Here is a 121,896-nt window from a genome sequence, read left to right as displayed (position 1 = left end):
AATGGAAGGTGCAAGTGTTATGTTACATATGTACACATGTTGGTCTCTCTGCAATATTCCTGTACAATCACTTGGACTCCACCGCGTATCCATCGTCTCAACACTATCGACTAGGCCCCATCTGCACAAAGCGATCTTAGCGCTACTATGACAACAACGTAATGATAATAATAATGAGGTTACTTATACCGCACAATACTCCACACCACAAAGGGGCATGCTCAACGCGCGCACAAACACCACAACATTATTACCCCGGATAACCCAGGCTGCCTGTTAGGCGCTAGAAGGTTATAGTCACATGGCTTATCCCACCGGGTACCCATTTTTTCTGTTAGGTGAACAGAGGCAATTTTGAACAAACTCACTTGCCTAAGGTGAGACCGCATATATCACATGTGTATCACAGATGGATCACATGTGTATCACAACTTCCATATTTCATTATAGACAAAAGACAGTCGTAGCGCTAAAGCCGCTTTGGGAGCAAGTGGACCTTGTACATGTTGGACATGTACATATATGTTCAGGTTATGACATCAGAGTTACCATGGCTACAAATATTATCTGCGCTGGTTAAGCTATTTGCCACACACCAGACATCCACAATCCCACACTAAATGCAGTGAATTTTTTTTTTACAAATTTCCGACAACAGTCCAATGTGTTTGTGATGCGTCCGTTTACAGTTTCACATAGTAATGCACAGATACGGTGAGATATTGTCCGTACAGCGTCACCAGGAAGGCAGCGGGTGATCTGTACATAGCTAGACAACCAGAGAACATTGTACCTCTTACAACTTGTTATGCTTCACTGTATATCTGTAGCTGCTTTATTGTTTTCACAGAAACAGAATTCAGCACGTCAACAATATTCAGAACACGCTAAGATGACTTCATACAAATTTTCAATAATAATATTTTCTCTTTTGTACGAAAACCTCCCTCTTTACGTGTGTTAAACAATTTGTTGCTCTATGACACTCGAGGCATGTCGGTTTACATATGCTCATCCATTTCCTTCACTTCAAGTCTAGTCACGTGGGATGTGTCCAACGGAGGGTCTTCACCAGGGTTAGCCACCACAGGAAGGGGGGTGTCGGGATCGGTCGAGGCATTCGGAGTCTGCTTCTTTCGGAGTTCTCGGGCACTGACGTTGGAGATATAGACATTGAAGTTGGAGGCGATAATAGCAATAGGTAGAGACAGTATGAGGAGTCCTATTATAGCACTGATGGAACCCACCACTTGCCCAGGAACTGACTTGGGGACATAGTCTCCGTAACCCACCGTTGTCATGGTAATGAGAGCCCACCATAAAGCTTTGTGGATGCTGTCGAACGTGTGCGACATCAGAACCATCTCGGTGGTGAAAACTAATGTAGCAAAGATCAGCACGGCCATCCCAAGCCCAATCATAAGGACCGACAACTCTCGGGCGCTGGACTTGAACGTCAGAATAAGAATCTTCATGGTCTGGGATCTTTTTCCGAAGTGTAGAACTCTAAAAATCCTCAACGAAAAACACAGTCGTAAGAAGGTTTCGACTCTCTTTATATCAGAGGAATCGTGGGTGACTTCAGGGAATCGATCCATGATGAACACAATCCACATAACGGCGATAAGAAATATGTCGAGTATGTTCAGAGGATGTTTGAAAAACCGGGGCTTGTTAGGACACACTGTTAGGCGAATCACAATCTCTATAGTGAAGAATACAAGGCAGATGTTGTCGATGACGTACAGGTAGGGGTTGGGGAGCGTGTTCATCAACATCCCCAAGGTCGAGGTATCGTCGTACGCCGAGTTGTTGGTGATGGAGCCGTTGTTGTTTTGGTTGGTCCTAACCCTGAAGATGGGCTCATTGAATAGACAGAAGACGATGATGGCGACGGAGATAAAGATCATATACATGATGTTCCATATCTGAAGTCGGAGAGAATACAACATTACTACAGTCGTCAGATTTAACAATTAGTGAACAATTGGGTGGAAACATACATGGTTTGTTGGTTAGTTAACGCCGCATTCAGCTATATTACAGCCATATGGCAGCGGTCTGTAAATACTCCATCTGGACCAGACAATCCAGTTATCGGCAACATGAGCATCGACCTACGCATTTAGGATACGATTTCAGCCAAGTCAGCGAGCCTGACCACCCGACTTAGTCGCTAAGGTTGCTGAAGACCAAATCTAACCCGGATCTTCACGGGTAATATATTACATGTGAATATAATCATGTGAAGTCATATCTGAACATACCACTGAAACAAAACATGATTGGATTTAATGAAAGACACATTGTGACAATATGATAGCGGGGAATCAGGTAATGTGAATATAAGTCAGGTGGTGGAACTCCTGGGAGCCAGACATTGTGAATGATAACCAGAAACCCCGCGGGGACTACATATTTACAATAGATATCAGGGTAAATCCTGCGACTGGTATTGTGGACAGACATAGTGGAAATAACCTGTGAATTATATTGTGTTCAGAGTATGGAAATGAATGTGCACGCCTCTTTTTCAGGAATGCAAATGAATTACGGTTATGTCGTGCCTCACAGCAACGCTCAATTCATTGTGGATCTAATTTAAAAACTAACTCCATAAACGCGCAACAGTGAACTAATTGGACACGTTCAGATATAGCAATAATTCCATATTATATACCAGCAAGTCATGTAATACCGTAATATTATATATGACACTAAGCGATAAATAATATGAAGTTAAGGGCAGTGAACATTCTCTAAACATCTGGCAGCAAAATAAACTGCATATTAACAAGCCGATGACAGCCGAGCGGAATTATAGGCTTTTATGTGGAGCATGTGAGTCAGAGGATTGCACCGTCAATAGTAGAGATCTATGTTTCTGTCGGTTCTACGTGTAACAGTAGCTATATAGAACACATCACTCTCAACATATTCTGTTCAGTCCACGATTTCTTTTCTGTTCAATCAACGTTCCAGAAGCTAGGTGTTCTTAAATGTCAATGTAAAAACGTCCTTGACTGTTTATCTTAGTTCTTGTGTAAATAATATTACTATTTCCAGTTGATATTCCTATCCTATATTCCTATTCTCAACACGTGCGCGATATTCCTACTTACAGGGATAAAAAAAGAATCATGGATGATGTTCCTATTTTCAATTATCACGTCGATCTGATCGCGTGAATGATATTCCTGTTGATTCTTACCTCGTCTATGTCGAATGATATTCCTATTTACAACCACCATGTGTATGTCATCACGTGAATGATTCTTCTACTTATATCCTTGTGTGAATGGTATTATGCACCTGTATGTCGAGCATTATGTGAACGGAATTCCTGTTTACAATAACCACGTGCATGTCGATCATTGTGTGAATGATATTCCTATTTACAATTACCATGTGTATGTCGATCATTGTGTGAATGATATTCCTATTTACAATTACCATGTGTATGTCGATCATTGTGTGAATGATATTCCTATTTACAATAACAACGTGCATGTCGATCATTGTGTGAATGATATTCCTATTTACAATAACCTCGTGTATGTCGATCATTGTGTGAATGATATTCCTATTTACAATAACCACGTGCATGTCGGTCATTGTGTAAATGATATTCCTATTTACAATAACCACGTGTATGTCGACCATTGTGTGAATGATATTCCTGTTTACAATAACCACGTGTATGTCGATCATTGTGTGAATGATATTCCTATTTACAATAACCACGTGTATGTCGATCATTGTGTGAATGATATTCCTATTTACAATAACCACGTGTATGTCGATCATTGTGTGAATCATATTCCTACTTCCAATTACCACGTGTATGTCGATCATTTTGTGAATCATATTCCTACTTCCAATAAACACGTGTATGTCGATCATTGTGTGAATAATAGTCCTACGTACAAATACCACGTGTATATCGATCATTGTGTGAATGATATTATGCACGTGTATGTCGATCACTGTTTGAATGATATTCCTATTTACAATTACCACGTGTATGTCAATCATTGTGTGAATGATATTCCTATTTACAATTACCACGTGTATGTCGATCATTGTGTGAATGATATTCCTATTTACAATAACCACGTGTATGTCGATCATTGTGTGAATGATATTCCTATTTACAATAACCACGTGTATGTCGATCATTGTGTGAATCATATTCCTACTTCCAATTACCACGTGTATGTCGATCATTTTGTGAATCATATTCCTACTTCCAATAACCACGTGTATGTCGATCATTGTGTGAATAATAGTCCTACGTACAAATACCACGTGTATATCGATCATTGTGTGAATGATATTATGCACGTGTATGTCGATCACTGTTTGAATGATATTCCTATTTACAATTACCACGTGTATGTCAATCATTGTGTGAATGATATTCCTATTTACAATTACCACGTGTATGTCGATCATTGTGTGAATGATATTCCTACTTCCAATTACCACGTGTATGTCGATCATTGTGTGAATGATATTCCTACTTCCAATTACCACGTGTATGTCGATCATTGTGTGAATGATATTCTTACTTCCAAAAACCACGTGTATGTCGATCATTGTGTGAATTATATTCCTACTTCCAATAACCACATGTATGTCGATCATTGTGTGAATGATATTCCTACTTACAATAACCACGTGTATGTCGACCATTGTGTGAATGATATTCCTACTTCCAATTACCACATGCATGTCGCTCATTGTGTGAATGATATTCCTACTTCCAATTACCACGTGTATGTCGATCATTGTATGAATGATATTCCTACTTCAAATTACCACGTGTATGTCAACCATTGTGTGAATGATATTCCTACTTCCAATTACCACGTGTATGTCGATCATCATTTGAATGATATTCCTACTTTCAATTACCACATGTATGTCGATCATTGTATGAATGATATTCCTACTTCCAAATACCACGTGTATGTCGATCATTGTGTGAATGATTCCTACTTATAATTACCACGTGTCGATCATTGTGTGAACGATATGTCGATCATTGTGTGAATGATATTCCTACTTCCAATTACCACGTGTATGTCGATCATTGTGTGAATGATATTCCTACTTCCAATTACCACGTGCATGTCGATTATTGTGTGAATGATATTCCTACTTCTAATTACCACGTGTATGTCGATCATTGTGTGAATGATATTCCTACTTACAAATACCACGTCTGTGCCCAGTTGTCGGCTATGGCTTAACAGTTGGAGAAGCAGAGGACTTGCTTCTCCTGCAAGTGAAGTTCACATAGTATAAACATGGATACCAAAACGTTTTCTATTTCCTACCTTAAGGAATGTTTCCCAAAGTCTTAAAGTGAGGATGTACAAGTTTGAGGAAAGTGGGACATATTAAGTCAGAGAACATCCCCGTTAGCTATTGAAATCACCTTACACCTGCACGTCCGGCAAGTCCTGTATATAATGAAGACAAATATATTTTCGAAAATGGCTACCATAAAAAATTAATACTACAAAAGTGTATTTAATACGTTCCTGTAAAGCATCCTTATTACAATATAAGGTAGCTCTGTTTACTAATCATGCTCCCCGTGAAGGTCCGGGTTAGAATTGATCTTCAGTAACTCACGCTTGTCGTAAGACGCGACTAACGGGATCGGGTGGTCACGGCTCGCTGACTTGGTTGACACATGTCATCGGTCCCCAATAGCGTAGATCGATGCTCATTATGCTGATCGCTGAATTGTCTGGCCCAGACTCGATTGTTTACAGATCTCCGCCATATAGCTGGAATATTGCTGAGTGAGGCGTAAAACTAAACTCATTCATTCGTTCAATATTAATCATGCGCTCGTATCGAGAAGAGATTTAATGTAACGTGTGTGTCGCATGTTGTATATGTCGTACATATAATAACTATTTTGTGTGTATATGGGCCTGTGGCCTTCATGCAATACAACGATTGAACTTGAGACACCAAAGGAGCAGGATACGCTGTCCTTTCCGCCAACACCTGGCGCTATGACATACTAATTAAAACCAGGCACTTGTAACATCGGACTCATTGACTCTGACTTGCACATATCATGGACATGTAATTGGTGCTGCTAATTATTACTCACGAGTCGACAGTTACAAGTGCAGTTTCCTGAAAACCTACGCAACATGATAGCGGAACCAGTTGAGTGTGGTTCATTTACCCCATTCAGTTGTGCGAGGCATTCACTCGTGAAAATATATATTTCATAATTTGTTAAAATTTGCTAAAATAACCATATATGATATTGGCCAAAATTGATGAAATCGGTTTTAATATGAATATTCGCCAGGTGTATAGATATTGTGTGAGTAATATATAATGAATAAACGTCGATAATATATTGACGAGTCATTAAGTAGAATAGTCAAAGTTCAAATCGATTATACAGTTCGATAACATTCCCAGGTCTTTTTGATTGATGTCACACGCCTGCAGACTTAATGTGTAGGGACAGCCTGTATTACGTGTCTAGCCCGCAATGAGATGATTGTGTTTGGAAACACGGCACATATATAACAAAGGCAGTATTAACCTGAATCTTTCCCGCTCTCGACATGCAGGAGAGAGAGCAAGGTGACACCGAGATGCGCGGCGTCACTGATGTGATTCATGCGGAGACGGAAATACACCCTGGAATCATCCACTCAATTTTCCTCCCGGATGAATAAATGTCTGCCTGTCACAAAATAACCCACTTAACCGTGTTGATCTCAGATAGGTCCGCAATCCCTCCACTGTCGGGTCTTTAAGTTGCCAATACAGGCATTTTACCTTATTGAGTTTGTCCCAAGTGTATTTTAACTGATGAATATTCATCACAAAATTGACCACCAATGACGTCTTTGGTCCATGATCTATATGTAATAAGGGCTGCAGAGAGACATTCAAGTCATCTTGGATAACCGTTCCTCTTACGCCGTTCTTGTATTATTAACAAACAAACTTCCTGTTCTCCCATTGGCAAATTATTTGTGCGTGTTAAACTGGGGCATATCAAGTCATGAACCATCGTTCTTCTTCCCTGTGACTGGGATGAGGATCAGTGTCACGTATTTCCTACTTCACCATAAACAGATGTATGTTAGAACATCAGGAACCATCCACCCTGACAACCATATTAGTCCTGAGCCCTGAGGTCCTGATATCCTAGTTTCCTCATAAATCATCACCTATATAATCAGTGCTAGTCGTCAGATAGAAACTCATAGTTAGTCAGTGATGTTCCAGTCGGGCGTCTAGTAAGTCAGACCCGTGAAGATCCGGGTTAGAATTGATCTTCAGTAACCCATGCTTCTCGTAAGAGGTGACTAACGGGATCAGGTGGTCAGGCTCCATGACTTTGTTGACACATGTCATCGGTTCCCAATTGCGTAGATTAATGCTCATGCTGTTGATCACTGGATTGTCTGGTCCAGATTCGATTATTTACCGCCGTTATATAGCTGGAATATTGCTGAGTGCAGCTTTATAAACAACAACCCAAACACATCTAGTAGATCATGGGCTGTACAGTGTAAACACACACAAGACTTATTTAGATCTAAACGTATTTAGGAATGCGATAACATCCTAAACAGAGACACTTATGGGGGGTTGTATCTAAATTCGTTAAGGGTACATTAAATGAGTTGTCGTCTTACAGAGTAAAATACCATCTAAACACGATACTGAACATTCTGACCACAAAGTGCATTTGATAACGCATTCCTAATAACATAAACACTTCAATATGTATGACCCACATAACCTAAACATATTACGACGAAGGTGGTATCATCGAGTATCATGATAATGGTTTTAATATAATAACGACGAATTGCATATCACAGGGTATCACGCTAAACATTGTTGATAAATGATTTACAAAATAATTCCAAAAGTTCATTCATTGTGACAACTTATTCTACAATGAACAATACATCAAATGCCGTTTTATAACATTTATCTATATTTGGATGTCAATGTGGTATTTTGCTGTTTTATTTATGACAACATTTGGTGTTGATTTGCGCTTGGTAGCAGCAATCAATAGCTCTCTTGAAAAAGGGAAGTTACATTACATCTGCACAGACTACTGATATGAATTACATTGTTCTCGTCAAGATATGGCTGAGATAATGCCGATGTGACGTTAAATCTTAACTCACTCACTACCACCATTATCGTTGATGACGTTGCTAACATCTCCAGGGATGCTTGTGTGAAGTTTGAGTCATCATAACAGTCAAAATGTGGATTTATTTTACAATTTTTGTTTTGTTGGACATATTCACATCCTACTTTGTGTCACCAATCAGCCCCCAAGCCTACCCCAGCAGGACTACGATGAGTATCAATAAACTGCAGCCCCACTGTTTCTACAGCTGGTGAGATCTTTGTCTGTCAATCAGCCAGCTGGCCACAGCAATCCATTTTGTGTCACTTTCAAGGTCGGATTGACCCTACACTTGTGAGAATATGACGTGATGCTGGGGTTTCTGTTATCGGACTGACCCTACACTTGTGAGAATATGACGTGATGCTGGGGTTTCTGTTATCGGACTGACCCTACACTTGTGAGAATATGACGTGATGCTGGGGTTTCTGTTATCGGACTGACCCTACACTTGTGAGAATATGACGTGATGCTGGGGTTTCTGTTATCGGACTGACCCTACACTTGTGAGAATATGACGTGATGCTGGGGTTTCTGTTATCGGACTGACCCTACACTTGTGAGAATATGACGTGATGCTGGGGTTTCTGTTATCGGATTGACCCTACACTTGTGAGAATATGACGTGATGCTGGGGTTTCTGTTATCGGACTGACCCTACACCTGTGAGAATATGACGTGATGCTGGGGTTTCTGTTAGCAAGAAAACCAAGAGAGGTAGTCCAGCGGGTAGGAACACTCCTTGGAAAATAACAATCTGTGAAAATGTCTTCCCTGATTCTGTCAGAACTTACTGTTGTCGTTGGTTAACCATAGTTATCTCATTCAGGTGCATCCTACAGAGCCTCCAACATTTCTTAAAATGTGACTCTGGGATGCTCAGTCAGCCAGAAACAAACCTATTGACATATTTGATATGATCATTGACTATGACATAGATGTGCTCATTCTAACTGAAACGTGGTTAAGGAACACGGGTGATGAAGCTAAGATAGCTTAAATGACACCAATGTCACATTCTCTCCTCCACTGCCCTAGGCTTGACGCAAGTGGAGGCGGAATCGCAATTCTCTACAGGAAATCCCTCACTGTTCGTCGTAGTGACTCAGGAAACAGTTCTAAATCCTTTGAGAACATGAACGTTGTGATAACTTCTGGACAGGCTACCTTCAGCCTGGTGTGTATTTACTGACCTCCACCCTCTGCTAAAAACAAACTAAAAAAACAATGACTTTCTTCCAGATTTATCTACCCTCTTTGCAACACACTAAAAATACATACTACACAGTAATTCTTGGCGACTTTAATGTGCACTTCAATGCTCACGAGAAGTCCGAAGTCAAGAAATACATCCAGTTACTGAATAATTATTCCCTACCCAGCATGTGTCTGTCGCCACACACAAATCTGGCAACATTTTCAACTGGATTATTACACACAGCAACTACAGTATTAACAAAGAAGATGAAGTCATCGATCGCCAGATGTCTGACCAATTCAATGTCTTCTTTACTATTGACTTAGTTAAAGGTCACATGCAACCCAAAAATCAAACATAATTAAAACACAATTATCATTTATTCATGACATATAATATACATTGCCGGTTATGAAAAAACATATAAACAAAATTATAAGCGTACAATCGCAAATCAAAAGTGCAATATTTTGTACTTGGGTTTACTTCCCAAGAAACGAAGCAGCTGGGATACCGAACCCAGTCAGAGCGGTTGGGTGTGCACTCAAGTGTAACGGCTGCTTCATTTGCAGATGCCCTCACGGCTCATTGTGTGTGTATTTATAGAGATGTTGGGTTTTGTAAATACATGCTCATTTTTTGTGTATAACATTTTACAATCAACAGACATCATAACATGTCATGTGTTCCATTTTCACACCTGCCTGTGTGTGTAATTACATAATGTGACAGAGACCGAACTCGGGCCATAAATCAATGCATTTTGTTTATGGTGTATAGCCTGATTGGTGTTAAGTTCAAATTGCATGTGGTCAGTGATAGCAGCTGTGTATTGAATATTGTCATTAGCAGACAGGCAGGCAGACACACTGGTATCAAGAAAACAAGACATTGAGTTTTGTCTGAGACAACGACATATCTATATCACACTTAGAAATTCTGTCAACGCTAGATAATGACATTGCTTTCAAATATCGAACTGAGAAAGTGACTCGGTAAGACTGACTGACTGAGTTTAGTTTTACGCCGCTTTTAGCAATATTCCAGCAATATCACGGCGGGGGACACCAGAAATGGGCTTAACACATTGTGCCCATGTGGGGAATCGAACCCGGGTCTTCGGCGCGAGACTCGGTAAGAAGAACGTGTGGTGAAATAGACAAATGAAATTATATAAACAGTTAATTTACTGTCATAACATATAAAAAGCTCGCGCCTGGGAGATATCAACAAAACCTTAGAAAAATAGCTCACACCAAAGCCTTCACCGAGTATTCACCGGACAACCCGCTTCCAAGCTGCGCAAACCTATTTCACTGCGCACGTGCTATGAGCGCAGCCCAGCTGTTGAAACCAGTTTTCCCCCGAAAAGTCTGGGGAAAATTAGTGAAACGTTTGAACTCCGATTTCGCGCGGTTTTTTTCATCGCGTTATTTTTCAATTTTATAAGTTGAATTTGCATTTTTGACTATTTGTTTCGGTAAGTCCATACCGAAAGGTAGCAGAATCTGCAAAGTTGTGTTTTACGTTGCATGTGACCTTTAAGCCAAACAGCAAGCATTCAATCTTGATGCGTCGAAACATCAAGAAGATTCAGCCAGATAGTTTCAGACTTGACTTGGTTAATTCAAACCTCCTCACTGATCCTCCCCCCTTATGTTGAGGACCATGTTGAGCTCTTCCATCACACCCTCACATCTCTTCTAGACAAACATGCTCCGGCAGTTGAGAAGAAGGTGATACTCCGCCCTCACGCTCCGTGGTACGAGTCGATTCGTCACTCTAAGACTCAGCGGCGCAGAAGAGAACGACAGTTGCGTAAAACACGCCTGGAAATTCACAGGCAGATGTATCAACAGTGCCGAAATGCTACCACCTCTTTAATCATCTCCGCTAAAAGGAAATATTGTCTTCACAGTATAGAGGATAGTATGGGGAAATCTGCTTCCTTTAAAGGTTTATGAATACCCTGCTGGTAAGGGAGGTGATGGTGATAGATTACCTCCCGGACAAAATCAGATTGAACTCGCAGATGCGTTCAACTCATTCTTCATCTCAAAGATTGATACCATTCGACAATGACTTTCAGTCCAGGAAGTTGATAGGTGTTTCAGTGAACCTCTCTTCACAGGCGATCCACTAACACAGTTTGCGTCCTTCAGCCCCAAGGCCATTGAATCAATTATCCGCTCTTCGAAGCCTGCCACCTGCGACTCTGACCCCATACCAACTAAACGTCTGTTTCAATATCTTGACTTGTTGCTGCCAAGCATTTCCAAAATTGTCAACCCAACTTTGGAGAGTAGTGTATTTCCAAACAGATTCAAGCACGCTGTAGTCAAACCTCTGCTGAAAAAAACCCTGACCTGGACCTTCAGAATCTTCAGAACTTTCGACTTTCTCAAATTTATCCTTCATTTCCAAGATAACTGAGAAGGCTGTGCATGTCAGGCTGAAAGACCATCTCTCCAAACATCTTCTGTTTGATGAATTCCAGTCAGCGTATCGGCAATACTATAGTACGGAGACTGCCTTACCGCAAGTGACGAATTAGCTTCGTTGTGCTGTTGATGATGGTAGGATCGCTGCTCTAGTGTTTTTGGACCTCTCTGCAGCCTTCGACACAACTGACCACCATAGACGCTTGTCCAGGCTCAAACAACAGTACGGACTTGAAGGCCTTGTCCTTCAGTGGGTGACGTCTTATCTGTCTGACTGACAGTAATCTGTTGTCATTGGTAGTGAGAGATTTATAGGCGCTGTAATCACAACTGGTGTGCCACAGGGATCAGTCCTTGGTCCGGTCCTGTTTGTGTTGTATACAGGATATGTCGGAAGGATTTCTACAGACCACACAGTTTCTCACCATGCCTATGCTGATGACACCCAGCTCCTGAAAGCATTTCGTCTGTCAGATCTCTCCAGGTCTCTTCAGTCTAACCATGTCTAACAATCAAAATCTATGTGATTATTCCCCAACTTCATGGTTCAAGGGCAAACAAGGGAGATACCTCAGATTGTCTTTCGCAAGGGAGCAGTCATATTTTCCGGTACAAATCATGCTTAATTGGTTTTATTGTTTAATGGTAAATATCAACTGTTTAAATGCAAACACTCATCCTGACTCATACTAATTGCTTATCTGATCTCATTTGCGAAAAGTAGTGAAAAATCAAGTGCTTGTGTTCCCCTTCAATAGAAAAAAACACATCTCACCTCAACACATTCCCAGCTGCATATGTGCAGCTGATGCACTTGACCAAGCATGTCACTCTTCACACTCTCATATTAGTGCCAACTGTGTTAGAACCGTATCATGAAGGGCCAACATCAATCTACGATGATAAATACCTGTTAACTTGGGTTGCAGACGGGTTACCCATAGCTTCCCCATCGAATGATCGTCCTCCTTCACCTTACCACCAACTGGAGCAACTTTGCAAGTCATCAAGAACCAAAGCTACTAGAATGCAGGGTCTTCCCTGCTTGCTCAGCTTGATACTATTATCAGACGAGTCTTCCTGGTCCTCACCATGTCCAGATCTATCAACAAGACGATGATATCACACTTCAAACATCCGCAGTCCAACAAAGAATGTATGCTTTTGTCCATGGTCAACCAGGAAAAGTACCAGGAATCTATCTCCAACCAGATCTGCTCAGCATCGGCGGGACTCACCTTACTACGTCGACAAGGAAGTATTGGCCAAAGTGGGACCTTCTGGAAGACCCATTCATCACAAAAATCTTAAGGAATAGATCATCCATCTAGTGAACACGACGCCACCGGTCCACTCTATCTTCCGCAGATACATTACGCAGAAACCCTACACCCAAAGCTCACAGATGCGATGGAGTCACTTCTATCCAAAGAAGCAATAAACGTCAAGAGGCACTCGACCCAGGGTTCTGCTCCCCAATTTTCTTGGTTCCCAAGAACAATTTATTGGAAAAGTCCTAATATAAGACTAATATGAAGAAGTTCAACAATGATCACGTATTGGGGACAGAGAGGTTCAGAATTCTCCACCTTCTACAGCTGAAGCAGATGATAAGACAGGACAACTTTCTGGCAAGCATGGATTTAAGGGATGCATATCTGCATATGCCAATCCACCCAGGGTCCAGGAAGTATCTACGATTCCTGTTCAACCATCAAAAATACCAGTGGAGGGTTCTACAGTTTGGCAATTTCAGGTCCCGTGCTTATTCACATGCGTAACCAAGCTCCATCGTGAGCTTCCTGCACAACAGGGTAGTTTGATGCACCTTCTCCCTAGACAATGGCATTTAATCACTTCAACAAGCCGTTATACTCAAACGTCAGTTGAAATACACGCTACGATTGATGCCCAACGTCATCCCAATCACTCACGAAGAGGGGCAGACTGCAACTACGACCAATCCAGAGGTTTCTAGCCTGACTGCTGCTACCACATCACCTACCAAAGTATCTCCAATGGTGGACGAGGAAATCAAAGGTCTGCGCAAGGACCTTCTGGGCGTGCAAAGCTTCAACCTGCATCTGTATGTAGATGCGTCTCTACAGGATTGGGGAGCACCTCAACACAGATGTAACCTCAGAGCTGTGGTCTCCAGAAGAGAAGCTACTTCACATCAATCACTGAGGTTAGGCAGTTATCCGAGCCATTAGCCACTGGGTCCCTCGACTGTCCAATCAGTCTTTGAAGACCAGGACAGCCAACTCACCGAGCTAGCAGGCAATCCGGCTCTAACACTTCCAGATTGGTCAAAGCTTCTCACTTATCCTCACATGAAGCAGAAGCATAAAAATCCGAGTGTCTTCGATCTGCACGCATTGGGAATATCAAGAAGATTTTGACCAGGCGCGGCTATTCCAGCAGAGCAGAAGTCTCCCGGTCTCTATGCAGATCTACCAGAAGCCTGTATGATGATAAGTCGAAGAGTCTTGACCAATTTGACAGAAGTAAGGGGATTCCAGCAGATATACAACCTCAGAACTTCAAGAATCTCAAGACTGGGGTCAATCTTAGCGCCCTTCAGCTCTGTCATCACCATGGTGAAGGCTCCAAACTCACCCAGAATGTCAGAATTCCATTATATAGACCTCAGCCTCATCAGATTTGATAAAGGTCCCAATGCATCCGTGCATCTTGGTCTCCGTTTTAATGTTATTGCCAAAAATCAGCCAGACCGACAGTTTTATATCCCACTATTATCTTTAATATTTGGCAATGAAGATAAAGAAGACTTATCACTGCATCTGGTTAGAGTGAGCGAGTTTAGTTTTACGCCACACTCAGCAATATTCCAGCTATATGGCGGCGGTCTCTAAATAATCGAGTCTGGACCAGACAATCCAGTGATCAACAGCATGAGCATCGATCTGCGCAATTGGGAACTGATGGCATGTGTCAACCAAGCCAGCGAGCCCGACCATCCGATCAGGTTAGTCATCTCTTACGACAAGCATAGTCGCGCATCTGGTTAAAGTCGTACGCATCAATCTATGAAGACTTATCACTGCGTCTGGTCAGAGTCCCACGCATCTATCTATGTAGAACGAGCACCAGACGTCAGAAGTTAAGACGACTCTTTATCCCGCTCATGAGAGATATCACAGTAGAAGTATCCAAATCAACTAGATATCCTTCAGGATGAGATCGGTGATACTTCGAGCACACAGAGATTAAGGCTTAGAACCTCCCTCAGCTTCAAACCCACACGAAGTAAGAGCACTATATTGCAACTGCTCATTCCCTACCATCATGGAAGGATGCTTTGGGAATATGTTTCTTTTTATGTTCAATCACTTTTGTTTGAGATTATTTGCGAAGTAAAACTCAATTCATCCCATCCCATCAACACATGTACAGCATGTCAAAAGGGCAGCTTACCAGGCAGGTCATGTGTGGGGTCAGTCATTCTTCCACAGCCTGAACTGCCATCTCCAACTGAGTGGGGTTGGATACAGAAGAAAAGTGGGCAGTATGTTCCCTACTGTACGACACTACACCAGAATCTTGTCAGGAGTTGGTATCGTGTCAGTAAAAAGGGATGTAACAACCAATGCAAGTGCAAACAGTCCTCATGTACATGCACTGGTGCGAGAGCCAGTGTTCATAACATTGACTCAGCTATGTTTTGAAGATGTTTCACCAGTATTTTGGGTCAGTACTTTTTAAAAATAGTCGTCCCATTATTACACTGATGGCACATTAAGTGCACATTTTATCTGCTTAGCCGCTCCACTATGGTCATCCCATCCTACAAACTGAAACCCTTTGGTTACCGATCGTTCTCTTACTCTGCACCTGTGCTTTGGAGCTCTCCAAAGAGCCATTAAAAACTCTGACACAATTGACATTTTTAAGTCCAGACTTAAAACCCACCTTTTCTCAGTATATACTTATACTTTCAGCTGTAAATACTCTAATGTAAATAATCTGTAGCGCCTTGAGCATGCCTCAGGGTGTGGAAGGGGCGCATTATAAATATGCCTATACCATTATTATTATAAAATTTAATTGGCAAATGAATTGAATTTAGAAAAATATCTGTCAAAGTCACACTGCCATTGCTATTGCATTGACAAAGAACCACTCATGCATGCATATAACTACGTTCAGGAAATAATTACCTACTTCACAACCTTAGAATATTCAGTTACTTCAGTGAAATCTCAGATATATAAAACACAAAGGACGAACATCTGATTCGATCTTCGATGGATATGTATGGTGAAGTATATGTAATGCTCATGTATTGCCAAGAATTAATGAATATGTTTATGAAAAACAGTAAATTTAATTTCTAACAATGTTAATCTTTGTATGTTCTTTTACATCCAGACGCAACTACAGAAAACCTTCAACAAAAGATGTCTTGTTGTATATTCATTTAATATCTATATGCATGGGTGCTAGTCCAAAGATTGTGGCGTATATGACATGCCCTGCGTAATACTGGGATAACCACATGTAGCTAAATGTTTATATATTTAGGTCCTGAACGTGTTTAGAATGGAAACATGACCCTAAGTGTTAAAGGCTTCGAAACTTGGGAAAATAACGTTTTTTAGGATTGTACGCCTGATCTATACACATCTTGTTACAGTGAAAATATTGAAATCCGTGCCAGACAAACGGGAAACTGAACCACTAGGAACGACTCACTCCCTGTGAGTCAACTCACAAGTACGACCGATATTCTGAGTAAGAATCCCGACAGGTATCGAAACAGCGCAATGAGTAATTGACGATTCCCAAGCATATTCCCTCAGTTGAGTTTATTGATGTGCCGCATTTCGCGAACTCCTTGTGTCATTTTTGTACTAATCCAATCATACATTTTCCACAGACCCGAGACGATCCGGATTGGAATTGGTCTTGGATTGAGTGCGGCGTTAAACAACAATCAATCAATCAATCACATTTTCCACAGCCACTTTTCTTTTTACGCCACATGGAATTGGCTTTGAGGATAGTTGAGACTCGATATTCTTTTGCACTAACAATGTACATTTAGAAAGAGCCTATACCTTTAATCTTGTCCGTAACGTGCCAATCCGTAATTGTGTTTGAACGTCATGCCGGAGTTTCATGTACAAGTAATCTTATTCTCAACAAGGAAGAAACTGACACATGACTGCCCCTATTATGTCGAGGTATAGGCCTTGATTTAATTATTATATTCCAGCGCTAATTACATGCAGTGAAATTAGCCATAGCTGAACCTGACAACGGGGCGGCGGGGTAACCGCTCGTCTCGCCAAAGACCCGGGTTCGATTCCCCACATGGGTACAATGTGTGAAGCCTATTTCTGGTGTCCCCCGCCGTGATATTGCTGGAATGTTGCTAACAGCGGCGTAAAAACCAACTCACTCACCCATTAACCTGACAATGCCACATAAATAGACGCCGAACCGGTAAACCGTGTTAAATTGTCTCAAAAGGAATCGGTCGATATTGTCAAGTGAAGCAAAAATACTCACAACACCTGCAATCAAACTGATAGGCAAGTAATCTTTTTTCTCCCTTATGTCTATGGCTTTTTCTAGGTGGGACAGCCTGCTTATTAAGGTTCCCGTGAGCCGTGTTGCTCCTCACATCTCGTGCCGTAAGTAGCATACAGGGCAGCATTGTGATTGTGTATACCACTAGCAGTGACGTCATGGGTGTTGGATTACGACATACACCCGTAACTCCCTGAGAGGAGCATGTTGTATTGGAATAAGTCACTAGACACTTTGAACACTTGTGTGGAATTGTGAGTGAGTTTAGTTTTACGCTGCACACTCATCAATAGTCCAGCAATATGGCAGCGGTCTGTAAATAATCGAGTCTGGACCAGACAATCCAGTGATCAACAGCATGAGCATCGATCTACGCAATTGGGATACGATAAATGGGTCATCCAAGTCAGCCAGCCTGACCACCCGATCTCGAAAGTCGCCTCTAACGCCAAGCAAGAGTTACTAAATTCTTACCCGGATCTTCATGGATCTGTGGAATTGTGAGTGATCAAGGTTACACTGTAGTCACCAATATAATCAAACATAATAGTGATTGACAGAAGGAGCTACAACCGGGTTACCTTGCAACTGTAACGTGCAGTCAACCGGGTTACCTATTGAAACCAACCGATCCTCATTCTGGTTGGCAGTTACGAGAAGCATGGGATATTGGGAAAACTCTCCCCAACTCCTCTTTCCAACCGTATGCGATGTCGTGGCTTTTTGCAGACGCTTTCAGTCATTGGTTTGTCTGTGTATGCTGGCACCTGGCAACTGAATTCGACATCAGGACGCAGGGGCTCTTTTCACGAAGTGATTGAGTGAGTTTAGTTTTACGCCGCACTCAGCAATATTCCAGTTTTTAATCTGTGATTAATCGAGTCTGGAGCAGGCAATCCAGTGATCAACAGCATGAGCATCGATCTACGCAACTGGGAACCGATGACATGTGTCAACCAAGTCAGCGAGTCTGACCACCCGATCCCGTTAGTGGCCTCTTACGACAAGCATGGGTTACTGAAGACCAATTCTAACCCGGATCTTCACGTGTCCCTTTCACGAAGTAACCTTTACTAAAAGTTAACCTTAACTCCCATTCATTAACATTGCGCTAAGGTTACCTTAGTGACTTACGATCACCTTCGTGCTTTATGAAAGGAGGCCCAGGATGTTAATCGGATGAATATCGCGACAGACTACAACAATGAAAGATCGTACATATGCATCACGTTAAATATCAGAAATCTGTGCCCACCCTGTCTTCGTTCAACTACAACTGCCGAATGCCACGTCAAACAAGCTGGAAATAAACACATAAACAACTGCATTTCTGTGGGAAAAGACATGGATGAATAGCTATAAGAACAATTGACCATGAATCTTGCACCGGTCGATTTACACCTAATCGGAAGTTTGAGCTGCTGGCTGTTGTTGCTGATGTTGGTGTGAGTTGACGTGTGTGCTCCATGGTAAGTGACATACGCTCAACCTTTTCGCTGGATGGCGACTCGGGGAAGAGCACTGTGTTCCTAGAGTGCCCCTCCATGGTTAACGAGGATCCTATTGTGACATATATTCCCATTCTATTGCCGATAATATTCTACGAGCATTAAAAAATAATGGCAAATCAATTTCTTTAACAACTGGACAAATCGATACTTTTATTCCCTAGGTGATAAATGAGGTTTGCATGCACTTTCAGCGCTAGCAACATGCATACAACATTACTGCAATAAATAAATGCTTCGGGTCAAGGTCAAGACAGAAATGCTTCATATAAGCACCCAGCGAGGTGGGCGTCAATGAGCCCCACTATACCCAGAAGGTTTTCTCTGGCACCATTAAATTGATTTGAATAATTAGTTACAATTATCAAAAAAAACCTTCTGATATATACAAGACAAGTCTTTCATTGCAAGATCTGAATGATGTGAATATGGATATTGGATGAATACAAAATAGTGGACAATATTTCGCGAAAAACGAACGTATATAAAAGTTTTAATGGCCACGTTTAATTATTCCCTTGGTGTGTGTTAAATCGGCGTTTTGCTGTGTTCTAAAACGCCCACATACATAATGGCTACTCAGTAGTATACGGCAACAGCTGACGAAATACAAGGTCAGATTGCTATTAATTGGGAAAGAATAATTTTTCAATTGAATAAATACTTCCAGCAGGACGATTAGATTCAGCAGAAGGGATTGCGAAACAATCTGCACTGACTTGTCTCCGTACACTTGCACCTAGCAACCAGTCTCTGATAGAAGCGGCGAGCGGCACATTGGGACACAGGTGGTTAAACGTAAACAAAAAACAAATTACTTTCGTAAACGAGCTGATGTTTACCCAAACATAAGCATTGTTGACATTTCTGTGTATATGCATTAATAATGTGTTCCCGGTATTCATGTGCAAACATGGCAGCAGCGACGCTGAAATGTCTTTATTTGACATTTTTTTCAATTACTTTTAACGCAGCCAGATGTAAGTACTCACAATAACTATAAGGAACCTTCCATAACAAAAACCGCTCTTTGAATTTCGGCCTTGCAGTAGGTCAGTCACACCAACACCAGTATCTGTATTGTGCAATCAACGTTCATGGTTGTTCGATCTCCTGTATATCCTGTCCGACCCAGGGGGATACCAGTTTGAGCAAAGAAAATCAGTTTGGTCGCCCGAGTCTTTTAAATAACTCTATACTGAACGTGTGACAATCAACAAACTCTAGTCGAACAACAGGAAGAGTTCTTTGGATACACATCTTCTTTAATTCAAGAATATTCACAGAACTTTCCCTGTTGTTCATCACACAATTTCTAAATGCCACTCAAGGAAGAAACTCGAGACGGCTCGGATATTGTGTGAGTCAAACCTACAAGAGAGAAGGTCGCCATTATAATAGGGAAAGGTAACCGGACCTATCCACGAGGTTTTAAGCTACAGTCCTGGTGGACTTTAAATGTTCACATTTTGTATGTATGCAACCAAATCAGTCTTGAGGCCGACAGTTGTTTTGTGTCGGGAGTGTTTGGGCGACCATGTCGTGAAGTCCGTACATTCATTCAGGAACAAACACCTTCGAGACAATGTGCTTGGAAGAGGGCACAGTCGCAGCATCTTGAGTAGGCCTAGAGTAAGACCGCCCCAAATACCCATGGCAAAAACATCGCAACACCAAATATATTTCATAGTATCAATTTGTTATCATTAATCATAGCAAAGGAACTTATCCCAACCTCATTTTAACTTACTTTGAATGAATATTAAATGGCAAATCTAACCGCAAAAACTGTATTGTATTCAGAGAAGCAAGTCTTATGACGTTAGCAAGTGCGAAGATAAGATTCTGACAAACAGTGAAGAAATCACATAAGTTTCAATAACCGAGCACACTGCCAGTATCTGGTGAAACCTCCGCCAGCTGTATTAACTTACGTCGCTGAACCCCAACCCCCCGCCCCAACATTGGCGTTCATGCAGACTGTCCTTGTGTTCAGGGAATAGTCATCGACATGTGGTACAACAACCCTGTCTAGGATGACAGTGACGTACTCTTGTCATTCACTTTTTGTCTGATCGTCGCAAGGTCAAGTTTACAGTCATGTGAGAGGCACCCAACACCTTCAGCGAAGCCCCGCCAAAAGCTACGTGTCCCAACATTTACATAAGGCTTGTGATGCTGCTTTGTACTCTGGAGCGGAAGTGTGCTAGGTCGTCTGTCTCTATACCCGACCGATGTTAGGTGATTCTTTTCTTGGACAATAGTCGATATGGAAGTCACTTTGTTCTTAACAAGCCACTTGACATAAACGGAAAAGTCTTGTGATTTAGAGAAGGGCTCTATCCTCCCTGTATTACTGCTGTAGGTCCTTAACGTCGTTAGTTTGCTGACGTTTTCTAATCATCAGCGTGATAGTCTCTTGCAATAGCCCTCAATTACATGCCGGCATTCCGCATTCCAATAATTTGCCATCTTTGAGCAGTTACAGTTGAGGGAGTCCAATCTTGTTTATCAACAATGAAATCAATTAATTTCCCAAGTTATCGATCTGTAAGCACAGTTTACTGAAACTTGACATTTGCTTAATGACGGGCTCACGTATTGCAAGTAATGCTCGCCTTTGTTCGATGCACATGCATATCTAAATCAATATCGGAATAAAAGGGTCAAACTAATCATGCAAACAAACATAATCATGATAGAAAAAATATAAATGACTAAACGGGGGTTAAGAATCACGTATTGCGATAGTTTATTCCATGTGTATATCTTTTAATGGGCTTCACGTCGCCAAGCTGAACATTTTGCATCGAATCGAAATGAGAGCTGAAAGTTGTCGAGTGCCTCACGTTGACAGGTTTTGACCAAGGTACGCACTTGATCTACAGTAGTTGGACATACGTGAGTCATCATTAGTGCAATTCCCATAGACTTGCATGTTAATAAACTCTTGCAAGAATAATTTTCATAAATTTAGTTTCGGTCGAATTGCTTTCAGTACTTATCTACGAGCTGGGAAATCATCTCAGCTACATACACATAATTTCCATTCAATTTTCCGATGGTTATTAAGAAAACTGCAACTATTCCAACAACATATATTAGACATGAACGAACAATAGAGTCTAGGGGATAGATTAAAAGTTGTACTTATGGTGCTTAATCAGGTGTCATTCCATAACTAATCAACGGAAAGATGAAAGAAAATTATGTACACGTAGCTGAAGATGATTTCCAAGATGTTTGCAAAATATCACAATAAATGACTTCTACTCAATTTATGTAAATTATTCTTGCAAAAGTTAATTAACATGTAAGTCTATGGAAATTTCACTAATGATGACTCACTTATGGCCAACTACTGTATGTATTGATGTATATACTACATTACACGTACAGTCGATTGTAGTACGTAGTAGTGAGTGAGTTTAGTTTTACGCCACTTTTAGCAATATTCCAGCGATATCACGGCGGGGGACACCAGAAATGGGCTTAACGCTTTGTACACATGTGAGAAATCGAACCAGGGTCTTCGGCGTGAGGAGCGAACGCTTTAACCACTAGGCTACCCCTGTAGTAGGTAGAAAACTAATACAGAACAGCGATGTTAACTGTTTACATGTGTTTAGTTGAATAAAATATTTATGATGGAGTCTCGTCATGTCTTTCACGTGCAACATTAAGCTGAGTGTGAGAAGGATGATATGATCAAACTAACACCCAAGTACAACAGCACTACAGCAGACACATATGACGTATAGTACAGATTTAGTTCCTCACCACCTGTCTCTGAACATCCTGGGTAATAAATGGAAGTCTGACGCTGCAATAATCAACAGGCGTGAATACATAGTTCAGTGTTTGTTCGCGTGGGATGGTCATACTTTGCCGGCATGAACATCACCAGACTGCATTTACATGAAAGTCGCATTTACATGAACAATGAAAATATCATTCTTTTCTGACAGAGATAAGATGAATTCATTACAGCAAAGACAAAAAGCTGACTACTAGAAAGACGTTAATATCCGCGTTAATGTACCACAAGACTGGCCATGAACTCTGATTTTCTTAAGTTGTACATAACTTCTTTGAGTGGCATTTTAGAAGTTGGGAAGTACAATATAGAACAGGCATTATGGATAATAAAAGAAGTTTATATCCATAAAGTTTGTTCTGTATTAAATTGTACACTTCAAATACATCCTCTTACATGTAAACAACAACACTCTATCCTTGTTGCTTTATCTTTACGAAATGCTGGGTGATAAATCGACATGTGTATTTCTGAATACGTTTACTGCCACGATTCAAGGATATTATATTGTACTCCTTCGGTTCAGTGAGTGAGTATGGGTTTACGCCGCTTTTAGCAGTATTCGAGCAATATCACGGAGGGGGACACCAGAAATGGGAAATCGAACCCGGGCCTTCGGCGTGACAAGCGAACCCTTTAACCACTAGACTATCCCACCGCCCCATTCATCTACCGGAAGCCTACATCCAATGACATGGGTGATACTTATGGATCCAGATGGTGCATATAAGGGTCAGCCAAACTGTCGTGTTGACGATGTGAGAGACTAAGCTAGTGTACAGTGCTGTTCACCCAAATCTCTTTTTAATAATCCACCATTCGCCCGGATATATCAAACATATCAAACATGTTGGAAGCCATGGTGTCACTGTACGGCACACTTGCATCAAACAACCTGCATCTGTTGTGAGACACTATCAGCTAGATCAGGGTTTATTACTGTTCCACTTTACGATAAAACTACTGATAAAAACTGTAGCTCCTGTACGTCATACACAATACAGCAGGGGTATTTTCGTAATCCCGTGTAAATAAATCAGGCAAAGCATTAACCGCTTTGCTATAGTCCGTTTCATTTAGATTCCAACGTTTTGCAATAAAGGTATATCGAATGAAATGAAATGGTTCTATCTGGAATTCAGGGACCAAAACTCATTGTCAGTTTGAACGGTATGTTATCGATGCTTGTGGAGAGATCAATGGAACCTAGCTATTTGAATAATGCCTTTACACACTGACACTTTCAGCAGCCTGGTGGTCATAACAGAATTATTGGTAATATGCGTTTAAACTATTGACATGCGCACGCCGAACCCAGCACGTTTTGTTGCATACAAATATTCATTGGCTTGAATGTATCCATATTCGGTTGCATCAACGTGGATCGATGTGATATGATGAAATATTAAGTAATGTTGTCGGTCGATACATACAGTGGCGAACATAATTTGAATCCACTGACATTATTCTTTATCTTTTGTTATGCTTATATTACATACATGATTTATAGGACAGTACGGCGACGTTAGCTGACACCGTCATCCTGCATGTAGGGTTTCAGAGGCACTGTATTGTATCCCGTTTTCCACACAAACGACTCTACTGGTCGTTCAATATTTTGCTGTTTAAATTTTGATGTTGTTGCATCATTACCGCCAACATAATAATGAAATTGAACACCGTAAATGCATTGTAAACATGTGTTTAGACGTTCAATATAAACCTTAGCAAACCTACGTCCTATAAATTTGACACATTTAGGATTTGAGCATGTTTAGGAGCTTAACTCATTTAGGGTCAATCAAGTCCATCACGTTACCACACATTCAAACAGATTTTACAGTTTAATTCAGTCGTGAGTGAGTGAGTGAGTGAGTTTAGTTTTACGCCGCTTTTAGCAATATTCCAGCAATATCACGGCGGGGGACACACTGTACCCATGTTGGAAATCGAACCCGGGTCTTCGGCGTGACGAGCGAACGCTTTAACCACTAGGCTAACCCATCGCCCCTCATACGTATGAAGCATTCAGAACACAACTTACTAGAATTCTAATATATTTAAAATGCTCAGTACTGTTTAAAACAGAAGGGAAGAATGTAGCGTATTATGTTTGTTTCACTGACCTCCTTGGCCTAGATTTTCGAAGCTCTCTTAGCGCTAAGATAGGTGTAAGTTAATGTTAATGTATGCCCCTTACGACGATCATAGCGCTAAGAGAGATTCGAGAATCTAGGCCCTTGACTACATTCAGCGGCGACTTCGCAGTAGTACAAAAAGCAGATAACGGAACGTCGTTTAGCTTCATTATACAACCGTTACATTGAACATCTCACAATAAAACAGTTTGTAAAGTATGTTCAGCACATGGTCCATTTCCCAGCTAAATGTTTGTTTCAATGAGGTCAGGAAGGGAGCCCATGGCGACTAGCATCAGGAAAACGACTGTTCAGGGGTCCTGCTAGAGTAGGCCAGGAGCATTAGACATGACATTGGAAAACAATAGTAGAAAGCTGAATTTTTCAGGAAAGCTTCAGAACATCATTGCTATGTACAAGATTCAAAGTTCTGCAAATAGAGGTGTTCATACCAGTGACAGGGGCAGGAATGGATGGAGGTAAAATTGGTGCTAAGTGTTTCTTGTATGTAATCATAACTCTCACAATGAGTGGACAGTATAGCGACACGTCCGCAGCATCGGGTATTAGGGCTGGGCTGGGTAACCCGGATACCCGGGATGGGTGGGTAATGAGTTGGACCCAGGTACCCGTCTCCCGGATCTTCCACGTGACAAGCCAACGCTTTAAACACTAGGCTACCCCACCGCCCCTGTTTACCTCAGCATTCCTTCACAACATACATGGTACAGAGTATCAATAGTTAAGGACCTTAATTTATTTCCTATTTATTACCGTGTCAAAAAATGTCTATTATCACATAATGTATCTGATTATGTACATATAACCGTCTTCAAAACTTTAAAGTACATACGTTCAATTAAGAATTATGTAGAGTGATCAATGTTTCTTTTAATAATATACTTTCTGCTTATAATCGGACGAGCATATTATTGATTAACGTATAGGATCGAACTAGCATCTGATGTTCTCGTGTTTTTGTAGTGGTACGACATTCAGATAAGCCATTAGGCTGTTTGCCAATCCATTTCATTAAAAAACAGAAAAACCTTTTAAACCTGTTTGTTGTAACTGAATTATTTGCCTCTCAAAACATATGCGCGTGTTCCTGTGTATGCAGATTTCGCAGCGCACTACCTATACCACTATTTGCGGCTTTTGAGTGAAGGCCACCAGTACACAATTCTCTGAAACACCCTTCATGAGAGATGCTCGATTACTCAAAATAGCCTTCCTTTAATTTTATGCAGCATAACCACTTATTCCCAAGCTTTCATTGTCCGGCCGCGTATTAAGAAACGTGACACCAAACCATGGGCACAACTTGAAGTACTCCCGGGTGTGTACTTTTGTCTGTACATCAAAGTATCAGTAATAAAGCGCCCAACAGCCTGTCTGAACCTAAAACTTGGGGAATTCTACCTAATTGGAATGAACGAATCTCAAACAGTACTGTGTGAACTGCTTTCAGGGTGAGAAAATACATGAAAAACAACAACATGATACATTTGGTGAACATAGAGCCCACAATATATTTGGTGCACATAGAACCCATAATGCATTTGGTGCACATAGAACCCATAATGCATTTGGTGCACATAGAGCGCATGATGCATTTGGTGAACATAGAGCCCATAATATATTTGGTGCACACAGAACTGAACCCAAGACTGAATTAACCTTTTGATATGGACTGATTTGTCTTGATTTCAACTTTGGCGTCACAACCTGGCATGTTTGGAATGCCAACGCATCTTCTCCCGATATTTTCATCACTACCCGTTCCAATTTTGTTGTTTGCATAACTGCAACCATTTCATTGTTTACATTCCCCTAGCCACTCTACTGTTTTACATAGGTGAAACCATCTAATACTTATAAAGCTACGACCATCTCATTATGTGCATACCTGCACCGCACCTTATTGTTTATCGAGATAATTTCCACTAAATTACCCACCTAACTAGAATGAAAGGAAACACGTGTGACCGCCTCATGTGTTTTCTATTTAGATCTATTTATATAACTTGTGTGTGACAAAACTACCCTCCCTAAGGCTGTAGACAACAAGAGGGATGATTCCAACTTCCAATAGTCAACTTCATATTCCAACAGCTCCAACCTTACATTTCACAAATTTTGAGGTATAATCGAGAATTTTCAGTTTACCAGTTCAGTTTCATTGAGTGTCGTACGACTCTTGTTAACACGTTGTTCGATCAAGGTTACAACATTCAAGGCCCCTTTCAAAATGTTATATGGAAGACATGTGGAGGAACAATGACGCAACAGTGACAAACATGACGCCCTATGCAAATCCCAGCTTTGACTTGTACCATTCGTTCCCGATACTTCGCAGGTGAGGTGAGGTGAGGTGAAATGGGGTTTAGCATCGTACTTAAGAATATTTTGCTCATATGACGACGTGCATGAGTGTGTATGTGTATGTGCGGCTGCTTGTACTAGCCCAGACTTAAGCTGGTTTTATAGTGCAAGCTCACTGAGATACCATGCCGCAGTTAAGCATGAATACCCCGCTCAGACACATTATACTGACTCCGAGCCGACCAGTCCTTATTGTACCCATTAATGCCGAGCGCCAGGCAGAGGCCAACAAGTACCATATTTTATCGTCTTTTGGTATAACGCGGCCGGTTTGGTATGATCGAACCGCGACCTTCCGCTCTAACCTGCTCTAACCACTACACCACGGAGGCGGTCATTTCTCAGGTGAACAAGTGCCTGGCCTTTGAATATGTTTATGACAGGTGCCAGCAGTGGGGCAGGATACGCTCACCGTTTGGTGAACGTCTGATACCATCATGATGTTGACAGTGGTTCATAAACACATGCCAATTTTGTGCCGTAATTGTTCGGTCGCCTCTGCTTTAGAAGAGATTTCTTATGGATCACGCTTTTATTTACATGAACCAACTCGATCTGTCTGCTCTTGGATATTTTGTCCCTGAGACAAATCACTAACTTGGTAGCATTTTACACAAAAATGTTGAGTGAACAAAACAGAAACTGTTTGGGCCGTGACAGCGAAACTGTCACCCACTTACAGGTGAGACTTTTGCAAGCTATGATTTTGATAGCAGTCCTCGTGTGGTCCGTTGGAATTTCATGAAATCAACTTCTATTGAAAAACTAAAGACTTATTTACAAACATTAGAAATGTTTGGTTGGACAAAAGGTGGAATCTATCTCAGTATTTGTTCAAAAGGAGCAAATAGTCTCAAAACCTGTCCGATAGCTCGTCCTGAATATAAATTTAACTTTACAACTAAAACATGCTTCACAAAACCATTTGGAGACGTATGACGTCAAACACAAAACGTCATTATTGGCATTGAATAATATATCCTTCGCGGAAACAGAAACCATCGACACGAGTCAGCCAGCATATTTCAGGCATCAATAAAAGTGTTTCCAATTGTGTCTACCGACATTTCATATTCTGATAATCACTCCATCCTTTCCAGGATGTCAGAAAAACTACTCCACTATTTTAACAGCCATAAATGCAGTTGACCTCACAGAATGTCAAGACAAACTCGTTGCAACTGACTGTTATGTACAATATTGCCACATGAATCTAATGACAAAATAATAGACTTTGGCAGACTTAGTTTCGAACCAAAGAACTGCCATCGTCAAAGTATTGAATCTGTTTCCGGCATCACATGGGGTCGAAGCTGCCATGGTCACAAGAAGGGACAAATGACACCGTTCTTTTTTGAAGATGTGTTGCTTCTCCTGCTGGCGCCATTGGGACTTCACAAAATAAGAACAAGACTTTACTCTGTGCCATTGAAAGATATTAAACGTCTCCAGCAACGTTTGCTGATGAGTGGGTCTACAGACCACAGGATCGTGGGAGAGTGTAGTTCTTGATATTGCTTTGAGACATTTGGCCAAATCAGGAATTCTGCTAAATCAGACAAAGACCGCATGTTCCTGAATTGGAAATTTGCAAACCGGCGAATTGATTCAATAAATTTAAGTAACGTTCTCCATCCAAGACCTTTTTCCCAAAATGTCTCACAATATTTGAAATTTCAGAAACTACTAAAGACCTCCTTTTCCTAATGTTGGCAATTCAAATATGGCCCAGGTTATCTGCCTCCTACCAATTGCGATTACAATATTGAATTCATTGAGGATACTGTCGAAGCATATCCAAAAATGGGCCAAGAGAGAAGAGGAACCTGTAGAATGTCTTTCAGATTGGTCAGTGCATGATGCTGTCATTGGTAGAATGCAGAAACTGAAAAAGGGAAACCAGAATTGTGATGAAACCGTTCTGTCCCAGCCAGCTGTCACCTAAAGTCTGTCCGTTCTGCATGGAAAGTTTGTAGTTGATGCCGCTGACAAGGCATCAAATAACATAACCATTCTGTGTAAACATCACTAAATTAATTGTTTGATCAAAGAATTTGGTACAAGTTGCGTATCAAATAATGAGTGAGTGAGTGAGTTGCACTCAGCAATATTCCAGCAATATGGCGGCTGTCTGTAAATAATCGACTCTGGAGCAGACAATCCAGTGATCTATATCATGAGCATTGATCTACGCAGTTGGGAACCGATGATATGTGTGAACTAAGTCAGCAAGCCTGACATCCCGATCCCGTTAGTCGCATGGGTTACTGAAGATCAATGCTAACTCTGATCTTCACGGGTGTATCAAGTAAAGTCAACTGAAGAAGAAGTCTGCCAAAACTATCATCGATACTATCAACTTTTGACTCGGAACCTGAAGACATGTCCATTACTCTTTAGTGCTGGATTCCAAGCTTCATAAGAATCCGTACACAAATGTCCACAATTGGTGACATTTTGCTCCCATTTTGCGAACACCTGGTATAATCACTATTTTTAAAAGATTCATCAACACATGCTCATGACGCGGTCGTATTGGTACAATCGGAACTGCTTTTAGCAGAGATTTATATGGATATGGAAAGGGTTTGTCGTTTTTGTTTACATGCCTGCAACTATTTCATTGTTTACACAGTTGAAACCACAACAACATGCACAACTTTCGTTAAATCACTATATACAAACACTTATGGTATTTCCAGAATGTTGTTCAACTATATTTCGATCATTGTTTAATCGGTTCTTGCTTGTCCGATATGACGACCACTGCATATTACATGACGTCGGGAGATTCATTTACATTTATGCTAGACGCAGGTAAACTAATTAAAGTTGAAAAATCAATCTACTCGTTAAATATAAATCACTCGCAGTTCATAGCGCTCAATACTGTACAACCAGTGGTGTGTGGTTCCGTGTCCATTAAGTACCAAGCTCTCAAATGATCAATCTACCCGCTACTCTACCCTCAAGGCATTGGCTTCACCCTTGAAACTTTCATCTCGACATGTGCCCCAAGCCACATGTGAGTAAATTCTTAATGCTTACTTCAATCAGTCATACGGTCCTTGAAGCACTCGTTCATCCATATTTTAGATGAATACATCATCCTCGTCTCAACATTTGGTTCTCTCTCTTTGTGATGAAAGTGTTGATTGTGAACTCAATCATAAAAGTCCCAGGTCAGGCGTTCTGATTGTTTTGTACCCTACTTCAGTTTGTTTGTCGCTATGCTGTGTAATGGTGCATACAGATAAAACAAGGGTCTGTGTGCCTAGTTGTTGTGTCTCCAGTATAGTGTCTTCACAGTGCATTAAGGGGAAAGAGGGGATCTTTGAAGTCTTTCCGGGAATTTACAGTTTGTCCAAGATATGCCCTGTCTAATATCAGATATTTACACTACATCATGATGTCGTGAAGACATTCAACCGATGACGTCCAATCAGAACTACGAACACAGTTTTGAGTAAGGTTGTTGTATAATGTGTACATAATTTCTATAACATTTGTTGCGATACCCCCATTATGCCAGATCTATAACTGGAAGTATTTATGAACAAATATTTCAGTATCTACTTCTCTTTGTTCGGTATGCTATGCAATATACTTTCATGTTTTTGCATTGGCGCGGCATAAATTAAGCCAGTGTTTTTTTCTGCCAAATTATTTCACTTCAAACTAAATATGTTTAAAACATTATGCCAGATCGCATTGGAATAGAAAATAAGGGATCGTTATCTTGACACAGGTCGTCTTAGGTTTCCTTCTTACATCTGATGTAAGAGAGGTTTCAGGGTAAACGCTGATTTCATAAAGAATATCAGACCTTCAAACCACACACACAATTAGTCTGTTGACTATACAGTACATGCTCTGCAGTTTAACCAATAGCATTATGTTTCTCATCATCCCAGGAGCAGGATATTTGTTCGTGACTTTCACTTTTAACATTTTTACAGATGTCGATGGTCAAATGGTATTTTCTTGGTACAAAGACAAGCATCAGAAAGCGTTGCGAGAATCGCTTGTAATGACATAATGATCATCTACATCTAATCATATCTACCTCTTCTTTTTATGATGTTCTTTGTGGAAGGCCGTGACATAAATCTAAGCATGGAACTCACAATAAGAAGGTTGTGTATGCCACGTCTTCACAAACGTGTTGTGTAATGGATTGTTGTGTATGCCACGTCTTCACAAACGTGTTGTGTAATGGATTGTTGTGCCACGTCTTCACAAACGTGTTGTGTAATGATATGTGTGGTTGAGGTGTGCATTAATACTCAGAATAAATACTGAGGACACAAAAGACAGTCGATGGCTTCCTTCCCATGGTGATCACATGTTCATTAAGCCCCCACCACAATATGACGTTAACATTTGTTTATGGCACATGATAACATGCCCCGTGAGCAATCGCTGTTTGTTTGCGTATTTTGCGTAATAGGGAGTATACGTCACCATCTTTCAAAATGAGTTCATTAAATATGACTTAAGGCCCCTTTACACTTATTCGAATTGACAGGAATCAATGAGAATCAGCCAGAATTATTTTTCCAAAATTCGAACCGCATTCGGGAGAGAATGTTAAATAAGCAATTTTTTCAAGCTTTGTCAGAATGCCGTTTTACTGGCGACTCCTAGATGCTATCTGACGTATCAGTGACTGGTGGCCAGGTTTTCATTCCATTCGGCGGTGTTCTGATGAAGTCAGGGCTCATTTAAAGAGCATTCGGGGCGTTCTGACTGTATTCGAGGTGTATTCGAGGTACATTCGAGCTGTATTCCAAATGCAATCGAAATATTCCGATATATTTGAAGAATATTCCACCTGAATTCCAGAAGCAATCGAGCATTCCGACTTATACGTTGCGCATTCGGAACGTTCTGTCCGGATTTGAAGTGGCTTGCCTTTTCCATTCTCCCTCGAATACGTTCAGAATACTTAGAATGCAATTACAATGCAGTAAGAGTACTTAGAATGCAGTTAGAATGTACTTCAAATACCGTTCGATATTTTTCCACTTCGAATGTACCTCAAACGTTTTGAACATGTTCAAAACATTCGGGCATGCTACAAGAATTGACCTGAATAGTTGGAATGCATTCGGAATGCAGTAAGAAGTTTTAGAATGCAGTTCGAATTTCCAGGAATCTCAAGGAATCTCCAGGAATTTTCATACCGACAGAATTCCGGCTCATTTCTCCTCAAGTGTAACGGGGTGTAAGAGGAATCTTTCTTCATATCTTTCAAAACACATACTTTTACAATATTGAATGATCAATGTCTCTATTATAACAATATTTCATGCAGTGTTCAATAGCCATCCAAATTGTGCCTTTTTATTAACTTTTCATGCAGTATTGATAGTCATCCAAATTGAAGCTTTCATTCAGTTTTCATGCAGAATTGAATAGTCATCCAAATTGACTCTCTCTTTCATATTTCAAGCAAAATTGAACAGTCATCCAAATTGACGCTTTCATTCACTTTTCATGCAGAATTGAATAGTCATCCAAATTGACGCTTTCATTTGCTTTCCATGCAGAAATTAATAGTCATCCAAATTGATGCTTTCATTTGCTTTTGATGTAGAATTGAATAGTCATCCAAATTGATGCTTTCGTTTACTTTTCATGCAGAATTGAACAGTCATCCAAATTGATGCTTTCATTCACTTACATGTAGAATTGAATAGTCATCCAAATTGACACTTTCATTTGCTTTTCATGCAGAATTGAAAAGTCATCCAAACTGACACTTTCATTCACTTTTCATGCAGAATTGAATAGTTATCCAGACTGACGCTTTCATTCACTTTTCATGCAGAATTGAACAGTCATCCAAATTGACACTTTCATTTGCTTTTGATGTAGAATTGAACAGTCATCCAAATTGATGCTTTCATTCACTTTTCATGTAGAATTGAATAGTCATCCAAACTGACACTTTCATTTGCTTTTCATGCAGAATTGAAAAGTCATCCAAACTGACACTTTCGTTCACTTTTCATGCAGAATTGAACAGTCATCCAAACTGATGCTTTCGTTTACTTTTCATGCAGAATTGAATAGTCATCCAAACTGACGCTTTCATTCACTTTTCATGTAGAATTGAATAGTCATCCAAATTGACACTTTCATTTGCTTTTCATGCTGAATTGAATAGTCATCCAAATTGACGGTTTCATTCAGTTTTCATGCAGAATTGAATAGTCATCTAAACTGACGCTTTCATTCACTTTTCATGTAGAATTGAATAGTCATCCAAATTGACACTTTCATTTGCTTTTCATGCTGAATTGAACAGTCATCCAAATTGACGGTTTCATTCACTTTTCATGTAGAATTGAGTAGTCATCCAAATTGACACTTTCATTTACTTTTCATGCAGAATTGAATAGTCATCCAAATTGACACTTTCATTCAGTTTTCATGCAGAATTGACGTTCTGGTGATTTCGACGATTGCATTGCATGCGCTATATCGGGGGAGGACGTGTGCGATCGGAGTGCACAAACAGTTTCACTGGTAGGTCGGGTTCCAAGTCGCTGTCGTGAGAAGTTTTATTGACAATGAAAATCGGGAAGTAAAGTTATATAAAAAGCAAACAAACATCAATATTATTTACCCGAGATCGTTAATACTACTTACGATGCAAAATCAGTTCCCTTGGTAACAAAAAATAGCAAGCGAAAATTCAGTTAGATCAGTCGTCTGCTGGTGACAGGCAATATATAAATAGGAAGCCACATGATCACAACACTCCCTCGCAGTGCGGAGCAATCTCCATACTGCTCAAAATCATTTCATGATCCTTTATTTATAAAGAAATGTATAGTTAAGAGTTAAGATATGCATATTTTCAGACACATTTCTATCGAGTAAATATTAAATCTTGATGTGTTGCACTGGACCCCACAATGATGATTCGATAAGGAAACCAAATAGAATTAATGTTAGATTTCTAATATTCTCAACATAAAACAAGATCATCAATTTAGAATGGTACTAAGCCAGCTTGCATTGCAAAGAACCGTTGAGAGATAATGTATTTATTAATACCAATGACAACAGCGGAATCATATTTATCCTGACAATTGCTCCATGTCCATCATAACAACTGAATCATAGTCATCCACTAACACAACTGTATAAAACATAATTGTTGGTTTTCAACGGAAACTGATCGGGTGGTTAGACAATGATTACTATAGCCATGCTTCAACGCGTTGATGTGTGAAAGGAAACTAGCTGACTTCCAACTTATCTTTGCAAGCGCCAAAATCCTTTTCCAAAGTGGACGTATCCTGCCCTGGTATAACCCGTCACAAACACACGTAAGTGCAAGTCAAGTGTTCACCTGAGTAATCAAGGGGTTTGCCTTTGAAAGCTTTGCAGAGGCTTTGAATATTGTAACTCTGATTAAACGACTTTTGGTGCTCTGAAATCTTCAAAGAAAGCTTGTACCTCAAACGTTATGAAATGTTGACAGCGAAGGCGAGAGCTTCTTGAAATTGCTAGACGTATTTTAAATCCAGTGTTGTCCCTTGTCAAACAGTCACGTGGATCATATATGTCACTGTGAATCTTTGTGCATGGATGTTAACAGATTAGTTGTATTCAGTGGTTATTGTGTTTCTTGGTCATTAAGTCAGCAGAAGGAAAGTGGCAATTCAAAAGATATAGAACCATCGATATACATGTAGACAAAGTTTACGGCTCCTTGGCTAATTTCCTGTTTCATTTAGCCAGTCCCGAAATGTCTATTCATATGCATAACGAAGCATATAAGTGAGGAGGGTAGCGTCATTGGTGCTCATGGGTTGGCCAATTTTTGCCACAACGAGATCTGTCCCAAAATTAATATAAATGTTATATATAAGGTCCAGCATTTCTCATAGATTTTCTCAATATAGTTCGGATGAAATATCATGTGCTTCCATTTTGAATAACTTTCCGAACCTTTGGTTATAGAGATATCATATACCTAAGATATCCGCCTTTAGTGGCAATGCTCCATGGATTCAAGGAATGCATTGCACCTGGGGAGTACAACGTTGAAAAACCTCTATATGAAACTGGTTCGTGGAGCCTGCAAAATATCAAGCCAATATTATTTGGGTGTTTAGGCATTAACTCCATTTGCCTCAAACACTTCTGGGTAGAAGCCCTTACTTGGTTGACTTAAGTATTAAAGGTAATCTATGGGGATTCGGTGTCACTTACACTTGACCAAGGAATATACTTATCTTTATAGGGATTGGGATGCTTTGAAATCCTACACAGGAGGAGAATGGACATGTCCACGAGGTTCAGAATCAAGTCAACTCATGCATGGTTTTCTCTGATAACAAATTGGCGTTCAACGTAGTAGTATTTCACACGTCACTTACATCAAGTTCTTCCTCCATACAAATAATACAGTCATGCTTATACAATCTTATATGCGGCTTTGCTGGTGGGAAGAACCACAAACGTGTTTGGCAGCGCATCCAGACTTTCTTAAAAACCTGTTTGAAATAGAACAGGTTTATTTCAGATCTGAAAATACAAAATCATGAACACGCACTGACTTAAACCCACTTTGAAAAACAAACGCCAGGTTCATCTACTCCCTTGGCTCATTTCATGATAATGCCGCTTGTCACGCGGAACGTAACGCGCTAAGAGGTGCTTTAATTATGAATGAAACGTTCGACAGGAAGTTTGTACAAGAAGATATGGACATATTCCGATTAACCAGAATTTGGCACTGGGCAGAATATAATGCCAACACAATAAAGATAAAAACATCATATAGATGACAAAAACACATAAAAAAGCAAACAATACAACTTTAGCATATGTGCAACCTATAGTCCATTTTATATTTCCTCTGAAAAAACAGATTCGCCAGCTCGTTGAATAATCTTCTAAGAGTTAATTTGACAACACAAAGCAGATATGGTCATACAATCACATGGCATTGATTACTCGGGTCTCTTCAAAGACATTGGGTCTTAAACCAGCGGGGAGTTACAACATGACGTTCAGCTGTGATTTGGAGCATGAAGTCTTCATCTCATGAAGGTTTAGCAGAAGTCCATGAAGCATTCTCTTGGTGAAACAACTTACGTATACACCTGGCCATGAAGAACTTTGTACATAGACTCTTTCTTGTAGACAGAAAACACTAACCAAAAGCCATGACCAGTAATGTTAACCACTATGATAATATAAATGTTCATTAAGGCTTTAGAGATGAAATAAAATGAAAATATTTAACCACTGAGGACTTGCAAGCCTGGAATAACAGGTATGTTGGTATGTCAAAAGTGAAAGAGTGGTTCTTTGTTTGTTGCTTGAGTCTTGACCAGACAATCGAGGGGTCAACATCATGAACATCGATCTACTCAGCTGGGATACGATGTCATGTGTCAGCGAGCCTGACCACCCGAACACGTTAGTCGCCTCTTGCGAAAAGTCTGGGTTGCCGGAGACCAGTTCTAACCAGGATCATGTCGGGTAGTGAAAGAGTCACGCGAGGCTTGGAGGAGAGAACCTTGCAGTATTCCAAGGGAGATTAATTATTTTTTTTACACTCTCCTCGTATATTTGTTATGCTACATACAACTTCTGGATTTAAACAATCTTCTCCTTTGTACCTGGTCCCCTTATCAAATTTACATTAGTATTTTCTGATAAACGAGGAAGCACAGAATTTACAGTTTTTAAAACAAGCACAGGTAATCACAGGTTCGTCATTTATTTCGACGAGTGTATTTTGTTAAGATGTGCAATCGAAATAAGAACAAACACATCTATTTGCTAAGTCTTTTTTTCTTTCTAAAACAACGTTCAACTAAACACTGAGAAGTGAAGCGCGTAGATGTAGTGAAAATCATATTTTTATATTTTATTGTTCCTATGAATACAAGTTTCGAGTACGAGTATAGTTACATGCGAGTATACATTACTGATATATCAAACATATGTATATATTGCAAATTTCAAAGGTTCACAATGGTCATTCTGGATCATATAATGAGAATAGAGGAAACCATTTTTGAGAATTTATCAAAAAACATTCTTTTGGATGTAATAAAAAAGAAGAAAACAGAAAGAAAATCCTAACTGATTATTAATCATACACGTATATATATCATGTACCTTCTTTATTACATCGATATTGTATAACTAAACGGTGATACCAGCAGTAAACACGCCTGTCGCCCATGGAATTATATACAAACTTTAAACAGCAAATTGAGTAGCAGGAGGGGGTGTCGGTGGGGACATAAGTTTGATTCAAGTCATTCACAACTCACTGTGACAGTTTCAGGTTTAATGTGTATAACTTTAAAGCAGTTAAGGCTAATGACAACTACACAGAGACACTGCACTGTTCACTTACACCTGGACCACCACTGGATATAGACACCCGACATAGGATTCATATGAACACATGAATATGGTTTCACCACAATTCAGTTTGACCATATTTTCCCAGCGTGATCTGTACAACACACTGTATAGGCGCCATGCTCGGAGAACGTAATCTCGTTATAATGATGACATTGTATAGTTTAGAATAATCCTTGACCTAATCTCTTCATTGTCCAGGGGCTGTGGGGTAGCCTAGTGGTTAAAGCGTTGGCTCGTCACGCCGAAGACCCGGGTTCGAATCCCCACAAGGGTACAATGTGTGAAGCCCATTTCTGGTGTTCCCCGCCGTGATGTTGCTGGAATATTGCTAAAAGCGGCGTAAAACCAAACTCAGTCAGTCTTCATTGTCCATGTAAATTTCTGCCTTTTGAATACAAAATCAATAACTTCCGACGAACTCCTGAACAAACAGTAAAAATATATAACAGCAACTACAGAATCTGGTCAGTACGGGTTATTACAGAGCGTGTGTCCACAGTTTTCCGGCAGCGTCTGGACAGCGTCACGGCAGAGTCACGGCAGCATCACGGCGGTATGCAATGATATAGCCTTGACAAACCACTTCACCCGAGACTTATTCCCCGAGGAAAGATAGTTGCCTGTTACATTTAATACCACTTTTCACCAGTCGAGGTGTTACATAAGCTGTTTGATAAGTTCTAAGCCTCACATAGAAGGACTTGCAAATAAGTGCACTCTTTTGTAGTGGACATCACATGATGTCATGGAAACAGGTCTACAAAAACTTGAGTCATCTGAGCCAATTGTTCCGCTGTGACAAGTAAGTAAAATAACAGTGACCTTTGGAAAATCGACAAATATATACCGTGTTGAAGTACTTGTCGAAAAGGGCGACCAACTACTGTCAATGAAGGTTGAACGCTGGGGAAGGATGTCCCTATCTTGCCGGGGAAGGAAGGGGAAGGATGTCCCTATCTTGCCGGGGAAGGAAGGGGAAGGATGTCCCTATCTTGCCAAGGTAAAGCCGGAGTATACACTTAGGAAACACACGAGAATACAGCAGTTCATTTGGGCGTTGATGTCGTATGAAACTCAGGCCCTTATTCTCGAAACGTTCGTAGCCCTAAGAATTCTTAACTTTGATCGTAGCCAACATGTTAAGAATGGGCTTAAGAAGTTCGTAGGGCTACGAACGTTTCGAGAATAGCTAGCCTGCACTTTTGAAAGGAGGAGGAGATGAAATAACCTTGATCACGATTCATGGTGGGGTTGTGGCGTTGGATGTTTAGGGCTTCAAGGGGGATCCTAAGAGTAGTCTACCAGATTCGTTGTGAATGTGGAGACTTCTATATTGGTGAAACATCCCGCCCGCTCCCACTACGAATCAAAGAACATAAAGCGTCAGTCCAGAAAAACGACTCCAAATCCGCATAGCCGATCACATCCAACCCAACCCTGACCATGCCATCCTATGGAACAACATCGACATCCTGGAAATCAACCGACAAGACTACAAAATTAGGAAACTCCTTGAAGCCATAAACATCCAACGCCACAACCCCACCATGAATCGTGATCAAGGTGATTTCATCTCCTCCGCCTATAACCACCTCATCAAAGACCACCACCAGTAATCCTTCCTTACCTCATTTGTCCATCTGGCTTCCACGCTCCCTCTTTGTGCTTGCAATCACAACTAGCATACTTCAACCTACTTACTTATCATCATCTCATTGTACGTCAAACTCATCAATTGTATAAACTCAACTCTAATCACAATCAATCACTCTGTACATCAACCTCCTCTGCTCAAATCACTTATCAAATATCCAATGTACATCAACCTTGTTAATTGTATATACTCACTATGCAGCAATGTATATATTCTCCTTGTTTCAAATTGTTGTATCACTTGCTTGATAACGGTGTTAGTACCTACACCGAAACGTCGCACTCATTGCAACAAAGAAGTTGACTATCCATAGAACTTAGTTTTCCTTTATATGCACAAGGACGAGACCCACGACCTGGGCATAGATTTTCGAAGCTCTCTTAGCGCTAAGATAGTCGTAAGTTAATGTGTGGCACTTACGACTATCTTAGCGCTTAGAGAGCTTCGAAAATCTAGGCCCTGATTCGCCGACTTTCCGAAGTAGATACCCCAGGAAAACCTCGCTTATAGCGTACTTCAAACGTATTCCTGCTGATTCGCAATGGTTTGCAAATATTTTTTTATGTACAAGGGTTGAAGTACTCGAATATTCCACTGGGTTGGGAAGACATGTAACTGTTTCCATTCCTTAGAAAGTTATGTATCATTCCAGATATCAAGGTAATGTATTTGAATATTTTTTTTATGAGGTCATATTACCGGCACCTAAGACAAGATGGTACTAAATGTTTCCACTGTGTGATATATCGGGTTTACATTGCTTTATGTGCCCCTCGCCACCAGTGGAAAACTTATAATATTCACCTTACCTTAGCAATCAAGGTTCATATAACCTCTTTAACCTCATCTATGAGGGTCTTGCTAGGCAAAACACGTTTATTTAAGTTGACACGTTCCAATTAGACTACCGACTTAATCACTTGCCTTCAGTCGGTTGCCAGTTCTTTGGGCAATTGCTTGAGATTGGAAAAAACAGATAAATGATTGAAGCCTTCAGTCGGTTGCCAGTTCTTTGGGCAATTGCTTGAGATTGAAAAAAACCCAGATAAATGATTGAGCTGTTGAGTGTAAACACACGTGTTATCATTCACACCGAGTTCTGACAGGTTGTTATGATATTCAGCCTGATATTACTCTCTTCCAGGCTATTAGACTTTTTAAAATGATGAATTTCACTGATGATTTTTGTACGCTAAATACTCGACATTTACTCGTGAATGGCGATGTTGATATGTAGACTGCTATGTTACACAGCTTATCGGGAGTGAGTGAGTTTAGTTTAGCAATATTCCAGCTATATGGCGGCGGTCTGAAAATAATCGAGTCTGGACCAGACAATCCAGTGATCAACAGCGTGAGCATCGATCTGCGCAATTTGGATGCGATGACATGTGTCAACCAAGTAAGCGAGCCTGACCACCCAATCCCGTTACTCGCCTTTTACGACAAGCATTGGTTACTGAAGATCAATATTCCAACCCGGACCTTCACGGGTGCTTCGTCACGGTGGGCTGCAATATTGCCGATGTGACGTTAAATTTTGACTCACTCACTCACGGGTGCTTATCGGGAGGTTTGGAGAGAGTTGATTGAGATCAACACATAAACATCTTGTACTGATCCCTTCCCGTCCTCCCGACCGACCCGTTAACATCCGGGTTAGAATTGATCTTCAGTAAAGGTATATTCTTTACAACACCCTGTTTTTACTTGTACGATATCCATTTATTAAAAACATTCATGATTTGAACCAGCATGTGTTATAGAAATGAACTGATTATGGTTTGCATATCCAGATTGTAGTGACATTACAAATACTGTAAACGTACTTATTTTCGCGTGGTGCAATTTTCGCGGAATTGACAGTTTAGACTACATCGCGCGGTCAATTATTCGCGCAATCAGTACTATCAAACAAATGTTTACACTCTTTGTCGCACACTAGTAACATCGAGGTAGATGGTACAACAGTCAGTTATGTTGAAATGTATCACGCAGGTGTGAGGCTATTGAATGATATGATCCATGATCATGGTGTAATATATTACTTTCAACATGTCACAGGAAATTAAATATGCCGATTTAAATATGCCGTGTGAGAAAAGAAAAAGTATAACCAAGAAATATATTATTATATATATGACTATGTAGACAGGTTGCGTCTCTTTGAAAATAATAAACCTTTACCTTACCTTCATGTAAAATACTTTAATTTCATTGGTCAGTGACGCTTTAACACGTTTCCGTGTTACCCACTCCCAGGAGGGTGACAACAAAATATTACCCGCTGTCACGGTAACCGCCAAACTCTCCACCGATAAACTGTATCGGTAACAATCGTATGACGCCATAGTATGAGTTGGAAAAGCTTTCGATTAGCTGTTTTTGAGTTCACTATGTACACATTTGTTTTACCGACTGACTGCTTCATTTGAACTATTTTATACATTGCATCGTCTGCACACATAACTTAAACACAACTAACCATTTTGTAAGCAGGTTTAAGCTTGTCAGAATATGTTCCACTGATTTTAAAAATCCAGTCGAGAGGCAGACGCCATTTTGTTTACATGTCATATAGTCTGTAGCGACCTTATCGATCTTCAAAATAAAACAAAATGATAGATTTTGTACAGTTAACATGGCGGTAAGATAAACACGTTGTAAACTTCTCCCTCGGGTAATACGGTCTGATGAGCGCCTACCGGCTCGGGTGACACTGCTACAAAAAGCATACAACTTATAGTTTACTTATTGATGTGAAAACCTTGAGGCAAGGGGGGAAATCATCGAAGTCATGAAATGTACTTGTACCTTAATCTTGTCCAACACGAGAACATGGTTTTATATCGGTACATTTTAGTTGCTTATTTACTGTTAATTAACCACTGTTTCGGGATTTGAGTCTGTAACAACGATCTGTGTTTCAGATTGGCTGTTCTCCAAAACCGCCTCCGCTAATTAACACACATGACAACAATGTACTCAAGGTGGCGGAACCTGACGCCCCATCAACTGTCAGCTCAAATATTCAGAGGAAAAAGCATCAATATCTGGTCTTTTATATGAATTATCATATATTTAAAAGGAGATCATTCATTCACTGTGCAGTGTAAATGATCTGTACATCAGAGAGAAGAACAGTGTTTAATAAATTATTTTATTAAATTCTCTCCCTCGCCCATTCAAAGATAGAAATCTATATTACGATGGTTGAAATGTAATAACACAATAAAAACCTTTGAGACTATCGTTTGGACAACAAAAAATCTTTTATGCCTAACATGCAGAATTTCTTTTTGCTTACCTTCAAGTTGACAATAATTCATTCATTTGAAACTATTCGCAGACAGGTCAACAAGAAATGTGATATGCATTACATAACCTTTCAATGTACTTTAGTGGAAACACTTTATCAAAGAACACATATAAAACTTATACAAAGGTCATTGTTATATGCTCTCAATTGTCAAGTGGCATATCCGTTTTGTTTGTCATCAATTGTATTAAACCGAGAGCGTTGTTCTTTAGGGACGCAATCAGCTGGTGACGAGGGTGGCATTGCAGCTCACTAAACACTCCTGGGTTTCACGGCCCATTCCTGATGCAGGACTTGCCCATTCCAGAGGCAGAATAACATTTGTCTGTTACATTGCGAATATTCACAGGAAGAAGTTAACTCTGGTTTAGGTTACTAATTAAAGTAAACAAGCCTTAGTCTTATATAGTCAAAATATATGTAAAATGCATGCATTGATTATGACTATGCAATATACAGGGAGTTTAGAAACATGTGTTTTCGTCACTATTAAATGAAACCAGAGACGAGACAGGAATATTACACGATGCTGTATGTGCCAAATCTGTATGTTCAACACTGCGATAGAGTACGCAACGGTATTTACTCATAAAACTATTTTCCTGACGCGAAATATAAAAAAACCCCACACATGTACAGTTAGTTATGACTAGACGACAGAACACTGGAATTAAGAAAATAATAAGTAGACAGGAATGGGTAAAGTGCCGCTCATGGCATAAAAATAATGTACTTATGTTGCCATGGTGCTTTCAGTCCTTCTTTAATAACAAGTTACTTAGTGGTGAACGTCTTGGTAGAACAAACACAGTGAAGGAATTTGTGTGATGGACATTTTAGAAGTTGAGGTGATAAAGTATGATGATAATTTGATGGACATTCACAGAATATAGAACTTATATATCAATAAAATTATCATCGTCCTTCTACAGTGAAAGAAGCTACAACAACTAGATTGTCACGACTGTATTGGCCGCGACGGTACAGATCTACAAAGGGAAAATGTCCATACAATTGACTTTGGTTGCACTGTACAAGTTGAGGTGTGGTGGAACAGGATTTGACGTCGCGTTGCTTTAACGTTATTTGGTACAACGTGGCCGACTATATCTGTCAGATGCTCTTTCTTGGAGACCAAGGAAACGGTCCGTCATTCAACTTTAGGAGCAGTATTAGTACTTGTATTGTACTAATTAGTATTAGTACTTTAAGTCACTATTGGATATTATGTAATGAATTAACTACTACTACTACTACTACTACTACTACTACTACTACTACTACTACTACTAGCTACTAGCTACTACTAGCTACATATACTAGCTACTAATACTTATGTTAACTTATGTCGCTACCAATGGGATTGAAACTATGCTGATGATATCGCCAACCCAACCATGTTGACTCAGTAAGAATGACTTGATTGACGGTATTGGTTTACCTAAGTCCTGGAGACATATAAGATGAACGTTCATTTGATTTATGCATGAATCCCAAACGGAACGAAGGTTTTGCAAGTATTAGCTAAACACGTTCAGAAAATTTCAAAATGTTTTGAACATAAACATGTCCGTGAAAACTATGGACAATGCTTATTTGTGTTATTATTTTTTATGCTCCTTTTTCTTAATTACAGCTACCCTTTCCCTTTCGCGTGTCATTACCTGGTACCTACGTTTTCAGCAGATCTGCAAGTTTTGTCGCAACAATCGATATATCAAACTCACACAGTGTTTGGAAAATGTAATCACAGTGCAGTGAAATCAACGTTTAGTCGAACAAAATCGTCCTTTAAGTCTTTAAGTGATCAATAAGTTGTTGTAATTTATAGACATCATTTAGTCGAAAAACATCACGACCTTATGTTCTTCGTTATAGACATATAGTAGCATTTGGCTTTCAAACTCCAATCCGTTTTCATTCTAAACAATTCCAAACAACCCGTATATATTGTCGAACAGAGATTAAACCTTTTTTAACAGCTTAGTTACAAGTTAGACGTCTTCTTGGGAGGGGAAGTAACCACTAACAATATAAAGACACAAACTACATTAGATCACTGATTATTACCTGGCATAATTACAGATGCAGGTGATGAAATACTTTTATCGTGAATTAATAAATCAAACACTACCTGGGACCCGAGCTTCAATGGTTAGAGAATGTAAATATTCAATGTTGCCGAATGAGATAAGTTATGATGTTAGCATCAGAATCGTATTAATTACTGAAATGCGTAACGTTGTAGACATAGTTTCCTCTAGTCACACAAAGGATCCTGCTTTGGTATCTCATTATTTCCATTTGACAGACTCTGGACAATGTCATCGTCGTTGTTCCAACATATGGGCAGCCCTGGGGGATAAAACCCTCTGTCTGTGATGGATGAAGCAAGAAGCAGCAAAAATGTCTTTAATAATGAAGAAAACACATTAAAACGGAAACACCTTCGCGCCACAGTCAGATTTACATTCAGTTGACTAGATCTTCGGTTGAGCTAAGATTGGCGGAGAATGCTAGTGATCCAGTGGAACAGATTGAAACAGCACATGTGACATTGGCGGATCCAGAAGGGGGGTTCAGGATTTAAGACCACATTGAAGATTTTTTTTTGCAGATTTTTTTTGCTTTGGCGGAGCCAATCGGGGGTTCAGGGGGTTCGACCCCCCCCCCTTCAAAATTCCTGGATCCGCCCATCTGTGATACTGTTCTTGTAAGGTACAGGCCACTTGTAAGGACGTCCGTCTTTAAAGAACTCATTCGGTTCACCTGGGTATCACAGTACATGTGTAGCTTTAAGGCTTGTACATGTTTCCAGGAAGCTAACAATTCCTGTTATTATGCCAAAATTGTTTAGTATATCGTTCCTGGCGACGTACAGTGAGACCCCGGATACCCGGACCCCTAGATATCTGGACACCTCGACTTCCGGTCACTTTTCATGAAAAACCCCTAATCTCTTACGCTATAAAAGTCACTGTCTATAACGGATATGCAGTTTCCGTTTCCAGACGATTCGGTCCTATTGTGAAAACTGTGGATTTGCTAAAGTATGTAAACGCAAACTATGACCAAATCAAACTATTTGCTCACCTAAAAGACAACCCTGGATTTTCTTATGCATTGACCATCTCATGTGGCGGAGGTCCATTCCAGTGCTGTTTGTACGTTAAAGAAAACATACTTACAGGAATGATTTAATTAATTATAAAATGTTTGTTAATAGTACATCTGTAAAGACATCATATTGTATACAAAAAAGGGCGTGCGTGGTTGTGTATCAATTTTACTTTGATGTTCACAATCTCACACACCGCACCCGTAGACAAACGCTTAGTCTCTGAATATGTATAATTTTGTAACAAATAAACCCATTAAATTGAAAAGGAGCCCCAGGGAAACCACAGATTGTGAACCTGGAGAAATCTAGACTTGCTTCATTTAGGGCTTTAGAATTGCAGGGAGGGTTAGGCTGTAGGGAAATTAATATGGTTTAGGGACTGTGAGACAGACTCACTGCACCCTATGACTCGTGTTCAGTTTAAACCTGACAGCAATCCAATGCACTATATCCATGAAGTCTGGTCGAACACATGCCGAACAGCAGCGTCCACCATATGTTACTAATTAGCTCATTACATGCCTCACATGGTTGCTGCGCATTAACGAGCCAACGTGGGCAAAATGATGCAGTTAGACTGTTTTGCCAATATTGTTTCTTTTACCTATATGAACGACTAATTAGGACCTCATAAAACATGATAAATCAGTACTTGTCCTGCAGGGTTTCAACGGTAAAGAAATCAGTGTCATATACGAACAGCATTGGCGATTGATGCACACGTTTGATAACACATGCTGGAAAAGAAACTAATGACTTGAATGTCGCTGTCAAAAGGTGGAAGTAGTGGACCGCGTGAAATGGGTGTGGATGCCAAGACGGTTGGTCTTGTTGACAGTTGGTATACACATATAGAAGATCGTCTCATGACGTTAATTGCAGCACGTATTGGATTGAATCTGCTCCTGTTGCCTATGGTAATTTACGCGCAATATCAGGAAGGCTCATTTCAGCGTTTACCGTCAAAGAGCGACTATGCACGCCGTTCTAAAGTAAGGCATCGTTTGAAGGCTGTGAACTGCTTACCATAGGTGGCAAAGGTTTTGTCGGGTTAATTAACATCATATCACGGACAGTGCGCCGATCGCATTAGCTTCTATACACTTAAAGCAGAATCACTTGCTCGCTGAGCCAGTGTCGTGTGTAAACTTCTGGCCAATAGAGACTGACTGACTGTCTGAGTTTGGTTTTACGCCGCTTTTAGCAATATTCCAGCAACATCACGGCGGGGGGACACCAGAAATGGGCTTCACACATTGTACCCATGTGGGGATTCGAACCCGGGTCTTCGGCGTGACGAGCCAACGCTTTAACCATTAGACTACCCCACCGCCCCGGCCAAATAGAGACATGTGACCACTGTGATTGGGTGAAATAGTGAAAGATTTTTATGTTTCTTAAAAGCACAGGATCGGAAAGTAGACAGGATAAGTTAGCCGGAATTTGTGTTTTTATTATAGTTTAAAGGCCAGACTGTACCCATGTGTACATGGAATGGTTGTTGACAGCCTGGTTGATTTTAAAAAAAAACCGTAACGTTACCATAGAAGTCTATGGGAAAACAAATCGATTTGTGTAACCATTACACCATGTTTACATGTGAATCAAGGCTTTCCCTCCGATTGCAGAAACTTGTTGCGGGACATAAATCTTGACCATGTTCGGTCGCGGGCGGTAGTGTCGGAGCGTGGGGTGGACATTTTGCTTCCTGTCCTAGTTCTATCCGTAACCATTATCTGCAGAAATTTCGACCGTCAAAGTGACAATGCACGCCACCTCCTGTCTCCGACGAGAAGAACCACGGGCATTCCCCAGGCACAACCCCATTAGAGTATCTGTGAGAGTAAAGGCCAGGGACCAAGCGACCGTGGCGAGCAGTACCACGGACAACAATACTGGACAGTGCATCAAGGTGTCCTGCAGGTATCCTCGGACATGTTGCACACACCAGACCAAAACATTTTACAGACATTTTTTATCAGTCCATCTCCACTATCATTTCATGCCAATAGTTTTTGTCGGTAGCATGCATATATATTTCACGCACATGAGTAAAAACATATTTCGAAAACATATTAGAAATATAATCAAATTCAAATTGAAATATATGTTAAAACGGTGCAGAAACGTGATAGTATATCATTGATATACAATATTGCCACAATATATGACATCACACGTGGATTGGTCTTGCAACACGAACAGGCCAGCATGTATGTAGTGCTGGAGTCAGATATTGGTATATGGAAACATTACTGAGAACATGGCTGTGTGATAGGTTCCGCGTTAGCTGTCTGTCAGTTAATGTAACATGTATGGAGAGTGAATGAGTGAATGAGTGAGTGAGTGGGTGGGTGAGTGAGTGAGTGAGTGAGTGAGTGAGTGAGTGAGTGTGCCTGCGTGTATCTGCGTGTCGTACATCACTACACGGTTCATTTACAGCATCATTACACATACGTATTAGTGAGTGGATTTTCACACTGACGTCAACAGTCAGCATCCCGGGCGCCAATGTCTTCACTGAAAATACTTGCTTATGAAAACATGACCTGGGATGTCGTTTGATGAAAACGTGAGTGTTAGATTGTTTACAATACATATAGAAAAGCATTTATCTACAGTTAATTTACAAGGATCGTAAACTGAAACGTTCTGGCGTATTCAATGTCTTGGGTCTTAGTGATAAATAGTTGTTCACCGCATCCGGACTTTGCAATGAGTGAGTGAGTTTAGTTTTACGCCGCACTCAGTAGTATTCCAGCTGTATGGCGGAGGTCTGTAAATAATCGAGTCGGGACCAGACAATCCAGTGACCAACACCATGAGCATCGATCTAAGCAATTGTGATACCAAGTCATGGTGCCTGACCATCCGATCCCGTTAGTGGCCTCCTACTCCAAGCATGGGTTACTGGAGACCAATTCTTACGCAGACCTTCACGGGTGAATTTGCAATGAAGTCCTTATACAGTCGCAGACGTTTTTTTCCACACAAATTGCCAATATCGAGTAGGATCTCAGCTGCAGCGTTTGTTTGGAAATATTTATTTTTCTTATCATGTTTGTTTTGTTGTCATGTGGGATTTCAAACACCAATTATGCGAAAATTGTAAACACTCACTGTCAGGATGAAGTTATATAATTAGAGTTAAGTATTTAAAGTGAAAACGATGAAAATGCTAAAGTCAACGATGACATGTGTGTTATCTAACAGAAGGATATGCGTAGAGTGTACATTGTTGACATGCCGGAATAATCCCATAATCCCATAATAAGTGTGTCTCCAAAGTCAATGAACTTAACGAGTTCCCTGCAACTTTCCTGATTTATCCGATAATTAAAACCGCCCTTGTGTTTGCTCAATAGTCTAACAAGACAACATCCCACACGGAACATAAACAGATCTATATTATATCACGTTAAAGCCAGAAAATATGGATCTTTTTACACGACTTAAAGGAGATACTGACATCATATGTTATAAAATTACGTATCATCGAACGACTAGTAATTACACGGTCTCGAATTTATTTCATGTTATGCTTATATTTGTAAATAAAGAAAAAAATATAGTTTTAGTAAATTTCCAGATAATTTGCTATACTATCCATACATATGATATGTATTCTCAAAATAGTGAGTTTAGTTTTACGCCGCGCGCACCCGAGTCCAGACCGGACAATCATCCACCACCATGAACATCGATCTACGCAATTGGGATACCATGACATACACTAAACGCCAAAAGAAACGTTTACCCTCCTTCCTTAATGACGGAGGTACCTATCTTCAGCTGTGGTTGTGATGCGTGGACGTCCACTTCTTGGTCTGTCTACGGTGACTCCAGTCTGTCTGATGCCCTGAATTAGTCTTATAACCGTGATACGGTGGCGGTTTCTCTCTCTTCAGCTGTTAATCGTGGCATATTTCTCATACTTGTGTATCATATCATGTACTCTAGGCTCTCTTCATACCCTATAGAATCATTCTACATGTGAAATGGATGCAAATACTGCTTCAATATTTGCTGCGTTTTGGCGATTGATATTGCTATGTGTAAACAGAAAATGGAAAAATGTTACTTTGCAAGCAGAAATGTTAACAAATTTTAGATGTTCCTAAACATTTTTTCACAATATCAAAGACACGTTTTACTTGTTTTCACTAATCCAAATCAGCAGAAAATGTTTTAAAAGACTGAAATCATAGGAATGATTATTTTACAATATATCACATTCTACAACAGTTGTTTCTTGTTTTAAGAGTTGAAAAATGCTGACTTTAAGTGGTTTATCTCTGTCTCACACCAGAATTTTATTTCAACCTTCTTTTGGACATATAATTCACTGTTATTGGTTTATTTCGGCATGGACGAATATAGGAAATTTAACTCTTCTGAAAAAATGCATTCACCTAAATATGAATGCATTTGAAAATTTTGTTTCGTGATTCGCATAAAACTGTGTTGTTAAACTTTCTTGTATACTAATACCTTCTAACACATCTTTGATAGTTTTTCAGTAATTCAAACAGGTAGGAGGGTAACGTTTCTTTTGGCGTTTAGTTTATGTTAACCAAGCGAGTCTGACCAACGGGTACCCGATCCCGTTAGTCTCCTCTTACGACAGGCATGAGTTACTGAAGACCAGTTCTAACCTGGACTCTCCAACAAAAGTTGCGGTCCAAGAGATATATATGTTAAAACCAAGTATTACAACAATTCTGTTGTTAATCGTCATGATTTTCACAAACATGTAATTTACTTCGTCTGGTTTACTATTTGCGTGTAAACGCCTTGGGACTATTTTTTTGCTGGAAACAGATTATAGGGCATTGGTAGTACGGTGAATGTTTCACAGTATTGGAATATCAGACAATAGAACAGGCACCAACAACCACCAAATATAGAATCTACTCCGTTTCACAACTCCCAGGTCAATGCCAAGAGTACCGATTCATTATCTATTCCTTGCTGGGCGTGGTGTTTTCTGGCTCATGAACGTCAAGCCAACCTTCCGACCTCGTGACAGATTTGGCGGTGGATCAGACTCCAAACTGATCAGTGATGGGTCACTTGGCAGTAGTATCAGGGGGAAAGTGCTGACACCATCTGTTCTCCTGTGTGAAATGTGTTTGGGCTGACGTATTGTCATTGAGCACGACATCGACGGCACTGACCGCGCAAGGTCGTCAATGTTCAGCACAACGTCCATGGAATATCATCGCCATTCCCCAACTCGGGAAGACTCATACCCAAATGTTTGACAAATTGTGGTGGGTTTCGAAGTACTGAAATACTGATCCCCAAACCTCAAGTTTGAAATTCCCATCCTACCCATACCATATTCTACATCTATAACAGTCGAAACATCTACTATCATACTTCACTACTGACTGAAATATTTATTCGTTCATTTATGTCTTGCAATCGTTAGCAGGAGCTAATATTAGGTAATTTCCGAGAATATCCTACTATACAAACTAATGGTGGAAAGATGTGCTGGAACACTATAAGTTGATAAGATGCATTCTGACGTAGCTGACGTAAGTAAAACAATGTAATTTACGTGCAGATCGTTCTTCAGCAGCATAAGGGTATAAAAACCCTAAAACATCGATATTTAGTATCGGATGTTACACCTCAACACATCGATGCTGCTGAGAGTATCATCATGATCAAGGACATACAACTGTCGCTCTTGTACAGATGGAGCGTGTTTTAACCTTTAAGCTTCATCAGGTCACGTGGTGATTGCCCCTGATAGAGAAACGACACAGGGTGTTTTTGTCAGAATGTCCAGTAACATCTTTCGATGACTAATAGTAAATAGGACCCAAAATTCGTCCATGCATTATTAATCGGATTAAAAATAACTAAAAATTATTTATAAAACCCGTTTATATATGGTCGATAAATTGTGAAATACTGATGTGGTACACATGAAGATCACATGACAAAATACCACTTACGTAATGTTTCAAACATGCAACGTAAAATATAACATTCACAATAAAGATAACACATCTATAAAAAAATCTTGTAGGAGCTTAATTTTGCCCAGGTGCTAAGTGAGTGAGTGAGTGAGTGAGTGAGTTTTCTTTAACGTTACAATCAGCAATATCGCAACTACATGAAGGCGGTCAGTAAACCAGTGGCCCATGCTGTCGATAAACGACACTTAATTTGAAACATATGTCCAGATCCTGTCTGTGTCATGAAGACTCCTGCAACCCGTGAAGATCTGGATTAGAATTGATCTTCAGTAACCCATGCTTGTCGTAAGAGGCGACTAACATGATCGGGTGGTCAGGATCGCTGGCTTAGTTGACACATGTCATCGTATCCCACTTGCGTAGATCGATGCTCATGCTTTGACCACTGGATTGTCTGGTCCAGACTGGATTATTTTCAGACCGCCGCTGGAATATTGCTGAGTGCGGCGTAAAAGTAAACTCACTCACTCATGAAGAATTCCTCACAGAGAAGAAACTGTTGCCTGCACTCCATCTACCGCTATCAGTGGGAGTTTACGCTGGCAGCAACAGATGGGCGAAGGTATGCCCTGCCCTGTCATTGTGTCATTGTGCTGTAACCAGAGCCGTTGTTGTGTCAGTGTAACATGCACCTGGACATATGATTAAACTCAACTATAATGAACATGTGATTACGTGAATATCACATATATTGATCTCAGTGCGAAAAAATCAAACTTTTGTTAAGCAGTTGGTAAAAGCTGAACATGATGTCATTGAAGCTGCCAGAGAATAGACACACTGAGGACATCATTTGAAAGTAATTTAATCAGTTCATATTCTTTGAAAATACCTGGCAGGTGTCAGATCCCTGAATGTTGACACTGCCAACTTACAACCAGCCTTCGAACACCCTAGGAACTAAATGATATTATCACAATCGAGTGAGTGAGTGAGTATGGTTTTGCGCCGCTTTTAGCAATTCTCAGCAACATCACGGCGGAGGACACCAGACATTGGCTTCACCCATAGTACCCATATGGGGAATCGAACCCGGGCCTTCGGTGTGATGAGCGGACGCTTTAACCACTGAGCTACCTCACCGCCCGTTATCACATTCGGAAGAATTGGAGAAAACGTCTTTAGTTACTATCCGTGTATGTCTCAGCCACTGTACAATGAGATAAATATTGTGCACGTATTGTCAGCAAAGCACCAAAGTTCTCAAGCATGACCCCTATTCTAAATCAGTTACACTGGTTGCCCATAAGAGCAAGAGTGAACTTTAAAGTTTTAACCCTTGTCTACCAGTGCATACTAGGCACTGCTCCGGCTTATCTCAAAAACTGTTCAAACCATATCTTCCATGCAGACAGCTTCGCTCCAGTGACAAAAACTTACTTCACATTAAAAAATGGAAGTTGAAATCCTTTGGTTTTCGCTCATTTCAAGTGGCGGCCGCGATGAACTGGAATGAGCTACCAGCTCACCTTAGAACAAGCCCAACAGTCACATGTTTCAAAGCAAACCTAAAGACATACCTTTTCTCTATGTTTTACAAGTGACTCCTAAATCCTATCTTGTCTGCGCTATGAGCATGCTGTCGGTGTGGATTTAGCGCAATATAAATGGACTAATTATTATTATTATTATTATTATTAAGTACACAAAGCGCGAGGAAATGTATGTCCGACCAACGGGTGTTATTAAGCTCTGGACAAGTGAAACATATTCATTGCTTCAGGATGGTCAATATATGCCCAGTTTCAAACGCCATTGAACATGCATAACATGATCATCATACGGATGTCTCCATGGTAATTATATATAAATATTCCCACGCTAAAGTATTGTATCGATCATTTTTTATGAACCTTTTTTTAACCTACGACAGCTCCGAGTATGGACCCAGGGATTACAATCACCTATATATCAAAAGCAAAGGTATAACTTACCGCTGGTTTGTGATTGGTTACTGGAAAAGCCTAAAGTATTTTTTAACAGTTGTATCTTAAGGTCAGGAAGATTTGCTAAAATATTCTAAGAGAGCTTGTGATATAAATCCACCAGGCTAAACAAACAAATACTAGTAAATCAAAGGTATCAATATGCCCGATACATCAGCCAAAATGGTTCTTTCCAAATTATTTTCATTTTTTTAGGGGTATTGATGTACAGTTATAGTTGCATCACAAGTAGTTGTGCATCATTTCGGCGGCACCAGTATAGACCTGGCATATAGCGACACTATGGTGGGTGCTTACCCTCTCTGTGCAACACTAACACAGAACCCAATATTTTATTGCTCGTCAACCGTTTCCACAGCAAGATGAAGCATGAGGGCAAGGGGTACTTATTGACTACTCATAATGTCTGAGGGGTATTGTCTGCAGGTCGTCTTCACGACACTCGCGTGACTTCTGGCAAGGCTTTCATTTTTAACTTCTACAGCGATTGTCGATAGCCTCACCTATCGATATAGTGATGTTCGGTCACAAAACAATATTGTATTGCAATATACTGTTGTTACGATTAACCGTTACAAACCAACCTTATAGTGACATTCATTTGACAGATTTGGGGCGTCGATTAGATATAGTTACACACGTCTCAGTTGTGTGAGTTCCTTAGAACAAATCTGTACATTCTATTTTAATTTCAAGGAAAGGCATATGTTACGTACTACAGCTGATTTCAATCAGGTTGTGTCATCCCTGGAATGTTATGGTCGACATACGACAAGGAATGCGTCACGTGCTTACATGCTATGAAGTCCTTTGAAATTTACACGGAGGTTCCACACATCTTAACCATCCTGATCAACTCAATAGTGGCGGGTGATAACCCTTATGTGAACAGTTGGGTATTCCAGTAATTTACATCACTATTTTGTCTATAACGACATATGGAATCTGTTCCAGTAGGCTATTCTCCTGATGTTTATAATTTACAGCATCACTAAACCTGAACAATTAGGATGAAATACTTTATAGGGTCATTCGGTGAAACATACTTACCTTAGCCACAAATGAGTAATCTGGGTTTTCCATTGTGAGCCAGATGACCTGTTTGAGGGAGGTCTCCTTCGTATACATCAGATCTATGTCTTCCTTGAAGATCTCCTGGATCTTCTTCTGCACTTCCTTGTCGTGGACGTAGATGGAGAAGGACTTCCAGCAGCAGTCGGCCACCATGTCCTCGGGGACGCCCCAGAACTCCATCTCCCGCCTGATGGCCACGGTACACATGTTACTAGGGATGTGGAACTCCCCCGTCCGGTACAAGTCCAGCACACAGTGCATGATGCTGGGGTTCCTGTCGAAGTAGAACTCAGCCGTACTGCTGTCATATTCCTCTGACGAAGTTGACAACGTTGCCAGTCTTGTCGTTGGAAACCTCTGGAGCAGAGATCGCCGGATACAGAACTTCTTCCCAGCAACATTAATTACACATTTTTCTATGGCTTGGCCAGACATGGTGGTGTTGGTTGTAGGAACATAACTTTCCCTGTTAGTAAACTTGTAGGTTATTTATATAGTCCCTATGTTAATGAGCTTTTCCACATTACCGGAGAGTTGTGGCTTCACGCTGGTTGAATCAGGCCATCTACATGCGACACCTACTGCAGCACGGCAGCATATGCGAGCTGATCTCATACACAGTATTGATCCTGCCTATACTGTACACAATGTCAACTTGCCTATTGGCCTCCACAATGAGTGAAATGAGAGACTACTCAACGTTCAATACATATAATTTTCTGCCTAAGTGAATGAAAGGCGTGTCAGGCAATGATCGCCACAGTAAAAAAACATATTTAATGACCCCTCACTGGTCACTCCCCTGAAGGAGTCCATCTCAGTTGTCATGACACCCGTTAAACTGGCGCTGCTAGGTATTGATACATAGTACCACCTACTGGTATCACATGTACCCGAGGGGGCTATTGTAACCAATGCTGTGGTCAGTAGGGTGCTGTTTATGGGAATTGTCAACTGAACGTATTTTAATGAACTTGTCAGTGAAATACTGATAAATACCATTTCATAGACGACATGGTTTTATCTCGTCCTGTATCTATGTATTATGTATATTACACGTTACCGGAACATGCTAGATTTCGTAACGTGACTATTTCTTCTGATTTGTGTAGGAATTAACATGTGGAGACGGCTGTCTTCTAAATGTAGACACTGTGTCGAGTATGGAGGAGTATGAACAGTGCTACGGTCAAGTATACATCAAATATATGTGCCATATTCGCCATAAAAACAAGGACAAATGTTTGCAAAACACTCTTGTAAAAAGATATCAGACAATCACGGTCATCAGTCAGAAAATAAAGGACGCCAGATGTCGCTACAGTTTGTTCAACACACAGATCTAATCAGATTTTTATGTATACATGGTGTATGATACTAGTTACATATGGCGTCATTCATGTTTTAACTATCAACGCGTATGTTATGTTTCGGGAAATCTTAATTTTGCATTAAAACGTCATTTCTTTTTGTGTCACGATGGGGGGCAAATCTTGCAAATGAGTCAAGTGATAATAACGTTTCAATGAACATTGCCACGCCAGGAACGAGAAAAGCACCACAAGAACATTTCTCCCTGTTACGAAACGTTTCCCTGTCGTGTCAAACACACTTGTTGATCATACAGAGAATCTTACTAATTCATTGTTCCACAGCCAAATTACCTGATGAGGTGAACTACAACATGCCCGTCCTGGTCAAAGGAGCGGATCCTGTAGTGAACGACAACATACTCGTCCTGATCAAGGGAGCGGATCTTGTAGTGAACTAAACATCCCCGTCCTGGTCAAGGGAGCGGACCCTGTAGTGAACTACAACGTCCCCGTCCTGTACAGGGGAGCAGATCCTGTAGTGAACTACAACGTCCCCGTCCTGAACAGGGGAGCAGATCATGTAGTGAACTACAACGTCCCCGTCCTGTACAGGGGAGCAGATCCTGTAGTGAACTACAACATCCCCGTCCTGTACAGAAGAGCAGATCCTGTAGTGAACCACAACGTCCCTGTCCTGTACAGGGGAGCGGATCCTGTAGTGAGCTACAACGTTCCCGTCCTGTACAGGGGAGCGGATCCTGTAGTGAACTACAACGTCCCCGTCCTGTACGTGGTAGAGGATCCTGTAGTGAACTACAACATACCCGTCCTGGTCAAGGGAGCGGATCCTGTAGTGAACTATAACATCCCCGTCTTCTACAGGGGAGCGGATCCTGTAGTGAACTATAACATCCCCGTCCTCTACAGGGGAGCGGATCCTGTAGTGAACTAAACATCCCCGTCCTGGTGAAGGGAGCGGATCCTTTAGTGAACTAAACATTCCCGTCCTGGTCAAGGGTGCGGATCCAGGAGTGAACTACAACATCCCCGTCCTGTACATGGTAGAGGATCCTATAGTGAACTATAGCGTCCCCCTCCAGTACAGGGGAGAGGATCCTGTAGTGAACTATAGCGTCCCCGTCCTGTACCTGGTAAAGGATCCTGTAGTGAACTACAACATCCTCGTCCTGTACAGGGGAGAGGATCCTGTAGTGAACTACAACATCCCCGTCCTGTACAGGGGAGCGGATCCTGTAGTGAACTACAACGTCCCCGTCCTGTACAGGGGAGAGGATCCTGTAGTGAACTACAACATCCCCGTCCTGTACATGGTAGATGATCCTATAGTGAACTACAACATCCCCATCCAGTACAGGGGAGCGGATCCTGTAGTGAACTACAACGTCCCCGTCCTGAACATGGTAGAGGATCCTGTAGTGAACTACAACATCCCCGTCCTGTACAGGGGAGCGGATCCTGTAGTGAACTACAACGTCCCCGTCCTGTACCTGGTAGAGGATCCTGTAGTGAACCACAACATCCCCGTTCTGTACAGGGGAGCGGATCTTGTAGTGAACTACAACATCCCCGTCCTGGTCAAGGGAGCGGATCCTGTAGTGAACTAAACATCCCCGTCCTGGTCAAGGGAGCGGATCCTGTAGTGAACTATAACATCCCCGTCCTCTACAGGGGAGCGGATCCTGTAGTGAACTACAATGTCCCCGTCCAGCACAGGGGAGAGGTTCCTGGAGTGAACTACAACGTCCCCGTCCTGTACAGGGGAGCGGATCCTGTAGTGAACTACAACGTCCCCGTCCTGTACCTGATAGAGGATCCTGTAATGAACTACAACATCCCCGTCCTGTACAGGGGAGCGGATCCTGTAGTGAAGTACAACATACCCGTCCCGTACAAGGGAGAGGATCCTGTAGTGGACTACTACATCCCCGTCCTGTACCTGGTAGAGGATCCTGTAGTGAACTACAACGTCCCCGTCCTGTACATGGTAGAGGATCCTGTAGTGAACTACTACATCCCCGTCCTGTACAGGGGAGCGGATCCTGTAGTGAACTACAACGTCCCCGTCCTGTACCTGGTAGAGGATCCTGTAGTGAACTACAACGTCCCCGTTCTGTACAGGGGAGCGGATCTTGTAGTGAACTACAACATCCCCGTCCTGCACAGGGGAGTGGATCCTTTAGTGAACTATAACGTCCCCGTCCTGTACAGGGGAGAGGATCCTGTAGTGACCTACAACATCCCCGTCCTGTACAGGGGAGTCGATCCTTTAGTGAACTATAACGTCCCCGTCCTGTACAGGGGAGCGGATCCTGTAGTGAACTACAACGTCCCCGTCCTGTACAGGGGAGCGGATCCTGTAGTGAACTATAACGTCCCCGTCCTGTACTGGGGAGCGGATCCTGTAGTGAACTACAACATCCCCGTCCTGTACAGGGGAGAGGATCCTGTAGTGAACTATAATGTCCCCTTTCTGTACAGGGGAGCAGATCCTGTAGTGAACTACAACGTCCCCGTCCTGTACAGGGGAGCAGATCCTGTAGTGAACTATAATGTCCCCGTCCTGTACAGGGGAGCGGATCCTGTAGTGAACTACAACGTCCCTGTTCTGATGTCACAGTCTCCCTCACACGGGCATGGTGCTTTAACATACACCAGCGGTCGACAACACCAGCACCGATCACTAACTCTACATTGGCCCACATTAATTATGAACACTTTTTATATGTTTACCGCACAAATCAATAAAAAACAATCCTTTTAAGACAAGTACATGATGTTGGCACAAACGTTTCGTAACTGTGCTGTTTTGTTGACCAAAAGTAAAGAGACAGGCAGATAACGTGTGGAGATAAAATCATAGTTTCCACATGACAAGAACCAAACAAAGCAATGCCAGAATACCTCTGAAATTGTCAGCAGAGACATGGAAAACAATGGTGCATAACTGGTATAACAATGGATGGGTGACCGTGTTTGGCAACTTGACCCCTGAGAGTTTCTAGTTTCCTGCCCCACAACGAAGCACATGTGGTCTCATCTTAGGCAGGAGTTTGTTCACCCTGCAGAAAATGGGTACCCGGTGGAATAGGTCATGTGACTATTACCCTTGTAGCGCCTAACTTGCAGCTTGGGTTATCAGGGTTGATAAATATCACATTGTGTGTTAGCGCTTTTAGTACGTGGTTTTGTACATGGAAAAGGCGCCTTATAAAGTCACAGTTGTTACTGTTATCATTAACGTTCAGCATTAAATAGGGATGTTGGGTGTGTTAGATGAGTATTAAGTCTCCAGCTACCTTACCCACGTTCCTGTGTCCGGCTGGCTACATATGATTCCTGCTGGGAACACCCTCGCGCTTCACCATCATCTGTCTAGACGTAAGCTGATTAGGATTTCACGAAGTGTTTAGGTCAAAGACACTGGAATATCCTTAATAAGAAAATCTTACGCACATATGCGACTTTAGGGCGTAAATATGTTTTCTTTCTCGTTAAGGGACAGTGTTCCTCGACATATTCCCAGAATTTGTCGAACTTCATAACAACCATAGTTTGATTAGAGCTTGTGACATGTTCAGACCTACATGGTCCCTAGAAAGGATGACACACTGTAGAGCAGTTTTTAAAAGGTTTAAAACGATCTGGCCATTGGTCAAGGTTTGGCAGACCACACCCTGTCCTCCTGCACTCAAATCAAGGAGTCGCTGAAGTAAATACCACAATAACGTGAAACAAAATGAGTGAAAAGTTAAACATATCATAACCATAACTCAGATGAGATGTAATCAGGAACGACTGTACAGTGGTTAACAAATGGTATATAATGAATACCCAACATAGGACTGGAAGGTGACTGAATGAGTTAATGTACTTAAAATAATTTACAAATTTGGAAAAGAGGAATTATAATGTAGATGTCATGCTAGGAACTTTGAAAACAGTTTGTAAAACACCATGAGGCAGGTAAACCAGTCTATCAGTTTTGTTGATGTATAGAATCCAGGAGAATCCCACTCACACAGATGTCTTTCTATTAGTTTCGTTGATGTATAGAATCCAAGAGAATCCCACTCACACAAATGTCTTTCTATCAGTTTTGTTGATGTATAGAATCCAAGAGAATCCCACTCACACAAATGTTTTCTATCAGTTTTGTTGATGTATAGAATCCAGGAGAATCCCACTCACACAAATGTCTTTCTATCAGTTTTGTTGATGTATAGAATCCAGGAGAATCCCACTCACACAAATGTCTTTCTATCAGTTTTGTTGATGTAAAGAATCCAAGAGAATCCCACTCTCACAAATGTCTTCCTAAGTTTTGTTGATGAGAATCCCATTCAAGAGAATCCCACTCCACACAAATGTCTTTCTATCAGTTTTGTTGATGTATAGAATTCAAGAGAATCCCCCTCTCACAAATGTCTTTCTATCAGTTTTATTGATGTATAGATCCAGGAGAATCCCACTCACACAAATGTCTTTCTATCAGTTTTGTTGATGTATAGAATCCAGGAGAATCCCACTCACACAAATGTCTTTCTATCAGTTTTGTTGATGTATAGAATCCAAGAGAATCCCACTCACACAAATGTCTTTCTATCAGTTTTGTTGATGTATAGAATCCAAGAGAATCCCACTCACACAAATGTCTTCCTATCAGTTTTGTTGATGTATAGAATCCAAGAGAATCCCACTCACACAAATGTCTTCTTATCAGTTTTGTTGATGTATAGAATCCAGGAGAATCCCACTCACACAAATGTCTTTCTATCAGTTTTGTTGATGTATAGAATTCAAGAGAATCCCGCTGATCCCGAGAATCCCGCTGTGCAGGTAAACATGGTCAGAGTAATATTCAAAATTTGTGTAAATGGCACGATAGACTTTCGAACAAGACAGAGCATTCTTAACGTTTCACAGTCAGTGATTAGCAGATTACAGGCACAATCGTGTGATGGTGAGCGTTTTCAAGCTCAGTAAAGGTGTGGGGTGGGATCGCTGTCACTGGCAGAACACCTTTACATGTTATTTACTGACTTGTCACTGGGCAGGACTACCGTGACAACATTCTGGAGGCACGGCTGCCATGCCGGGATGTGTGGTTCTGTGTTTCAGGATGACAACGCAAGAACACAGGGCTCCTATTGTTACTTACAACAACTACAAGCAGAACATAACTAACATACCATGGTACTCACTCCAGACTTGTCATTCACGAACATGTGCGGAATATCATTTGATGCGTCACCGTCAACAACAGCCGACCACTCTCAACGAACTTGGCGCTGCCCCGCAGGAAGAATCGGATAAAATGAACCAAACTGACATTGAACGTAGGATTGGTGCCTAGTCGAGTCCAGGGTTGTCTTGAGAATTGAGGCGGATTATTCAGTTTGACGTTTCATGGTACATGATGTGATGGACAGTGGTACGTTTTAGTCAGTCATCCAACCAAATCTGTTCTCATCTGAATTTCAGCGACTAATGCATATATGTTTCACTGTAAAACTATTTATCTCATTAAAATATGAAATACCAATAACTGTAACACCTTTTATTGAATATCTCTACGTTTTAAAATACTGTATGACCATGACACCTCCACACTTGTATCATGTATCACCTGTTCACAAATGAATAACGCAGTGAGATTATTCGAGTTAGTCAATCAATCTTTATTTCAATCTGAAAGGCCACATCCCTGCAGTACAATGATTAGTCATGTGCGGGTAATAGAACATTCTTTCTGAGAATAAAAGCTTTGTGAATATATGTAGATAATCTTTCTAAATGTATTTTACTGGAGTTATTCATCAATGATATAAACGTACGAGTTTCAGGATGTACATAATAATATTTCTTTATATATATCTATTTCTTAACGATAAGTACGCTGGGCAAACACATAAAAAGTGAAATTCATCTTCGACCTCGTTTAAGTTGCTCATTTGACAGATTCTATTTTCTGTTTTTTCGTTCTAGAGATTATTCCAGCTAGTCACTGTGAATACGTTGCAAACGTTTCAGTGTTCGAGTTTAGTTCAATCTCCAAGCATCCACTTTGGTCTGCAGCATTCCATGTTACCTCATCGTGATATGGGTTGAAATTCATGAAGATCCTACTAGTGAATCAGCTGGTATAGTGACCAACATTTACTGAAACGTGTCCACAACTGTTGCTTACAATCGTTACTAGTGCACCTCAAATCAATGGAAAAATGAAACGTACATTGATGTATTCGATGGTGTAGTCCTACATCTGGACTAGTCGAATATTACACATGTTACACATTCCAACAGCTGTTTAAGAGATGATTGTAATACGCAACATAAAATCAATCTACATTACATCATGTACCATACACTAATTGATAGTCAAACGATGTCTGATATTGATTTAAGGTATAAGTGGACGATTTGAGACTGCACATAAAACTCAGATGAACTTCTTGTCAGTCAATATGCATATTCGTTTCTAAATTATCTGTACAAGTGTCTTCAGCGCAGCACACCTGATGTATCCTCCACAATAACAAAACGTAAATGGGCAGTTCCGAATGGAGGTTGCATATGCGGTGTTGTTGATGTTTTACACCCTGTCGTATACACCCTAGAGGGAGGGGAATGCTCTGTAGTTGTACTCTGTATGGCCTTCCTTTTGTTTAAAAGCAGGAACAAACGTTTCAAAGATGTATCTCCCCTTTTTATACTCAGTACAATGTTCTTACAATGTCACATGGTTACATGAAATATTGATGTCACTACTAGTTATAAGAACATGGGTAAGAGTTGCCGACCTACATCCTATGAACAACGTTTATGTCTACAAAACATATAGTTTGCAGATGCCCCACATTGGAATCGTCTACATCAGATCATCTCCATGCTCGACGGTCACGTGCGTGCGTGAGTGAGTGAATTTTCTTTAACGATACAGTCAGCAACATTGCAGGTACATAAAGACGGCCAGTAAACCACTAGCCCATGCTATTGATAAACGACACATACGGGCTTCACACATGATCATCACGCTGCCAACAGAAGTCAATGGTGTACACAACGTCGACATTGGGGTTATCGTTGCTGGTCCCGTGTCATGTTTTCAGATGAATCCCGAATCACTTTGCACTTCCTTGAGAGGCGTGGTCGCAACGGCGGAATGTACAAGCCAATGTCGACCTCAGACTTCCACACTGGATAGGGTATGTTGTGAGTAGGAGCACAGTCACCAAACAAATCCTGCTCCGGACAACATACCGATACCCTTGGTGAACTGTTTGCGACGTGTGAGTGGTCGTTTTGTCAACCAGAATGACAGCATCGTGGTCATCATGACAGCATGACAGCATGACATCTTTAGCATGGCATGACCCAAACCTTTAGATCATGACATGATAGGGGGACATGTACGTCAACGTCAGAGGCTGGCCACCACTTTAGACTGGCGTGTAGGCGCTGCACGATGAGTGGGACAGGACGGGAGACTCATATGCAGTACATGTATATGTCTCGTCGAGTGAATGAATTCTTTGGAAATCATGGCGGTATATCGCACTACTAATTCCCAAGAGTCAACTGAACTCCTTTACTCACTATGTACAAGCAGCATCACTGAGAAACTCTTGTGTTTGGATATCAAGGAACAGCCCCCAGGACAGATTAGCTGAGGAAGATTTTATTGCACCCTGAAAGAGTATTGGCCGTAATGCAGATTTCGACATGTTTACATTCAACCCCTGTTGATGCAGATGTATTCATGAGTTCGCAAGTGATAATCAGGAACCAAGCAAGTCGTAGCACACCAAGAACACCCCTAGCTTCCCTATCTATGGATTGTATCCCAGGAGCAGTGTCTGGTACTTGCATCACTGCTCCTATTTTAATGTAGGACCACAATCTAGCAGCAGGACGGGGATTATGTCACCGAACATCACGAACGGACAGTTTAGGCTTGTGTTACTACCGTAACATCTGTACATGTACATTCCAGATCTTTAACGACTTCCACAGAAAACAGATGCCTTAGTGCACATACTTGACTCAAGTCAGTACTATTGCTATCGGAATATGTACAAGTATTACCAATATAATAATGTATACTATATCCACTTTCTGTGCTTGTATACGGCAGACATTTACCTGCTTCTACAGAAACAAAACCCCCTTGGAGCACTTACTTGACACACTCTAGTATTGCTTTCTAAATATGTGCACCTATTACCAAGATATTCATGTGTACCATATTCATCCTCTGTACATGTAAATGTCAGACCTTTAACAGTTTTCTGTATCTACAGATAAGGGACGTTTTAGTGCTTGATACACTGTAGTGCCATTTCCACTTGAACATGCATAACTATTACAACTACATTCATGTGTATTATATTCATATTCAATATCTGTACATCTATATGCCATGGGATGAATAAAAAGTTTATAAAAAAAACCTACCGTATCATCGTCACCCAAATATTTCAACATATCAGAATCTGAGTAGCTAATTAACACACTCCGTCTGTATACCTAGTGGCAGTGGATGAGGGGATATAGAGGAAGTAGCTCGAGATGCTGCGTCTACTTAAGACATACTCTTGATCTTTGCAGCCAAATAGTCTGCCTTGTATGAGTTGATGGTCAAGTTTACTATACTTAGTGTGTCATACCTGTGTATAGTCTGTAGGTGAACCTCTAATACTTAATTATATACTAGCCACATAAAGAAACTGTGCATTGTCAAAATATTATCCCAGTTGATAAGTACGATAACAATGTCAAAGGTACATATAAACTTTAATGGAGGGATCATGAGACCATGACAAGTCGTGAGAATTTCAATTGAAAAGTCAATCACAATGACGTCACGAGTCCATAAGCGGGACAGGGGTCAAACGACCATGTCACAAGCTCAATAACGGGTATCGGCATTGAGAACAGCAGTGCATCGACGACGCATAGAGCCTATCAAACGTGCAAGGAAGGCTTGTGGGATCTCACGCCAGATTCTCTCAAGTTCTGTTGCAAGGTCAAGGACGTTATCTGGCGGATGAGGAAGACGGCGCAGACGTCGATCCATCTCGTCCCAAACATGCTCTATCGGGGAGAGATCCGGTGAATTTGCAGGCAAGTCAACGTTGTGGTGTTGCAAGAAATCCATAGCAACCCTTGCCGTATGAGGGCGGGCATTGTCCTGTTGGAAGGTTAACCCAGGGCCATGACATTGCAGAAAAGGAATTGCCACAGGTCGAAGAATCTGATCCCTGTAGCCCACACCAGTTAAGTTGCCCTGAACAATCACCAAAAGGAGTTCTTTGGCGTGCAGTTATTCCACCCCAAATCATCACGGAACCACCACCAAAGCGATTCCTCTCCAAGACACAGGCCTGTGCATAACTTTCTCCCACGCGTCTGTAGGCACGTTGACGTCCATCACTATGGGAAATGTTAAACCTGGACTCATCTGTAAAAACAACATTTCTCCACCAAAACAAGGGTCTGCGGACATGATTTCGGCACCACATTCGGCGAGCTTGTCGATGAGGTTGTGTCAGGATAGGCCGTATGGCGGGACGTCGTGGTCTGATCCCGTGATGACGTAAACGTTGTCGAACTGTGTTGGGGTGGATACGGCGAAGTCCTGGGATGGTTCGGGCAGTCATCACTGCAGTCTGAAACCTGTGGCGAAGATGGCTCAACCTTATCCATCTGTCCTGTCTTGGCGTTGTTACACGTGGACTTCCAGAACGTGGCCGATCGATGACGTCATTTGTTTTCTGGTAGCGTCTCACCAGTGCAGAAATGGTGTTCCGGTGGCAGTGGAAATGTGCAGCCACTTGTCGTTGACACATTCCCCCACGGACCATCCCAATGGCCTCATGACGTTGTGCAGACGTGAGCCTTGGCATGCTATGCGTTTCAATAGCCGTTTAACTTGTTGAAGGATCGCAAGGGCAGGGGTTGAGCTTTCCAAAGTGACAGTATTGTGTCACATTCATTTGCTCTGTTTCTCTTTCCCGGAATGCACGTGCAATCAACGTTTTGCACGTCTCAAGGACGAAGCCACCGACGTCACGGAACGTGGCACGTGCATGCATGTTGGATACATGTCACTTATCTCTGGGTTTAAATCCTTATGTGTCTACACAGGTTTGATAAATTTAGATTTTAAATTTTTCTATGCACAGTTTCTTTATGTGCCTAGTATATATACCACAAAAATAGAATCGAATCGAACCTCTAATATTTAATTATATATACCACGAAAATCGAATATCCAGGTGAACAAAGTTCAAGAACAGACCGAAATACAAGAGCAGTAATCCCTGTAATTACCGTAATCCCTGTAATCCCCGGACTTTTCTCTGTTGAGCTGGATGCGAATATCCCAGTAAGACTGCCAAGCACGGTTAGAAGTCACTCTTATGAACAGCTTCCATCCAGAGGGGGTCGTCAAGAAGATTGAGACAGTTGACAGTGCGGTGGTAGCCCAGACGGATTTGGATCCACCAAGAATTAAATAGAATATACAAACAGTCAGAGATCAGAGTCGTTCAGCTGAGGCACCCCGAGGTAATAATCACCTGTGGTAACACAACATTGTTCTGTATGTAACAGGTAACACTCGTCTGTGGGTAACAGGTAACATCGTCTGTGGGTAACAGATAACGCTCGTCTGTGTGTGGCAAGTAACACTCGTATGTGGGTAACATGTAACACTCGCCTGTTGGTAACATGTAACACTCGTCTGTGGGTAACAGGTAACACTCATCTGTGTGAAGCAGGTAACACTCGCCTGTTGGTAACATGTAACACTCGTCTGTGGGTAACAGGTAACATCGTCTGTGGATAACAGGTAACGCTCGTCTGTGTTTGGCAAGTAACACTCGTATGTGGGTAACATGTAACACTCGTCTGTGGGTAACATGTAACACTCGTCTGTGGGTAACAGGTAACACTCATCTGTGTAAAGCAGGTAACACTCGTCTGTGGGTAACATGTAACATCGTCTGTGGGTAACATGTAACACTCGTCTGTGGGTAACAGGTAACACTGGTCTGTGTGAAGCGGGTAACACTGGTCTGTGTGAAGCAGGTAACACTGGTCTGTGTGTGGCAGGTAACACTCGTCAGTGGGTAACAGGTAACACTCGTCTGTGGGTAACAGGTAACACTCCTCTGTGTGTAGCAGGTAACACTCATCTGTATGTGGCATGTAACACTCATCTCTGTGAAGCATCTAACCCTCGTCTGTGTGTGGCAGTTAACATTCTTTCGTCTGTGGCAGGTAACACTGGTCTGTGGGTAACAGGTAACACTTGTCTGTGGGTAACAGGTAACACTGGTCTGTGTGAAGCAGGTAACACTCGGATGTGTGAAGCAGGTAACACTGGTCTGTGTGAAGCAGGTAACACTCGTCTGTGTGGAAGCAGGTAACACTGGTCTGTGTGAAGCAGGTAACACTGGTCTGTGTGAAGCAGGTAACACTGGTCTGTGTGAAGCAGGTAACACTGGTCTGTGTCTGTCTGTGTGTAGCAGGTAACACTCGTCTGTGTGAAGCAGGTAACACTGGTCTGTGTGAAGCAGGTAACACTCGTCTGTGTGAAGCAGGTAACACTGGTCTGTGTGAAGCAGGTAACACTGGTCTGTGTGGAGCAGGTAACACTTGTCTGTGTGAAGCAGGTAACACTGGTCTGTGTGGAGCAGGTAACACTCGTCTGTGTGAAGCAGGTAACACTCGACTGTGTGAAGCAGGTAACACTCGACTGTGTGAAGCAGGTAACACTGGTCTGTGTGGAGCAGGTAACACTTGTCTGTGTGAAGCAGGTAACACTGGTCTGTGTGGAGCAGGTAACACTCGTCTGTGTGAAGCAGGTAACACTCGACTGTGTGAAGCAGGTAACACTCGTCTGTGTGAAGCAGGTAACACTGGTCTGTGTGGAGCAGGTAACACTCGTCTGTGTGAAGCAGGTAACACTCGTCTGTGTGAAGCAGGTAACACTTGTCTGTGTGAAGCAGGTAACACTGGTCTGTGTGAAGCAGGTAACACTGGTCTGTGTGAAGCAGGTAACACTCGTCTGTGTGAAGCAGGTAACACTGAAGCAGGTAACACTTGTCTGTGTGAAGCAGGTAACACTGGTCTGTGTAAAGCAGGTAACACTGGTCTGTGTGAAGCAGGTAACACTTGTCTGTGTGTAAAGCAGGTAACACTGGTCTGTGTGAAGCAGGTAACACTTGTCTGTGTGAAGCAGGTAACACTGGTCTGTGTGAAGCAGGTAATACTTGTCTGTGTGGAGCAGGTAACACTCATCTGTGTGGAGCAGGTAACACTCGTCTGTGTGGAGCAGGTAACACTCGTCTGTGTGAAGCAGGTAACACTCGACTGTGTGAAGCAGGTCACACTGGTCTGTGGGTAACAGGTAACACTGGTCTGTGTGAAGCAGGTAACACTGGTTTGTGGGTAACAGGTAACACTGGTCTGTGTGAAGCAGGTAACACTCGTCTGTGTGTAGCAAGTAATTTGTACTCGTCTGTGTGTAGAAGGTAACACTCATCTGTGTGTAGCAAGTAATTTGTACTCGTCTGTGTGTGTCAGGTAACACTCGGCTGTATGTGGCAGGTAACACTCGGCTGTGGGTAGCACGTAACAGTCGTCTGTGGGTAACACGTAACACTCATCTTTGGTAACGTTCATCTGTGGGCAACAGGTAACTCTTGTGTGTGGCTACCACCAGTGGTCATGTTCCGAGGTGCAGGTGGCTCAGATGCAGGTTGAGCCGTGGTAATGTCAGTTCCCAGAAGTCGTTAATTCACAAGCCAACACGAAGGGCAGATGGAAAGAAAACATTTTACACACGCTTCATCTACTTACCCAAGAACCAACGTATTGACGAGGCCATGCATGCCCACGTAAAATACTACTCAATCATGGTTTAGCGTCGATCGTGTTGTGAAGAGGGACATCTATTTGTATCGGAAGATCAGCCATCAGTCAGGGAGTTTTGATACGTTATCCCAACATATTCCGCCCACGTATAAGCCTTTCTGGCATCGTTAGGTAAGTAGACGCGGCATTGCCTTTTAGTGCCGCATCTACTTAACTCACTTGAAACCTTCACTGGCATGTGAACCTGGATAAATGGATTTGCTTTATTTTATCATTCTGCTACCCACTTGTCTCCTTGACTTCAATGACAGTTTTCAATGTAATCCGTCTAACCTCTCCGGAGAGTGTATGCAGTACAGATGTCTGCTTCTCCATCATTTGACAAATTGACAAAGTTAACAGTCTAGACTCGAGGCCGTATATTTTCAAGCAATGGTGAGTTTTAATTTTAATTTTGACCTTGGTACACCTGTACCACCCACACGTGGGAAGGGGATGTTACCCCGGCTCACCCTACACCTGTACCACCCACACGTGGGAAGGGGACATTACCCCGGCTCACCCAATACCTGTACCACCCCATACGTGGGAAGGGACGTTACCCGGTACACCTGTACCCACACGTGGGAAGGGGATGTTACCCCGGCTCACCCTACACCTGTACCATACCTGGCTCACCCCTGTACCACCCACGTGGGAAGGGGGGACCCCGTTACACCTGTACCGGCCCCTGTACCACCCACGTGGGAAGGGACGTTACTCTGGCTCACCCAATACCTGTACCACCCACACGTGGGAGGGGACGTTATCCGGACACCTGTTGGGAAGGGACGTTACCCGGCTCACCCTACACCTGTACTACCCACACGTGGGAAGGGGATGTTACCCCGGCTCACCCTACACCTGTACCAACCCCTGTACCACCCACACGTGGGAAGGGGACGTTACTCCGGCTCACCCAATACCTGTACTACCCACACGTGGGAAGGGGACGTTACCCCGGCTCACCCTACACCTGTACCGCCCCCTGAACATGACTTTGTCCCGACTCAGACCACACCTTAACATTTGTTTTGATAGTTGTATGCATATTTAAAAAAACCAACACGTTGACGGAATATATATGTACTATTGAGCATTGACCAGTGTAGCTGGGTTAACCATCATAAGTTCTCAAGACATACGATGCTTCCCAGAACCCGGGTAGAGACACGTTTTCGCTCAAAAAATGGAAATCATTCGTTTTGTCGCAATATAACAAAACATGTCAGTATTTTCCAAGAGTACATTAATTGAAATGCTGGTTCAAGACAATGAACAATGGACATTCCAGAGACACAACAAAAACAATATAATCTCGTCACAGTCAACACAGATGAGGGAGAGTCTAGGGTGTCCTACAAGGAAATACTCTATTGGTTAAGCTATTACATTACACTTTGTGGCTTCAGATGATGCCCTTGCTTTGTGATTTTCGTGATCTCGTGGTAAGAGTTACTAGCGGACTGAACTTTTCCATAGCAACAATATATTTCATCCATCTTCGGTCGACATTAAAGACAGGTATCAAAGATGTTGAAGGGGCTAATTTAGGGACATGTTGGGACTTACGTTTAGTATACTTAATGTCAAAACACAAATGATTGGGAAGAGGAGATGGCTGTTACATGGCCACCTCCTATATACGCTCGTGTTGTCTCATTTGATTGAGAGAAAGGGAGACGTGTAGGTACAAATACAGATGAAGCTTAAGGATTAAGATCACAGTTAAAGAAAATCAGTTACTCTAATGATGTACAAGATCAAATAAATAATACACAATTGATTTAAGGATACTCAGTTTCGCTTTCCTTGAATATTGTATTAGTGGAAATCGTGTGTGCAGTATATATTGAAGAAATCACTTCGTGTGGTATCGTAATAAACAGATAAATACAAAATGTTTACTGTTTTCAGCTGGCCATTGTAAGTACAATGCACTGAATCAGATCTTATCTCCAGTTACTTTGTCTTTTCTAATGTAAGGATAATTTTCACTGAACATTTTTATTAGAAAATGTTTTTTTTTTCTATGATTTTATAGTTGAAAGTTGGGGCGGTGGAGTAACCTAGTGGTTAAAGCGTTCGCTCGTCACGCCGAAGACCCGAGTTCGATTCCCCACATGGGTACAATGTGTGAAGCCAATTTCTGGTGTCCCTCCGCCGTGATGTTGCTGGAATATGGTTAAAAACGGCGTAAAACTGAACACACTCACTCACTAGCCGAAACTTGGACGGGTTCGTAGAGAGTTTCTATGCAGTCCTATGGATACTGCAGGTTTGTGGTTGTAATCGCTGGACTATAATTGTTTACGCCTTGTATTGCATGGAGCGAGATCAGAATGAAATGAGCGGTACCGTTAGGCTTGAACATTAAATAATGCGTTCACCTAGTGCGTTTAGCTACAGGGGCAGACCAGCATACCAGCAAAGTCTTCTTTTCAAACTTAAATTTAGATATTGTGCAAGGTTTACATGAGAAATTCATAAGTTACGACACTTGTCTCCATTAGATACCGTTTATATTGGAACGTGTGTACTTCAAAACGCATTTAGCCATCGACTGACAGGTTATAAAGGTTTTGTAATAAACTCGTTCAAAAAGAAACGCCATGCAACGGGGACTTGTAAAGTGTTCTGTACTTAATATATACGTAAGTGTGACACTTTCAGTTATATGTAATCAGATGTAATATATTTTTGCCAACAGAATGTGAACCGGTAACATCACTTGCTTGAAAATAATAAGGAAATCAGTAAGTTCATGGTCCTGGGATGACGGAGTTACCGTTCTTGAAAGTTGTCTCCCGTAGTTCGTCTGCCGAGCAAACCAAAACAAAACAAGATGCGTGACAACCGCACGTCTTGTGATGTGTTATCGAGTTTGATTTGATTGAGACTGTGGACATAACTATTGAAGATGCTAAAACATACAGAAAAAGGCTTGAAAAAATCACGAGTGATGATGTGAATCTATTTATTATGCAGCATCAAAATGAAAACTAAGAGAAAAGTGGTAGGAATCCACCGAGAAGTTGATATCTGATCAGTCAGATCAGTCAGTGTAGAAAGTCTTCTTGTCTGTGAGGCGGAATGATAGTTGGAAGTACTAGCCATAATCACGTAGAAGAAGTCATTCATCAAATCAACGTTATCTGAGAAAAAAAACCCTATTGCATACTATGGCATAAACAGCATGGTAGATACCGGCTTGAATCCTAAGTAACATTCAAATCGAAATGTAAGTTTCTAAGATCAGAGGGCAACATATCGCAGGCAAGTGATGCGGTAGCTGACATGGATGACAACACGTATGCTCCTGAAACTCACACAGAGGGTTTGGAAAAAATCAGGAGCGAGGATGTGTAACTATTTTCGTCTGAACGCGTGCAACATGTGACTAGGCATTATCCTGCTGCAGTATGGCGCTACGCTCAAGCAGTTATATAAAGGGTAGTAACAAGAGTTATTTCTTCAACAATCATTGTAAACCAAAAGTCACTGTGTTCTTTAATCTGATTGGTTGAAAAACGTGATCAAATGGTATTTGATTCCCGGAAATTCGCTGCGTATTAATACATACAAACATCGCTCACACCATTGTATTGTTACGTCATCAGCTGTGATGACGTCATTAAAATCATATTGTGACGTAAAGTCCGAATGACGTCACAAATGAGCAGCTCCAGATGCTACCATGGGAGACAGACGAAACGGCCGGCTGATGACATTTCACTGCTGTACCCGTACTCGATGTCAATGAGTGCAGACACAAAAACGTGTGTGGACCTTTTGCTTTACTTTTGTGTTTACAATGTCGATAAACATCATGTGTTGGCCAATTTCCGGGTGTTATTGAGTATTTGAAGCACGGGAATATTTCATTTGAAACCTCCGGCTGACGCCGTCGGTTCCAAATGAATTCCCGTGCTTCAAATACTCAATAACGCCCGGAAATTGGCCAACACATGACGTTTATCTCCTAAGTGATGGTACTTGGCGCCATAACATTGCCACTAAACTGACGACGTTTATAATAATAATAATATATAGAGATTTATATAGCGCCAATATCCAGATGTGTCCTGCTCAAAGGCGCTTTCGTATGAGTCTGACAAGGAAAGTGTCACTGGGAATTGTAACATGATTTGAAATGATTTCCTCTGTACTTTTAATGCCCAATGGGATGTTGTTCCAAAGCATAGGACCTGCTTTTGAAAAACATCTGTCTCCAAATGTCTTCGTCCCCGTACACGGCACAATTAGTAGCTGGGCACTACTAGAACGTAGTGAACGGGACGGTTGATGGCACTGGATCAGTTCGTTGATGTACGATGGGCCGATACCGTGAACAGCTTTGTATACAAGCACAAGAATCTTAAATTCTATCCGTTTGACCAGTGCAGCTGCATCAGAACTGGAGTTATATGCTCATATTTGCCAGTTCGAGAGATAACACTAGCAGCTACATTTTGTTCGTTGTTTTGGTAACCCAACCAAGAGAGCATTGCAATAATCCAGACGGGACAACACGTATGCCTGGATGAGTGATGCAGCCACACGTGTGTTTATATACTTCCTTATAAGAGCAATGTTCCTGATATGGAAGTATGCTTGTTTGCAGATTTGACTGATATGGTCTTCAAGTCTCCAATTTTGAAAGCCGGCAGTGAGAGATGTCGCAAATTGGATTTTTGACTGAAAATGAGAAGCTCTGTCTTGTCATCATTAAGCTTCAAAAAGTTGATAGCCATCCACTCACGGATATCAGAAACACATTGAGATGTCACAGCAAAGGACAATTCAACTGATGTGGTCTAAAAGATATGTACAATTGGGTGTCATCTGCATACAGATGGAATTGCAGATTATATTTTCGTATGACATCCCCAAGAGGTGAAGTGTACATTGTGAACAGGATCGGACCAAGGACTGATCCCTGTGGAACTCCGAAGAGCAGTTCTTCTTTCTTTGATCTTGGGCCATCAATGTGAACGGATTGGGGCCGTCCAGAGATATAGGACTCCAAGATATAGCCTTGTCGGTGATAGCAAGTCTCTTTTCCAGTGTATGAAGAAGCACTCTGTGGTCGATGGTATCAAAAGCGGAGGAAAGATCTAATAACACAAGAATGGCAGCTCCATCATTTGCGTTTAGTTACGCAAGCTTCGAAAAACATTCTCTGGCATGCTTGTAGACCCTTGAATGGCCACCAGAGATGTCCAAATGAAACGTGTAAGTATGGTAAGTCGTAGGCGTTTCCCAGCTGTAGACAACGTTGATGTTGTGTTTGAATGAACACTTAAGTGTCTGAGTACCTTGTTTAGCGCCGTGTCCGTTTGCCGCATACATGTCACGTGTTGGAACTGATCTTCAGAAATTCATTCCTGTCGTAAGACTCAACTAACGGAATCGGACTGTCAGGCTAGCTGGCGTGGTTGATGCATGTCATCGTATACCAGTTGCGGAAATCAATGTCAACCTTTGGATTGTCTGGCTACGGAAACGATTTACAGACCGCCGTAATATACCTGGAATGGTACCGAGTGTAATGTAATGATGCGTCAAAGAAAATGAAAGTATTTAACCCTGAAAAATATCAAAAATGTGAACATTGAATAAAGCATGCAAGGTCCGACATATGTAGCATATTTAGGATGCTGTAATATCATTTCTCTGCACCTGTATGTCATAATGTGTGTTTTATTCATTCTAACGAGAACAAACATTTGTGTTGAAATAGAGCTTGTGCTAAAACATTATTTCATTTTTCTTAAATTACCTGGATATTCACATTGGTTAATGTTAAAATATGTCAACGATGTATAAATTGACGTGTTTGGGAGTGTTTTCCAGTGTGTTAGATAAAAGAGGGGTTGTCAGCCTCAATATGATCTCCTTGCGGTACAACCCTGTTTCAAAGACTGGCATTGAGTGTGACGCTGTGACTAAACAAGCGCTAAGGATCCATCTCCTTTCGATTCTCAGGGGTTTGTTCTTTTTTCAACCGCAGAAAGCTGTGACACACATGCAAGTCGCCATGCTCCTGTAGCACGAGATCTATCTACGCATGTTCATTTGGATTCATAATATATTCTCAAAGGGCGATATTCTGCACCTTTCAAATTGAAAGTAAAGCAAGATTTATGTATGTCAACTTCTTTATTGTGAATAACACGACGTTTCGGAGTATATCCTTGCTCCTTCATCAGCTGCTGAAGCATACAGTCCGTCGTGTTATTCACACAATGACATCCATAAATCTTGCTTTTCTTATGCAATTCACTTCTAGATGTCCTGAAATTGTGTTTTGACAGATCTTGTGACAATTTTATTCGTTGATATTTCGTGTATAAATATGTTGCATGCAATAAAAGGAACTGGAAAAAGTCAATTTATTCTTATTTTTAAATTTGGCGTTTTCAATGTCGCCAGAATCGTAAATCAAGAAATTAATAATAAATCGCCCTATCAAATCGGCCGTTCGCCAATACAATCAGTGACAATGTCAATATATGTTTGTCACCTGAAGGCGTCCAAACCAACTGTCAGCAATACATAAAGCGACCAACAATCGTCAACAAATATTGAAAGTTCTAAATAAAGATTTTGCACTTCCTGCTTCGTTAATATTTATTTATTTATTTATTTATGTATTTATGTATTTATTTATGTATTTATTTTTATTTATTTTGTATTTATTTATGTATTTATGTATTTATGTATTTATGTATTTATGTATTTATGTATTTATTTATTTATTTATTTATTTATTTGATATTATGTACGTCGTTTTTAACACAAAGCATAAACTAATCTTTTTGTAGATCATGGGTGGAGTGATGGCAAGACAAGCATCTTTGAATCTGCTATCAAGTTTGAAAATGGAATGTACTCTAACAAACACCTCGAATAATATATTCGAATAAACACGTAAAACACCACTGATAACGTTTGACACTTAATGTATAAAACACGAGAAGTAAACTAAAATTAACACACAAAATGGTATGTCCTTTGGGATTAATTTTAATTCACCTTTTTCAGATAACGTTATCACTTAACAATGTGTTGGCAAACATATTTACCCAGAGTTTACGTCAGTGTTATTGTACCCTCCATGTCAACCTGCAGGCGAGTACCCAGATACAATTGCACGCAGCAGATGTGCACCTGTTATCTGATTGGTTTATCAAATGTATATGGTCATCGTCCAGTACAATTTGAAATGTTTATGATTTACTATGAAAATAATTCAGATGAATATATATACATATGAAATGAATTTATATAAGTATATAATGAATGTTACTTTTTTATCCCCATAGGTAACTTAGTGATTATACTTAGCATTAAACAGAAGCATGTGATTGTTGCGATATGACATATTGTTGTTTGTGCACGAAGTGCCCGCAGCCAGGCTTCTGATGCATCTATCTACCTACAAGCTGTGTCATTGTCTTGGCGGACCCTAGATCTCAAGGGTCTGTTCCTATTGTTAAGGCATAACGTCTTCGTAGAATACCGTTCCGCACCATCAAAGTATTCATTAAATAAAGTGAAAGTTTAAGTGCGTTAGCTGAATGTTATTGGATCACGTTTCCATGTATGAATCGTCGTGTGTAGATCAAAAGGCACGGTGAGCATCTGCGTAGTTGGCTATGTTCCACGTGGTATACATTCTGTGTCTGAGGCAGCTAGAAGATAGGTGGGACGACTCACTGCCTCCATTGTCTCTGATAACGTTGTGTATCTTGATGTGTTGCTGAGAGACATCTAACTATGGACACACCATGCCGTAGTTAAACAATAGTCTTGTCTGTCTATGTGTATCGCATCCAGGAGCGGACCCAGGATTGGGGGTGCACATATATGTTGAAGTCCAAAGGTTAGGGGGAAATGCTCCTCAGGGAATGCACCCCCAGCCCCCACCCCCCTCTGGATCCACCCCTGGTATCCATGTTAGTTATATTGGATATAGAACAACCACGCCGATATGATGCTATGACTGATATACCATTTGATACGCGTCACCTCTATGTTGTAATTTGAATAACGCCTGAGGTCAGTGGTCGGCACAATTTAAATTTTGGTTAATACTCAGACACAAGACTGTTACCAGTTTGTCTTCTTTATTTCACACTTTGCTGTATAATTATGAAATCCCGTTCACGAAAATTGTTTCACAACTTTGTGTGTTTTTCACTGATAGGCTGCACCTGATTGTGCGGAATTCCATTATGTTTTGTCAGTCCATTTGTTTTGAAGTCACTTTCATCAAAGTCCTCCAGCTCTGTGCAGTCTGGGACCAGAAACCCTTTGTTGGTCTCGGCTTTCTTCCTCAGCAGCTTCAGACGCCGTATTCGCTGGTCTCGAGCGGCCAGATTCACGTGATATGCCGTGAAGTTGGAGGCGATGATGGCCACTGGCATGGCCAGGAGAAGAATGCCAGACAGGGAACAGAGGACTCCAACGATGTAGCCCGGGGCTGAACGGGGATGGTAGTCTCCGTACCCGACTGTTGTCATGGTAACGACTGCCCACCATATCGCAATTGGAATGTTGTCAAACGTATCAACACCCATAGCAATCTCCACAAAATATATCACTGTTGCGAATATTACAACCGCTATAGTAAGTCCTACACACAGTAACATTAACTGCCCAAAGCTAGCCCGGAATGTAAGAAGAAGGATTTTCATCATAGCATATTGCCTGACGAAATGAAACAGTCTAAGCACATTAAGCACAAACAGAGCTTTAAGCACATGGTCCGTGAGTCGAAGAACCTCCGTGTGTCCGAGCAGGTTGCCCCCAAACTCCAGCAGGAACGCCAGCCACATGATGAGATCCAGCAGCAGGTCCACAATGTTCAACCAGTCGCTCACAAACGCTTTCTTTGAAGGTGAAGTCAGAAAGCGGGCAATCATGTCCATACTGAAGAAGGCAAGACACACGATCTCCGTGTAGTTGATCCACACAGCCGTGTCCGTGCTGAGAATCAGATCCAGCTTCTTGATCGTCCTGTTGCCCTTGGTCAGTTCCGGTAGCCCAAGCCGCAGTGACGGGATGGTCCCGAGCATCACAGCCACCGTGATGACCACTACCATCGTCATTTTTGCGGCGTTCCATAGCTTTAGAAGAAGACAAAACACTTGAATACAGTACGTGGGACAGGACGTTTGGCAAAACAACATTTGTCGTGTGTATGTTTGTGTGAGAGCAGGCTTTGACGTGTGGAGGTGTAAGGAAGAAGATGCAGCTGTGATAGTGTGACGATGGGCATGCTAGGCCTAATTGGTGATAGTATAAGAAAGTAGATGGATCCGTGAAAATGTGCGCGTATGCTGTTGGTGTTTGTGTGAGAGCATGGAGGGATGTGTGAAGCTGTACGCGAAGGATGCATAGACAGATGGGGTTCAGGGCCGCTAGAGTGAAGATAAGTTGAGTAGGTAGTTAGATGGGATTCTGGCAAGATCGGTAGTGTGAAGATGTGTAAATAGGGTTGGGAGTTAGATGGGATTCTGGCGCGGTCGGTAGTGTGAAGATGTGTAAATAGGGTTGGGAGTTAGATGGGATTCTGGCACGGTCGGTAGTGTGAAGATGTGTAAATAGGGTTGGGAGTTAGATGGATTCTCTGGCGCGGTCGGTAGTGTGAAGATGTGTAAATAGGGTGGGAGTTAGATGGGATTCTGGCGAGGTCGGTAGTGTGAAGATGTGTAAATAGGGTTGGGAGTTAGATGGGATTCTGGCAAGGTCGGTAGTGTGAAGATGTGTAAATAGGGTTGGGAGTTAGATGGGATTCTGGCAAGGTCGGTAGTGTGAAGATGTGTAAATAGGGTTGGGAGTTAGATGGGATTCTGGCGCGGTCGGTAGTGTGAAGATGTATAAATAGGGTTGGGAGTTAGATGGGATTCTAGCGCGGTCGGTAATTGTGAATATGTGCAAGTAAGGTCCAGGTTTCAGCGAGGCCCAGGATGTTGTGTTGTGAGGGCTGAGCCGGATGGTTGCGATGATGGGACTGGGACGTTACGATGGTGGGAAGGTCCTGCTGTGTGATGGCGAAGAACAGGGTCGGATGTGTGTATGCGGGCAGATATTATGGTTTGCTGGATCGACAACTGCATGATTGTAAATGATATATGAGGGTAGGGGTGGGGTAAGGGGGTGTTGTAAGGGAGTGGCTGGGAAGTGTGTGTGATTGGCAGTGAGGCGAGAAGAGGGTGTATGATCATGTGTGGGCAGAAGCCAGGTTCGCCTATGTGTGATAGTGTGGAGGCCTCGCGAATGCAGCTTCATCTATGCTTTGATGGCAACAGTACTGGGCAATGTGAATGATGGTGTGAATGCATGTTCGTGTGATTTGATGGGGACAATACTGATGCCTGTTTGATGGTGTGTGCATTGATGGTAACGTTTCTGGATTGTGTGTGTGTGTGATATTGGCAGTACTGGGTCGTGTGTGTAATAGTGACAATACTGGGTCGTGTGTGTGGTGGTGACAATACTGAGTCGTGTGTGTGGTAGTGACAATACTGGGCCGTGTGTGTGATAGTGACAGTACTGGGTCGTGTGTGTGATGGTGACAGTACTGGGACGTGTGTGTGATGGTGACAATACTGGGTCGTGTGTATGATAGTGACAGTACTGGGTCGTGTGTGTGATGGTGACAATACTGGGTCGTGTGTGTGATGGTGACAGTGCTTTGGTCGTATGTGATGGTAACAGTACTGGGTCATGTGAGTGCGTGCCTCTCCAATTGATACCAGATATTCATAACGGTCACAGCTGTAGCTTCTACACAAAAACCCATAGTACACAACATAGAGAGGTAGAGGTTATAGGTTACAGCTGTAGTTTCTACATATTAAACAATGGTACACAACATGGAGAGGTAGAGGTTATAGGTTACAGCTGTAGTTTCTACATACAAAACAATGGTACACAACATGGAGAGGTAGAGGTTCTAGGTTACAGCTGTAGTTTCAACATATTAAACAATGGTACACAACATGGAGAGGTAGAGGTTATAGGTTACAGCTGTAGTTTCTACATACAAAACAATGGTACACAACATGGAGAGGTAGAGGTTATAGTTACACATATATAAAACAATGGTGCACAATATGGAGAGGTAGGTTATAGGTTTTACACATAGGTTAGGTAACACTGTAGTTTCAACATATAAACAATGGTACACAACACAGTAGGTAGAGGTTATAGGTTTAGTTTTCTACATTAAACAAAACAACATGGAGAGGTAGAGGTTATAGGTTACATGGTACACAACATGGAGAGGTAGAGGTTATAGGTTACAGCTGTAGTTTCTACATATTAAACAATGGTACACAACAGGTAGAGGTTATAGGTTACAGAGAGGTAGAGGTTATAGGTTACAGCTAGTTTCTACATACAAAACAATGGTACACAACATTAGAGGTTATAGGTTACAGCTGCAGTTTCTACATATTAAACAATGGTACACAACATGGAGAGGTAGAGGTTATAGGTTACAGCTGTAGTTTCTACATATTAAACAATGGTACACAACATGGAGAGGTAGAGGTTATAGGTTACAGCTGTAGTTTCTACATACAAAACAATGGTACACAACATGGAGAGGTAGAGGTTATAGGTTACAGCTGTAGTTTCTACATATTAAACAATGGTACACAACATGGAGAGGTAGAGGTTATAGGTTACAGCTGTAGTTTCTACATATTAAACAATGGTACACAACATAGGGAGAGGTAGAGGTTATACACAACAGCTGCTAGTTTTCTACATACAAAACAATGGTACACAACATGGAGAGGTAGAGGTTATAGGTTACAGCTGTAGTTTCTACATATTAAACAATGGTACACAACATGGAGAGGTAGAGGTTATAGGTTACAGCTGCAGTTTCTACATATTAAACAATGGTACACAACATGGAGAGGTAGAGGTTATAGGTTACAGCTGCAGTTTCTACATATTAAACAATGGTACACAACATGGAGAGGTAGAGGTTATAGGTTATTAAAACAACAGTTATAGGTTACAGCTGTAGTTTCTACATATTAAACAATGGTACACAACATGGAGAGGTAGAGGTTATAGGTTACAGCTGCAGTTTCTACATATTACATAGGTAGAGGTTATAGGTTACAGCTGCAGTTTTACAAAACAATGGTACACAACATGGAGAGGTAAAGTTTATAGATTACAGCTGTAGTACATACAAAACAATGGTACACAACATGGAGAGGTAAAGTTTATAGAGTACATCTGTAGTTTCTACATACAAAACAATGGTACACAACACAGAGAGGTAGAGGTTATAGGTTACAGCTGCAGTTTCTACATATTAAACAATGGTACACAACATGGAGAGGTAGAGGTTATAGGTTACAGCTGTAGTTTCTACATATTAAACAATGGTACACAACATGGAGAGGTAGAGGTTATAGGTTACAGCTGTAGTTTCTACATATTAAACAATGGTACACAACATGGAGAGGTAGAGGATATAGGTTACAGCTGTAGTTTCTACATATTAAACAATGGTACACAACATGTAGAGATAAGGGGAAACAAGTCAATAGTCCAGAAAGAATGATTTTATTTAACATGCAGGGAGAGTTCCATAGAAAAACCGTGACGTAAAGGGTATTACGTTTGTTGAAAGGGTGACTAAATGGTACAAGCATTAGGAGAAAAATGTACCTTTTGTAGTACAATTCACAATGAAAAGGAAGACACAATTAACGTTTCTCATACAACATTGCTATTGATCTCCGCGAAATTGGATTTCTGTATACTTTCCGTGAAAGAGATTCCGTCCTATCTACAAGATCGCATTATCATTCATGACAATCGCAGTTTACCTTGATAAAACCTTGGTGAATAAGAATCCTCCCACGTTCTACACTGGCTATTGTCAGATGGCCGAGAAGTCCCGATGGCACCATCAAATAAAAGTAATTATTTCAATGTCAAGCCGGACCCCGTCATCATATTGATGGATATGAGTTAGTTTTCTAGGCGGCAAACAGACCTGGTGATTGTCTTAAAAGAAATACTGGCGTTCACCGACTAAAGTACTGTCGGAAATTAAAAAAAAAGTTTTTAGGTGTTACTCTGTATCCCTAAAGGTTACACAACTGCAAGTAGCATATGTTGAAATAACCAACTCGGCCTAACTGGGCGTTCAGTGGGATGTGTAATAGGATATCCACAAATGCATGTTTACTGGTAAAATCGGGCAAAACTTAGAAAAAGTACGAATAGCTGCTAAAAATAATAGATCAGACTATAGATGGCAATTAGGTCGCTCAGCCAGGTATGACGACGGTCCGTCGACTCACCTGGCATGAAATGCATGTGCTGCCTACAGGCACAAGGGGTCATCTCAAAGATATTTTATGTTTTTTTCATGTGTATTAAACATGTTTCATATATTGAATATCATCTTACGTGTCTTTCATAAGGTTTATGTTGAGATATCAGGCGCGTAGCAAGCCAAATGTTTTCGTGTAAGCCCGATAGGTTGTAAAGCTTTATATTTAGATAGTATTGAGGGCTATCCCAAACTGTTTGGCAGCAATCATGTGTAAGCCCGGGGCTTTTTTTATAATGGTAACTACGCCCCTGGATATGTAAACGAATATAATACCCATAGAAAAGCTTAAATCTACTATCGTATTAAATGTCTCAAAATATATAGGTGGCAAGACCACCCCAAGATCGACAGGACTGGATATTATTTGTTAATTGTTAAGACATGCCGTGTACTTCCCCCTGTTTAATTCTTCTAAAGGATTATCTTATCTTAGCTGATATCTCTATCCCCCAGTACGACCCCAACCATCGTCTGTGAAACTCGTCCTGGTTTTGCTTTTGAGACGACCCCTCCAAACTGTTTCTTTTTATAGTGATATTGAGGCTCCATGGTAGCTACATCCTTAATAATTTCAGTATTAAAGTTAGTATTTTTTACGTCAGCTATCGTTTGTAATGAAGCTAAGTCTAGTTTCAAAATAGGCATTTAAAAAGTGTCCTTTGAAATACAATATCATCGCACACTAATTTGCATAAAGTGATGGTCTGTTCCAAATAAGTCGCTTTGGACTTATAACCGCATTGCTCATTTCTGCACTAATCTCTCCTCAGTAAAGTCCATGTTTCACGTTTCCTATCTCCCTCCCACTGATACTGTATGTAGTTAGGCCGAACTTAGTTTAACAGATATTTCACACTTTCACACATTAACTTCATAAATTGTAGATATAAATGTGAAAAAAACACACGTCTTTTTCTATTTCCGACAAAACTTTAGATGGACCGCCAGCTACAGCGTAGTCGACACCACCCTCGTGCCATCATCATGGATGTAAAAGGAGTTATCGTAACTTTCGTTCCAGTAAGGGGTCTGAAGGCGAACATGAAGACATCTTGCAATGTCGACATCGGACAATCTGAAACGAATCTTTAACTCGTTTCGACCAACCGTGAAACTCAGTAACGAAGGCGTAGCGAAGGGTAGGTTGTCTGACGTACGACAGTCACACATTATGAGCACAACCCAACTGAGTTTATTTAGGCCAACTATGACGGGTCCTGGCAAAACGTAACAACATTCAAACCCACTCAAAGGTTGATCAACGCAGTCCTTGTTGGAATAACACTAGGGGTATGCACTAGATCACATTCTTGTAGACGGCGTCAGTCTGGCCATCAACCTTTCTGTACCTTTGACTTACTGTACAGATTCAGTCAGATGGGTCAAGGGCTGCCTTCAGAACTCATTTGGATAACAGTGAGTGAGTTTAGTTTTACGCCGCACTCAGCAATATTCCAGCTATGTGGCAGCGGTCTGTAAATAATTGAGTCTGGACCAGACAATCCAGTGATCAACAGCATGAACATAGATCTACGCAATTGGGATACGATTTCACGTGTCAACCAAGATCCCGTTAGTCGCCTCTTACGACAAGTATGGGTTACTGAAGATCAATTCTAACCAGGATCTTCACGAGTCCATTTGGATAACAAAAAATACATCTGGATTCAAATTCCCAAACCTTTAAGTCCTAATTGCGTTTCATAACTATGTGCTAGTCCATCCATGTCTTAATTGCTTCAGTCAATAACTCAAAGTACAGCAATAAAGTCTCAATAAAGCAAAGCAACAGCACCATGTTGAAACAAACTCGACACCTGGGCGCAGGTGTTGTGTAATTACCTCAGGCAATTGGCTGTTACATAAATGCACGACAATACGCATACTATCTCTTTGTCATCATCACCTGTAAAGTGGCTGTTTAGGCTACTCATTGTCAGGTAGGATAGACAGGTTAGGTAGATTTGTGTTATTTTGTTGCAAGTTATTTGTAGAGCCCTAGGATTCATAGTGATCAAGTATAACCAGAAACATATATTCAGTGCAGTGTAGGACTTGCTGGTAGTGACGCTGTCTAGAAACAAAACAAATCCATCTATACTGAAAGAGCCCAGGTGAGATAATGTCAGATAATGACTTGCTTAATTTGGGACTTTTGTACATTGTATTACCTAGGGCTGGGCGGAATAGGGACATATGGTTCAGGAACTGTGAGAAAGACTGTGTCCAGTTCGTGCAGTTCGACAACTGTTATCTAGCTGTGCCTTCTGTGCTAACTTCGATAACAAATTACTCTTTCAATGAAGGTAGTTCATCATGATGGTTATCTTTATGTGTTGATGTGAAGTTCATTCCTTACTCCCGTTGGTGACGGTGGGGAATCCCATATTGATACACCAATACACGATTACGGGAAAAACATGTCACGGTAGGACATGATCAAATGTAGCGATACACCGTAAACGTAACATAATACAATACACGATAAATGCTACATTGCACACGCTTCACGTCCCGATACACCCTAGACGTAACATAATACAATACACGATAAATGCTACATCGCACACGCTTCACGTCCCGATACACCCTAGACGTAACATAATACAATACACAATACACGAGATCAGTGCACATTGCACACGCTTCACGTCCCGAGTGCTAGACGTAACATAATACACGATAAATGCTACTTCACGTCCCGATACACCCTAGACGTAACATAACATAATACAATACACGATAAGACGTGCTAATACACGATCAGTGCTACATTGCACGCTTCACGTCCCGATACACCCTAGACGTAACATAATACAATACACGATAAATGCTACATCGCACACGCTTCACGTCCCGATACACCCTAGACGTAACATAATACAATACACGATCAGTGCTACATTGCACACGCTTCACGTCCCGATACACCCTAGACGTAACATAATACAATACACGATACAATCGCACACGCTTCACGTCCCGATACACCCTAGACGTAACATAATACAATACACGATCAGTGCACGTCCGATACACCGCTTCACGTCCCGATACACCCTAGACGTAACATAATACAATACACGATAAGTCCAAATCGCACACGCTTCACGTCCCGATACACCCTAGACGTAACATAATACAATACACGATCAGTGCTACATTGCACACGCTTCACGTCCCGATACACCCTAGACGTAACATAATACAATACACGATAAGTGCTACATTGCACACGCTTCACGTCACGATACACCCTAGACGTAACATAATACAATACACGATAAGTGCTACATTGCACACGCTTCACGTCACGATACACCCTAGACGTAACATAATACAATACACGATAAGTGCTACATTGCACACGCTTCACGTCACGATACACCCTAGACGTAACATAATACAATACACGATAAGTGCTACATTGCACACGCTTCACGTCACGATACACCCTAGACGTAACATAATACAATACACGATAAGTGCTACATGCGCACACGCTTCACGTCACGATACACCCTAGACGTAACATAATACAATACACGATCAGTGCTACATTGCACACGCTTCACGTCACGATACACCCTAGACGTAACATAATACAATACACGATAAGTGCTACATTGCACACGCTTCACGTCACGATACACCCTAGACGTACACGATAATACAATCGCACGATAACGCTTCACACGCTTCACGTCCCGATACACCCTAGACGTAACATAATACAATACACGATAAGTGCTACATTGCACACGCTTCACGTCCCGATACACCCTAGACGTAACATAATACAATACACGATAAGTGCTACATTGCACACGCTTCACGTCCCGATACACCGTAGATGTAACATAACACAATACACGATAAGTGCTACATTGCACACGCTTCACGTACCGATACACCCTAGACGTAACATAATACAATACACGATAACAGTGCTACATCGCACACGCTTCACGTCACGATACACAGTAACATAATGTACACGATAACTGCTACATTGCGATCACGATACACCCTAGACGTAACATAATGGACATCAAGTTGCATACACGATAAGTGCTACATTCACACGCTTCACGTCACGATCGTAAGTACATAATTACTGTACACGATATGTGATCACTACCGACGCATATCACGATAGTGTGTATGTTAGTGTATGTGATCACACGTCCTGTCATCAGTACCAATCACTACGTCCAGTATGTTAGAGCATATGATCACCCATTTGTCATCAGTACCAAGGTCTCCAGTATGTTACTGTATGTGATCACTTCCTGTCATCAGTGCCAAGGTATCCAGTATGTTTAGTGTATCAGTACCTGGGTGATCACTTCCTGTCATCAGTACTTCCTGCAAGGTCTCCAGTATGTTAGTGTGTATTTGATCACTTCCTGCCAAGGTCTCCAGTATGTTATTGTATGTGATCATCAGTACCAAGGTCTCCGGTATGTTAGTATGTTGCAGATCACTTCCCGCCTAAGTGCTACAGTGCTTCACGTTCCGGTCACTTCCTGTCATCAGTATGTTAGTGTATCGTGTCCAGTCCTGTGTTACCCAGTAATGTATGTGATCACTTCCTGTCATCAGTAGCTAGGTCTCCAGTATGTTAGTTTATGTGATCACTTCCTGTCATCAGTACCAAGGTCTCCAGTATGTTAGTGTATGTGATCACTTCCTGCCATCAGTACCAAGGTCTCCAGTATGTTAGTGTATGTGATCACTTCCTGCCATCAGTAGCTAGGTCTCCTGTATTTTAGAGCATGTGATCACTTCCTGCCATCAATACCCAGGTCTGCAGTGTGTTAGAGCTTGTGATCACTCCCTGCCATCAGTACCCAGTATGTTAGTGTATGTGATCACTTCCTGCCATCAGTACCAAGGTCTCCAGTATGTTAGTTTATGTGATCACTTCCTGTCATCAGTACCAAGGTCTCCAGTATGTTAGTGTATGTGATAACTTCCTGCCATCAGTACCAAGGTCTCCAGTATGTTAGTGTATGTGATCACTTCCTGCCATCAGTAGCTAGGTCTCCAGTATGTTAGAGCATGTGATCACTTCCTGCCATCAATATCCAGGTCTCCAGTATGTTAGAGCTTGTGATCACTTCCTGACATCAGTACCCAGTATGTTAGAGCATGTGATCACTTCCTGTCATCAGTACCAAGGTCTCCAGTATGTTAGTGTATGTGATCACTCCCTTCCATCAGTACCAAGGTCTCCAGTATGTTAGTGTATGTGATCACTTCCTGTCATCAGTACCAAGGTCTCCAGTATGTTAGTGTATGTGATAACTTCCTGTCATCAGTACCAAGGTCTCCAGTATGTTAGTGTATGTGATCACTTCCTGCCATCAGTAGCTAGGTTTCCAGTATGTTAGAGCATGTGATCACTCCTTGCCATCAGTACCAAGGTCTCCAGTATGTTAGTGTATGTTATCACTCCCTGCCATCAGTACCAAGGTCTCCAGTATGTTAGTGTATGTGATCACTTCCTGTCATCAGTAGCCTAGGTCTCCAGTATGTTAGAGCATGTGATCACTTCCTGCCATCAGTAGCTAGGTCTCCAGTGTGTTAGAGCATGTGATCACTTCCTGTCATCAGTGCCAAGGTCTCCAGTATGTTAGAGCATGTGATCACTTCCTGTCATCAGTAGCTAGGTCTCCAGTATGTTAGTGTATGTGATCACTTCCTGTCATCAGTGCCAAGGTCTCCAGTATGTTAGAGCATTTGATCACTTCCTGTCATCAGTGCCAAGGTCTCCAGTATGTTAGAGCATGTGATCACTTCCTGCCATCAGTAGCTAGGTCTCCAGTATGTTAGTGTATGTGATCACTTCCTGTCATCAGTAGCTAGGTCTCAAGTATGTTAGTGTATGTGATCATTTCCTGCCATCAGTAGCTAGGTATCCAGTATGTTAGTGTATGTGATCACTTCCTGTCATCAGTAGCTAGGCCTCCAGTATGTTAGTGTATGTGATCACTTCCTGTCATCAGTAGCTAGGTCTCCAGTATGTTAGTGTATGTGATCACTTCCTGTCATCAGTAGCTAGGTCTCCAGTATGTTAGTGTATGTGATCACTCCCTGCCATCAGTACCCAGTCTGTTAGTGTATGTGATCACTTCCTGCCATCAGTACCCAGTATATTAGAGCATATGATAACCCCCTGCCATCAGTACCCAGGTCTCCAGTATATTAGAGCATGTGATCACCCCCTGTCATCAGCACCTAGGTCTCCAGTGTATTACAGCATGTGATCACTCCCTGCCATCAGTACCCAGTATGTTAGAGCATGTGATCACTCCCTGCCATCAGTACCCAGTATGTTAGAGCATGTGATCACTCCCTGCCATCAGTACCCAGTATGTTAGAGCATTCGATCACTTCCTGCCATCAGTACCCAGTATGTTAGAGCATGTGATCACTCCCTGCCATCAGTACCCAGTATATTAGAGCATGTGATCACTCCCTGCCATCAGTACCCAGTATGTTAGAGCATGTGATCACTCTCTAGCGTGTTAAAAGTGTTTGTATCGTGGAGTACCGTCACATGACATGATTTACTTACAGAGAAATCCGTCCAGCATGAACAAAGACGAACCCCGTCATGTGATTCCCAACTCATTTGATACGACGTAATCGATATAGATCGGTATAGTGTCGCTACAACCTAGTTCTGACAGTTTATTTATGAGCAGACCTCCTTCTAGTTCTCTCCACCAGTACTCTACGCTCACAATAGAATCAATTTTCTCAAACACACAGTATCAGCTCTCCATGCAGTTTATTGCAGCGCTTAAATTTGTTTATACAATTGCAGCTTTCTTTTTATAGACGTTTACAATAAGCGTCAAAATTACGCCCAGGTTGGTTGTTTTGAATGCAGTGCAGATAGATCGTGATGTCATCGTGCTATGACAACGACTGGTCTTTAGTATTACAACCCAAACGCAAAAAAAACAAATGTATGGATGTGTGTTGAAATTTTTAAACCGTCAACTCACTGAGCCCTTTTCATTGGTGAGTCGCCATGACAGAAACATGGCGTAGCCTTCCCAGAAGTGAAGCATTAGGCACGTGTTTGCTCCTTTTAGCCAGCAAAACACCAAGTTTGTATGTCCTTTTCTAAAATATGAACTATTTATCTACGTTTAGGTGCTGAAGGCATTCAGAAGGTGTTATGTGTAACGATTCCCTGATAAAAATATTCTGACATGTTTACCCGGTAAGTAAAGAAGGCAGCCTAGCATGCTAATTAATTGCCGAGTTAAAGTGAAAGTCGTTTGCTACATCACTAGCCCACGTTCTGTTTGCCTTTTGTCACATGTTAAATCCCCGATAACCCTGGAGGAAATAAAGCCACTTACATTTACTGCACGTTTAATGGCTGACAGTTTACATTGTTGTCATGGTAATCCAAACTACGTCGGTGGTATTTTCCTGTAACAAGCAGTAATGTGTACCAACAAGAAGTGCATGGGTATTTTTGGTTGAAATCTTATGAATAAATTATACACAGTCAATATGATTTTGACAAGGAATGACCGAGTTTCAGCAGATCATTGTTGGGGTGAGTTACAATTATCTTATTTTTGTATGTCCGCTTAGGATAGAAATAGTGACAACGTTGATGCATTTGTTTCCAAGTGAAACCACCCAGTGTTTTGGGCAAGGACCTTGGTTAACACTGACATAGGTCTGTATTAAAGTATCGATGCTCATGCTGTTGATCACTGGATTGCTGGACTCGATTATTTACAGACTGCCGCCTTATAGCTGGAATATTGCTGAGAGCGGCGTAAAACTAAACTCATTCACTCACTGTATTAAAGTAGGGGCGTTGCATTCGTCTGAGCGCTAACATCGCCAGGGCGTCTTTCCCCAGCTTGAGCGTTCTGAACGTCAGGTTTACAGTATGGGACTTATGACATTCATAGACAGATTGACGCTTTTGGGAACGGAACTAAACGGTTCATAATGCCATTGTTACCAATATGTGTTCACGTATGGCAATTATGATCCTCACAACTCTACCATTGTTTTGTGGAACATGTCTCTGACCCATTTTTACGAAGCGATCGCAGCCCTAAGACTGTCGTTCCTAACATACTATAGAATTACGAAAAGCAAGGTATATGCATGCCAACTTCTTTATTGTGAATAATCATACGCCCCGAAAGGTCGTATCGATGCTCCTGCTGTTGATCACAGGGTTCTCTGGTCCAGACTCGATTATTTACAGACCGCCGCCATATCACTAGCTGGAATATTGCTGAATGTGGCGTAAAACTAAACTCACTCGCTGACTCACTCCGAAACGTGGCGTTATTCACAATAAAGCAGTTCACATCCACAAATCTTCACCTGATGAAGGGGCAAGAAGTAGCCCAGAAACGTCGTGTTGTAATATCAAAGAAGTTGTAAATCCATACCATACGTTGTTGTGTTACCTCCCAACTTCTAAATGCCCATCAAGCATCTCCACAAATCTTGCTTTTTTTATGCATTCCACTTCGAAATGCCCTTCAAAGATGTAGAATTACGGTAATCCTCTCCTTGTGATTGATGTGTGAAACGGGACTCTTCTTAAGTAGTTACAGTGAAACCTGTCTAAACCGGCACCCCGCAGGACGGAAATAAAATGCCGGTTTAGAGAGGGTGGCGGTTTGACAGTGACGATCATTTTCCAACATGGCTGCCATTTACACTCGTCAATCTCTTTATCTCTAAAATGCCTATTTATTTACTCTCTGACACATGCCACTCACTTGAAAACAGTTAATGCAATCCCCCAGTGTTTATAAAGCATAACCGCGTATACCATTGTATATATTTGACGGACGTATGAGATATGAATAATTATTCCTATAACGATGTTATTTGTGCCGCTGTTATCGGATCCCGTTACGGACTACGGCAAATATGTGTTCTGGACTAGAGATGTGTTATCAACACGGACTACGTTGTGTGTTCTGACTAGAGATGTGTTATTCTATGTTGTGTGGACTAGAGAAGTGTTATCAACACGGACTACGTTGTGTGTTCTGGACTAGAAATGTGTTATCAACACGGACTATGTTGTGTGTTCTGGACTAGAGAAGTGTTATCAACACGGACTACGTTGTGTGTTCTGGACTAGAGATGTGTTATCAACACGGACTATGTTGTGTGTTCTGGACTAGAGAAGTGTTATCAACACGGATTATGTTGTGTGTTCTGGACTAGAGATGTGTTATCAACACGGACTACGTTGTGTGTTCTGGACTAGAGATGTGTTATCAACACGGACTACGTTGTGTGTTCTGGACAAGAGAAGTGTTATCAACACGGACTACATATAATGTTCTGGACTAGAGATGTGTTATCACTACGGACTATGTTGTGTGTTCAGGATTAGAGATGTGTTATCAACACGGATTATGTTGTGTGTTCTGGACTAGAGATGTGTTATCAACACGGACTACGTTGTGTGTTCTGGACTAGAGATGTGTTATCACTACGGACTATGTTGTGTGTTCTGGACTAGAGATGTGGTATCAACATGGAATACGTACAATGTTCTGCACTAGAGAAGTGTTATCAACACGGATTATGTTGTGTGTTCTGGACTAGAGATGTGTTATCAACACGGACTACGTTACGTGTTCTGGACTAGAGATTTGTTATCATTACGGATTATGTTACGTGTTTCGGACTAGAGATGCGTTATCAACACTGAATACGTTACGTGTTCTGGACTAGGGATGTGTTATCAACACTGAATACGTTACGTGTTTCGGACTAAAGATGTGTTATCAACACTGAATACGTTACGTGTTCTGGACTAGAGATGTGTTATCAACACGGAAGACGTTGTTTGTTCCGGACTGGAGATGTGTTATCAACACGGACTACGTTACGTGTCTCGGACTAGAGATGCGTTATCAACACGGACTACGTTGTGTGTTCTGGACTAGAGAAGTGTTATCAACACTGAATACGTTACGTGTTTCGGACTAGAGATGTGTTATCAACACGGACTACGTTGTGTGTTCTGGACTAGAGATGTGTTATCAACACGGACTATGTTGTGTGTTCTGGACTAGAGAAGTGTTATCAACACGGACTACGTTGTGTGTTCTGGACTAGAGATGTGTTATCAACACGGACTATGTTGTGTGTTCTGGACTAGAGAAGTGTTATCAACACGGACTACGTTGTGTGTTCTGGACTAGAGAAGTGTTATCAACACGGACTATGTTGTGTGTTCTGGACTAGAGATGTGTTATCAACACGGACTATGTTGTGTGTTCTGGACTAGAGATGTGTTATCAACACGGACTACGTTGTGTGTTCTGGACTAGAGATGTGTTATCAACACGGACTATGTTGTGTGTTCTGACTAGAGAAGTGTTATCAACACGGACTATGTTGTGTGTTCTGGACTAGAGATGTGTTATCAACACGGACTATGTTGTGTGTTCTGGACTAGAGAAGTGTTATCAACACGGACTATGTTGTGTGTTCTGGACTAGAGAAGTGTTATCAACACGGACTATGTTGTGTGTTCTGGACTAGAGATGTGTTATCAACACGGAATACGTGTGTGTTCTGGACTAGAGAAGTGTTATCAACACGGACTATGTTGTGTGTTCTGGACTAGAGATGTGTTATCAACACGGACTACGTTACGTGTTCTGGACTAGAGATTTGTTATCATTACGGATTATGTTACGTGTTTCGGACTAGAGATGTGTTATCAACACGGACTACGTTGTGTGTTCTGGACTAGAGATGTGTTATCAACACGGAATACGTTACGTGTTCTGGACTAGAGATGTGTTATCAACACGGACTACGTTGTGTGTTCTGGACTAGAGATGTGTTATCAACACGGACTACGTTGTGTGTTCTGGACTAGAGATGTGTTATCACGGACTATGTTATTGTGTTGTTCGGATGGACTATGTTATGTTGTGTGTTCTGGACTAGAGATGTGTTATCAACACGGACTACGTTGTGTGTGTTCTGGACTAGAGAAGTGTTATCAACACGGACTACGTTGTGTGTTCTGGACTAGAGAAGTGTTATCAACACGGACTATGTTGTGTGTTCTGGACTAGAGAAGTGTTATCAACACGGACTATGTTGTGTGTTCTGGACTAGAGATGTGTTATCAACACGGACTATGTTGTGTGTTCTGGACTAGAGATGTGTTATCATCAACGGACTACATATGTGTTCTGGACTAGAGATGTGTTATCAACACGGACTATGTTGTGTGTTCTGGACTAGAAGTGTTATCAACACGGACTATGTTGTGTGTTCTGGACTAGAGAAGTGTTATCAACACGGACTATGTTGTGTGTGTTCTGGACTAGAGATGTGTTATCAACACGGACTATGTTGTGTGTTCTGGACTAGAGAAGTGTTATCAACACGGACTATGTTGTGTGTTCTGGACTAGAGATGTGTTATCAACACGGACTATGTTGTGTGTTCTGGACTAGAGATGTGTTATCAACACGGACTATGTTGTGTGTTCTGGACTACAGAGATGTTGTTATCAACACGGACTATATGTTGTGTGTTCTGGACTAGAGAAGTGTTATCAACACGGACTACGTTGTGTGTTCTGGACTAGAGATGTGTTATCAACACGGACTACGTTGTGTGTTCTGGACTAGAGATGTGTTATCAACACGGACTATGTTGTGTGTTCTGGACTAGAGATGTGTTATCAACACGGACTATGTTGTGTGTTCTGGACTAGAGAAGTGTTATCAACACGGACTATGTTGTGTGTTCTGGACTAGAGAAGTGTTATCAACACGGACTATGTTGTGTGTTCTGGACTAGAGAAGTGTTATCAACACGGACTATGTTGTGTGTTCTGGACTAGAGATGTGTTATCAACACGGACTATGTTGTGTGTTCTGGACTAGAGAAATGTTATCAACACGGACTATGTTGTGTGTTCTGGACTAGAGATGTGTTATCAACACGGACTATGTTGTGTGTTCTGGACTAGAGAAGTGTTATCAACACGGACTACGTTGTGTGTTCTGGACTAGAGAGTGTTATCAACAGTGTTATCAACACAGACTATGTTGTGTGTTCTGGACTAGAGATGTGTTATCAACACGGACTATGTTGTGTGTTCTGGACTAGAGAAGTGTTATCAACACGGACTACGTTGTGTGTTCTGGACTAGAGAAATGTTATCAACACGGACTATGTTGTGTGTTCTGGACTAGAGATGTGTTATCAGGACGGACTACATTGTGTGTTCTGGACTAGAGATGTTTTATCAACATTGACTACGTTACGTGTTTCGGACTAGAGATGTGTTGTCAACACTGAATACCTTATGTGTTCTGGACTAGAGAAGTGTTATCAACACGGATTTCGTTACGTGTTCTGGACTAGAGATGTGTTATCAACACTGACTACGTTATGTGTTCTGGATTAGAGAAGTGTTATCAACACGGACTATGTTGTGTGTTCTGGACTAGAGAAGTGTTATCACTACGGAATATGTTGTGTGTTCTGGACTAGAGAAGTGTTATCAACACGGATTATGTCGTGTGTTCTGGACTAGAGAAGTGTTATCAACACGGACTACATTGTGTGTTCTGAACTAGAGAAGTGTTATCAACACGGATTATGTTGTGTGTTCTGGACTAGAGATGTGTTATCAACACGGACTACATTGTGTGTTCTGGACTAGAGATGTTTTATCAACACGGACTACATATAATGTTCTGGACTAGAGATGTGTTATCACTACGGACTACGTTACGTGTTCTGGACTAGAGAAGTGTTATCAACACGGATTTCGTTACGTGTTCTGGACTAGAGATGTGTTATCAACACTGACTACGTTACGTGTTCTGGACCAGAGATGTGATATCACTACGGACTACATTACGTGTTCTGGTTTAGAGATGTGTTATCACTACGGACTATGTTGTGTGTTTAGGACTAGAGAAGTGTTATCAACACGGATTATGTTGTGTGTTCTGGACTAGAGAAGTGTTATCAACACGGACTATGTTGTGTGTTCTGGACTAGAGATGTTTTATCAACACGGACTACATATAATGTTCTGGACTAGTGATGTGTTATCACTACGGACTATGTTGTGTGTTCTGGACTAGAGATGTGTTATCAACACGGATTATGTTGTGTGTTCTGGACTAGAGAAGTGTTATCAACACGGACTATGTTGTGTGTTCTGGACTAGAGATGTGTTATCAACACGGACTACGTTGTGTGTTCTGGACTAGAGATGTGTTATCAACACGGATTACATATAATGTTCTGGACTAGTGATGTGTTATCACTACGGACTATGTTGTGTGTTCTGGACTAGAGAAGTGTTATCAACATTGACTACGTTACGTGTTCTGGACTAGAGATGTGTTGTCAACACTGAATACGTTACGTGTTCTGGACTAGAGAAGTGTTATCAACACGGATTTCGTTATGTGTTCTGGACTAGAGGTGTGTTATCAACACTGACTTCGTTACGTGTTCTGGACTAGATAAGTGTTATCCACACGGACTAGAGGTGTGTTATCAACGTTGTGTGTTCTGGACTAGATAAGTGTTATCAACACGGATTTTGTTACGTGTTCTGGACTAGAGATGTGTTATCAACACTGACTACGTTGTGTGTTCTGGACTAGAGTATCACTACGGATTATGTTATCAACACTAGGATCAACACTGACTACGTTACGTGTTCTGGACTAGAGATGTGTTATCAACACGGATCTATACAGAAAGGCTCATTTGTTTGATTCGTTGGACTACAACGGAGAGATGTGTGGTGAGAGACGGGCTCAGTTTTCAACAAAAACAGTGGACTTGTTTTAGTTGTGTGTTCTGGGTCGACTAGAGTAATGTCAACATTATCTAACACATAGAATGCAATTAACTCGTGAGCTTGACATAATAACCGATATAGAAAGCGAGTTTGGGATAATTCAGCATTCGAAGTCGCAACATTCCAGAGAGGTTATCTCCCACAACGCCAACATGCCAAAACACCTACAACCCAGTACCCTACATTTAGTTAAAACACAAAAGGAATTTCACCCACTTGTAATGGAACAGTCCCAAAGACTAATTAATCCATGAGAGTAAAGGATGAATCAAATAAAGATAAGATAGATTAACAGATTGAATTAACAGATTAAGACTGACTGAAAGGCATCCTCCCATTACGCAGACAGGCAGTTCGCAGACGCCTTAAAACAACAACATTTACGGTTCAATGAACAGATTAGCTACTACCTGTTACCTACACATTATAATGGAATAGTCCAAATATAAACACAAGAAAAAAATGAAGCTATATTATTTACTTTGAAAGATAGCCGAAAAGATATTAATTTGAATGCTGCAGTATATAAATATTTATCAGTTGATTTTCATCAACATTTGGGTTTAACCCTCTCGTCTAACGGGAGTTGGCATCAAACTAACTAAATGATTATACTAATCAACTTCAGACTGGTTAAGAGAGTCGTAGATATGATCGACCTAATCAAGGGGATAAGTGTGGTACGGTGGTCGAGCAGGGCGCACGTCCCATAACGTCAGAAACCATGATCGAGGGTTCGAGTCCAAGTGTCCCTGTTTATTTTTCTGAATTCGTCAGGATTATACCCGAGGTCGAGAGTTTCACCAAACTGGGAACCGTCTAGGATCTGCATCACTGTTGGCTTCCGGTCAGTATAACTGATATGTACCTTTCAAACTTAACTCATTTAGTTACTTGAGTTACCCACAAACCATTGCCAGTAGAGGACAGGGTGGTATGGCGGCTTGTTGCAAATATGAATTATTTACAGCGAAATAGGAAGACTATTTAGAGCTTGTTATTTTAATCGGATTAAGAACAAAGATTAGATAAATCTGTCCATGGTATTGATTTAAACATATTTTTATACATGAAGATGAATTGGGATTGGTGAACAAGCACTACTGCTTATGTTAACACCGCTCCCATGCAACATAAAATACAACATGAAATGGAGGATTTGACGTGGTATTGATGGTATTGATGGCATTGATGATGGTATTGATCACAGTATACCGGAAATATAATAGAATAACCAGGGAAGAGCTAAATACGGAACATGAAGAGTCTCAAATGTTATCTTTGGAATCACACTCTTGTACTAAGGTCCAGTACAGATAGATGTGGGTTTTCACGGAGAGTCTCGTTTTGAACACATCCAATAACTGCCGCTGATTAAAACCTTTACACATTGTGTTTCTGGTTGTTTGTATCAACATGTAAACACAGACAAGCATAAAATATTGACACTAGACTGATTAGGTTGTCAACAGTGGTGAATGCTTCGTCTTTAGTTTATAATCAATCGGGTCTATATATTCCCCCTAGTTCACTGACACGTGATGTGAAGTCTTGTCACACTGGTTGACAAAGCCACATGGATTTGAGTGCAAATGTGTGCGGTTAATATAGGATAAAGAAAACGTTATGCATTACAAAAGGTGTTAATATCGATTAGGTCATGGATTTTGTTTAGATATTGACGCGAGAGTGAATTTGTGTAAAGGTTATGAATAACACTGGCAATATGTGTAACTGCAATGGTCACTGCATACGAGGCCGCGACGTATATTTGGATGCATGGGCAACAATGGCAATCTTGTCACACCTGGGATGAACAGACGAAATAGAACTTCATGGTTGCATTCTGGAGTGAGTGAGTGACTTAAGTTTTAGGCCGCACTCAGCAATATTCCAGTTATATGGCGGCGGTCTGGAAATACTTTAGTCTGGACCAGATACTATAGTGATCAACACCATGAGCATCGTTCTAAGCAATTAGAATACGATGAAATGTGTCAACCATGTCAGCGAACCTGGCCACCGGATCCCGTTAGTGCCTTCTTACGGCAAGCGTGGGTTACTGAATTCTAACCAGGATCTCACGGGGGGTTGCATGCAAGAACTCGGCTTAGTACTTGTCTCCAGGTAGTGTGAATAGTTAACCAAAGACTAGATCAGACCCTGTGATAGTACTGGCTATCGCGACCGCGAGCACCAAATCAGCCCCTCATCAACAACGTCTTTAAAAACGGCATCACGAACATTGCCAATGCATCAACATCATTATCACTATAATCTCATTACATATCACCAACACTATCTTCGACATTACATCACGATTTCTACCTTACCGTCTCCACACCTTCTCCATATACACCTAAACGCTGTCCTCAACATCAACATCACTAACATCGTCAGCATCACCAACACCTTCTCCATATACACCTAAACGCTGTCCTCATCATCAACATCACTAACATCGTCAGCATCACCAACACCTTCTCCATATACACCTAAATCAACATCACTAACATCGTCAGCATCACCAACACCTTCTCCATATACACCTAAACGCTGTCCTCATCATCAACATCACCAACATCGTCAGCATCACCAACACCTTCTCCATATACACCTAAACGCTGTCCTCATCATCAACATCACTAACACCGCCGTCGCCATCATCATCATCAACATCACCAACATCGTCAACATCACCAACACCTTCTCCATATACACCTAAACGCTGTCCTCATCATCAACATCACCAACATCGTCAGCATCACCAACACCTTCTCCATATACACCTAAACGCTGTCCTCATCATCAACATCACTAACACCGTCAACATCACGGATCAACACCTTCTCCATATACACCTAAACGCTGTCCTCATCATCAACATCACCAACACCGTCAACATCACCAACACCTCCTCCATATACACATAAACACTATCCTCATCATCAACATCACTAACACCATCAACATCACCAACACCTTCTCCATACACCTAAACGCTGTCCACCATCATCACGCTGTCCTCATCATCCAACTTCTCCAACACCGTCCTCGCGCTCAACATCACCAACACCTCCTCCATATACACATAAACACTATCCTCATCGTAAACATCACCAACACCATCAACATCACCAACACCTTCTCCATATACACCTAAACGCTGTCCTCTCCGTGAACATCACCAACACCTTCTCCATATACACTTAAACGCTGTCCTCGCCGTGAACATCACTAACATCTTCTCCATACACACCTAAACGTTGTCCTCGCCGTGAACATCACCAACACCTTCTCCATATACACCTAAACGCTGTCTTCGCCCCGAACATCACCAACACCTTCTCCATATACACCTAAACGTTGTTCTCGCCGTGAACATCACCAACACCTTCTCCATATACACCTAAACGTTGTCCTCGCCGTGAACATCACCAACACCTTCTCCATATACACCTAAACGCTGTCCTCGTCGTGAACATTACCAACACCTTCTCAAAACATACACCTAAACGTTGTCCTCGCCGTGAACATCACCAACACCTTCTCCATATACACCTAAACGCTGTCCTCGCCGTGGACATCACCAACACCTTCTCCATATACACCTAAACGCTGTCCTCGCCCCGAACATCACCAACACCTTCTCCATATACACATACTCACCTAAACGCTGTCCTCGCCCATGAACATCACTAACACCTTCTCCATATACACCTAAACGCTGTCCTCGCCGTGAACATCACCAACACCTTCTCCATACACACCTAAACGCTGTCCTCCATACCAACACCTTCTCCATAAACGCTGTCCTCGCCGTGAACACCATCACCAACACCTTCTCCATACACACCTAAACGCTGTCCTCGCCGCCTGAACATCACCAACACCTTCCTCCATATACACCTAAACGCTGTCCTCGCCGTGAACATCACTAACACCTTCTCCATACCGCCTAAACGCTGTGTCCTCGCCTCCATCACCAACACCTTCTCCTACACCTAAACGCGTGAACATCACCAACACCTTCTCCATATCCTCCCGCCATGAACATCACTCAACACCTTCTCCATACACACCTAAACGCTGTCCTCGCCTGAACATCACTAACACCTTCTCCATACAGACCTAAACGCTGTCCTCGCCGTGAACATCACCAACACCTTCTCCATATACACCTAAACGCTGTCCTCGCCATGAACATCACTAACACCTTCTCCATACCGCCTAAACGCTGTCCTCGCCGTCAACATCACCAACACCTTCTCCATATACACCTAAACGCTGTCCTCATCATCAACATCACCAACACCGTCTTCGCCGTGAACATCACCAACACCTCCATATACACATAAACACTATCCTCGCCATCAACATCACGTTGTCCTCGCCGTGAACACTAACACCTCCATATATACACCTAAACGCTGTCCTCGCCGTGAACATCACTAACACCTTCTCCATATACCGCCTAAACGCTGTCCTCGCCGTGAACATCACCAACACCTTCTCCATATACACCTAAACGCTGTCCTCGCCGTGAACATCACCAACACCTTCTCCATATACACCTAAACGCTGTCCTCGCCATGAACATCACCAACACCTTCTCCATATACACCTAAACGCTGTCCTCGCCATGAACATCACTAACACCTTCTCCATACAGACCTAAACATTGTCCTCGCCGTGAACATCACCAACACCTTCTCCATATACACCTAAACGCTGTCCTCGCCATGAACATCACTAACACCTTCTCCATACACACCTAAACGTTGTCCTCGCCGTGAACATCACCAACACCTTCTCCATATACACCTAAACGCTGTCCTCGCCGTGAACATCACCAACACCTTCTCCATACACACCTAAACGTTGTCCTCGCCGTGAACATCACCAACACCTTCTCCATATACACCTAAACGTTGTCCTCGCCGTGAACATCACCAACACCTTCTCCATATACACCTAAACGTTGTCCTCGCCGTGAACATCACCAACACCTTCTCCATATACACCTAAGCGCTGTCCTCATCATCAACATCACCAACACCGTCCTCATCGACATCACCAACGCTATCTTCCCCATCATCAACACTATATCCTCACGATCAACATAACAGCAGTATATTCAGACTGAACAACATCATCTGTACATCAACATCCCCAGCACCATCTTCTCCACATAAAAGAGTATACTACGAAATGTCGTTGTTTCTTAAAATAGTGAAGTTGACATCCATAGACTTCTTGCCCTATATATTATCATCATCAACGCTATTTTCTCCACATATACCATAAATGCAATCCTCACATCAACATGGGGCGGTGGTGTAGCCAAGTGGTTAAAACGTTCGCTCGTCACGCCGAAGATCCGAGTTTGACTTCCCACACGGGCACAATGTGTGAAAACCCTTTCAGGTGTCCCCCGTTGTGATATTGCTGGAATATTGCTAAAAGCGGCGTAAAGCAATACTCACTCACATGAACATCAGCAACGCTATTAATTTGTCTCCATTTTACTGCACTCAGGCTGGGATACTCGGCTAAAGAGGTACAAATATACATTTAGGAATACATAGGATAGCGGAATGGTTTACATTGAAGATTGGAAAGTTTTCATGATGACAAACTGTACATAGTTTTTTAAAAAGATTTCTTTGTTTACAGTTAAATAATTCTTTCAATTGTAACACGTTTAGGTTTTATAACACAATGGTTTGGGGATATATGTTTTTCGACAGCGCTTAAAGAAGGGGCCGAGAAAATGTAATGAAATTCATTGCCAACATTCCATTTGGCAATTAGTTGCATGTGGCAATTTTGTGCCACCTACCTACTTCTATAGGTAAACGATGACAGGAAGTTCTAAACAAGAGGAATTTAAGAACCAAGGAGAAAGGGATACATGTCAAATAATTCAAGGACAAGTTCAGATTTGAAAATGATAAATTCGCATTCTCTGAAAGACAGTGAAAGTTATAGCCGGTTAAATAAAAAACGGCTTCCACAGATTTATCCATTATTATTGCTATTGTTTATACAAGCTTCAGTATATCACATTGGGTATAGAATTCTTGACATCTATTGTTTATACAAGCTTCATTATATCACATTGGGTATAGAATTCTTCACATCTTTGTTCTTTGCCAGATGGGAATTTAGCCCAGAAATGCACCGTACGATATTTGATAGAGTTAATTAGGGGTACCCTTCTCATATAACATGTATAGTGGCTTGCTTCTCTTAACGGAAAGTAATTTGCGTAAAAAGTTAACTGGAACAGATTCGATTACAGTTTTCAAAACCCTAGATTTCGCAGCCATTTAACAGAACTAGTTTAACCATGGCATCAAAGAGATATAATTGGCATTTTATTGACTGGTTAAAGATTCGACTTTTACGCAGCACGAAATACATGGCCTTGGTGGCAGATTCACAAAGGACTTTAATAGAGGTTTTAAAAGATTTGTTGTTCGACGCTATCTATTCTTCATAACGCTGCCTCATCTATCAACATGATCATCAACGCTATCTTCTCCATGTACACCATCAACACTATGCTCACATCAGCATCATCAACGCTACCTTCCCTATATACATCATCAAGGTATTCCTCACATCAACATCATCAAAGCTATCTATTACCACCATCTTCCTCATAATCAAAATCACCAACACCATTCTTTCTATCGACATCAGCATCGCCAACAACATCGCTAACATGAACATCACCAAACACATGAAGATGTCTGTCCCCTATGCACCACCACCAACACTATCAAGTACATCAGGCTGGGTAAAAATGTTTAGACCTAAGGACAAGTTTAACCCGTGTTTTGTGGCAATAAAGAAATGTAAGATCTTTACAGTTACAAGCATTGTCATATGAAACAATCACATGGAAACAATCACCTGGAAGCAAGAGAGTAATTATATATATCAGCAGGATGTTATCGATTTACATCTCAATAGTCATTACATGATTGAAGAGAGCCTAGTATACTCGTAAAGCCGTACGGTGCTTGGTACAGGATTTCAGTCTAAATATAGCCGTAACACAATGGTAGCAAGCCGGATTCAACACACGCACGCACACGCACACGCACACACTCCAGCGCGCGAAAACGTTTATTTGATGCCGTAATGGATAGATAGATAGATAGAAAGACTGAAGAAAGAGTTGATGGCTCACAGCGTGTCTTTCTCATGTATGCATGTAATATCATGGCGATAATTAAACAAGGACATGATGTGATAAGTAAGTTACCATAGCAACCCGGGAATATGTAGGATATTCCAGCGTGTTGGAGATCCTTTTCCTCCAGTTGTCATGTTCCTTGTCAGTAAACTCGGGGACAACACCCATAAAATTCTCAATAATGTCCACTATGGCCTTGTCTTCTTTGCCGTTCGCATACCTCTTCCAACAACATTCAGAAATCAGATCTTCTGGGATTTCCCAGAACTTAAGTTCCTGTCTGACACAGGCACTACAAACATTGGAGGGGATGTGTAGTTCGCCTCCCCGATACATGTCCAGTACGACCGTCATCACCTTTGGGTTCCTGTCAAAGAAGAACTCGTCAGAGGCAGATTCATAGTTTGCGGATGTCTTTGACAGCCTCCCTAGTCTGGTATTTGGGAACTTTTTTAGAGTTTTCCAAAATGTCACAAACTTCTTTCCTGAGACGTTGAGCACAACTTTATCCATTGTGTTAAACTGATGATTAATGTAGACCAGCTTGGCGAGAGCTACTCTGAACTCATGCGTTCACAAACTTGCAATGGAATAAGACTATGGAGACTGTTGAAATGAACCCTTCAGTACGGGTACTCGGGCTTACCCTGTAGCCTACCCTATCTGCTCACCACGGTGTGTGTTGTTGAAGAACGGGTATCACGTGTCGCCAGGCGCAGCAGCCTCCACACTGATCTGTCGACAAGCCAATCAATTTTCACTATTGTGAGAGAAATGAGAGCGCTTCTCTGTCGTTGATCAAATGTGTTTTACAGCGAACCAAGAAAACTGTCTTATGTGGAGCTAAACGACATGCCCCTGCTCACAAAAACAATAGCTCGAATAATTTTTGCATTAGGTTAGTAAATATGGTGGGCATTGTATGTTTCATCGACACCTTTTGGACTGTCACTTGTTCTAGTGAGTAGATTGTATTCAACCATATGATTATAATGCACACGGGCCTACACATTGTTGATTAAGAGGTGTAATACATAATTCATTGAATCAATTGTTAGACGTTGACATCACAATGAGTTTTTCTCGGCTCAGCTTAACGATGCATGTGTAACATTAGGAGTGAGTGGCAGAGTTTTATTTAAGGCCGCTTCAACAACATGCCAGTTGAAGCGGGAGTGCAGCAACTCAATATTCAAGGAGACCCGACACAATGAAGGTGTTGTGATGAACCCACAGCACTACATCAACAGAGTCTACCCCTAGAGATGCCGGAGCCAGGCTATGTAGGATGCATCAGAGAGACAGAAGGCAAAGAAGGCACCGCTATTGGTAACTATGTAAACAGTGTTTGTAATTAATCGATGTACCTGCTACTCATTGTTGTATTTCACGGTGTAGGTTATCTGTATATCAGTAGTATACGTCATGACTTGCTGTTATCTACGTAAACCACATAATTAAGTGCAACAACAAATGGTTGGTACATAGGTAACCCACACCATAAAGTATAAGGAGAGGCTGGTACATAGGTAACTACACCATTAAGTACAACAACGAGAGGCAGGTACATAGGTAACTACACCATTAAGTACAACAATGAGTGGCAGGTACATAGGTAACTACACAGTTAAGTACAACAATGAGTGACAGGTACATAGGTGACTACACAGTTAAATACAACAATGAGACGCAGGTACATAGGTGACTTCACAGTTAAGTACAACAATGAGTGACAGGTACATAGGTGACTACACAGTTAAATACAACAATGAGAGGCAGGTACATAGGTAACTACACCATTGAGGAACAGCGAGTGGCAGGTACATAGGTAACTACACAGTTAAGTACAACAATGAGTGACAGGTACATAGGTGACTACACAGTTAAATACAACAATGAGACGCAGGTACATAGGTGACTACACAGTTAAGTACAACAATGAGTGACAGGTACATAGGTGACTACACAGTTAAATACAACAATGAGAGGCAGGTACATAGGTAACTACACAGTTAAATACAACAATGAGAGGCAGGTACATAGGTAACTACACCATTAAGTACAACAATGAGAGGCAGGTACATAGGTAACTACACAGTTAAATACAACAATGAGAGGCAGGTACATAGGTAACTACACCATTAAGAACAACAATGAGAGGCAGGTACATAGGTAACTACACCATTAAGTACAACAATGAGAGGCAGGTACATAGGTAACTACACCATTAAGAACAACAATGAGAGGCAGGTACATAGGTAACTACACAGTTAAATACAACAATGAGTGGCAGGTACATAGGTGACTACACAGTTAAGTACAACAATGAGAGGCAGGTACATAGGTAACTACACAGTTAAATACAACAATGAGTGGCAGGTACATAGGTAACTACACAGTTAAATACAACAATGAGAGGCAGGTACATAGGTAACTACACCATTAAGAACAACAATGAGAGGCAGGTACATAGGTAGCTACACCATTAAGTACAACAATGAGAGGCAGGTACATAGGTAACTACACCATTAAGTACAACAATGAGAGGCAGGTACATAGGTAACTACACCATTGAAGAACAGCAAGTGGCAGGTACATAGGTAACTACACAGTTAAGTACAACAATGAGAGGCAGGTACATAGGTAGCTACACCATTAAGTACAACAATGAGAGGCAGGTACATAGGTAACTACACAGTTAAGTACAACAATGAGTGGCAGGTACATAGGTAACTACACCATTGAAGAACAGCGAGTGGCAGGTACATAGGTAACTACACAGTTAAATACAACAATGAGTGGCAGGTACATAGGTAACTACACAGTTAAGTACAACAATGAGAGGCAGGTACATAGGTAGCTACACAGTTAAATACAACAATGAGTGGCAGGTACATAGGTAACTACACAGTTAAATACAACAATGAGTGGCAGGTACATAGGTAACTACACCATTAAGTACAACAATGAGAGGCAGGTACATAGGTAACTACACCATTAAGAACAACAATGATAGGCATGTACAAGTATAACGTTTTGTGTCGGATCTTCAAGTGAGAAGTCGAAATATTAGCGAAACTATGCAAGATATATACTTAACTGATATAGATTCGGTATTGTTACCGTTAGTTATTCTGCCAAACTCAAGAATGCTTTTATAAAGTCCCGGGAAATTGTCTCTGTGAATGAATATGCTAAACAGCAGTTAACAGGATGTCGACTTGGTTCACATGGCAATGGAAAGCACATATCGCTGAGTACGATGTATACGTGAGAGTTCGACAAGTTTCTCGTGGTAATGTTGCTGTATTTGTCTCTTTGGTAATATGGCAATGATAAATAAAAACAGATCACTCGTGTTTTGTTCAATTTAGGGAATATCAACCGAATCTCTGATCATCGGTATACGCCGAGCCGTTGGTACATGTTTCTAAAAGTAACCACATCTCTCTATATATAGATGTTATAGGCCTGGTAAATTACGCTCATTATTCTACTATAATTATATTTAATTTTCTCCAAAGAAATATTTTGTACACATTTCCAGAGAACGAAAGAACGTAGAAGAAATGGAGTGAGTAATTAATTGTTATTCAGCATGGTCTTGGGTTACATGGGTTGGTTTGTGTTTTGTGAAGTCCTTTTGTCTCGTTTTGTTACGCTAACTATGCATCTTCTGTACATTTATTATGTACAGTTTTATACGCTGGCCTAAGAAATAAACTTGGCATGGCCTCTTGAACATGCAGGAAAGTGTATTTCTGTACAGACCATATCATCGGAATGAAGGATATGTGCAACCAGTTTGTCAGTAGGACGAGCCTAAACTATAGTTTTAATGTCAGGGGGTTGGGTTTAGGTTGTTCTGTAAGCAATATTCCAGCTATATGGCGGCGGCCTGTAAATAATCGAGTCTGGACCAGACAATCCAATGATCAACAGCATGAGCATCGATCTACTATTGGGATACGATGACATGTGTCAAACAAGTGAGCGAGCGCATTAGTCGCCTCTTCCGAAATTCATGGATTACGGAAGACTAATTCTAACCCGGATTTGCACGGCCTTTAATGTCAGGAATTCATTGCTTAACACCTAACAGACAATCTAGAAGATAGTTGATTGATTGTAGACGATACATGCAGGAGTTTTACAAAATGTCTTCAGAACATGTCATCATGTTGAGCCATAGCTTGTAGCTTCTAATCATGTGACATCGATCTTGTGGAAATTGTGCAGTGCCCCTAGCAGAATCTCTTTTGAAATTATATGTTGAATTGCGTGTTGCATGGGGTCATGGGTGTGCATTCTTCGATTTCCTTTGTACAGAATACAGGTTATCATATACACCACACTGCCACTTAAGGGTATTGCATCAGACCTAGATTTAGGTCGTGAAGATGAAAGAACTACCAATTGTGTGTAGGTCCTTTTGTTCCCAAGTGGTAGTTATTGGAATTATACGACCATGACAAAGTGAAATTTATCACTCACCGGACTAAGAAAAATGTGCAGCGTCACAGAACCACGGCAAACTCAATATCATTCACAGGACTATGACAAAGTGAAACTCAATATCATTCACAAGACTATGACAAAGTGAAACTCAATATCATTCACAGGACTATGACAAAGTGAAAGTCAATATCATTCACAGGACTATGACAAAGTGAAACTCAATATCATTCACAGGACTATGACAAAGTGAAAGTCAATATCATTCACAGGACTATGACAAAGTGAAAGTCAATATCATTCACAGGACTATGACAAAGTGAAAGTCAATATCATTCACAGGACTATGACAAAGTGAAACTCAATATCATTCACAGGACTATGACAAAGTGAAACTCAATATCACTCACACAAGGACTATGACAAAGTGACACAAGTGAAACTCAATATCACTCACAAGACTATGACAAAGTGAAACTCAATATCACTCACAAGACTATGACAAAGTGAAACTCAATATCACTCACAAGACTATGACAAAGTGAAACTCAATATCACTCACAAGACTATGACAAAGTGAAACTCAATATCACTCACAAGACTATGACAAAGTGAAACTCAATATCACTCACAAGACTATGACAAAGTGAAACTCAATATCACTCACAGAACCAAGAGCAAGTGTATTTGAACACCAATTGCAGGACTCTTGCGTTCCATGTGATTTAATTACATATCATAGAGGATGAGATTTTGGGAGATCCTCGAGAAAAGCATCTCCCGGTAATGTATATCATAGATTGCTATTTACAGTTCATTCTGATTATTATGCCATCACAAATTCAGTCTGTTATTAATAAGACAAGTTGAAGCCGATTGTCCTAAATGCGAGGCAACAGCATCTATCTGAATAGCATTCTTGAATTTAAATATCGTGCAATGCAACACACTTCCCTCAGTGAAAAAGATCAGTGTATAATAACTTTCGACATCCTATAAGTGGCTGTAAATGTACTTGTACCTTCATGAGTTTGGAACCATGATTCTTATCAACATTACCAAATTGGTAACCCCGTTGTCTAGCTGAAAAGGTGAGGATGTCATCTGTGGAATGACTCCACCATCTGCTAACCTACACTGCTTGGCGTCCTATTGCTGTTGTGGTATTATTATGTTTTACAGATTAAAATAAAAGGCAACGGAGAGACATTGTGTGATTCTGGCACAGCCATCATCAACTCAGGGCCTTTGACCCTTCTTCACTCAGCCTACATAGCGAATGGAACTCTCCCAAGAAACCCTGCCTTGTCAAACCCATCAAGAACTATCCAGAAAATATGTAGACTCTCCGACACCTCAGCCTTCTACATCACCTTCTGCAGTGTCAGCAGAGCTGTGCCCAGGAAGCACCAAACCAAAGAGCACCGAGAATAATAGGGAACCAGACAACAGTGTACTTGAGATTACAATGGCGAGGCCCGCGTATTTGCCATGTTGATCCTGAATCTTGGCAATCTCATTACTGTCATTAGGGACAGAAATTCAATGACATAAATACTTTCATTGGTTATATTTTAAAGGACAAGGCCGTCGGTGTGTTTGTTTTTATAGTCTGAGGTTGTACATGGGCACAATTGCTTAACTGTCATTTTCCATGTCATTTCCTCTGAATACGTTGGGTCGTATCGTGGATGGACATATCTGCGTCACTGACTGAGATTGGTATTACGCCGCTTTTAGCAATATTCCAGCAACATCACGGCGGGGACACCAGAAATGGGCTTCACACATTGTACCCATGTGGGGATTCGAACCCGGGTCTTCGGCGTGACAAGCCAAAGTTTTAACCTCTAGGCTACACCACCGCCCCTATTCTGAGTCAAAACCAATAGCATGGCAAAGACGGTAATACAGTTTTCCCAGAAATTATTGAGAATATCTTTGTTCCCTAATACTGATAATAGAATTTAAAAAGTATGTGTTACATTATGTAGTAATTAAGGTACTCAATATGGCGGGCAACTCTTGTACTCTTACGAATGAATCTTACCACGTCAATACCTATCTCCCCTCGTGTAACAGACGGCTTCCTTTGTTGACGTGGCAGATTTGACAGCAAAAGAGAAATGAAAGCTGGTTGAAGATTATTTTCAAAGGGTGTGGCTAATGCAAAAGAGTCTGTCTACAGTATACAGGACTTCATTCAGGAGTTGAGACTGAGCACAAGACAGCGGCAGGGAGGCCAAGGAAGGTGAGTACTACGAATTGCCGGCGACTTGATCAGATTGGAAATTGAAAGCGTTGAGAATATCAGAAATGAGATGATTAATAGAGGAAGTCCTCAGGTATGTAATGAAGCCCTTAGACAAGAATTACACAGAGGTAACTGGATGAAAAGGCACGGTATTCCCTCACCATTGATGAAAGATGCACAAAAACAAAGATGTTTAAACTGGTGTAAGGCTCACCAAAATAAAGATTGGAATAATGTTTTCGTTTCTGATGAAAGTTATGTGTGACTTTTCCGAACTGTGTGAACATTTGGACAAAAGATACCTATCTACCAACGCCCAAAACATAGCCCGAAATTTCACATGTAGGTTGGGATGTCATCACGTGAAGTGACGCTGGAAATTTGACGAAGGAACGATGACATCTTGAATGGTCACCTCCTTCCAACGGCCCGAACACTATATGAAGATAATTGGATTTTCCAGCATGATAACGACCCACAACACATTGCGGGCTACAGAAAACAGTGGATGTCGGACGAAATTTTCAAGTTTTAGACTGGCCCAGCTACAGCCCAGATCTTATTTATAACCCTATTGAGAATGTGTAGGGACTAATGAAGGACAGAGTAAACGAAAAAAAACCAACAATATTCGATGGACCTGTATGCCGCTTGAAACCCATGGAAGTTGGAATACACTATTTCAGGACGTTGTAAAATATCCCTGGCTATTTGAGAATGTTGTTATCATGGAAAAGTCCCGAAGACACTCTGTCTATTTCGATAACATGAGGATGGAACAATATATACTGAGCGAAACAAATAAGGGATCACAGGAAAATTCAAGTGTTCCTTTATTATTTTCCAGTTTTCATCACCACAGCGCTGTTCGTAGCTGGTGATGAAAACTGGAAAACATTAAAGGAACGCTTGAACTTTCCTGTCATACTTTATTTGTTTCTCACAGTATATGTCAATATCCAGTAGTAATAAATAATCATTATTATGTGTGTTTAGTGTGCTACCGTTAAAGGAACGATTCTTCTGTATCTGGAAGGTATCATTCGATGGATTAGTAATTCACTCAAATATCTATACTTTCTAAGCTAAGTATATCACGCAGTGTGTTGTATTGGAGTGAGCAAGCGGTCACTTGTGTTAACTATGAGCATTGTTTGTGTTGACAGTGCATATTCCAATATCTCATTTTTCAAAAGACTATGCATCACTATTTAGACTCAGCATTAATTTTGAAATTTTGGTATTCTGGTATATGTAATTCTGAAATATATACTTCGCTTGCTGCTGGCGAAAATACTTCCTTATGGTGTTGTTCACAGATTTCTGTGTTTTTCTGAACTGTAGAAACCAACCACTGTTTACTAAGCATACATTGGTTTAATCTGAACTGTAGATACCAATCACTGTTTACTGAGTATAGATTGGTTAATCTGAACTGTAGATACCAACCACTGTTTACTGAGTATAGATTGGTTAATCTGAACTGTAGATACCAACCACTGTTTACTGAGTATAGATTGGTTAATCTGAACTGTAGATACCAATCACTGTTTACTGAGTATAGATTGGTTAATCTGAACTAGATACCAACCACTGTTTACTGAGTATAGATTGGTTAATCTGAACTGTAGATACAAACCACTGTTTACTGAGTATAGATTGGTTAATCTGAACTGTAGATACCAACCACTGTTTACTGAGTATAGATTGGTTAATCTGAACTGTGAACCAACCACTGTTTACTAGATTGGTTAAACCACTGTTTACTGAGTATAGATTGGTTAATCTGAACTGTAGATACCAATCACTGTTTACTGAGTATAGATTGGTTAATCTGAACTGTAGATACCAACCACTGTTTACTGAGTATAGATTGGTTAATCTGAACTGTAGATACCAACCACTGTTTACTGAGTATAGATTGGTTAATCTGAACTGTAGATACCAACCACTGTTTACTGAGTATAGATTGGTTAATCTGAACTGTAGATACCAACCACTGTTTACTGAGTATAGATTGGTTAATCTGAACTGTAGAAACCAACCACTGTTTACTGAGTATAGATTGGTTAATCTGAACTGTAGATACCAACCACTGTTTACTGAGTATAGGGGGCGGTGGGGTAGCCTAGTGGTTAAAGCGTTGGCTCGTCACGCCGAAGGCCCGGGTTCGAATCCCCACATGGGCACAATGTGTGAAGCCCATTTCTGGTGTCCCCCGCCGTGATATTGCTGGAATATTGCTAAAAACGGCGTAAAGCCATACTCACTCAGTCACTACTGAGTATAGATTGGTTAATCTGAACTGTAGATACCAACCACTGTTTACTGAGTATAGAATGGTTAATCTGAACTGTAGATACCAACCACTGTTTACTGAGTATAGATTGGTTAATCTGAACTGTAGATACCAACCACTGTTTACTGAGTATAGATTGGTTAATCTGAACTGTAGATACCAACCACTGTTTACTGAGTATAGATTGGTTAATCTGAACTGTAGATACCAACCACTGTTTACTGAGTATAGATTGGTTAATCTGAACTGTAGATACCAACCACTGTTTACTGAGTATAGATTGGTTAATCTGAACTGTAGATACCAACCACTGTTTACTGAGTATAGATTGCTTAATCTGAACTGTAGATACCAACCACTGTTTACTGAGTATAGAATGGTTAATCTGAACTGTAGATACCAACCACTGTTTACTGAGTATAGATTGGTTAATCTGAACTGTAGATACAAACCACTGTTTACTGAGTATAGATTGGTTAATCTGAACTGTAGATACCAACCACTGTTTACTGAGTATAGATTGGTTAATCTGAACTAGATACCAACCACTGTTTACTGAGTATAGATTGGTTAATCTGAACTGTAGATACCAACCACTGTTTACAGAGTATAGAATGGTTAATCTGAAATGTAGATACCAACCACTGTTTACTGAGTATAGATTGGTTAATCTGAACTAGATACCAACCACTGTTTACTGAGTATAGATTGGTTAATCTGAACTAGATACCAACCACTGTTTACTGAGTATAGATTGGTTAATCTGAACTAGATACCAACCACTGTTTACTGAGTATAGATTGGTTAATCTGAACTGTAGATACCAACCACTGTTTACTGAGTATAGATTGGTTAATCTGAACTGTAGATACCAACCACTGTTTACTGAGTATAGATTGGTTAATCTGAACTGTAGATGCGCACCACTGTTTACTGAGTATAGATTGGTTAATCTGAAATGTAGATACCAACCACTGTTTACTGAGTATAGATTGGTTAATCTGAACTGTAGATACCAACCACTGTTTACTGAGTATAGATTGGTTAATCTGAACTGTAGATACAAACCACTGTTTACTGAGTATAGATTGGTTAATCTGAACTGTAGATACCAACCACTGTTTACTGAGTATAGATTGGTTAATCTGAACTGTAGATACCAACCACTGTTTACTGAGTATAGATTGGTTAATCTGAACTGTAGATACCAACCACTGTTTACTGAGTATAGATTGGTTAATCTGAACTGTAGAATACCAACCACTGTTTACTGAGTATAGATTGGTTAATCTGAACTGTAGATACCAACCACTGTTTACTGAGTATAGATTGGTTAATCTGAACTGTAGATACCAACCACTGTTTACTGAGTATAGATTGGTTAATCTGAACTGTAGATACCAACCACTGTTTACTGAGTATAGATTGGTTAATCTGAACTGTAGATACCAAACCACTGTTTACTGAGTATAGATTGGTTAATCTGAACTGTAGATACCAACCACTGTTTACTGAGTATAGATTGGTTAATCTGAACTGTAGATACCAACCACTGTTTACTGAGTATAGATTGGTTAATCTGAACTGTAGATACCAACCACTGTTTACTGAGTATAGATTGGTTAATCTGAACTGTAGATACCAACCACTGTTTACTGAGTATAGATTGGTTAATCTGAACTGTAGATACCAACCACTGTTTACTGAGTATAGATTGGTTAATCTGAACTAGATACCAACCACTGTTTACTGAGTATAGATTGGTTAATCTGAACTGTAGATACCAATCACTGTTTACTGAGTATAGATTGGTTAATCTGAACTGTAGATACCAACCACTGTTTACTGAGTATAGATTGGTTAATCTGAACTGTAGATACCAACCACTGTTTACTGAGTATAGATTGGTTAATCTGAACTAGATACCAACCACTGTTTACTGAGTATAGATTGGTTAATCTGAACTGTAGATACCAACCACTGTTTACTGAGTATAGAATGGTTAATCTGAAATGTAGATACCAACCACTGTTTACTGAGTATAGATTGGTTAATCTGAACTGTAGATACCAATCACTGTTTACTGAGTATAGATTGGTTAATCTGAACTAGATACCAACCACTGTTTACTGAGTATAGATTGGTTAATCTGAACTGTAGATACCAACCACTGTTTACTGAGTATAGATTGGTTAATCTGAACTAGATACCAACCACTGTTTACTGAGTATAGATTGGTTAATCTGAACTGTAGATACTAACCACTGTTTACGGAAGTATAGATTGGCTAATCCACATTGTCATAAACAACTGCAAATTTGTTACCAGTTATAATAAAATTTAGATAATTTTTTGTATGAATAAAAATGTACGCAGGAAATATATTAAATATATTTATTCATTTTACCTGTAATTATTATTTTTAACATTTAACCATTTATGTGGGGAATGAAGTGAATTCCTTATTTATGCAACTTTGTATCCTTGTTTTGCGAGCAAAATAATGGTGCTCTTGACTATCAACCAAACTTATTACCAATTATTAATATATTTAATGAGTTATTTCACTAGTGTATTGTTCAACAGTGCTGGTATGACCGAGAGCGACACGACACGGATGATGTTAAACATCTCGCCAACCTGTCGCAGGGAGGTCGTGTCTATGCTCCTAGTCTGCTGATGTTTGTCTGTGGCTGAATTGTATTACACGACTTTATATCATGCAATGAAAGCATTGATGCAAGTGAAACAATTCACGTGCGTATGGAAAATGTTTGCTTGTAAATAATAGACTCCTTTTTGTTAGAGGCGTTTAAATGTTATTGTGTGCGCAAAGAAAGCTATTGGACCATGAACTCCTTAACTTGTCCGGTGTTTGGTAGACTCGGGGATAACGACGGAAAGCTGATGGTATAACTCCACCTGTGTGGGGCTTAGTCAGTACCCCGTGTGGTAATGCCTTAGCTGGATCTTAGCCAAAATACTAACCACCAGTTGATATGGACACGATCACAATCAACGTTGCGGGTAAGAAATTTGTCACCTATTGGAAAACCATTCAAAAACTTCCAAAGACAAGACTCGGTCGACTGACTCAAAGTTCACCTGAATATGACCCCGACGCAAACGAGTTCTTCTTTGACAGAGACCCGAAGGTGGTGAATTCGGTTCTGAACCTGTACAGGACTCAAGAGCTGCACCTGCCGTCTACCATGTGTGGACTGGCACTCAAACAGGAGCTCGATTTCTGGGAAATCCCAGAGGAGATGATTTCCGAATGTTGCTGGAACAGATACACCGAACAAATGCAGGAGACTCAAATTTTGGATATTTTGGATAAAACTTTGGGAGAAAATGGCCCTTCATCAGACGTTAACCCAACTTGGAAAGAGAAAATCTGGTTGAGTATGGAGAAACCTTTCTACTCCGTTCCTGCCAAGGTAAAGTGTTGCAGTTATCAACCATGTTCCATAGCATAGACCGTATGATACCACATGAATGTAGCTTTGATATACTCCACAATGTACATGGCATGTGTGCGTCGTCGTATGTATATAGGCATTATTCATGATCACTGATTCATCGTTTAGAATAGAGTATGTCGAGTCAAGAGTTGGACTTCGCTTTAATATGTGTCTATGAAGAGAAATAGCATTACTTGTTGTTGTTCATACAACGAGGGATCAGCCGCACACATCGTGATCCATAGTTATGTAAGTAACAGACATTAGGGCTCACATTATCACGTGTATGGGAACATTATATCTGAAAAGCGCATATTGATATGCATTACAATATGAGCCGACCTCCTATGAGTTAAATGCTTGCGGGTTTCACTTCTGAATAGACGGCGGTATAATTAGGAACATGATTCAATTGATTAAGGCTAACTGTAGAGCCGATACAGTTCATAGGTAGTGTTTTCAATACTTAGGCTTGGTCCACGCCATTATTACATTACAATTGTAGCTTAGGTTTTATCGTCAAGTAAATTCCTTCCAGGACAATAATCACCGTGGGCCATACGGCCGATATTGATCCGTGTAAGGTGGCTGGGTATTATAATGTAGGTACGTCTTGCCGAGACCACTTATAACATAAAGCCTATATGTTTCTGTAATATCATACACCTTGCTGTTGCTGCTGTTGTGCATACAGGTTGCATGTGACATATTTAAGTAGGACACCGTGTGCATATCGCGGCAAATTATGCTCATTTTATAATAAAGATTTTTATTAATAAAACGACGCATGGCTGCTCTCTAATTTATCTGTTATAGGAGTGTTCAGTCAGCGTAAGGTGATCACATATGTCGAGACGACCTAACTACCTATAAACATATTTGTATTATAACCGCACGTCGCGGCGGGGTACGAGTCTCTTATTCAACACATGTACATACGGACTTGGATCAGCGCACACGGTTTAAACTAAACCGGTTTAATAGGTTTTAGCTGAAGTGTCTGGCTTACCAACAGTAGTTGTTAGAGATTAATGCATCTACTTCCTAGTGTATTATTTGCCCAGGTCAGTGAAATACAGTACTGAAAGTAGATCCGCTGAGGATATGGTATATAATTGACAATGTAATGTGTAAAAGTTGAAGGACATGTTAGTCTACGAAAGGTTTCCATTCATGATATAGTTGGCGTAGTGGTTTCAAGGATGGTTAATATTCACTACAGGGTTAAATATGTCTAAACTGTCTCGTCATGGTGTATAACGGGATCGTGTCAAGGAAGGCTGTTTCTCCCATACAGGACTGGTGCCCCGAGGTAACTGAACGTCAGTCTTATCTTGTAACGCAAATATTAAGCCTACCTTAGCGTGCTGTGGTATTAAAATCAGATAGAGTTTCAACTAAAGTGTCCACTGACATACGCTTAACATACACTTACATACAACACAAGTCAGGGGTTATAAACGATGGCTTTGTAACGAAGGTTGGTCCAAAGTAAACGTACTCTAGAAAAGACATGTACTTTATAAAATCTATGCAAAATTATGCAATACACCCATCGGCTGAAAATAATATTCCCATCCGTTTGTTGACAGATAAGTCGGTTTCTAGTGATAATGAACGGTGCGTTAGCCCTAAAGGTAATGCGTTGCTCGGCATGTAATCTGTGTAGGTTCAACCCCCAACATGAGCAGAATTTGTGCTGACCATTTAGATCATTCCGTGGCGTACATATTCTCAAGACCGTTGTGTGACCCGTATTCCGTAATGTACGGTAGTATCGACACCCTATATTGATGTCAGATACTGCTCTACTAAAGTAACACCCGTAACCTGGCGGTGAGCTTATATTCTGCGTGACACACACACACACACACACACACACACACACACACACACACACACACACACACACACACACACACACACACACACACACACACACACACACACACACACACACACACACACACACACACACACACACACACACACACACACACACACACACACCACCCCGTGATCATATGACTGTGTGGGATGGACGCCATACTACTTAGTGCATCAGACACAAGAATAACATACGCGCTTTGAAAATGATCACTAAAGTGATTCATTTGTACACTGTGTACACGTGTTTTGCAGTTAATACAAGACAACAAGCATAAGTAGAGCTAGAGGTTTATAAATAAAATAAATAAAAGACTCATTTAAGATTTATTCCGGAAGTTGTTTTGTTAAGTTGCCGGGCAAATGAATGAATAACTTCTTCATTCTGCTAATGACTGTGTACGGTGCAACAGCGACCCCCACGTTCCCAGAGACGTCATGTGCACGCCACCTGCTGTGACAAGCTCCTTGATATAACGTATGGAATGTCGACTATGATATCTGTATCATAGACATCAGCACCGGGTAACCATTTCTTGTTTCAGTTTGAGAACCCATTAAACATAGATTTATACTTTCTTTTACCATCGAATAAGGATGGATACTCCATTTTGCCTTTTAGGATATTTGAACATGAGCAGGCTTTTGTCCGAGGGGATTGTCTTATAAGATATAGGTTAAGTTAATGTAGGTTCATCGTGTGTCATGGACGTGCTCATAGTTAGATTTATCTTGACGTTAACCCATCCGTGAAGATCCGCGATAGATTTAATCTTCAACAAACCATGCCTGTCGTAAGGGGCGACTAACGGTATCGTGTGGTCAGGCTCGCTGTCTCGGTTGACACTAGTCATTGTATCCCAGTTGCATAGATAAATGCTCATACTCTTGATCACTGGATTGTCTAGTCCAGACTCGATTATTTGCAGTCTGCCGGAATATAGCTGAAATATTGCTGAGTGCGACTTGTCTACCAAGTCAGCGAAGCTGACCACACGATCCCGTTAGTCGCCTTTTACGACAAGCATGAGCTGCTGAAGGACAATTGTAACCCAGATCTTCACGAGTGCAGTGGCCTGTAAATAAACCAGACAATGCAGTGATGGACCAGAAAACCAGTAGCGCAACAGCTGTTTACACATGCCGTTTTTCCAGTGTTCTATAAGATAACCACCGTGTTGTATTCGAGCCAATGATTACATGCTTCTCCGTGTAATGTTGTGTTTCAGGTATGGAATCTCATCTACCTCATCTTCGTCCTCCTGGCCATCGTGGTCTTCACCCTGTCTTCCGTCCGGGAACTGCGGGTGGCGAAGCCAAACATCAACAACATCACTGCAAACGGCCCCTACAAGAGCTTCCGCGCGCTGATAGAGAGTGACTTACACGTCATTCTGTACTACCTCGATCTGTCTTGCATCGTCTTCTTCACCCTCGAGCTGCCCCTCAGGTTCGCGGTCTCACCAAGCAAGAAGACCTTCTTCCGTTCCTTCATGAACCTGGTTGACCTAGTCCTTGTGATCATCATGTGGGGGTCTTTCTGTCTGGACGAGATTGTATTGAAGAACAACCAATCACAAGAGATTACCATCATCGTAATTGTTCTGCGGAGTTTACTGTCTCTGCGGATATTACGTATTTTCCATATAGCCCGGCGGTTTGACAGCATGAAGGTTCTGTTTCTCACGTACAAGGCAAGCGTCAAGGAAATCTTCATGTTGTTCACGGTGCTCATCATTGCCATCAACATATTTGGAACACTGGCCTATTTCGCTGAGGTGCTAGCAGAAACAAACACGTTTGAGAACATCCCAGTTGCTCTGTGGTGGGCTATTATCACCATGACGACAGTGGGATATGGCGACTATTACCCAGAGTCCATCCCAGGCTATATAGTAGGTATCATCTGTGCCCTGGCAGGGCTTGTGACGCTCTCCATGCCGATCGCAATCATTGCCACAAACTTCAGTGCCTACTACTCCTGCCTGCCTTCTAGGAAACAGCGCCACCGGAGATGTGCCTACATGCGCAAACAGGGAGAGCTAACTGTCGAGAGATGCGAGAGTCTACACCAGATGGAGGGTGAGGAGGTTACAAAGGGCAATGTTGCAAACGGATCGAAAATAGTAGTAGTTGGAAGTGCTGTCGATGATACGGGGACTTCGACCACTCATTTCTAGCTGGGATTGATTAAGAGCTCAAGCTTCAAGTCGAACACCATGTCACCAATGGGTGGATACCGATATGAACTGTGGGGCTGTTGCTTGCTCCTCCCACCGTGTCAGCCCCTCTCAGCCCCTGTCACCCACCACCAACACTCACTACCCCACCACCAATACTCATTACCCCGCCACCCACCCCTACAATATCCCAGAACCACTTCCTGCCACAATTACTGAATGACCCACCAGATGTGTTTACATGGTTTGTGTTAAGTGTAACTTTATTATACGGAGATACATGGACACATGTGTATAAATTCCAAAGGAAAGAACATGTTTTACTTCCGGCCTTTATGCCACGTGTTCAAACATTTATCAGCTCACAGGATGCAGATTGTTCCTTGTTTTACTGATTACACTTTTAGTGCAGCATGTTCTGGAAATTGTTCACATTTCTATGCACGCACGATTGCAATGGTTGTGATAAATGTTTTATTTCACCTCAAGTGTGTGTGTGATATTTCTATCCTGGCATATCATAAGGACATATCTTCCGAGCAGTGGGACAGTGAGGCACGACGTATGTCCAAACACGGTCGCAAACATTTATAATGACATAACTTTGAATAAATGTATATAGCTGACATCATGCCAAGATCGAGTAATCTGGGGTAAGAATCACGATAAGTACACTCGCACTCACATAGCATGAGATAACAAAGATAACATCCATGACAACAGATAACAGATGTGCCTATGTTAAAGTGATGTGACACTACACTAGGGGCTGTATACTCTGTGTATATCAACCTATAATGAGAGAGGACAATGGGGAGGAGACTTCAATGGAATCCAGTACACAGCACCTGATGTTAATTCTGTAAATAAGCCAGTTCATGGTCATTAGTGCCTTAAGTACTTGAGAGGAAATTGATTGTGACATAAATACGTGACTCCAAAACTTACAAAAGAAGTCCTAATTAATTAGCGCTTGGCGTCTTTGACAGTGACAGGAAGGACGTCTGGCAATGTATGTATAATATCATAATTGCCGTGACATGAATATTTCATTGAAATAGAGAATCTCGCCCGAGTGTCTTTTGACATCCAATATATCACCACTCGTTGTTAAAAGTGAGAAAATTCCGAATGAGGAATTTTCTCACTTTTATCAACGAGCGGTGATATATTGGATATGAAGAGACACGAGGGTGATATTCTATTTATCATCCAATATCATGCTTTATGTCGTTCAAGAGAAATTAAAAACGAAACGTCATCTGTAACAAGTTCATTTGAAGACGTGCGTATGAATACATCCAAATGAACAAGAGTGACTGAAGAAGGAACGAGTGACACCACTGTGTCATAAAAAACAAGCACATAACGAAGTAGTGCTGACATTTATTGCTTTAAATTCTGCAATGCGTATGTTTCACCATTTCCTGGTTACATTTTAAGTAAACTTTTATGTCGTTAGAACAAAATTAATCATGAACAAAAATAGCTCATTGCGGTGGCCATCTTTGTTTACAGGTAAGAGAGATAAAAGACGTCCGAAAATATTGATCAATTAGCAATTAGCTCAAAACTTACCAAAATGATATCTCCTAGGAGATATCGCTTGATCTTCTACAAGCGATATCTCCTCTGGAAACCTGTATTCGAAGATAAACGAAATTACATATTGCAGCAATGAAACCTTTTTGCTCTACGCACTCAGTCAGTAGAGGACAGACACAACGACATAACCAATCATAATCTAGCGTCTAGCCGATGCGTGACCTTTGGAGGCCTGTGAACAGATTCCCAGAAGCAGGTGCACATACGGCTAATGGTATGCATACACATCAACACATAGGGCACACGTCACAC

At 41.2% G+C, this 121,896-nt stretch overlaps 4 protein-coding genes across 5 annotated transcripts; 2 read left to right on the top strand and 2 right to left on the bottom strand.

The window, feature by feature from the left end:
- Positions 1–285: 285 nt before the first annotated feature.
- On the bottom strand, positions 286–55,358 carry LOC124263058 (potassium voltage-gated channel protein Shaw-like). Its single transcript, XM_046697672.1, has 2 exons — positions 54,746–55,358; positions 286–1,928 (listed from the first exon to the last, which is right to left on the bottom strand). The coding sequence occupies exons 1-2, from the start codon at positions 55,202–55,204 to the stop codon at positions 1,002–1,004; spliced, it is 1,386 nt and encodes a 461-aa protein (XP_046553628.1). The 5' UTR covers positions 55,205–55,358; the 3' UTR covers positions 286–1,001.
- Positions 55,359–57,140: 1,782 nt separating this feature from the next.
- Positions 57,141–63,307, top strand: LOC124263048. The gene is made up of 3 exons (XM_046697664.1): positions 57,141–57,593; positions 57,638–58,739; positions 63,213–63,307. The coding sequence occupies exons 1-3, from the start codon at positions 57,141–57,143 to the stop codon at positions 63,305–63,307; spliced, it is 1,650 nt and encodes a 549-aa protein (XP_046553620.1).
- A 12,469-nt stretch (positions 63,308–75,776) lies between these two features.
- LOC124263051 (potassium voltage-gated channel protein Shaw-like) lies at positions 75,777–104,162 on the bottom strand. The gene is made up of 2 exons (XM_046697667.1): positions 103,570–104,162; positions 75,777–78,158 (listed from the first exon to the last, which is right to left on the bottom strand). The coding sequence occupies exons 1-2, from the start codon at positions 104,011–104,013 to the stop codon at positions 77,208–77,210; spliced, it is 1,395 nt and encodes a 464-aa protein (XP_046553623.1). The 5' UTR covers positions 104,014–104,162; the 3' UTR covers positions 75,777–77,207.
- Positions 104,163–115,161: 10,999 nt separating this feature from the next.
- LOC124263049 (potassium voltage-gated channel protein Shaw-like) lies at positions 115,162–120,527 on the top strand. Of its 2 annotated transcripts, none has more exons than XM_046697665.1 (2): positions 115,162–115,948; positions 119,089–120,527. In XM_046697665.1, the coding sequence occupies exons 1-2, from the start codon at positions 115,508–115,510 to the stop codon at positions 120,037–120,039; spliced, it is 1,392 nt and encodes a 463-aa protein (XP_046553621.1). In that variant the 5' UTR covers positions 115,162–115,507; the 3' UTR covers positions 120,040–120,527. The 2 variants fall into 2 exon arrangements, with proteins under 2 accessions (XP_046553621.1, XP_046553622.1); XM_046697666.1 differs by lacking the exon at positions 115,162–115,948 and adding an exon at positions 116,239–117,284.
- Positions 120,528–121,896: the final 1,369 nt, after the last annotated feature.

This window comes from Haliotis rubra, unplaced genomic scaffold (assembly GCF_003918875.1).
Source record: "Haliotis rubra isolate DU_JTF1 unplaced genomic scaffold, ASM391887v1 Scf867, whole genome shotgun sequence".
In the NCBI taxonomy this organism is placed as follows: Eukaryota; Metazoa; Mollusca; class Gastropoda; order Lepetellida; family Haliotidae; genus Haliotis; species Haliotis rubra.
The sequence above is the reverse complement of the archived record's forward strand: the minus strand, read 5'-3'. Positions and strand labels throughout refer to the sequence as shown.

Coding starts and splice junctions, on each gene's coding strand:
- LOC124263051 (XM_046697667.1), bottom strand. CDS start 104,013: ATGGATAAAGTTGTGCTCAACGTCTCAGGAAAGAAGTTTGTGACATTT. Junction 78,159..103,569: donor CATATTCCCGGGTTGCTATG/GTAACTTACTTA, acceptor CTTCTTCTAAAG/CTATGGAACGCCGCAAAAAT.
- LOC124263048 (XM_046697664.1), top strand. CDS start 57,141: ATGGTAGAGGATCCTATAGTGAACTATAGCGTCCCCCTCCAGTACAGG. Junction 57,594..57,637: donor ACGTCCCCGTCCTGTACCTG/GTAGAGGATCCT, acceptor CGTTCTGTACAG/GGGAGCGGATCTTGTAGTGA. Junction 58,740..63,212: donor GTCTCCCTCACACGGGCATG/GTGCTTTAACAT, acceptor TCATGTTTTCAG/ATGAATCCCGAATCACTTTG.
- LOC124263058 (XM_046697672.1), bottom strand. CDS start 55,204: ATGTCTGGCCAAGCCATAGAAAAATGTGTAATTAATGTTGCTGGGAAG. Junction 1,929..54,745: donor ATTACTCATTTGTGGCTAAG/GTAAGTATGTTT, acceptor CTCCGACTTCAG/ATATGGAACATCATGTATAT.
- LOC124263049 (XM_046697665.1), top strand. CDS start 115,508: ATGGACACGATCACAATCAACGTTGCGGGTAAGAAATTTGTCACCTAT. Junction 115,949..119,088: donor TCTACTCCGTTCCTGCCAAG/GTAAAGTGTTGC, acceptor GTTGTGTTTCAG/GTATGGAATCTCATCTACCT.